The sequence below is a fragment of the Aethalodelphis obliquidens genome, unplaced genomic scaffold, assembly GCF_003676395.1.
Source record: "Aethalodelphis obliquidens isolate GAN/ISIS:26980383/991018 unplaced genomic scaffold, ASM367639v1 scaffold105, whole genome shotgun sequence".
Taxonomy (NCBI): Eukaryota; Metazoa; Chordata; class Mammalia; order Artiodactyla; family Delphinidae; genus Aethalodelphis; species Aethalodelphis obliquidens.
In genome coordinates, this window is record NW_020838049.1 from 618,593 (window position 1) to 762,771 (window position 144,179).

The 144,179-nt window shown below is 40.3% G+C and overlaps 2 protein-coding genes, 1 long non-coding RNA gene and 1 pseudogene across 3 annotated transcripts in view; all 4 read right to left on the reverse strand.

Moving 5' to 3' along the window:
- SHC4 (SHC adaptor protein 4) overlaps window positions 1-14,814 on the reverse strand; it is a 134,326-nt gene extending 119,512 nt beyond the window's left edge. The window contains exon 1 of the mRNA XM_027096670.1: window positions 13,514-14,814. Coding sequence (XP_026952471.1) covers window positions 13,514-14,098 — 585 coding nt within the window. The 5' untranslated portion in view covers window positions 14,099-14,814. The remainder of the gene's footprint in view (window positions 1-13,513) is intronic.
- A 33,874-nt stretch (window positions 14,815-48,688) lies between these two features.
- On the reverse strand, window positions 48,689-111,064 carry SECISBP2L (SECIS binding protein 2 like). The gene is made up of 18 exons (XM_027096668.1): window positions 110,770-111,064; window positions 103,341-103,519; window positions 101,029-101,353; window positions 99,325-99,460; window positions 94,454-94,683; window positions 94,135-94,159; window positions 93,679-93,794; window positions 87,818-87,952; window positions 86,272-86,352; window positions 85,561-85,728; window positions 85,278-85,419; window positions 81,798-81,967; window positions 80,897-81,029; window positions 78,952-79,114; window positions 76,735-76,955; window positions 66,694-66,848; window positions 59,748-59,967; window positions 48,689-53,005 (listed from the first exon to the last, which is right to left on the reverse strand). Exons 1-18 carry the CDS (start codon window positions 110,791-110,793, stop codon window positions 52,323-52,325), a joined length of 3,306 nt encoding a protein of 1,101 aa, XP_026952469.1. The 5' UTR covers window positions 110,794-111,064; the 3' UTR covers window positions 48,689-52,322.
- Window positions 111,065-133,041: 21,977 nt separating this feature from the next.
- LOC113614809 (uncharacterized) overlaps window positions 133,042-144,179 on the reverse strand; it is a 35,184-nt gene continuing 24,046 nt past the window's right edge. The window contains exon 3 of the long non-coding RNA XR_003430737.1: window positions 133,042-133,629. This is a non-coding gene — a long non-coding RNA (uncharacterized LOC113614809). The remainder of the gene's footprint in view (window positions 133,630-144,179) is intronic.
- LOC113614806 (osteoclast-stimulating factor 1 pseudogene) lies at window positions 139,121-141,105 on the reverse strand (annotated as a pseudogene).

The window sequence follows — 144,179 nt, forward strand, 5'->3', positions numbered from 1 at the left end:
CTGAAATCAGTGCTCTTTCTTATATATAACCTATATTTCCTTATCTACATCCCCTCATCTGGAGTACCTTTTTTAAAAATAGTCCCTGTGGTTAGACTTCTATCCAACCTTAGGGACCATCTCAAATGGCATCTCCCCTGGGAGCCTTCCCTGACCACCCAGCTAGAAGTTGTCTCTGCCTCTAAGAGTTCAGTACACTGATGTGTCTATTTTCTATATCATTTCCCACCTTATATTACGATTCTTCATCTCCTAGTTTCAAGCTACAACAGTAGAGTTTCACAAAGTGTGTCTCATAAAACAGTTCCATCAGAAGCTGATCATTGAGTCTGAAAATGCTCCACCTTAGAAACTGCAGTGGAGGTGGAGAAAAACGGATGTGCATGAGAAGCGTCTTAAAGGTGGAGTTGACCGGACTTGATAATTGCAGGCTGTGTGGAGTATGACAGAGTGAGTAGCTCTGACTTGGACAAGTGGGAGATGCCACTCACTGCGAGGGCAAGGGGAGAGAGTGCGAGTGTGGGGCATCCAACGCTGTGCTTGGCTGGCAACACTTGAATCTGAATACCTTAGTGGAGAGGGGGAGTAAGAAGATGAAAGGACACACCATGGCTCTTTCTCAGTTCTTATCTTCCTTGAATCCTTCATGGGCTGGACACTCTTTCATTCAACCTCTCTCTCCTCGGAACTCTGTCCTCCTTCTCCCTAGGTGACCCTGTCCCCTCTCCACCCTGGTCCTCATGCTGCTAGTTCCGTCATCAAGGCCTGTTCTTCCTCCCCCTCCACAGAATACTTCAATGTGGCATCCCCGAAACCCTCTTCTCCCCCTGCTCTACACTCTCCCTTTGGTAGCCTTGTCCATTCCCTGGGCCTTGATGCCAACAGCTACAAAGATAATTTCTCCTCAGTCCTAACCGTTCTGTTTTCTTCGGGAGATTTCCACCTGGAGGCTTTGAGGTCACCTTGAAAGCAGCACGTGTGAAATGGAATTCACCCCTGACGCCCAAACCCTTCCGGCCTCCGCCCTCCCTCACCAAGTGGCTCTCACATCTTTCCTTGTTTCTATCGCCACTGCCTTTGTTCCCAACCCGCTTCTCACCTGGGCTTCCTTTCTTCAGCCTCCCTCCTTTTGGGTCCTCTCTGAGCACTGCAGCCCATAGAATCTTTCTAAAACATACCTCCGAGTTTGTCTTTCCCCTATTCAAAAAACTTTCAATAGTTTCCTGTTGGAAAACCCAACTTTTCAGATACTATACACATTTGTTATAGCACCAGCCCATGCTCTGATCTCCAGCACATACCTAACACACTGTCCAACCGAATCCAATTACTCTCTATTCCCCAAACACATCCTCCACTTTCCTGCCTCCATCCCCCTGTCATGTTCTTTGCTCTTCCTCCATCTCTGTCTATGGAAACTCCACCCATTTCTCAAGACTCAGTTAGGATGTCTCGTCCTTCAAGAAACCTTCTATAATCACCTCAAAGGAGTCCCCTTTCCTCCCTGCACTCCCACACATTTTACTCGTGTCACTTTGGTGTCATCTATTATGCCCTGCCTTATATTACAGGAACTTGTGTGGACACCTTTGCTCTTCTTTCATACTGTAACCTCCTCATGCAAGGTTACATCTTATTCACAAAAGGTAGTGAAAAGAGCCCTGACCTGCGAGTCGGGAGACCTGAATTGTAGTCCTTGCTCGGCCGCTCATGAGCCCTGTGAACTTGGATCACTTAACTCACTGTGAAACAGAACTTTGTAGTCAGTGAATCAGTCTGAGTCCTGAGTCCAGGGTTAAAAGAGCCATGCTGTAGCACAGGGAGATCAGCTCGGTGCTTTGTGTCCACCTAGTGGGGTGGAATAAGGAGGGTGGGAGGGAGACGCAAGAGGGAGGAGATATGGGGATGTATGTATATGTATAGCTGATTCACTTTGTTATAAAGCAGAAACTAACACACCATTGTAAAGCAATTATACGCCAATAAAGATGTTAAAAAAAAAAAAGAGCCATACTGAGAAGAGAGGACAGGGAGGGACAATGTCTTTCAAGGACCTGGAGTTGGCACTAGGTAAAAAAAAAAAACTGAATTATACATTTCACCATTTCCCAGTGAATGACTCATATAAATTATTTTCTGATGACACTGAGAGGAAAAATCTAATTTCTGGGGTTACACTTACAGCATATACAGAATTTTTGCTCAAGTTGCTTGCTTTCTGGCACTTCCTTCCCTCTAACTAGAGGAAGTTTCCAATCCCAGACAGGCTCGGTTCTTAAAATCTACTTGTAAGTTAGCTGTTAAAACCCTGAAGGCATTTCCCTATAGAAATGAAGGTACAAGTAATGGTAGGATACCCTGGTGGGGATGCCAGCTTAGCCTATAAATGCCACTTAGCCCAGAGCACACTTGAGTGTCGAATCTGCTGCCAACGTGGACATACCTGATGTACAGCTGAGTCATAACAACATAGCCCCCCCCCCGCCCCGCCCCGACTCTCATTCCCACCATCTGAGATCCTGGTATGGAAGCCAAAGGAGTATTGCCTGGGTGGAGGTAAGAGAGTGAACTGTAATTTTAGAGACTCTGTGGATTTAAGAGAGGGTAAAGGAGAAAGCCTGAGAAAATTAGAACTACGTTAGGTTAGATTTTTACAAGTCAAATGCTGAATCAGGTGTTGATTCTTTTAGTCATAATTACCTCCTAATGCACAGCCCAGGTGTACGTGCTTCATCCCTCTGACTCAGGGTTTCTCAGCCTCAGTGCTGTTGACATGTCGGGCCTGAGAATTCTGTGTTGGGGGGGGATCTCCCGTGCACTGTAGGGTGTTTAGCCCCCATCCCTGGCCTCTAGTCTCTAAAGACCAGTAGTGCCTCCCCCCCTCCCCCGTTATGACAGCTAAAAATGTCTCCAGGAGTTGCCAAATGTCCCCTGAGTGGCAAAATCATCCCTGGCTGAGAACTACTGCACTAACTGGACTCAGCAGACGTTCCCAAATTTTCTGTGCGTCAGAACATTTGTGCGTAGGAAGCTTGTTTAATATGCAGGTTTCAGGGCCCCAGCCTCAGATTCTGACCCAGCAAGTTCAGAATGGGGACTGGGGGGCAGAGAATCTGCACTTTTAGCAAGTATTTTTGACTGATATAGTTGGCTCTTGGCAAACTTTGGGAAATACTACAATGAAGATGCGATGAAGTAATAAATATTTTCCAAAAGCAAATGCTTTTCCCTCTGCTGCACTGAGGGAAGAGGAAGGCTGACTAGTAAAGGAATACTAGGCAACTTTAGAGAAGAGGGCAGGCCTGTCCTGGTGAGCACCGCAGGAAAGGCTTAGGGAAGAAAGTTCCATGGAGGTGGCACTGCTGGCCGGGAGAAAAGATGCCAAAGGGACGTGGTAAAACGCCAAAGTTAGTCTATTTCAAATTTCTTTTGCCCAGAGGCACACCTAGACCTTTGAAAGTGCATTCTCCTCCCTCCACCTGGGACTTACCACGTGACAAGCTCTGCGCTAAGCTTTGTACATATATACCTTCATCTCATCCTCTCCCTAGCCAGATGAGAAAACTTTATCAACCTTTAACATTATTTCTCTGGGAAAATTCATTGTAACAAAGAACTGATATACAAACCAACCTTGCCTGACACATCTTCACAAAACAGGGACAGCCTGTACTAGTCCTGGAGCTCCACCGCTCCTGAAAACCCTGCACTTTCGTTAGGATGGGAAGAGGCTCTCTGAGTTGAGAAGGCCAGATCCCGGCCTCCTGGGTCTCACCCATTCCCAGTACTCTGTCCTATGCCCTGCATAAAAGAAAGAAGCCCTGCTATTTTGCCCACGAAGAAGCCATTCTCGGCTTCTCTCCCAGGTATTCTGAATTGGAAAATGAAAGATAACGTTACAGGTGGGTATGCAAACTCAGCCACCTTCGCGGGGTGGGGCGCAGACAGGTGATGTAAGTGAGTGAAACTGGGTGGGACCGTGGCTCAGCCCCCAGCTCTGGTCATCTGTTGACATGTGGTCAGCCTGGTGCTGCCAGCTCTTCTAACAAGCCAGAAATCCAGAGTTTTATATGGAATGTCTTCGTTTTTAAACGTTGGCACTAATCCAAAGAAAAATTTTTTTTCTAATTTGGCCAAACAAAATACATCGCTAAAATGTTGCTTTATGACCTCTGTGTTCCAGATTCTTTTCTGGGTAGGCACTGCCTGTACTCTGCATTCTTTTCCCTCTCTCCCTCCCTCTCTCAATCTCATGAACCTCCCACGGGCAACAAGATTTCCAATTCCTCCCAAGAACTGCCTTCGGCCTCATTTGACAACTGCCGGTGTCTAACCCTGACAAATGCGAGCAGCTCCTTCACCTTCATTCCATCCTTCCTTAGCCTTAAATGTCTGCCCTCTCCTTCCTGCCCTTGTGCTGTGTCCTCCCACAATCACATCCCTTTGGTTGCTGGTTGCTTCTGGGTTTCCCATGAACTTGCTTTAGCTATCTGTCATCCCTGTTCTTCAGGGGCATAAATGGGAAGGTGATGGGTGGTAGATATTGGTGGGCCTTCTAAGCGTTACAGACCCCCAACCTGCATCCTGGCCAGGCTCCAGGGAAGTACAAGGCCTCTGGAGGGGAACGGCTGGAGGCACAGCTAGAGAGGCTGGATTCTCAGAAGGGGCTCCCAGAATGAGTAAAGATCCTAGTGGACAAAGGGAGGTCTAGATGCAGGGGTGCTCCTGCCTTTAGGGGACCATCGATAAACAATGAACTGAAGCTCAGAGACCTTTCCCCCATTTAAGGGTGCAAAATAAGCCCCTTGATTCATTACGTGATCCTGAGATTGGGGGACAAATAGTGATCAAAATTGACAGTATTGTCAAACAAACGAGAGGGCTTGGTGTTGGATTTCATGTGATTTTAAATATATATATATATTTTTTTTTAATGACATCCCTTGTACGCCCGAGCTAATGGTTGCAAATTTATACTTCTTTATCATCATTGCTATGCTATCAATACATTTTCATATGATGCTCCCAACAAATGTTTTCAAAAATCCAGCTCCTTGAGGCCTCTTGACTTTTCCAAATAGCCCTTCACAAAACTCTCCTGTTTCAGATGCAATCTTTTCATGTAGCAGCTATTTGCATGCAGCATTGAGGCCTGCATCTTTTGGTCACCATGATCTTAATACTTCATTGCAAATCTGACCAGACCTCCCTGAGATCCAAAGCTTGTATCTCTTAGGAGTGGGTAAGAGACCCCAGCTACCTCATACTCCTGCTCTGGGGAAGAAATTGTGAAATGGCCTTGCCCTGTGAGCTGTGTGTATCATTTAGATCACTCTCCTCATGATGGGACTGTCACATTGGGAAACAGGGTTGGTTCAATCCAACCCATGTGATGACATGGTATTGGCTTTAAAGTAATATGAAAATGGAAGTGAGAGGAAAAGCCGCATTAGGGAAATGACCCCAAAGGGTTTCGGAAGATGAATGAAACGGGGCCAGTCCATGCATGTTGTACAAGTCCTGGTCCAACGTGGACACGTTGCCACCCACAGGGACCTCCATAAACAAAAGGGTAAAACTGGCAAAGCCACTGAACTTTGGCCTCCTTGCCACTCTTCCTTGCTCTCTTTTTCCTTCTCACTGCTTTTTAAAAACAGTTTTCCTATTAGAAGAAAGTTTTTATTCTTGTGTTTAAAAAAACACATACGCTCAACATTTCAATCAAGTAGACATGTTTGACATAGCACATTTACTCTGGGGAGTGAGGGAAGGTGAAGCAAGATAGGGGCAGAAAATAGAGTGTTGGACATACACACTGCAATATATAAAAGAGATAACCAACAAGGACTTACTGTATAGCACAGAGAACTATATTCAATATTTTGTAATAACCTATAAGGGAAAAGAATTTGAAAAAGAATATATATATATATCAGTTATAAACACACACACACACACATACACACACACACACACACACACACACACACACACACATATATGTATGTATAACTGAATCACTGTGCTGTACACCTGAAACTAACACGACATTATAAATCAACTATACTTCAATAGAAAACAAAAAGACTATTGTAGACAGAACTGGGAGCTCTTGTCTGGGCTCCACCAGTAAGCTGCTGTGTGGCTTGGGGCAAGTCACTTCACATCTCTGAGCCTCTTTCCTCAACTGCAAAATGAAGGTTTTGGACCTGGTGATCTCTGAAACTCTGTATTCCAATTAATGCTCTAGTGGTCAGGGGTGGTCAAGGACTGGTCAGATCAAGGGATGTGTGAGAGTTTAAAGAGAACAGGAACAACAGGTCAAACCTACCAGGATTTTCCTAAGTTCTAGAAGAATCTACCTCTTCATCTACTTCAAGAAAGAAACAGGAAGGAAATATAATACCCTCCATGCCAAATTGTCAGTTTTAGCTGGAATTATTTCCTCCCACCCATATTACGTCTCTTTTAACCACCAATAACTTTGAAAAGGGGGAAATTAGTGGAGGCAGAAAGCACCTCCCTTAGCTGTGAGCACCTGATCCACACCACCAAGGTCTGCCTTTATTTTGCATAAACCATGGGACAGTCTCTTCAAGGGTTTCCCAGGGTTAGGAATCTTCCTCTTTCAAGGTTAGAGTTACTAGACTGTCTATGTGTGCGGCAGGGCCTTTTTCTCTTATCACTTTTGTCCAGAGACAACAGAGAAGGGTTAACTCCTGCTGCTCCTATAGACCTCAGATTGGACACCAAGCCCCAGCACGACCCGGCCAGCAAGACCACGTGAGCTAGGCCACGGCCCCAGAGTGCCGGCCACCATCATGCCCCCTGGCCTGCCCCCTGGACCTGTCCACCCTCCGCTCCTCTCTGGAATCCCACACTTGGATACTGTTCCATGTGACGCCTATCTCACCATCTCTGTAAACTTTTGACCACCTGCACCCATGCCAGTGCAATGTTTCTGCTTTCCTGGTGAAGCCAGCTCAGTGTTAGTAAGAGGGTGCTAAGGACATTCCATCTCTTCTCTACTAAGACAAAGATGTGAAAAGTTATTTCCTTCAGAAAAGAGATCCTGATAGAAGGAGATTTCAGACCAGTGGGAAAGGAGACCTGGGGTCTCAGGATCTTAGGCGGCATTCTATTCAAACTCTTGTTTTAAATATGAGAAAATGAGAAGGTGAAATGACTCATCCCAGGTCACACAGCTGGCTGGTGTCAGAGCCATTACTTTAACCCAGATCTCATAATTCCTAGACCAGTGCTCTCCTGCAGAAAAGACACTTGGGGCAGACAGAACATTGTAGTACCGTCGACCACATCTATTGTAGACAGTAGACAATACTAGTCTACAGCTTCAGGATGGTGAGACTATACCGTGAGATTTACAAAGGAAGTAAAAAAGATCATATTTGCACACAAAGCTGATGAGCCCAATACCCAAGAAAGTCTCTGTGGACAAACACATTGCAGTAAATGTTCTTGGGGACTGTTAAGGGTTGAATTGCGTTGCTCGAAAAGATAAGGTGAAGTCTTAACCCCCAGAACCTATGCATGTGGCCTTATTTGAAAGTTGAGCCTTTGCAGATATAATCAAGTTAAGATGAAGTCATAATGGCGTAGTGCGAGCCCTAATCGAATGACTGGTGTCCTTGGACACACAGGAGAGAAAGCCATGTGAAGATGACGGCGGAGACTGCAGCCATGCATGTCGAAGCCAAGGAATGCCAAGGATTGCTAGCAGCCCCCAGAAGCTAGAAGAGGCAATGAAGGATCCTCTCTGAGAGCCTTCGGAGAGCTCATGTCCTGCTGATAGCTCGATTTCAGACTTCTAGCCTCCAGAACTGAGAGAGAATAAATGCCTCTGGTTATAAGTCACTCAGTTTGTGATACTTGTTACAACAGCCCTAGGACACTAATACAGTCTGGGGAGACGGCTGGGCTGGGTGAGGCTGAAGTGAGGAGACTGAAATCATGCAAATGAATGCAAGAGGACAAATTCTATGGGTTGGTCCTATAATAAAGTTCTCCTGCCCAGCGTGGTCCTTCATCTGTGCTCCTCCATTTACGAACCTGCAGGACTGCCTGACTTGCTCAGAGGTGAGGGGAGATGGTGGGCAGGAGACAAGCACTGGAGTGAGACAAACCTGGCTTTGAATTCTCAGTCTGCTACTTACGTAAGGTGTAAAGTGTAGGGTAGACGACAAACTCTTGGGGTCTTTGTGCCCTCACCTGGAGAAAACAGCCTTCCTCAGAGGGTTATTGTGAGAAATACTGTGCTTACCTGTGGCAGTTCTATCCAGGTTAGTTTCTTTGCCTCTACTTTACTTAGTCTTTGAATTAATTTGTAGGCAATCTATGGACTGGGTGTGGGAAAGGAAACGAACATTTAAATACCTCCCATGTGGAGAAAGGAGCCTTAGTGCCTTTAAATGCTGGTGATGGTACATTAGGTATGAAAGTGGTTAAGAGAGTAAATCCTATGACTTCTCATCACAAGGAGAAAGTATTTCTTTCTTTTTCTTTTACTTTGTATCTATGTGAGGTGATGGATGTTCACTAAACTGACTGTGGTGATCATTTCATGATGTATGTAAGTCAGATCACGATACTGTACACCTTAAACAGTGCTATATGTCAATTATATCTCAATAAAACTGGAAGAAGAAGAAAAATGCTGGTGATGGGGAGAGGCCACAACAGTGAGAGGCCCGCGTACCGAAAAAAAAAAAAAAAAAAAAATTCACTTATCTGGACACCTTAAAGGCCATACAGACCAGTCCTCTCATTTTAGACACGCGAGCACTGGTCACGTTGTATATTTTCCACGCTCACCATGCACAGACCACGTTGGGCACCTGGGAGACCTCCACATGAATGTTTGTTGCTAGATGAAGGGACTTGGGAAGACCTCATAAAGAAATGAAACTTAATCTTATGGTGGGAACAAATGTCACCATTTGGCCACATTTAACAGACTTCACCCACCTCACTACTTTGCCCAGACCCAGTCTGGCTGTCCATTTCTAACTTGATATCTCTCAAAGAATGGTTTGCTAGCCCACCTTCCTAGAGAGACCTTCAGGGGGTTCAAGTTCTGAGCTTAAAAGAAAGTTACTCAAAAATAGGTGCTCAGGATTCATCAAGTATTCTCAGCTGTAAAATTGATTCTACGTCATCAGACCAAAAGAAGAGTCCTTTTTAAAAGGATACTTAATCCAAAGTCAACTCTAACTTAGAGTAGATGGCAAATTAAGTCCCTAATGTGAAGATAAAAGATGCAAGACAAACTTAAAAGTAGCTCTAACTGTGCCATTTTTACCCAGAAAGAATACAGTATCCTCCATCTCTGCCCAATAACTGCCTTGCTTACTTCCCCTGCTTTATTGCTCCCTAGCACTTATTACATGTGACATGTTATATTTGCTTGTTTATTCAATCATGGCTCAACTTCCCTCACTGGAATGTAAGTTCCATGAGGGCTCAGACCTCGTCTCTTAATTCACTGATGTATGCCCAAGGCCGGGAACAGTTCCTGTCACATAATTGGTTCACAGTACATATTTTCTCAATAGATGAGAGAATGAATAAAATAAATTTGGGCAAAGAGAGGAGCAGTCACATGATGTGGATAAGAGAGTAGAATATGTGGCTGCCTTTTGCCTAAAAGAGTTGCCCCTATGTCCACTAGCCATCAAGAATATCTCTATCACCTCATACCAGTCAGAAGGGCCGTCATCAAAAAATCTACAAACAATAAATGCTGGAGAGGGTGTGGAGAAAAGGGAACCCCCAAACAGTGTTGGTGGGAATGTAAATTGATACAGCCACTATGGAGAACAGTATGGAGGTTCCTAAAAAATTTAAAAATAGAACTACTATACAATCTAGAAACGTCACTTCTGGTATTTATCCAAAGAATTCAAAACACTAACTCAAAAAGATATATGCACCACGATGTTCATCACAGCATTGTTTATATTAGCCAAGGTATGGAAGCAACCTCAGTGCCCATCAATGGAGGAGTGGATAAAGAAGATGTGGCATATATATATATATATATATATATATATATATATATATATATATACACACACACACACACACACACACACACACACATATACACACACAGACACACACACTGGAATATTAGCCATAAAAAAGAATGAAATCTTGCCATTTGCAACAATGTGGATGGACCTTAAGAGTATTATGCTAAGTGAAATAATAAGAGAAGGCAAATACCACATGATTTCATTCATATGTGGTATATAAAAAAACAAACAAACAAAAATAAACAAAGCAAAACATGTAGATACAGAGAACAGAGTATAGGTATCAGAGGGGGAGGGGCAGGCGGCGAAATGGGTAAAGGAGTCAACTGTACGGTGATGGATGGAAACTAAACTTTTGGTGGTGAGCACCCTGTAGTGTATACAGAAGTAGAAATATAATGTTGTACACATGAAACATATAATGTTATAAACAAGTGTTACCTTTATAAAATAAATTTTTTTAAAAAGAATGTCTCTCTTGCTTCTCTGCTCTGATTCCATCATCACCAAGAAACCTTTGATTTAAATCTTTCTGTGTGCATTTTCCTACAGATGGGATCACAATTTTGGTTTACTTGGCACAATATTTTTCACTGTAAATTAACAGGTTGGCATTTTGTCTTTTAAAATTGGTTCACATCACACCTAAAAGAATTCTGAGAAGGATCTCAACCAGGATGAAAAACTGTGGTGAAAAGAGCGAAGACTGGCACACAGGGCAATTGGGTTCTAGTGCTAACTCTCTTTTTGACTCACCTGTGTGGCCTTAAAAAATTTCACTTTTCTCGGGCTTCCCTGGTGGTGCAGTGGTTGAGAGTCTGCCTGCCGATGCAGGGGACACGGGTTCGTGCCCCCGTCTGGTAAGATCCCACATGCCGCGGAGCGGCTAGGCCCGTGAGCCATGGCCGCTGAGCCTGCGCGTCCGGAGCCTGGGCTCCACAACGGGAGAGGCCACAACAGTGAGAGGCCCGCGTACCGAAAAAAAAAAAAAAAAAAAAAAAAAATTCACTTATCTGGACTTCAGTTTCCCCATAGAGGCATTGAACTTGATAACTTCTGAGTTCCTTCCATCTTTCAAAGTAGGGTTTTATAAAAATTAATACAGTAGGCTTTTCCATGTATTTTGACTTCCTAAAAGGGGTGTTAACTGGTGTCACGTCACTGTCTATTGGCAGCATAGTATGATTCACATGGATCATGGGGTCAGCACTTTTCCTGGGGTCAGTCATCATTGCCAGGAAAAGGCAGTCAGAATCCTTGTTAAAAATCTAAAATGCCAGTGGTGACACTCCCTAAGGAAAATGGAGATCACACAGCAATTCTTTCACATTTAAAATTGTACAGGTGTGTGGGTGTGGGGAGGTGGAAGGAAGTACGAGAGGGAAGGAAAGGCAAGGCAGACGGCAGAGGATGTCTAGGTGATGGGAAGGCAGGTGCCAAGTATGGGTTTGGAGAGTCACATTTTTCCATTAGAGCCTGGCAGATGCTTAAGCTTGACCAATGAGAATTGCCCACGAACTTTTAGTAGATACATGTAACTATTTCCATTTTGAGCTGTGTCACTGTGAGGGAGGGTAAGAGCTGAGTGTCCCATAAATGTATCTTCCTTGGAGACTTTTGTTATCAATTCACCTAGGCTGCCCTAGCCTGCTCTCACTGGAACCCTTCCAGTGTTCATTATTTGGCCTTCTTTGAGATCTTAACTGCCTGTGTGTGATACAGTTATTGGGCTATCTCTTAAATGTCTACTTTCAGATCAGACTTCTCACCTGAATGCTAGTCTTATACGATTGCTACCTACAAATTAGTACCACTTAGATATCATCCCTTTAAACATAACATGTCGAAAGCAAACTTAGTGTGACCCCCTTCCCAACTCATTCTGTTTCTATCACTGACATCTCCAATCCCATTCTGAGGCTTACATTTGAAGTTATTTTTCATTCCTCACAACTCCTTTATCAATAATCATCCACAACTTCTATAAATAGCAATAACACACTCAGCAATCTACCCACTGCTTAATAAATGTTCACCATTCTGTTATGTGTATTATGATCTGAAGTGATCTGCTCAGTCACCCAAGACTGTTGAGGCTTCTCACAGAGGCTCTTACATTCGTCTCCTTTCTCTCACCTTCACAGTAATCCATGTTCCCATCCCCTGTTGCCTAAACTCCCAGAGTATCTTTCTTATCGGCCTCCAAATCTCTAATTTTTCCCTGCTTCAGTCCATCTAAAATAAATGCACAGACTGATCTTTTTGAAACCACTTTCATCACGTTATAGTTGGCCTACAAACCTATGATGGTTTCTGTTTATGAATCAGAGTGTTTACAAACTCCCTGTACAGCATTAAGAGCTTTGGGCAGCTGCTCCCTCTTCCCCAAGCTACCCGAGATCTGTATGTCTTTATTTGACTCAAATTTGTTTGAGCATCAACTATGTGCCAGCCATACTCTCTATCACCCACTACCCTCCAGCATCCCCTCTCTTCTCCAGTTAAGCCCAGTGTGATGCTCCCCTGCCACCACCACAGTGATACCTGCCATTTGGACTTTGCTCCTATTCTTGCCCTGCCAGGAGTCTCCCCCTTTCTGCCAATAAAAATCTGATAGCTCTTCCAAGATGCACCTTCTCCTGAAGGTTTCCCATATGAATGAATCCCAGACCACAACAACCTTTCCCTTTTTCTGAATTCCCTCAGCATTCTCACACCAGATATCTATTGCTAAATATTGTCCTCTTATTATTTCACATGCATTTGTTGGTCTCCCCGATTGAAATGTGAGCTCTAGAAGGGCAGAGGCCAAATCTTCTATTCTTCGTTTACCCAGATCTGGAATGGAAAAGGGCAGATGCAAGGCCAGTAAAGACCTTGATTTTGCACATAGCTCATGGGCAAGGACCAGTGGGCACAGCGTAGGCAATAAAGACAAAAAATGTGCACTGAAGACCTAAGACTAGTTCCTGGCACAAGGTTAGAAGCTCAGCCATGTTCTGAGAAGTGTTTGTTAAATGCTGAATTAGATTTTCAGAGATAATACAAGTCCCTTACACACCATGTATTCCTCTAGCACAAAAATCTCTACTGAAGCACAGTGGCCAGTAAAATTTATGGGGTCTCAATCACTAATTAGATTTGAAATTCTTGAGTCTTCTTGGCCAGAATGATCAGTCCAGTGGGGACATCTCAGTTGTCTCTATGAGAAGTTGCCCCTACACCTGGCAACTACCTGAGTTAGCACCAGTTCATGCCCCTGAGCCAAAAGTTGTGTGACTCCAATACAAGCCAGATATCTGTAAGGAAACCTGTAAGCTCAGCCTCCCTCCTCCCCTCCCTCCAGCTACACGATGTCTTATGCAAACCTAGAACCCGGCCAGGTGATGTGCAGCCCCTTTCAGAAAGCAGAGAAGGTGCCCTTTGTAGAAGGGGTGCAGACAGAAAAATGGACTTACCCTCACATAGTAGTTCATGCCCATCCCCAACAGGTGCTGAAGAAAGTGCTTGTCCTGCCTGCTCCCGGGGGTTGGCTCCCCAGGGCCGGGAAGGGGGCAGGCATCAGGAGTTAAAGAGGTCGCCCTGTGCCCCAGGGCATCCCGCTGAGGCGGAGGTGCTGGCATGGCCCTATTCAGACTGGTTTCAGGGGAAGCCGGGCTGCTGGGAGCCGGGTCTTGGCTTTCCTGGAGCTTGAGTCGAGGTACCTCTTTGGTACCCAAGCAAAAGTTTTTCAGACTCAGCAAGGTGGCTGGGTTGGCCAGCTTTACGCTGGCCATGCGAGGGATCAAGGTGCACAGTGGGGTGGGGCTCTCCTGGGACGCCAAGGTGGCATCTTCAGCCGGCAGGTGAGGTGCCAGGGCTGGGTAGGGAGGCTGTGGCGAGCCCTTGTTCCCCCCCGAGCCTCCGGGGCTGCCTTCGTCCAAGGACGTGATGGACTCGTTCCGAAAGCGGCTATACTTGGCCCTGTGCAGCATCCCGGGGTGCCTGAAGAGTCCTACATACAGCACGAGTCCTGCCAGGCTGTCCGGACCGCGTTCTCGCATAGCCTTGGCAGTGCTGAAACAGGATACTGTTGCATAAATCGCCTCGTCGTCTGCTAGATAAACAGTGCGGAAAGCAAATGCCTCAACGCCCCGTGCAACTTGGCGGCTGCCACCTCTCCAACTCCGTTCTCGCCCTCGCCCTCGCCCGCTTGGGCTCCGGGTCCTCGAGGGTAACAGCCCAGGGGAAAACGCCTTCCCAGCTGATTTTAGTCCCTCCCTGGCCCAGCGGCGGCACCCGGTGTTCTCGCGTCGGGTTCCTTGCTGGGAAAGCCTGGACCCAGGCTCGCGGCGGCGCCGGCAACCGCTCACGGCCAACTCTTAGGCACGGAACGGGGCCGCGCGCCCGGCCAGCCGGTCCCGCCGCATCGCTGGCGGCGCGGGAGCCTTGCAGAAATATTTAACGCCCCCTACCCCCCAGCCTCCCCTTCTGCACACAGGAACTTTCAAACCTGCTCCCTCCGGTTCCCACAGGGCGGGGCAATGTCTGGCTCATTAACCCTTTACTTGTTCCAGTGATTGCTCATTTTTTAAAAAAGGAGCAAAGAAAATGTATATGTGGGCCAAAGGCCCTTGTGCCTGGGTTCGTTTCTTCTGATGGCTGCCCTCTCTTGGAAGATCTTGTCATGCATCCCTTCTGGGCCACAAGCCAGGAGTGCTAGTGACAGGCGCTGCTCCGCATTATTTCAGGGACTTGTGATCCCTCCGTGTTCTTCAGATCCCCTCCCAGCCTGCCCACCCTGGCTCCGAGCTTCCCTCCCTCCCCGACTCCCCTCAGAGCTTCTTTCAGGAGCCTATCTGCAACAGAAGGCTGAGATGTGCAGGATGATACGCAGAGTGTTGAAATTTTTATGAATGAACTTTGCTGAATGAATTTCTCTCTGTGTGTGCAAGCTAATAAATCAGTGAATGAAGCTGAGAATAGCTGTAATTGACTGATGGTCTCAGGGGTGCTTGGTTTTTATCCAATCAGGCGGCAGCTTGATGACTCATGCACCATAAATATACTAAACTAGTAGCCAGGAGAAATAAAGCTGGAGGGAGAGAAAGGAGAGATTTTATTTTGTGATATCTGAGGAAAGGGTTAAAGGGAAAGGCAATCTTTAGTGTAAATCATCTGCAAGCTGGGCAGCAGGTTAAAAGGTCCATTTTCTTTTTTGTTGAAATGACCGGGAAAGCCAAGCAGAAGAGCTAAAAATTAGACCCATTGTTCCACGGATATTAGGACATATGGTACACAACTCCTGGGGGAAGACATGATGCATTTTTCTTAGAAACATAGTTCTTTTTTTATTGATTGCTGGTTCCATCTCCCGTCTGGTGCAACTTCCTGTACCTATCAAATGCATTCTGAAGACATGATGACAACTGCAAGAGGCTTAGCACACAGGAAGCCAGGAAGGGAGCTGAGAAAGGGAAATGCAGGTTCTTTTAGGAATGGAGAAGAGGAAACTGCTGAAGCACTGAGAGGATGTGAAATCACATATCAGAAGAGACAAGAAAATCTCGGCTGAAGGTTACATTTCTTGGTGGGCCAAGGCTCGTGCATCTGAAACTGAACATTAATCCAAAAATCAAAACAAACCGGCAGCCACGGGAATCAGGGATGCCACCTTCACTGTCTTATTGCCCACAAGGCTGCATTAGGCTCATGTGTTTTTATGACTTTGGTGGCCTGAGTTCCCTTGAGATCCAAACACAGGTTCTGAATTAAACGGTTACTTGTAAGCAGCTGAAAAGGCATCCTTGCTGGCTTCCTCCTCCCCCACAGAAATTCTGCACCTTTTCACATCCCACCTCCCAAAACTGTTAGGATGGTTCTTCCCTGGGAAGGCCTTTTGTGCATCTTCATAAATCTTCCCGTCAATGCTCACTGACCTTCCCTCTCTGCCCTCACACCTCCTCCTGGCAAAACTGAAGAGTGGCTAAGCCAGCTGGACTCCACATCCCTGGGGCTGAGGAGACAGGCTCTGGGCAGGACTGTGAAGTAACCTTCCTCATTTTCTTTCCTCCCCACCTCTCTCCTTCTCTCACAAGGGTCCCTTCCTTGGTGTCACAGACCCCATGCTATGCTGCCTTGAGAAAGATCGTTTACCTCTCTGTGCCTGAACGTCCTCACCTGTTAGGAGCAGCCATCATCTAATGGAGATGTTATAAGGGCTCATGAGCTAATCCTAATCCCTGTAAGGCACTTGGCACCGTGCCCCACACATGGGGCATGCCTCACCAAGCACATGGCTGGCAGTGTAAAGAAAGGCCATTGGAACTTGGGCTGCCTGTCCCTGAAGCTGGCACTCTTACCCCCTACAGAGTAGAGCCTACACCATCCAAGGCAGCTAAAAAGAAAAATTAGCACAAAGTAGGAGAAGCTGAGAAAGCCAACACTGTTCAGAGAAACAATTTCCTAACACTCGTGTGGGCCTGGAGAAGGAAGGATAAACAGGAGCCCGCCTGGCTTGTGTGAGTCCTGGCTGAGGTCTTCATGCCTGGAGGACGGGGTGCCCAGGGGGCCTGCTCACCCAGGCAGGCACTGTGCCGGCCACACTCCAGGGGCTCAGACCAGCCCCCGTCCCTCAGGAGGAATGAATCCTAGAAGGGCTGGGGAGGAGAGGGAGGGAAACCAAGTGGGACCAGGGAAGATAAGAAAGCAGCCATGGCCACCGTGGGCTGCTTCTCTGTCCCTAGGGACCCTGGAGATCTTGGCTCTGGTAGGCATCTTTGCCGGGGCCTTTTATGAGGGTGAGAGAAACCAGATCTGCAACTGGGGAGTGGGGAACAGCCTCAGAGGCCCAGCCAGGCCGGCTGGGCAGCTCTCAGCCCAAAGACGGAAGCTGAAAAACTACCCCAACAGCCCCAGAGCAGGCTCGTTAACTGAGTAAGATCTCCGTTCCAGGTGGGTGGGTGGGTGGGCAAGGCCGATGGCTTCCTTTCTCCCAGGATGTCAGAACGTCCTCTTCAGTTAGTGATGATGAAAATACTATTAACAAGAGCTACTAATGATGGAACAAAAGACAGTTTACCTGCACTCACATTCAATCATCATAACAGATGTCGGAGGCTGGCACAATTTTCATCACCGTCTTACTGATGTGGAATATAGGCTCAGAGCAAGGTCAGTGACTTGGGCAAGGTCCCCTGGCTGTTGAACATGAGGCCAGGAGCCCTCCAGCAGCTCCGCCTGGCTGCAGAGCCTGTGCTGCAGAGCCTGTGCTGGTAGCCACTGTCCTCTGCTGCCACCCAGGACACCAGAGAGCTCAAGTCTAGATCCCAGGCCTGCCATCTCCACACTACAGGAGACACAGTCAAGGCTCCGAGTTTATAGTAAGCCACTCCAGTTTCCTGGCTTGTGCGAGCCCCATGGTGGGTCTCGTGTAGACCTGAGTGCTGGCTCACCTCAGGCACGTACCCTTCCCTGCTGGGAAGGGTGACAGCCAGTGTGCGCAAGAACCTAACTACTCATACTTGGTGCTCACTAAATGTCAGCTTTTGCTCCCCTCTCCTCTTTGGAGATCATACCTATAAAATTTGCCTGAAATACCTCACAGGACTGTTAGGAATAAAAATATGAATAATACATAAGAAAAACCATTATTGTCATTAAACCATCAGAGTACATTAACCCCTCTCGTCACTGCCCTTGGAAAGCAGGGTTCTGCTTAGACCACTGTGTATGCCTCCTCTGCTTTGAGACACACTGCCCCCCTCCAAGGGAGCCTGTTGTGAATCAAAGTGTCAGTTTAAGGGACAGCCTGCCCTGGCTGGGCTACTTGGGTGGAACAGGCAGTTTCAAGAAAGTGCTGGGTCAGGCTGGGCCATGATAGAATTAGCCAGGTCCTGCTAGGATTTCTTAGAGGAGTGGAGGAGAAGGGGACCTGGGCAAAGATGCCTGCCCAGCTTTGGAAGAGAACCCAGTGTGGGATTTGGGGTGGAGGAAGGGTGTGCTAGAGAGTATAGGGGGGTGGAGATAGAACAAGACGAAAATAACTCTGGGACATGGTGGACCAATTGCTACTTTGGAACAAAGCGGAGCAGGTGGCACCAGAGGCTAGGACTCCTACTCCAGCCACTGATACCATGTCCATCACAAAGCAGACCCACGCCTGAAGAACAGTCATTGGGCAATACCTACTCCTGAAGAATTTCCACTGAGGATGAGTCCAACAGCCTATCAGCGAGGAGTGAAAACACTGCTGAAGCTCTGTTTCAGGAAAAATTTTCCACAAGACAATATTCATAAAAAGCTCTTGGCAGAGGCCAAATACCCTTTTTTTAAAAAATTTATTTTTGGCTGCCTTGGGTCTTCATTACTGCGCACGGGCTTTCTCTAGTTGCAGCAAGTGGGGGCTACTCTTTGTTGCAGTGCGCGGGCTTCTCATTGCAATGGCTTCTCATTGTGGTGGCTTCTCTTGTTGTGGAGCACAGGCTCTAGGCATGCAGGCTTCAGTAGTTGCAGCATGAGGGCTCAGTTGTTGTGGTGCACGGGCTTAGCTGCTCCGTGGCATGTGGGATCTTCCCATGTGCCCATGTGCCCTGCATTGGCAGGATCTTCCCACGTGCCCTGCATTGGCAGGTAGATTCTTAACCACTGCACCACCAGGGAAGCCCCAGACCAACACCCTTTTAAACATGGGGTAGTGAGATAGTGAACAAGGGTTGAGTCTCCGAGAGTCATGGCCTAGCTTTGAAAAACGGAGGCAGAGTTTTCCCCAGAGTTGTCATTAACTCTGAAAGCAACATCTTCTTTTTGCCTCCTGAACCAAATGTTTCCAGTTTTCCCACAGTCTTCAACTTTGGTAGGTAAATAGCTCTCTGATGGTTGCTGTTGGCCCTCACTGGCTCTCATGGAACCAGGGCCAGCTAGAAACAGCACAGGAAAATGGATATTTTCCCATCTGTTGAAAATGAGATAATGTACCTGAAAGTGCTACGTAGAGTTAGACATCATGCAGACGAAAAATAGATGAGTTACTTAGGGTCGGGTTCAGTTGAAAATAACACAAAAATTCTAAAGAAGAGTGGCTTGAACAAAAAATTTATTTCCCTGGAGGTGGGAAGTCCAAGGAGAGTGTCAGCTCTTGGCCAACCTTAAAGTATATCTCTTTTCCTCATAGTCCAAAATGGCAGATAGAGCTCCAGCTATTTCATCTCCACCCCAGGCAGCAAAATGGATGAAAGGACAAAGAAGGACATGCCCGCTCTCTTTAAAGAAACCTCCTAGAAGCCCAACACAATGTTCCACTTACATCACATTAGCCAGAGTTTAGTCACATGGCTGCAACTAGCTGTAAGAGAAAATGAAGTCTTCTTTATCTGAGAATGAAGAAGTCTTTTGTCTGGGTGCATGGCTGCTGCACATAAAATCATAGTCTGTTACTGAGGAAGGAGAGGAGAATGGATATTGTGATAGAAAATAGTATCTCTGCCATAGTAATATTTTCAGAAGACCTTCTACCTAAATAGAATTTAAAGCTAGCATAGAATAAAAATGTCTTTGGTCAACGTGGCCTATTTCCCCTTTTTTCTGTATGCACATGCACCATGTTGTGCACACACACACACACACAGCTTTAAAATGACCCATTTAAAAACAGGTGCTGTCAGAACAGAAGCTTATTTGTACATAGCCAAAGGGACTGGTGGAGTCTCTAGGCCTCTGAAAGGTGGCCAGGTGCTTCCAGGGCCAGCAGCAGACAGTGACAGGAAGTGCATCCAGATCCCTGCAGATGGCATTCTAAGTGGTTAACTGGGGTTAGGGATATCTTACAAAGAGTGTGTGGGCGTTGGACAGGTGGTCAGAGCACAGTCATCACAAGGTGTCTGACCCAGGAGCAGGATTCCAATTCTAACTGTGGATTGGCAAGAGAAGAAGGCAAAGACAGGGTCCTGGACCCATTGAAACTCTGGCATTCATTTCCAATCCTCTTTTCCTTTGCCCACCTCTACTGGGAAAAGCTGAATACCCACTTTCTCAGGCTTCCTTGCAACTGCAGGGTGTCAGGGCATGTGACACAGTTCTGGTCTATGAGATGTAATGAAAGTTTCATGGGGGCTTCTGAGAAAACACCTCCTTTCCTGACAAAAGGGACAGAGAAAACTGGAGCCTCCCCTCCCTTTTCCCTCGTCTTCCTATCCTGAATGTGGATGTGCTATCTGGAGCTGTGGCAGTCATACTGCAATCATGAAAGAAAGACCAACCAAGTTATCAAGCCAATGGTCTTGAAATCCTTGAATCACTGCAACGAGACCAGCAATCATCCCTAGATACATTGTTATATGAGAAAAATAAACCTTTACTGGTTTAAGCAGCTCAAGCAGCTCTTGGTTATCTGGTACCTGTTACTTATGGCCCAAAGCATTATTATCTGATACAAACACAGTGGCAAGAACAGGGGTACAAGATGAGCAGGGCCTCTGGGCAATTAGGAAATAACTATGGAGTCTGGTGAGAAAAGTCCAAACATAGTCAGACTAACCTGGGTTCAGATATGGGTGCTGACAGTATGGTAGGCAGACTAAAGACTCCCAAAGACCTCCATGTCCTAATATCAGAAACATGGTAAAAGAAACTTTGCAAATGTAAAAGGTGGTCTAATCACCAGATTCCAATGTGTGCGGGGCGGGGGGGGGGGGGGTGTTTCCCCCTCACCACTAGGTGTCCTACAATGCAACTCAGTTCTGGCATTTTCTATCCAGAGATCACATCAGATTCCACATGTTATGGGCTCAGTTCCACAAGACTGCCCTCCACTTCAGATGCCAATCCCAAGCCCAGGTTGTTCCTTGTGCTTCTGACCGACAGGCTATAGATTGGAGGTCTCAACAACCCCCTCCTTGGGTTCGATTAATTTGCTACAGCAGCTCACATAACTCAGAGAAACATTTTACGTATTAGATAACTGGTTTATTATGAAAGGATATAGCTCAGGAACAGCCAGCTCAAAGAGATGCATAGGGCAAGGTGTGCGGAAAGGGCATGGAGCTTCCATGCTCTCTCTGAGTGTACAACGCTCTCTGAATCTCCAGGTGTTCACCAATCTGGAAGCTCTCAGAACACCATACTTTTGGGTTCTTATGGAGGCTTCACTACATAGGCATGATTGATTAAATTGCTGGCCACTGGCAGTCTATTCAACCACCAGCCCTCTCCCCTCCCCAGAGGCTGAGGGCTAGAACTAAAACTTCCAACCCTGTAATGACATGCTCGGCTCCCTTGGCAACCAGCTCCCATTCTTACGTGCTTTCCAAAACTCACTTCGTCAATATGACAAGAGACAACTTTGATGCTCTCATCACTTGGGAAATTTTATAGGTTTTAGACCAAATATATATTTCTTACTATAAATCAATATCACAGAATGTGATTAAGATTACAGATCTTGAGATGGGGGAATTATCTGGGTGGGCCCAATCTAATCACATGACGCTTTCAAAGCAAAGAACCCTTCCCAGCTGTGGAAAGAGCTGGGAGATTTAAGACAGAAAAAGGACGAGAGATTTGAAACCTGAGAAGGACTCAACCTGCCGTTATTGGCTTTTAAGAAGGAGAAGGCTGACCATGAGTCAAGGAAGCTAGGAAGGGCCCTCAGTTGACAACCAACAAAGAAACAGGGATATTAGACTTACAGCTGCAAAGAACTGAATTCTAACAACCCAAATGAGCAAAAACAAATAAACAAAACTCTCGACGAGAGTTTTGTTGAGAGAGGAATGCAGCTGTGCCAACACTTTTTTTTAATTTAATTAATTTATTTTTTATATAGCAGGTTCTTATTAGTTATCTATTTTATACATAATAGTGTATATATGTCATTCCCAACACTTTGATTTTAGCCTGGTAAGACCCATGGCAGATCTCTAACGTGCAGAGTAGTAAGTTAGTAAATTTACGTTGTTGAAGATAAGTTGGTGGTAATTTGTTGTGGCAGCAATAGAAAACTAATACAGATTTTGATACCAGATGTGGAGTGCCACTGTAGCAAATACAAAAAATGGAGTGGCTTTCAGACTGGGCAACAGGCAATGGCTGGAAGAATGAGTCTAGATTTCTTTTGAGTGGATTACTATTAGAAATATGGACTTTAAAGGTACTGCCTATGAGGTCTCAGAAGAAACTAAAAAACAAGCCCTTAGAAACTGAAGGAAAGAGAATCCTTGTTATACAGTGGCAGAAAGTTTAGTGGTGGACTTCCCTGGTGGCCCAGTGGTTAAGAATCTGCCTGCCAATGCAGGGGAGATGGGTTCAAGCCCTGGTCCGGGAAGATTCCATATGCCACAGAGCAAATAAGCCTGTGAGCCACAACTACTGAGTCCATGTGCCACAACTACTGAAGCCCACGTGCCTAGAGCCCGTGCTCCACAACAAGAGAAGCCACCACAATGAGAAGCCCGCACACCACAATGAACAGTAGCCCCCACTCGCCGCAACTAGAGAAAGCCCGGGCACAGCAACGAAGACCCAACACAGCCATAAATGAATAAAATTTTTTTAAAAAGAAAAGTTTAGTGGAATTGTGTCTTGCAGTTGTGTGGAAAGCAGGATTTGTAAAAACTAAAATTGGACATTTAGCAGAGGAGATTTCCAAGCAAAGTGTTGAAAGTGAGTTCTAGTTTCTTCTTGCTGGTTTAGTAAAATGTAAGAGGAAAGAGATAAATTGAGGGAAGAACTGTTAAACAAAGAAGAACCAGGATTTTTATCATTTTGAAAACTCTCAGAGTATCTGGATGGCAAGGTGCTAAAATTAAAAGGTTCACTGTTGGAAATGTGCACTCTACAGAAAAGGTGTGACATATTGGAAAGATCAAAAGGTCAGAGAATAAAGTCACAAAAGGCCCTTGGATTAAGGATGTGCCTCATAAATACCCTCAATCAAACTAGAGAGTTTAAGGTCTGTTCTCTCAGCCATATAAACAAAAGCCAAAAATAGAAGTGGGATTACCTAGGAAAGGTTTGTGAATGAGCCTCTTGTCTAAGGGAGTACATCCCCATTACATACATGGGAGACCCACAAGGTTCTTGAGAATGTCATGCCAGCAGAAACCCTTCCAGCTTGAACTGAAATGGACAGAGACAGTCCAAAATTAAAGAAGGTTGTCAAACCTTCTAGTTGAAGGATGTCAAACTCCAAAAACTGATAAAACTACTCCCAGCTGCAAACCCATGCTACCCTTCATGAAAAAGGAAAGATGACAGAAGGCAGAGCCATGAGTCCAGGGGACAGAGCCACAGGCCACAAAGGATTATTCTCAGACCTTGAAACCTAATGGAATTTGTTTAGCTGGATTTAGAAATACTTGAGACAAATGACTCTTTTTTGCTTTCCACTTTCTCCCTTTTTGAACTGAAATACCTATAACTGTTATCCTATGCCTGTCCCACCATTATATTTTGAAAGCAGGTAACTTGTTTCTTTAATTTCACAGGTCCACAGGTAGAAAGAAATTGTGCTCCAGAATGGATCACTCCGAGAGCTTCACCCATACCTGAGTTGATGATGAGATTTAAACCTTTTGAGCTGATGAGATTTTGGACTTTTAGTTGATGCTGTAATAAGTTGAGACTCGGGGGGAATTTGGGATGAGGTGAGTGTATTTTGCACGTGGGACAGATGTGGACTTTGGTGGCCAGAAATACACTTACCTGTGGGAAGTTAAAATAATACATTTGTGTCATTTAAGCTGCTAAATCTGTGGCAATTTTTTTATGGCAACAATAGAAACAAATACAGACACTTAGTATTAAGAATCAGGGGGGAAGAAGCATTTTGCACACAGAGATTAAAAAATCAACAACAACAATAACCTGAATAAATAAGTAAATAAATAAATGGTAAAAAAAAGTTTGCCCCATCTAATTCTGATATCAGAATTAGATGATATTGTGAGCCTTTCCTGTAACTTACACACTCCCTACCCAAACTGCTTTTGCAATACTGATGAGTGAAGATATGTGATGGCTTCTGCAGATGTGATAATCACAAGAGAAAATCGGTGTTCTTCCACCATGAGTGGACTAAGTGCAAACCTGGTAACCTTGGTAATTTTGTGTTATTCTCTTTAAATATCTATTTAAATTTCCCCTTAAATACCTGTTCAGCCTTGGTAGCGTTCAGTTCTTCTCCTCCCTCTGGCCTCTGTTCTAATAATAATGGCTAGCTCATAATGATGGCCTACTCTGTGTCACACACCCACTTAGTCCTTACAGTAATGCTGCATAGTAGACATTTATCTATCTATCTATTTATTCATTTTTGGCTGCCTTGAGTCTTCATTGCTGCACGTGGGCTTTCTCTAGTTGGAGAGCGGGGGCTACTCTTCATTGCCATGCACAGGCTTTTCATTGTGGTGGCTTCTCTAGTTGCGGAGCATGGGCCCTAGAGCACGTGGGCTTCAGTAGTTGTGGCATGTAGGCTCAGTAGTTGTGGCTCGCGGGCTCTAGAGTGCAGGCTCAGTACTTGTGGCCCACGGGCTGAGTTGCTCTGCGGCATGTGGGATCTTCCCGGACCAGGGCTCGAACCCCTATCCCCTGCATTGGCAGGTGGATTCTTAACCACTGCGCCACCAGGGAAGTCCCAACATTATTTTTCTTATACATAAAGAGAAACTGGGGCTAAAACTGAACAGAAACTTTTTGTGTGTGTGTGGGCTAAGCTTTCAAAAGCCTGGGCTCCCTTACAGAACCTCCTTAACAAGGTAAACAAGTTTTTCTTTTGACCAAAAAACGCTTTGGTCTCTAGTCTTCCCTTTATACCATCTATGTCATTTTGGCAAGTTACTTCACCTCTCTGAGCCCCAGTTTCTCTTCATCTGTATAAAAAAGATAATGTCTGTCATATACGTAGCATTACTGTAAGGGCTAAATGGGTGTGAGTGACATATAGCAGGCCATTGTTATGAGATAGCCATTATTATCAGAGCAAAGGTCCAAGGGAGAAGCAGAGCTGAACAACAGCAAGGCTGAATGGATACTGAGCCTATATACTCTAATCTAGAACATCTTAAAATTTTCCCTAAATTATGTCCCCTTCAAAAGTCCTTATCTTTTAGAGGTACATATGAAAGTATTTAGTGATGCAGTGATATGATCATTGAAATTTACTTTAAAATAATCTAGCAGGGGAGAAAAGTAGGGGGAATGGGGCACAAATGAAGCAAAATGGTTGTGTGCTGATAATTATTAAAGCTGGATGATGGATACATGGGAATTAATTACACTTTGCTCTCTACTTTTGCAGCCTGGAATCATGTTGATCCTAAGGTGGGGCATGGAGGTCAAGAGAAAGCACTGCAGAAAGCAGAGCTGGGGAGGGACAAAAATAAGGTAGACAAATTGTCCCATACTCAGCTCTGCTCTTATCAGGCTTGTCAACAGACAGGAAGGCATGAGGGGTGTAAAGTTTGGGTCAGATCACCTGTGCTTGCCAGGACTGCAGCATTACCCCTAGGAAGTGTTTCTAGTCTAATCTTCCATTCCTGCAACATACACTTAAGAAATGTGCTTTGTCTTCCTAAGCCTCCAATTCCACAAAGTAAAATGGCTGTGGGAAATGCATATTTTTTGCCAAGGTGGTGGACAGTGAACTCTTCATGGCTCTGAAAAGCCACGGACTATTCACTGTTCGTTGCGCAGCTCTGTTCATGGCAGTAGCGTACTATAATTGAAGAGGATGCCCTCTGGTGAACGATGCAATTGTTCCCTAGCCAGTGAAGTAGTGGAGAGGTTTCCCAATGATATGTTTTTCTTCAACACTCATATGCATGTCCATGGCTTCGATTCATAACCAGTGAACTGCTAAACTTCGTTTTCTTTCTAGTCCAAACTCTTAAGTTCAAATTTCTGGCAATCTTCAAACTCAGCAGGTCAAAAATACAGACTTTGATCAACATCACCATCCTCCCATCCATCCAACTGTCATCTCAGACTCTCTCCTCTCTTCATTTTCTACATCTCATCACTCACCAAATCTGTCTGTTCTGCCTTGGAACTGCCATTTGATTTTATACTCAACTTTCCATTCATATATGTTCACATACAAGTCAAACCCTGGTCATCTCTCACTGAGATTCTCCCTCCACCCATCCAATATACTGTTATCAAAATTATCTTTCTTTCTAATTCAAAACTACGATCCTATCAGTTCTTGGATTAAAACCTTTAATAATTCCTATGATTTACAGGGTACAACTCCAATCTCTCACCATGGCTAACCCCAACTAGCTTTTCAACCTCTTCTCCAGTCATTATTCTTTGTAAATCCTGTTTCTCGCAAGGCATGCTTACTGGCCACTGCTCGAGGACAAAGGAACTATGTGAAAAAAGGAACTATGTGAAGGTATTCTCGTACAACTGTCCTGAGAAGTTTAGCTAATCTCCCCTCCCCCCAATGCACCCTCTCCCTCATCTTCCTCACATCCCAAATACTGTATCTTTCAACTTCTCAAAATGTGTTCTCAGATTCTTCATTCACAGAGGCAAATAACTGATAATATTTTAAAGTGGTATAGGTGGTAACTGCCTTTAAATAGATTTTATTCAGCTCATCAAAGAGGGATGAAACCAGCAGTATGGTAAAGCTGTTTCAAATGGGAATTGGAGGAACAGGGATTTATATAGTCTACCAGGAAAGGTGTAATGAAATAAGTCTGCCAACCTAGGGACAAAACTGGTTAATGTTCTACAGGGCCATAAAACCATAACCTTTGGGGTTATCTTTTCTACTGGACAAAAATAATTTGCCTCTATTCTAGACAAAGTCTACAAGTTAACATGTAACTTCAGAGCCTGAGCCCTTAATTAATAGTAAAAAGTAAAGTGAGACACAACTACATTCCCTGGATAATTAAAGAATTCTTGGTTGAGTCTGTTAAACAATGCTTCACCATAACATTGAAAGGATATACTATTCACTTTTTTTTTTTACTTTATTCCCAAGTTTTTAATGATATTCTTTTTCAAATACATCAATGGAGATGATTGAACTGGAGGAACTTCAGGCATCAGTCAGTAGATGTATACGGGTAGATTAGAATTCTAATATGTGTTCCTGCCCTTGAAACCAACTGTAAGGATAGTTTTGCTGGTAAAGCAAATAATGAAATTAGGGAGGAACTTCTCAAAGGCTAATACCATCTGATGAGCTCAGTGATTTTTGGATCAAAGACAAAATTTGATCCACTGGGCTTACTCTGGTGACCCAAGTCTAGCCAAGACTTTGAAAAGCAAATCAGGCCTGTTTTCTGTCAACTATTTCCTGGAAGAACCACAAAGCAGCCTGGTTACACAGACACAATCTGGAACAGGAGAAAATCACTTGTTCTGGAGCAGACAGACTTGAATTTGAATCCTAGTGCAACCACTTATGAGCTGATGATCTCTGAAACTCAGTTTTCTCACTTGCAAGTGGGTGATTGTACGTATCAAAAACGATGGAAAAATGGTTCCCAAATGTTGGTTCCCAAACCAGTGCTTGTCTTTAAAAAAGTTTTTGCCAATTTATAGAGAAATAGTAATAATATCAAAAGTACATAGACGTGAGAAGATAAACAAAATAGATAAACCTTTAGCCAGACTCATCAAGAAAAAAAGGGAGAAGACTCAAATCGATAGAATTAGAAATGAAAAAGGAGAAGTAACAACTGACACTGCCGAAATACAAAAGATCATGAGAGATTACTACAAGCAACTCTATGCCAATAAAATGGACAAGCTGGAAGAAATGGACAAATTCTTAGAAATGCACAACCTGCCAAGACTGAATCAGGAAGAAACAGAAAATATGAACAGAGCAATCACAAGCACTGAAACTGAAACTGTGATTAAAAATCTTCCAACAAACAAAAGCCCAGGACCAGATGGCTTCACAGGCGAATTCTATCAGACATTTAGAGAAGAGCTAACACCTATCCTTCGCAAACTCTTCCAAAATATAGCAGATGGAGGAACACACCCAAATCCATTCTACGAGGCCACCATCACCTTGATACCAAAACCAGACAAGGATGTCACAAAGAAAGAAAACTACAGGCCAATATCACTGATGAACATAGATGCAAAAATCCTCAACAAAATACCAGCACACAGAATCCAACAGCACATTAAAAGGATCATACACCATGATCAAGTGGGGTTTATTCCAGGAATGCAAGGATTCTTCAATATACACAAATCAATCAATGTGATACACCATATTAACAAATTGAAGGAGAAAAACCATATGATCATCTCAATAGATGCAGAGAAAGCTTTCAACAAAATTCAACACCCATTTATGATAAAAACCCTGCAGAAAGTAGGCATAGAGGGAACTTTCCTCAACATAATAAAGGCCATATATGACAAACCCACAGCCAACATCATCCTCAATGGTGAAAAACTGAAAGCATTTCCACTAAGATCAGGAACAAGACAAGGTTGCCCACTCTCACCACTCTTATTCAACATAGTTTTGGAAGTTTTAGCCACAGCAATCAGAGAAGAAAAGGAAATAAAAGGAATCCAAATCGGAAAGAAGAAGTAAAGCTGTCACTGGTTTGCAGATGACATGATACTATACATAGAGAATCCTAAAGATGCTACCAGAAAACTACTAGAGCTAATCAATGAATTTGGTAAAGTAGCATGATACAAAATTAATGTGCAGAAATCTCTGGCATTCCTATACACTAATGATGAAAAATCTGAAAGTGAAATCAGAAAACACTCCCACTTACCATTGCAACAAAAAGAATAAAATATCTAGGAATAAACCTACCTAAGGAGACAAAAGACCTGTATGGAAAAAAATTATAAGACACTGATGAAAGAAATTAAAGATGATACAAATAGATGGAGAGATATACCATGTTCTTGGATTGGAAGAATCAACATTGTGAAAATGACTATACTACCCAAAGCAATCTACAGATTCAATGCAATCCCTAGCAAACTACCACTGGCATTTTTCACAGACCTAGGACAAAAAAGTTCACAATTTGTATGGAAACACAAAAGACCCCGAATAGCCAAAACAATCTTGAGAATGAAAAACGGAGCTGGAGGAATCAGGCTCTGACTTAAGATTACACTACAAAGCTACAGTAATCAAGACAGTACGGTACTGGCACAAAAACAGAAAGATAGATCAATGGAACAGGATAGAAAGCCCAGAGATAAATCCACGCACATATGGTCACCTTATCTTTGATGATAAAGGAGGCAGGAATGTACAGTGGAGAAAGGACAGCCTCTTCAATAAGTGGTGCTGGGAAAACTGGACAGGTACATGTAAAAGTATGACATCAGATCACTCCCTAACACCATACACAAAAATAAGCTCAAAATGGATTAAAGACCTAAATGTAAGGCCAGACACTATCAAACTCTTAGAGGAAAACATAGGCAGAACACTCTATGACATAAATCACAGCAAGATCCTTTTTGACCCACCTCCTAGAGAAATGGAAATAAAAACAAAAATAAACAAATGGGACCTAATGAAACTTCAAAGCTTTTGCACAGCAAAGGAAACCATAAACAAGACGAAAAGACAACCCTCAGAATGGGAGAAAATATTTGCAAATGAAGCAACTGACAAAGGATTAATTTCCAAAATTTACAAGCAGCTCATGCAGCTAAATAACAAAAAACAAACAACCCAATCCAAAAATGGGCAGAAAACCTAAATAGACATTTCTCCAAGGAAGATATACAGATTGCCAACAAACACATGAAAGAATGCTCAACATCATTAATCATTAGAGAAATGCAAATCAAAACTACAATGAGATATCATCTCACACCAGTCAGAATGGCCATCATCAAAAAATCTAGAAAGAGCAAATACTGGAGAGGGTGTGGAGAAAAGGGAACACTCTTGCACTGCTGGTGGGAATGTAAATTGGTACAGCCACTATGGAGAACAGTATGGAGGTTCCTTAAAAAACTACAAATAGAACTACCATATGACCCAGCAATCCCACTTGGGCATATACCCTAAGAAAACCATAATTCAAAAAGAGTCATGTACCAAAATGTTCATTGCAGCTCTATTTACAATAGCCCAGAGATGGAAACAACCTAAGTGCCCATCATCGGAGATATGGATAAAGAAGATGTGGCACATATATACAATGGAATATTACTCAGCCATAAAAAGAAACGAAATTGAGCTATTTGGAATGAGGTGGATAGACCTAGAGTCTGTCATACAGAGTGAAGTAAGTCAGAAAGAGAAAAACAAATACTGTATGCTAACACATATATATGGAATTTAAGGAAAAACAATGTCATGAAGAACCTAGGGGTAAGACAGGAATAAAGACACAGACCTACTAAAGAACGGACTTGAGGATATGGGGAGGGGGAAGGGTGAGCTGTGACAAAGCGAGAGAGAGGCATGGACATATATACACTACCAAACGTAAGGTAGATAGCTAGTGGGAAGCAGCCGCATAGCACAGGGAGATCAGCTTGGTGCTTTGTGACCGCCTGGAGGGGTGGGATGGGGAGGGTGGGAGGGAGGGAGATGCAAGAGGGAAGAGATATGGGAACATATGTATATGTATAACTGATTCACTTTGTTATAAAGGAGAAAGTAACACACCATTGTAAAGCAATTATACCCCAATAAAGATGTTAAAAAAAAAAAAGTACATAGACGGAGAGGTATACTTTATATAGTTAGAATTTTATAAAGTTAAATTTAAATGCTGGGGTTTTTTGTTTGTTTTTTCGAGATTATTCTTTTTATTTTGTATATGTGGTAAAATGTCTTTTCTGTTATGAAGTAATTGTAATCATAAATAGTAGATTTTAAATGATTTTACGTGGCAAAATAAACTTGGCAACCCTATGTCCATCTCCAAATGACTTTTGATACTGCTCTGGGAACCACTGTAAGAGAATGTATGAATTTACTTTGTGAGCTAAAAATATGTGTATAGAGTGACTCTTATTGCTGTTGTCTCTGAAACCGCCATTTTTTGTATGGTGATGAAAATATTATCCAGCTGGTCCTAAAGTTTCCTGAGGAACCCAAACTAAAGCAGAGCTTCTCCTGGGAGTCTAACTTGGGCCAGGCTTCTCACAGAGAAAGAACTCAGGGGCCCACAGGCAGCATACAGCCCCTGGGTTAGGCCCTGGCCTTCTCTTGAAGAAGAGGAATTTCATCCCCCAGGACTTTTACTTCCAGGGGGCCAAGTGAATAGCATGATAGGACTCTCACTCTCTAGTGGCTAAGAACCTCTCTGCCTACGAGTCAGTGATGAGAGGGATAAATCCAGTTTGCTGCAGGAGAGCAGGGACAATGAAGGAAAGGAAAGCCTGGTGCTCATACTTGGGAACCTGTGTCAGGCTGGTGGAGCTCTAAATGGCCAGGACCAGCGATGCAGTAATGTTTGCATAGGAGACGGAACGGCCCAGGACTCCTGTCACAGTAAATGGTGCTGGAAAATCCCAGAGAGCCATGTCGGCCTCTTGTTTTAAATCCATTTTTCCATACTTGTTTTAAATCCATGTTTTCACCTTACAAAGAAATACTTCATTGAAAGAAATAAAAACAAGCCAGAGATGAAAATCAAATTCACTAATATGCTAATTTAGACACAATCCTGTTAATATTATAATATATAACCTCAGGGTGGTTTTTTTTCCTTAGTCATGAACATTTTTTCAAACAAAAATAACATAATATTGTGCATACAGTTTTCTACCTTTTTTTCTCTGTTAGCAGAAAACCCACATTTTTCCACATCACTAAATGTACCATGTTATTTTAATTGCTATGCGGTACACTGTGCAAATGTGCCATAATTTAACAAACGGGGTGGGAGGGGGTATTTGGATTTCTACACACACACACACACACACACACACACACACACACACACACACACCCCATAGGGCAGTGCTAGCTCTTATAGCTAACCCTTCCATACAAAAAATGCTAATTGCAGACTCTAGATAATGGGTATATGAGTATCCACTTTATCATTCTTTCAACTTTTCTGCATGTTTGAAACTTCTAATAATAGGATTATGGTGGGAAAAATTTAATATCCTCGTATACAGAATGAGTTGGGTCAACGAGGATGCCTGTTTACAAGTTCTGGAATGAGAGCTGGACGACCAGCTTCCCGGATGATCTCTGGCACGGGTGGGCTCGTCCCGCGCTGCCGGAGGCCGGGGGCTGAGCACCAGTCCCGGGAAACCCGGGGCCGCAAGAGCGCCCTGTGCGCGCTTTCGCACGGCCTCCCTGAAAAAGAGCAGCTGAGCGCCAGGCTGCCAGGCGCTCCGCATCTAAGCTGCCGGCGCCCGGAGAAGAAAAGGGCCAGTGTGCGCTCGCGAAACTCAAAAGCCCTTCTCCAGGCCCAGCGACTCACGGGGGAGGGGGGGAGGGATACGAAACTGCGCTTTAACAGTGTGGGCAGTCAGGCCGTGGGTGCCCCGCAGGACAAAAGGGCCTCAGTGCTGGAGAGAAGGCAGCCCCCGGGGCCTGGCGGCAGCATAAAGGGAAGCTGTGTCCCCAACAGCACTCAAGTTCACCTTTGTCTTCTGAGTCCAAGTCGAAGGAAGGGTACAGAAGGAGCCCGCAGGCTCACCTCCCTCCTCAGGGATCCGATGATAAGAATGGTCAAGCTCTTTCTCCAAGATGCTGGGAATTCAGATGAAAATAGCAATGAGCTTGCCTGCTAGCTGGGACAGGGGTCAGTGTTTATGTCAATAGCTGCATCCTCTGGCCAGGGCCAATGAGGAGGAGGGCGGCCAGTACAAATTACTTGAACCAGTGGCCCTGGAGGCGCCCAGGCAAACATGTTACAGAGCAATAAGAATTTGCCCTTGTTGGGGTGTTGAGGACAGGAGTGGGAGATGAGCAGATTCCTTTCCAACAGACCCTAACCAGCTATTGGCAATACAGATGCTGCCACTGCCTCTTCCCAAAAGAGAGAGGCCACCCCTGTATCCTGGCCTGACAGTTGCCGCCCATTGATCAGCAGGGGAAGATCAATGGTGGAAGGTTAAAGGCTACCTGCTCTTACACCTGACCTTTGCTGAGTTTTCACCTGGAGTTGGCACAAGATCAGCCATCGTGGGCCAGGTCTTTGTTGGCACTTAAGGAGGAAAAAAGGCTCTTAGCTGAATTCCTAAATAATTTCAGTGGCTTGAAGCAGAGTGAGGAGTGGGTGTAATGAAGAGCAATTCATAAGCCATTCCCAATGCCATCCCCCCGCCACACACACACACAGACACACACACACACACACACACTCTAGTTGTACCTAAATTTTGTAATTTTACTTTTTGCTCTAGAGAGGTGAGATACTTAAAACAACAACAACAAACAAACAAACGAGCTGACACACAAACTGTGAATCTCAGACTGAGTTTCATTCCTAGCCTTGCCACTTACTGTCTAAGACTTTGGATAACTAACTTAACCTCATTCAACTGCCTCATCTATAAAGTGGGCATATGATATCTACCTTATAGAGTTGCTGTTGGAATTAAAAGAGAAAGTATATGCAAATGTACCTAGCATGGTAGTAAGCTTTCAAATAAAGTTTTTTCTTCATTTGTTTTTTAAAACCTGATTATTCCTAATATTGTTCCAGATGAATTTGAGGCTGCTTACACAAATATAGACAGTACCACACCATAAATAATAAATGAGTACTTTCAAGTCGTGCTTTGTATAATTCTGAGTTCTTTTTATCTTTACAACAAGAATGTATTCATCCATTAACTTGTGAAATAAACACACTGAAGAACCAAGTGAAGATAACAAACAAGGAAATTAAGGTGACAGCAGTGGTGATAGTGTATAAAGTGTTTGACAGAAGGGCAAGTACACTTGCTAGAAATAGGCTGTCAATTTAAATCCTGGCTCCCAAGCAGCAAAGACAAAGAGGGAAACATGATCATTTCCACGATTCCTGGTGTTCACTGATGAAAACAAACCTGCGTCTCAGGATCACAAGCTATTTCTCTACAAATTTCTCTTGAAAGTTTTTGTTTAAATAAACACAGCCCTTTTGTGAACATCAGCAATGTTCTTTAAGAGTTTCACAGGGATGTTTTTCATAATGCTCCTCAGTGATGGCCTAATGTCCACGCACAGGTCAGTGAGGGCGCTCTTCCAAGCAGCTCACTTAAACCACCTTCGCCTACACCACCCACTACGATAGCACCGTGCCACTGACTAGCACTTCACAACTGGCGCACCCCATTCGAGTACACTAATCCATTTACTCCAGCAATCCTGAGACTTGATCAAGGCCCTCTGCTAGAAGACGGTAGAGCCGAGACTCCAAATCATATGTTTCCACATCTGTACCTATGGTTCCACCAACACGGAATAAGTCATGGGCAACTGTAAGAGAATCAAAGAAGAAAAGAGACCTAGTGTCTTATAAGGATAATATCTAGCGGGCCAGAGAAAAGCTGATAAGAAACAGAATAACAGAGGGCAGCTAAGTTAGTCCAACTAACTTGAAGGTGAAGGATTTGAGCTTAGAAGGTGAGAAAAAAGAGACAAAAGAGTTTACACAGTAATGGGGAAAATGCTAGGCGATCACTTGTGGAAATCACAGGGACTCCAAGCCTTATGGTGAAGATGGAGGGTGGAGATTTGGTCATGGGAGCTGTATTAGTGTGCTCAGGCTGCCATAACAAAATATCACAGACCGGTGGCTTACACACCAGACTTTATTTTCTTACTGTTCTGGAGACTAGAAGCCCAAAATCAAGGTGCTGGCAGGGTGGGTTTCTGGTGAGACCTCTCTTCCTGGCTTTCAGATAGCTGCCTTCTCACTGTGTCCTCACGTGGCCTTTCTTTTGTGCATGCACGGAGAGACAGCATGCTGGTGTCTCTTCCTCTTCTTATAAGGACACCTATCCTATCCGATTAGGGCCCCGCCCTTATGTCCTCGTTAAACCTTTATTGCCTCTTTAAAGGCCCATCTCCAAATATAGTCACACTGAGGGTTAGGGCTGTAATATGTGAATTTTGGGGGGAACACAATTCAGTCCACAACAGGAGCCAAAGTTTGGGTGAGGGGAGTGTCCCTAGAACATGGAAAGGAGAAAATTCCAGATCTGCCAATGAGAACCTTATTCCTTCAGGCTGTGGGACACAGGCTAGTCCCAGCTGGTAAAGAACGTAGAACCGAGAGGCCCTTTGGTACGGGGCGGAAGCTGTGCAGGGTCTCACAAGGGATCAACACGTAGCATCACAGCACGTTAGCACGAGAACCCTGCCGATCAAACCCCTGGCTTGGCCACATATAAGCTCTGTGACCTCGGGCAAGACACTTAAGTGTTCACATTCTGAGTGCCCTTAAAAATGGGGCTAATAATACCTACTTAATCTACTGCAGAAGGTAGAAAACTGGAGACCCATTCCCAGTCTCCCCACACCAACACATCCCAACTGTACATACACCTTGTAATCAATTATGAAATAAAGTGAAATGGTGGGTATAAAAGTGCTGGGGAAACTAGAAGGTACCATATAAACGATGCAAACGGTAACATCGACAGCAGGAATGACAGCAGCAGAAGCTACCCTCTGGCATTTTGCCAACTCAACAGCGGCCTGGGCTGCCTCTGTGTGAGCCCTGCCGGTGCTGCTTGAGGCCGGCGCTCATCACAGCAGTGGCACCAGGAGCCCCTCGAGAGGACCCCCCGAGATTGCCAGGCCAAAAGGGCCCATCCTCCCCCTCCTTCAATAACGTGCCCAATTACTCCCTCCCCTACTCCTTGTCTCTGCCTCACTTCCCTCCAGTCTCCCCCCGGAACTTAGATGTCGGTAAGGCGAGAGCAGGTACAGATAGAACCCCAATCCTCCTGAACCGCGTGGGTCCGGGGTCCGGCATGTCTTCATTGTCTATCACAGCTGTGAGTGGCCATGGGTGCACGCTGAGGGTCCCCAGAGGTTGCTGGAGCGGCCACCTTGTTCCTGCTCTGGCCCAGGCCCAGAGCCACAGCAGGACTTGGTACACACTGGAGAGCAAGGAGAGGTCCACCCAGGAAGCACCCTGGGTCCCCGACGTCCTGGTCTTAGTGACTCTCTTCTGTGGGGAGCCAGGTGGCAAGAGGAGGATGAAAAGGAAGTTGCCACTTCTGCCTCTGCCTTGGCAGAAGTTCTCGAAGCCTTGGTTTCCTTCTGTGAAAAGGGAGTAATGCCATCCTCACAGCGAGGCTGCGAGCATTAAGTGAGAGGACCCAGGTGAAATGCCAGCAACAGGGCCCGGCAGGCGGGAATCCCAATGGAAGGGCTACAGCCATGTTTCTCGTGTCATTGTAATGCTCCCCTTCTCCCCCTGCTACCTTGACACCTGGTACGTATTCCTACTGTGGCATTTATTCATATGTGGAATTAGATACTATAAAAATCACTCTTTATTGAATGCCTATCACGCGCCAGGCACTGTTTTAAGTGCTGTGCGTTATTTCACTTAATCCTCACAACTCCTGTTTTGTAGACAAAAAAGCTCAGGGTGAGGTAACTTGTCCAAGATGGGATTTGAACCCCAGAATGTCTGAATCCAGAGTCTGTACTCGTATCCTCTAATCGATTGAGTGCTTCTGGTCATTCTGCTGTACTATAATTTGTTTGTTTATTAGATCTCCTTCCCCTATTTTAAATGATGAGCATTTTAAGGGCCAACACCTCATTTTATTAATCTCCTTTCTCCTGTAGCAGCACAGGGTCTGCCACACAGTAGGCACATAGGAAACAGCCAACATTTACTGAGCACATGTATTATGTTCTGAACACATTACAGATGCTGCCTCACTTATGTGTTAGGAGTTTGTCTGTTTTGGTTTCAATATTCATTTATTTATTTGGCCACGCCAGGTCTTAGGTGCGGCACGCGGGACCTTCATTGCCACGTGAGAGATCTTCGTTGCAGCATGTGGGATCTAGTTCCCCAACCAGGGATCGAACCCAGGCCCCCTGGATTGAGAGCTTGGAGTCTTAACCACTGGACCACCAGGGAAGTCCCTGTGTTAGGAGTTATTACATCCATTTGTCAGAAGAGAAAGGTTATGTTACATGAACGTGATCAGTGTCAGCTCTGCCCTAGATCTGCCTGATTCCAGAGGGCATGTATTTAACTCCCCCCAACCACAGGAGCGATACTGATCCTTAGGGAAGGCAGCTTCACATGCAGAAGTGGAAAATACATTTGTTTAAGTGAATAAAAGCAGTCCCTCCTTTATGTTTATACACACAAATATATGTGTTTATTAACATGTAGCCATATATATTGCTGGTATGTGTCTAGTTTAGCTCTGGAAGCTGTGTCTCTAGGAAGTTGCATTTTGGGGGTAGGAAGAGCTGATAAGCAGAGAGAAGACTTACTTTTCACTGTACACCTTTTTGTACCTTTCGAATTTTGAATGATGTGTAAGTATTTTCTAGTTAAAAACAATTAAAATATCTTAAAAGACTGCTCTATTTTTGATGGAAAAGATACTGAATCCAGGAGACCCTGGTTCTAACCTCATCTCTGCCACTGGATAAATCTGAATAATAATCAGATTTATTTTCAGTTTCTTCATCCATTAAATGGGTACAGGAATAACTGCCCTACCTTCCTCACAGGGTCAAACAAGATCACCTGCCCAAAAGCATTTTGTAAGGCGCGAACCACCCTGCATATCCCACACATTACTAACATCATAGTTGAACATCCAGAGCACGTCCACCCACTCTGGACACCTGAGGCCCTTGCAAAAAGCAGCATGGCCTTGAGGGGGATAAATGGCATTTCCAGGTTAGAAAAGAGATTTGAAGAGTCCAGCAGACATCTGCGGCTAGAGCAGCATGAAACACCAGAATGAAATCTCTCAGCAAAGCGTTTATATTTCCCCTTCTAACACCATCGCACACCCACAGGAAGTGGTCTCACTGCTCTTGGGGCTTAAGGACATATACAGAGGTAAGAAAATGGCCAGGAGAAAGGCAGCCCCTCTGCAACTGGTGGAGGTAAATACAGTGATGATGGTAGAAGCTGTTGGTGGTTGGTGGTGCTGCCCTGTTGCTATTTTCTGCTTGGCTAGAGAAGATTCCAGGTGCAGGGAAGCTGTAAGGTCTGCAATGTCATGGGATAGGAAAGTTTGGCAACCTCTTCCTCAGGAGTTCTATCACCCCCAGCTCAGCAAGCACAACTATTTTGGCCAGAAAACAAAGCTTTCCTTAGAGAATTTATTTTCAAAAGTAGAACTGGGGGCTTCCCTGGTGGCACAGTAGTTAAGAATCCGCCTGCCAATGCAAGGGACATGGGTTTGATCCCTGGTCCGGGAAGATCCCACATGCCGCGAAGCAACGAAGCCTGTGTGCCACAGCTACTGAGCCTGCACTCTAGAACCCACGAGCCACAACTACTGAGCTCACGTGCCACAGCTACTGAAGCCCTCGCACCTACAGTCCGTGCATCACAACGAAGAGTAGCCCCCGCTCGCCACAGGTAGAGAAAGCCCGCGTGCAGCAATGAAGACCCAAGGCAGCCCAAAATAAATAAACTAGGGGATTTCCTAGTTTCTGAGGCAAAGGGTAGAGTGGCAAGAGCCTGGGGATTTGGAAATCTGGGTTCTTTTAATATGCCTCCAAAAGTCTGTGACCTTGGGCAGGTCCCTTCACTTCCCTGGGCCTCAGTTTCCCCATCTGTATATGAGGGACTTGAACTGAATCATCTCTTTGGTTCTCTCCATACCAAAGATCCTATGTCCTGGAAACTCTGCCTTGGGCTCTGCTCGCGATGTCCTCACCCACATGCTGCCAGCCCTGTGTCTCTCTCTGACAGTCTCTAGGGCATCTGCTGGGTTTCCCCATCCCAGTCATCAGCATCTGGAGGCCACAGATAGGCCTCCCTGAGACGTGAACACCCCAGCAGAGGAAAGTGCCACTGGCTTGACATCACACCAGGAAATCTTGATTCTCACACTGTCACACTGGGGTGGGAGTTTGGGTAAGAAACAGACCACATACATGATCCAGCAATCCCACTCCTGGGGGCATATATCTGGACAAAACTATAATAAAAAAGACACATGCACCCCTACGCTCATAGCAGCACTGTTCACAATAGCCAAGACATGGAAACAATCTAAATGTCCACTGACAGATGAATGAATAAAGAAGATGTGGTACATATATACAATGGAATACTACTCAGCCATAAAAAAGAACAAAATAATCCCATCTGTAGCAACATGGATGAAACTAGAGATTATCATACTAAGTGAAATAAGTCAGAAAGAGAAAGACAAATACCATATGATATCACTTATATGTGGAATCTAAAATATAGCACAATTGAACCTATCTACAAAACAGAAACAGACTCACAGACACAGAGAAGAGACTTGTGGTTGCCAGGGCGGGTGGTTGTGGGGAAAGGGGAGGGATGGACTAGAAGTTTGGGGTTAGTACATGCAAGCTACTGTATCACAGTTAGAATGGATCAACAACAAGGTGCTACTGTATAGCACAAGGAACTATATCCAATCTCCTGGGATAAACCATAATGGAAAAGAACACAAAAAAGAATGTATATATGTGTGTAACTGATGTACAGCAGAAATTAACACAAACATTGTAAATATTTTTAAGCATTCAACTCTACTTCAAAAAATTAATTAAATTAATTAACTAATAAAGTTACTGACCATTATCTTTACTGAAAATTTTGTAATCTATTATTGCTCAAAATATTTTTAAAGGAATGGGTAGAGTACTGATGTTCACACAACTGACAATCTTCTCCTATAATAAAAGCTCATTAATTTAGGTTTCACTAAAAAAGAATAAGAGAAACAGAGCTCGTACATACTTGTGTATGTGTACACACACATGTGTATTCACTTGCATGTGTTAGGAGGAGGGGCCAGGAAATTGTGACTGTGCACCTATCATCCTGAGTGATAGGCACTTTCTCCTAGAAACAAGGGGAAATCACAGCAGCAATTTCGACCCAGGTAGCTGAAACACTGCATTTCCAACCGCTTTGCTTCCTGTAGTTGTGGTGGTGGTGGAAGGGGGTGAGGTTCCTATCATTTCAACTCTTGAGTTATATTTTAGGGCTTCTGGGGTTTAGCTTGGAAGTATAACCAGCACTTTAGTGTGGTTTCTTTGGGAAGATGTTCTGAGTTCCAAGCAAACTGTCTACACACTCTCAGCACACAACCATGTGTGGGTCAGGACTACTGTGCTCCTCTCGACTCCACCAAGGCACCTAACTCAATCACGGGCACATAATCATCAATACTCCACTAATCCAATTAAAATATCAATATAATAAAGGGTCCTCTTTTCGTGACTTAATAAGTCTCCCTATGTCTAGGAACAGTAGGGTGACCAACTCTCCCTAGATTAGCCAGGACGGTCTCGGTTTTAAAATTAAGTCCCACATCCGGGGATCTCCTCACTCCAGGGAAAACCAAAATATGACTTAAAGAAGAGAGCGAGGGGCTTCCCTGGTGGCGCAGTGGTTGGGAGTCCGCCTGCCGATGCAGGAGACACGGGTTCGTGCCCTGGCCTGGGAAGATCCCACATACCGCGGAGCGGCTGGGCCCGTGAGCCATGGCCGCTGAGCCTGCGTGTCCGGAGCCCGTGCTCCGCAACGGGAGAGGCCACAACAGTGAGAGGCCCACGTACAACAACAACAACAACAACAAAAAGAGCGAGTCTTCTGTAGGCAGGGGTTTTGCGCTCTATTCTCCTCTCCGGGAATATGGAGGCTGCTCACGCATTTCCAAGCCCCTGTCCAGGGATCCTCCTGAGGGGCGTGGCCTGGGCAGCCGTTCCCTGAGAAGGAGTTTAGAGTAACAAGCAGAGGCTTTAAGGCCTCTGCCCCAGGGACACTGCTCACCAGGGCAGGTGACTGGATTCCACTTTGTGGTGGTGTCCTCACCACTCGTGCTTGAGTCCATTGTGCGGTCAGGGCCAGACCAGCTCATACCCTAGGCCTTCCGTGAGCATCTGACTCATGCTTTTCTTGGAGCATTCACTGAGCAGCCCTTACCAGACGTGCCTCCCTGCCCTTTCGCTCCTCACATGCCTCCCCATGTGATGGGAGAAAATAAATAGGAGGCGTGGGAGGGGGCACTGGCATGTGATCAGAAGCTCTGGGTGAACTCTCCTCATCCTCTTCCCCAGGGTACGTGGGAGAGAAGGGCCTGTTTTATCCAGAGGATCTGGATGTGTCTGGTTAAGTTCACTCTGGAACATTAGAGAATGTCTAAACATGTGCCAGAAACACAAGTCAAGAGCACGGATTGCACAGTGTGAGTCTACTGGGGGCCCTGAACCCACTCAGGACGAATCAAGCATCCTGACATTGTTAGTTCAGTTTTTCAACCTCTGTATTGTTGAGATTTGGGGGGCGCTGTCCGGTACATTGTAAGATACTTAGCAGCTTTTCTGGTCTTAACCCACTAGATGCCAGTAGCACTCTCTCCAGTTGTGATAATAAAAAATATTCCAGACATTGCCAAATGTCCCCTGGGGAGATAATCACCCCTGGTTGAGAACCTCTGAGTTAGAGCAGTCCAGGAGTCCCTGTGTGTCCCATCTTCCTGGACCTTCATAGCTTAAGCAACATGCTTTTATGCACATTACATGAAAAGCTAGTTCCCCAGGAAATCTGAAAACTATGAACTCTGAAGCAGATCTCACCAATGCTTGCTCTGAGCCAGCCAACCAGATGGTGAAATGTGACCCTTGCCATAGTAAATACATGGCTGGCTTGCTGCCTGTTGTACCATGGCGACATGGTTTCCGAAGATGTCAATGCTGCCACTGCCACCATCAAGACCAAGCACAGCATCCAGTTTGTGGACTGATGCCCCACTGGCCTCAAAGTTAGCATTAATTACCAGCCTCCAGGATGTTCATAGTTTTTCCACAGAGAAAGCTCTCTATGGCCAAGTGAATAATCACATGTTCCATGGTCCAACATGTTGAGGAACTGCTGCCTGACATATAATAAATATTTCCCCTCATGGAGAGTCAAAATGCATTAGGATATTAGAGGCTATAAAAAGTCTGATAGTAAGGAAACCTGTTCAACTCTGTTTGACAAGACAGTAGATGCTTGGCCACAGTCCTTTAATAGCAATTTCCTTTAAAAGTTCTTTTCTTTTTTCCTTTGTGCTTTTCCTAAATGTTTGAGCAGCTTCATCATCTTGATTCTTGCTCAGATTTCATGGAAACTGGTGGCAGCCTACCTAAATTGCTGCAGAAGTTGCGAGGACATGGAAAAATTTTCTTCAATTCTTGAATTAAAAAGAGAATTTGGTCAATATTTCCAGGGATTGTAGATGGGGGCCACTATAACTGGCAAGGGTGAGTTGGCTATGGACACAGGTCCAGAGTGTTTGCTATGATTATACTCTAGGTGGTTGTCCCTTTAGAGTTTTGCTACCTGAACAGGTGTGAAAGAGTCTTTGAAGAGGTAAAGCAGCCCTGAGCAGACCCAGGGCACCAGGATCAGGCTTACTTAATTTCTATTCTGAGCAAGGGAAGCCATCACTTTAAATACTGTGTTCTCGTTGCTAAGGAAACCAGATAAGTGGGTTGCCAACACAGTCTTCAATCTTTCCATGAAGATTAAAGCACCTTGTTCCAGCTGGAGAGCAGATGGGAAAGTCATAGGTGTGAGCCATATTTCTGCTTACCTGGGGGAGGGTTAGGCCAGGTGATGGATGAAGTGAGACAGTTTCTGGTTCATGGGGAAGAAGATAAAATTTGTAGCTATTGGCTCTTAACAAATTGTAACTATTTGCTAAATCAATCAAGATAGGGATTTAATCCTGACTTCTAGTTCCATTTCTACCACTAATCTTCTTTGTCAATGTACTGAAGGCAGACTCAGTACAAAGTGTGGGAAGTCAGTTACAGAATAGAAAGTGGTTGCATTTTAGTTGGCCTGTTCCTTTTGGTTATTCTAATTAAATATCTCAAGCATGTAAAAAGTATATAAAGAATAATATACCACACTCTTATGTACTGATCATACAGCTTAAAAATGAAACGTTACAGATACACTGGAAGTTGCTTGTGCATTCTTGCCCCCTCCCCATTTAACCTCATAGAAATGTCTCACATACGTGTCACCTCCGCGTATACAGGAATCATTAGGTACTAAACCTACCGTATGTTTTGAGTTATAAGCAACACAGGACCATTAAATACAGAGTAACTCTAGGAGCCCCCCTATTCTAGGGTAAGGCTTTTTCCCTTTGAGATTTAGGTTAGTTTTTCTTCCAATCCCAGACCATGAACAAAAGGGGAAGTAGGGGTTGTCAGGAAGTCAGAGAGTAGGAGTGGCTGCACAGAGCACGGCTGCACTGCAAATGCTGATTTCCTTGCTTCAGCCTTCTTTCATTCATTAATTCGAAAGATTTATTGAGTGCCTATTTTGTGCCAGGCATTGTACTAGGCACTGAGGGTAAGCAGAAACAAAACAGTCCTAAGTCATTGCCTGCACAGGGTTTAGCAGGGGAGGAGAGACAAGATGAATAAAATCTAGAGGAAGTTAGAGCTTGGTAAGTACAGATGGGTGGCGGAGGGGAAGAGCAGGTTTGGGCAATAAAATGACAAAGGAGTGTTCCATTCCAGATAGGGTAGCCCCTGACTCCCCTGAGGCCTCACTGTAAAGGTGCACTTGAGCAAAGACCCAAAGAAGGTGCGGGATGAATGGACTTTCCAGCAGAGGGAACAGAGAGTGCAAAGGCCTTGAGGCAGTGGTATGCTTGCCATGTTCCAGACCTAGCAAGGAGGCCAGTAGAGTGAGCGAGGGTGGGCGGAAAGGTGTGGCAGAAGAGGAGGTCAGAGGAGGTCTCTGTGTGAGTGCACAGGCATGTGGACCACTGTAGATAAGGAAGAAGTCGTCTTCTTCTCCGGGTGAGATGGAGCCATGGGAAGGCTTAGAACAGAGGAGTGACATGATCTCTTAGGTTTGTAATAGGATTGTTATGGCTGCTGTGTTGAGAATAGACCACAGGAGCACAAGAGTGAAAACAGTATGACCAGGGGAGAGATGGTTGCAAGAATCCATGTGAGAGATGGTGAAGCCAGGAAAGAGTGAAAAGTCATTGAATTCTGGTTATATTTTGGTATGAAACTAACAGAATTTCCTGACGGACTGGACGTGTGGGAAGAAGAGGGCTCAAGGATTTGGGCTAGTTGGTTCTGGACACCCTATCTGAGTGTAATGGAGGTGGTGGTGGTTGGAGAGGCTGAAAGGCTTCCACACCTACAGTTCTGCCTGGAGAGAGCACCCTCCAGGTGCTCTTGCGTCCCCGCTGCAGCCCTGGTACCACTCTTTATGCCCCCAGCCACCCACCCTGACACAATGCTGGTTCTTGCCACATGTAACCACAAAGGTGGAAAGTTCTCAAAGCATTTATGGTGAACGCCTCTCTTCACAGAATCATAGACCATTTGGGTTTGAAGGAACCTTAAAGATCACCTATGGAAGACTCTGTTGGTTGTTAAAAACAGACAAGCTCTCTACAATTAAGAAAAAACAGTAGTGATCAAAGGCCTAGGAACGGGCTAAAAAGGCAAAGCTGTCAGCATAGAAGGCAGATCCTTGTTCTGTTGCTCTCATGGTGAAACTGAGCAGAACCCTGAGGGGCTCCTGGGCACAAAAGCCTTTCTGTGTCCCCTGTTTCTCGTTTGTAGGGAACAGCCTCCAGCCTCCATGACCTTCCCTGAGTTCCACAAGACAGATTCGAACAGTTGCCAATCAGGGAAGGGAGGGGATGCAGAGACAAGGCAGGAGCAGGCAAGAAACAATAGTGCAGCCTTGGGGCAGGTCCTGGTTCTGCCTCAAGGGATACACAGAACAATCTCTTTGAGCTCTTTACAGAACTAACACCCCCAACAAATGGAAGATGTCAGCATTCTTCACTCCAGAGAAGATGACAGTTTGATAACCTTGAGAAGCTTATCAGACCACCTGAGACCAGATTACAGGACTGAAGACCCTGCACACACCTTGATCCTTATCAGCAAGCCTGCCCTTGAACCCTTGCTATAAAACTCCTCACCAGAGGCTTCCCTGGTGGCACAGTGGTTGAGAGTCCGCCTGCCGATGCAGGGGACACGGGTTCGTGCCCCGGTCTGGGAAGATCCCACATGCCGCGGAGCGGCTGGGCCCGTGAGCCATGGCCGCTGAGCCTGTGCGTCCGGAGCCTGTGCTCCGCAACAGGAGAGGCCACAACAGTGAGAGACCCGCGTACCGCAAAAAAAAAACAAACTCACCAAATCCTCCTGGGTTGGGACACACAGTTTTTCAGGGCACGACTCCACTGTGTCCCCCTTTGCCTGCCAAAGCAACAACGTTGTTCTTTTCTACTTTACCTAAAACTCCGTCTCTGGGATTTGATTTGGCACTGGTGCACAGAGGCCAAGTTTTCGGCATCAGGAGCCTCTCTACTGTCTTGGCACACCCACTCCATTCACTTCCTGTGGCCTTCAGTTCAAATTTTTGAGGAAACTAGGGTGATTGACTTAATTACCATGGCCCATTCTGGGTACCAAGCTGCTTTGAGGGGTACTGGCAGCCTTTGGCTATGGTGGCCTTGGAAAGTGCCCAGCCTGGTCCAACTCAGGACCACCCCTGACCAAGGAATGGACTTGCTGTTTCCCCAAGGAGGATAACTGACTCAACCGGCACATCCCTCGTTGATAAAGGTGAACCAGAGAATCAAGGGACTTGGCCGATGGTCCAGAGGGAGTAGAGAATGAGAAACATGAGCCCAGGCCTCCCAAAGCCCTGTACGGACAAAGCAGCAGGGCTTGTTTCCAATGATGCTCCTCCCAGGCAGCCACATGCCTTCTACCACTGGGTAGAACTTTATACTATTTCTAGTACATCCATGACAGATGTATCATCCCTAGAAATAAAGGGAAGAACTGGGGAAAAACTACACAAGTATCAAGTGCTGTTGGACATCATCATCAATTTGAGAGGCTGGCAAACTTTCTGTGAAGGACCAGATAGCAAATATTTTAGGCTTTGAGGGCCAGATGGTCTCTGTCACAACTATTCAACTCTGTCAATGTAGCACAAAAGCAGTCATGGACGATATGTAAATGAATGGGTGAGGCTATGTTCCAAGAAAACGTTATTTATAAAAACAGGCCGCTGGCGGGACTCCCCTGGTGGCGCAGTGGTTAAGACTCCACGCCCCCAATGCCGGGGGCCCAGGTTCGATCCCTGGTCAGGTAACTAGATCCCACATGCATGGCACAACTAAGAGTTCGCATGCCACAACTAAGGAGCCCGACTGTCGCAACTAAGACCCGGTACAAACAAAACAAACAAACAAACAAAAGGCTGCTGGCTGACTTGGCTCACAGGCTGCATGCAGTTTGCTGATCCCCTTAACTAAAAGGTTATGAAATAGTTTAAATGGTGCACCTTGAGTACTAAGGAACAAGTAAAAATTGACCAGTTGAATCCTTTTTCTTGGCCATCATTGTGTTTGTATATTTGTAAAGTAGGAACACAGATCTTTCTTACCTTCCTAATTACAAATATTAGAGCATTTATGAGAAATCACCATTTGCCTTACAAGACAGGTTTTAGGAAGGGGAAAGCAAGGAAAAAGTACAATGACAGGGATAATCACCTCTAATATTTCTCCTATGATTGAGAAACCAATAATTTTCAAACTTTCTCTTATTCCTCCTTAACCAGAGCTAACACACAAAATTAACTGCTTAAATTTCAATCATTATCCTATTCTCAAGCAGAGGGTTTACAAAGCAATGAAAATGCTCCAACTCAGGTAAACAAAGAAGCAAAGATAATCTGGGGAATCTGTACACCTAAGTAGGTACCACTTTTACTCACATCACTCTTCCTCTAATAGATAAGGGTGCAACCAACACTGCCTTAAATCAGAATCCCACCATAGGAAGGCTGTGGTTATTACCTGTGCCCTCTAGTAATTCAAGGCTATGACCAAGCCTGATGCTTCTGAGAAGACAAAGCACTCATTCCTTCCACAGAAACCTGTACTACTCCAGGCCCCAAACCACAGCTAAGTCACAATTGCATTCTCTGGTTGCTCAGCTAGGAGCTCCAAACTTCATGCAATTCAGTATCTTATTTGCTCTAACCCTCTGTACCTTGAATACAGGCAGCCAGGTTATAGCCACACAGTTACCCAACGCATTTCTGCAAGAATAAATCTCTTTCCTTACCAGAGGGTTGCCAAATAATCACTCAAAGTGTCAGAGAGATGGGAGGAGCAGGGTGAGGGGAAATAAAAGAGATTGAGACAGGGTCCAAAATAGAAACATCTCCCCCTTTTCCAAACTCTGCATTGTGGGAGCTCCGGCGAAACATGCTTTGGCCCTGTGATCCACAAGGCTGCCATTATTACCTATAATGTAATAAGCCAGGTGTCATATTTCATACGTGTCAGAAGAACCCATGTTAAGCTAAAATACTGAATTGCTAAGATAACTTAGACATTTCAAATAACTGAACTACTTAACGTGTGATCTAAATGTCTTTTGATGGTGTTCTCTTTCTAAAATGAAATACTTATGTGTATGGCTCCCAAGTTCTGAGCTTAGACTCAGAACTAAACACCTTTCATGGTCAGGCCCATAGTTCAGGATACTTCTCTTCCCTCTCTCCTCACTTAAAAAAAAAGTTATTAATATTACATGGTAGCCTTTGACTGTTTTCAGGGGCCATGCACACCCTCTTCTGGTCACTTCTAAGAAAACCTGATCACTGTTAGGGAAGGAACTCTGTCAGCAGTAGTACAAATTTTGGTCCAAGAAAGGGAACTATCCTGATAACAACTGAGAGGCATCCCTCCTTTCTCTTTGTGATCATCAAAACTTAATTTTTCATTATGAAAATTAGTGAACCTACTATTTTCTAACAGATGAGTTTTCAGATTTCCTCCACTTCATTGTGATACAGTGACAAGGTCTGAGACAACTCCAGGCAAAGGGTGATCAGGTGAGGCTCAGTAAATCCAGTCTCTGAGGCAATCAGTTCAGTCCCAGCAGATCTCACACTGCAGAAGACACATGAAGATGAGGGGAAGCCCTGCTTAGTTTGCACACATTGAGCATTTTGTGCTGACATAACATAGAAGACATAGTGAATAAAAGCATAGACTTGACCACAGGACTGAGTCTGAATCCCAGATCTGCTAATTTACCAGCTGTGGAGCTTGGGCAAGTTACTTAACATTTCCATGATTATTTCATCATCTAAAAAGTGAGAAATTATAATAGTATTTCCTCATAGGGCTGCTGTGAGGATTAAGTAAGTTAATATTGGGAAACGGCTTAGAACAATGTCTGGCACAGAGTAACTAGCATAAAAAGGAGAAGGAATTGGTAGGAGCCTTTTCCTAACACTAAGATGGTCTCTGGTGAGATGGTTAGACCCATGCCACAGATCACACCAACCACAGAGATTTTTACTAGTTACTCCTTCCTGCAGATTATACCTTCTTTGGGCAAACCCATGAGAGCACTAAGGGATACCACAAGCTGGACTCTTCTTTTCTCTATCCTACATGTTGGGCAAGTCAGGAATTCCTCAAGCACCTATTCTGAAATGATAGACTACATTTCAATAATCATTTTATTAGTTACAGAAGAATTTCCACTAGTATTTACATAGTGCAAAAAAGCTGTTATTACCCCTATAATGTGATATAGCAATCATCCTTCATACAGCAAAAGACCTATCAAGATGAAAATCCCTTCATGTTATAATTCACACTAACTTTGCTAGTTTTTAATTAGAGCATTACGATTAAGACAGTAAATTATAAATTCATGTGGTATACTTAGAAATTAAATTACAAAATAATACAAATCCTCTTAAGGTGTGATGTGCCAACAAAGTTTAAATTTTTATCATTAATTAGAATTCAGATTTCAGATTAGGCAAACAGTCTGGCTGATTCTGTGATGTGTGTAAAGGTTGGAAGGAACAAGGGAGGAAGAAGATATATTATTTCACAAAAAAAATTTAAGTCAAAAAAAGATAAAGTGTTTAAATGGATAAGTTAATGTTCTACTTTGTTGACACAACATACATAAAATACTTAAATGACAGGTCTTTTTCTTTTTAAGCAAACAGCAGCTTTACAAACAGTAACACTTCTTTATATATATATATATTAAAGTAACAATGTGTTAGGATTGAACAGTTTTGTGCTAAAGAGTTGAAAAATGAATGTGGAGCTCACTACTCATTTGCACACTGTAATTCCCATCCCACCCACCTCCCCCAGCTTATTAAGAAATCAGACAATTACATTATTTGGATATTAATTTCTCAATATTTGAACTATGTGAATTCCTTTTGACTAATTCTTTTCCAAATACTGGAAGCATATAAAATACCATCTCTGCAAAAATGACATCCATTCAGAGCCTTTAAAAACTTTTCAATGTATAACACATTTTTTCCAACGTTTAGTCAAAAGAAATATATTACAACATTTACAAACATATTTAAACCAAAAGTTAAGCTAATATGAACATTGTCTTTTGAGAAGTAATCTTCACAGCAAACAAACCTACTGAAGCAGAAATCTAGTTTTGGGAGTGCAATTCATATTTTAATTAATATATTTATGTATTGAAATAGAAATCTAATATTAATTATTGCCACTAAAACCACCTCTACACATGAAGAAAAAAAATCACTATGGTTTTTATTTCTTGTGATGATGAACCTTTATTCTTAGCATTAGATCTCTCTAAATCTCCAAAGAGCTACTCACCCCAGATCCAAAAAACACTTTCCTAATTTTCACACCTCTGCCTGCACATAATATACACAAATTCCAGAATTTATCAAAAGGAAACGAATTATAAAGACATTACCAATACTTATTTAAGCATACGTTCTACACAGTAGCATTTCCTTTAATAAATTTTGGGTTGTCCTCTAGAGGTGACCTGTCTCATATAAAAAAGGCCATGGTCCCTTGGGTTTGCTGACAGAAGATACTGCACGTGCAAGAGCGTTTATCAAACACATTACTGAACACTTCTGAAGTCTATAGCAAAATTCAAAGTTACTGGTGTTCTGAAGATTTCTTCAACTTCCCTTTTGATACAAATGTCAAAAAATCTAAAATGACAATTCTCATTCAGTAGAGATATAAAATATAAGAAACCTTTGAAAAGCCACTCATTACCTTAAGATCAAGAGTTATTTGAATCACTGACACCAGGCAAAGGAAATTTACACCATTAAAAAGTATGCAAAATTTTTCAATATACTTTTAAGATTGTCAGTAGTTCAAAACCTCTATCATTTCTTTAAACCAACTAACACTTCCAAAGGTACAGAGACAGTAGGATCTGCCACATATAAATCCATGATTACTATTTCAGAGGCTTCATTCCTTACATGCTACATACCTTTAAGTACTGGATACTTTGTGCCTAAGAAGTCTATACTGAAGAACAGTTTAGGCAGGACAGTACAATAACGTCCCCTTTTAGCACGCTAATAAAGTTGATAGACTTGACATTTCCTACACAGCAATGCTCCTAAACTTTCACAATTCACAAATAACTAAGTCATCAACCAAGAATCTGGTCTCTCCAGTAATTAATGTTGGGATTATCAATAAATACATCAGTACTAGAACAGTAGTCCCAATGCATTCAGTAAAGAATCTGCCCAATTCTTCCCTCTCACCTCTGTGAGGCAAAGCTCTGCCCCATAAAACCTGGGCAGGGAAAATACCCCTCCCTCTTCAGTTCTGTGCCTGCTTATCGGAGTTGGAAGTGTAAAGCTGGCATGCGTGTGTGTGTGTGTGTGTGTGTGTGTGTGTGTGTACACGCAGACACGTGTGTTGGTTAACTGGAGGTGGTGGGTGGTTGAAGGGAAGACAGAAAAATAGGTAATTTGTAATTCTCCCACCGTTATACACTTGCAGAGGTCACTACCAGGTGGTGACTGACTAGCAAAACATTTAGCTGAGTAACTTTAACTTCACCCAAGGAGGTATAAACATTCCAGGAGAAGGGTAGAGATAACTAACAGTGATCAAGAATTAATACCTGTGCCTATCTCCACACTCTAAAATCATCTAATAGTTTCAGCACAATTAGAACTTTCTCTTTTCTTCAAAACTTCCTCTTCCAAATCTTGATTATCAGGATACATGTTACAATTGCATAAAGTTCCTTTCCCTGGCTCCCGTCAGTAACTGTGGTCAGTGTTACCTGGCAGGTGCTCAAGGTTAGGGACAAAATATTCTTCTTAAAAGGTGCAATGGTTTTTCACTCAGGACAAAGTATGAATACTCAATCAGATACATATTTTAAGTCCAGAGAATCCCAAATCAGAAGCATGCAAGAGAACACACCAGTATAAGACTCTGCTTCTGGATAGTTTACAATTAAGTGCTGCAGTCATACAACCGGTTACAATTATTCACCTGTCAAAATTTGCCTAATTTTATGCAAATACGACTATGTACAAGAGCATTCCTGAGGTAAGTAAGAAGCAAATGTGAAACAGAACCCAGAATGTCCTATCATGGGTGACTTCTCACTATCAAAGACAAACATACCTAACTTTCCACAAATAAGGCCAGCTCTAATCTACCATGGTGGCTCCTTTGCTAGCCTAAGTATTGGAGGCTCTGTCTTAGCCCGTCCCAACTTTAATCAATTACCATGATCAGTGACTTCTGAAATAAGCATTTGTGGACTAAACAAAAGGTGCATCCATTTTTTAATACAAAACACTTTGCGAACTTAGTTACCCTCAGCCATTTTTTTAGTTTTCTAACTCTACCTCCAGTTCTTCTCTAAAGAAGCCCAAACAACTTTGTGGTCAGACAAATTAGAGTATAGGATGTATAGTCTTGAAGCAAACACTGGTAACTGCTCCTTTTCTTAGAAGCTTAGCCTTTAACCTTCAAAATGACTAAACAGGCATTTTAAATTTACTTTCTTTAAAATCTGGTCTTCTTTTTAAATCGTTATTTTCCATAACAAAATAAGCTGAAACAATTCTGAATTTTCCGTACAGTTCTTAGAAAGACACTTAGATGCAAAGCTAAGCTATGGATCATAACAAGTGAAAGACAGCTACAAAAATATCTGTCAGGAATTAAGTACATATATTAAATACTGGACAGTGCAAAATGTTGAGATGAAGAATGAAAGATAATGGCTGCAACCCTTACATAGTTGGAGATAGATAGCTGACATTTCCTGAGTTATAGATTTGGGGGCGTATAATTAGAATCAGAGTGCTCCTTGCTCAGCGAGCTGCAGTTGCTGGGCTTCTGCTGTTCCTGACTTGCTTGATGGTCAGTAGTCCAGGCCTCACTATCCACCCCTGGCTCTAGCACCTCAGCAGCCTCTGCTTCCTCTTCCCCACTTTGCTCTGCATTGTCTTCCTCAGAACCATTAAGGGTTTTTCCAAGCTGAAGAGTTTCCATCGTTCTCTGAGTCTCAGAGACCCAAGACTCAATTCTACTATTGAGCTGCACTTCTACAGATATGGGTTCATGAGTATAATCTTCCTCCTCCTCCTCGTCTTCATCATCCTCTTCTTCCAGCATGCCAGGTACAAGAGTGCTGGTGGTGCTGGTGATGGAGGAATTCAAAAGATCCCGGCCACTGCCATCCAAAGAGCCGGTCTCTGTACTCTGCTGTGAGGCCCATTCCAGGTCATCCGGCTTCACGTCCTCTTTATCACTCACTGTTGGTTTTCCAGGGTTTGTAGCTGAGGTAGTACTGCCTGCAGCCACTGAAGATGGCTGCTTACCAACAGGGGCTGTGTCAAATGCAAGTTTACTGGGTTTTTCAGATGTGCTGTGCTTACAAGAAACTTCTCTCTCATTTTCTGATGTTTCCAATGCATCCGAAGTTTCCACCATGTTTCTCCAATTTGTTTCTGCAAATATCAAACAGATTTCTTAAAAACCAGAACACTGTTTCAGAATCATGCAACTCTTACAAGAGAGAAGAACAAACTACAGAAATCTGTTGGCTCACCAACTGACTGGAATGTTATAAATGGAAAACAGTTCTCAAAAAACCCCAGCACATTTAACATAAAGAAACAAAGAGGCCAAAATAAGGACATTAATGCTTCAGAATGTAAAAGATCTAATACTAACAGGAGCTCAATCACTCTAATATATAAAACCCACGTATTCATAAAAACCAATGAATTGCCTAACTTTTTTTGGCCCTGAAGTGTCCTGGGCTCAAGGAGCCACAAGTCACAGATGGCAGAGCCAAGATGTCCATCAGAAAAAAAAAGAGAAAGAAATAGTTCTGATTTAACAGGCTTATATTGTGCTCCTTTAGCAAGTCAGAGCTGTCTTTTGGCCTGTAATGGAACTTGTGTTTCCATTTATAAGCAAAGATGCCATGCATGTACTTCTAATATTTGTGAAAATGTGTTTTATAACATATGTATGTTGCCTGGCTTACCAAGTGACTTTGAAGCCAAAAAATAATGAAGTGTTATTATATAATACAGTGGTGATAATCTAAATTATTTTTAACAACAGGTAGTCAGTTTATAGCAAAAAATGTACTAGGAATCAGGAGATGAAGAACAACTCTCCCACCTGTTTTTTTGTACATTTTATTTTATTTTCCATTTAATTTTTTTATCACTGAGGTATAATTGACATAAAACATTATATTATTATAGTTTCAGGTGTACAACATAATGATTCAGTATTTGCATATACTGAGAAATGATCACTACAAGAAGTCTAGTTAACATCCATCCCCATTAATAATTACAAATTTTTTTTAAGATCTACCCTCTTAGCAACTTTCAAATACACAATAATATTAATTGTAGTCACCATGCTGTACATTAGATCTCCAAGCCATATTTATTTTATAACTGGAAGGTGGTAACTTTTTACCCCCTTCACCCATTTCGCCCACCCCCAGCACCCCCTGCCTCTGGCAACCACCAATCTGTTCTCTGTCTCTATGAGCTTCGGGGATTTTCTTGGGGTTTTTTTTGTTTATTTTTTGTTTTAAGATTCCACATATAAATGAGATGATACCGTGTTTTTCTTTGTCTGACTTATTTCACTTAGCATAATGCCCTCGAGGCTCATCCTTATTATCACAAATGGCAAGATTTCATTCTTTTTAATAGCTGAATAATATTCCACGGTGTGTGTGTGTGTGTGTGTGTGTGTACACACACACACACACACACACACACACACACACACACACACACACACACATCTTCTTTATCCACTGATCTTCTTTACCGATTTATCCATCAATGGACATTAAGTTGTTTCCGTATCTTGGTTATTGTAAATAATGCTGCAATAAACATGGGGGGTGAATACCTCTTTTTTGAGCTAGTGTTTTTATTTTCTTCAGATAAATACACAGAAGTGGAATTGCTCGATCATACGGTAGTTCTCATCTTAATATTTTGAGGAACCTCCATATTGTTTTCCTTAGTGGCTGCACCAACTTACATTCCCATGAGCAGTGCACAAGGGTTCCCTTTGCTCCACATCCTTGCAAATATGTTATTTTTTGTCTTTTTGATAACAGCCAACTAACAGGTTGTGAGTTGATATTTCACTGTGGATTTGATTAGCATTTCTCTGATGACTGGTGATGTTGAGCATCTTTTCATGTACCTGTTGGTCATCTGTGTGTCTTTCTTTGGAAAAATGTCTATTCAGATCCTCTGCCCAATTTTAAATCGGATTTTTTTTTTTTTTTTGCTATTGAGTTGTATGCGTTATTTATATATTTTGGTTATTAATCCCTCATCAGATACATGATTTGCAAATATATTTTCTCCCATTCAGTAGGCTGCCTTTTCATTTTGTTGATGGTTTCCTTTGCTGTACAGCTGTCTGATTTGGTGTAGTCCCACTTATTTTTGCCTTTTCTTAAAAAATAAAAATCCCCTTCTATTTGCATTGTAGCTGCTATTTGCATTTTACAGGCATAATGATCAAGCTGTAGTGATAAAGCAGGCCTATTCATACAAATATACTTAACGTGATTGCCCCCCATCAATTATATATTGCTACAGACCATATTTTGGCCACCTGAAGTCAGGGCGCATGGTTTGGGGGGAAAACCTTCCTTTCCTGCAGCTACTTCTAATGTAGAACAGGTCTTTCCACTTGCATTCCTACCACATGACAAAAAAATCTAGTCCTCCTCCTTTATTCTTTCTCAGTTAATAACATCCTTTTCAGTCTCAAAGCAGAAGAAACCTTATAGTAATCCTTAATCCTATCTTTCTCCCTTACTATATATATCCCTTCATTCCACTGAACTCATAACTATACCCTGTCACTTCTAGCCCCAAAACTATTAAATTTGGTCACTACTGCCTTAGCTCAAGCCTCCTTTATCTTGCTGTACATCTACTATACCTTTCTAATTGGTTTTGTGAATTGACCACATCACTGTCTAACTGGCTTTTTATTACCCTAGTAATCCAAACTCCTTAGTTTAGTAACCAAGCCCTTCATAATCTATCCTTCTGGTCCCATTCATTTTAACCCCCAGCCATGCATTCCATGCTCAAGGTCACTTTGAATTCTCACTGCTCACAGAAGTCATCCCCTTTCTGTTTACAATTCTTTGCTTTGCATAAGCTGTTCTTTCTGTATGAGATGTGTTTTCCTCATTTATCCTTCACACTCCTACTCATTCTTGACAACTTTTAATGCCAGTTCCTTTGTGAAGCCTTTCCTGATTTTCCTAAGACCGTCACTAACCTGAACTCCCACAGCACTTTCTGTATATTTGGTTCAAAAGCATTTGTTTTTTGTTTTCTGTTCTACTCCCTCCTCCCTCCTCATTCCCACTCATCTCTGTGTTCCTGTGGCTGGCATACAGTATGTGCTGGGAAAATAAGCCTTTACAGTAAATGGAAATTTTCACCCATATATATAATTATGCAGAAAATAACTTTCAAAAGCCATACAATTTACAAAATTTAGGTACACATATTTCCTTCCGACAGTTTTTTTCCTCTTTCAAAAGTACTATAAGAATTCATGTGGGGTCTTAGAAAAAGTCCCACCTCTCCCTTAACAGGGAGTCAAAAAGGAACAGGAAAAAGAAAGGTGGTCAGAAGACTGAGCAGGGCTGATTTCTCTCCAGGCTCTGTCTTGGGCATTCAGCTACTAGGTAGGTGAGCTGAAAGCCAGACAGGTCCTTTGGAAAGGAAAGGGAGATATGACCTTGGAAGCAGAGACAAGGGACTCTGTGATTAGCCATCAAGAGACCTGTCACAATGATCAAAGAGCCACTGAGGTCACATATCCACGGGGAGGGTCCAGGGTTCCACCTTAAAGTAATAGGTGAAGCTTGATCAACAACTAACGAGCACACAAACACATAACTGTGATGGGGAGAAACAAAGCGAGTATGAAAATGCCGTCTTTGGTTGGAGGAGCGGGCAGGGGATGGGAGGGGGTTGGGCTGAATACAGGAGTCTAAAGCCAGAATAGCACATCGAGAAGCCCACTTCTGAAGAAGGGATTAGGAAGCAATGTAAAGGCAGGGTCAAAGATCTCAACAAACCTGGAAATGTTACTGATCCAAACCTACCCTGATTCTGAATTCTTTACTTTAGCAGAATTTAGTCAATAAAGCTGCTTATTAACCCCTCTATGCTTTCCTGTTTTGTTAGTTGGTTCTTTGTGAAACTACCTTTTCAACTTTGACACTAGTTGGTTTGTCAGAGGATGAGGTGTGTGTATTTCTCCCATCAGTCAGTACACAGAGGGAAGCCGTCCATCTTTAGATAGTTGTATATAGTAGAGGAACACAGAGATGAGTTCAAGACCCTACAGAAGAAGGTGTGGTGGCAGAGAATGAGCCGGAAACTCAAGATAGATAGAGGTAGTCCTCCCCTCACAAGGGGTTACTGAAAACCTACTGTATGGTCCTACTGGAAATTCATTCAACACACAAGGAATTCACATCACACTGGCTAAGAATTCTAGAGTCAAACTTAGCAGTTCTGTGACACTGGCAAGTGATTTACCTCACTTCATTTTAGTTCTCTCATCTGTAAAATGCAGTACAATATTTCTTATCTCCTAGGACTGCTCAGAGGATTAAATGTCTTAATAAAAGTGCCTAGTAAGAATTCAGTAAGTGAGCTATTATTATTATATGTCAAGTGCCCATTAGGTGTCAGGTTTCTATCTCAAAGAACGTACTGCTTAGTTGGGATTTATGTTTGAAACTATCTGTTTCACGTAAGTATGACAAAATTGAGACTCAGCTCCAATGGAAGGAAAACATAAGCAAAGAAAACAATTACAGTGTACACAAAGAACAGTAAGACTGAACTATCATAGGAACCTTTCTATTCTACCGATGTTTAGCATCCCTTTCCCAGCTTTGTTTTCTCTTTAGACTGTGGAAATCACAAGAAAACATTTTAGAAATCTTGCACCAGAATGGCATGGGAGACACTATTTGTTGTCTACCCAAGAGTCATTCCCCATTTTCTTCCTGGCTAACAGAACCCCCAAACCTGAGATGGACTTGAACACAGTTCCATGGGAGGAATTAAAATAGTTCTTAGACTATGATGACTATCCCATTCCCCTTTGCCAGATAATCTCTTGCCCACATCTCCCTTGCAGCTAAAAGCAGTCACATGGTCGGCTCTGGCCAAATGTAACAAAAGGCAAAGTCTTCTGAAAATTGTTTCCTTCACTGATAAAAAGAGCATACTGCTTGAACCTCCTGCCTGAACTGTTGTGATGCCCAGGGCCACTGCAGCCATTTATGAACATGAGATGATAAGCACAAGAATAAGAAGTCACAGACTGAAAATGGAAGAATAGAAAAAAGGAAAGAACCAGGGACATTGACAACATTGTGAAATAATTAAATATCCTAATTTCTCAGGCCACATTAGTGGGTTGTTTTTTGTTTGTTTGTTTCTGCGGTACGCGGGCCTCTCACTGTTGTGGCCTCTCCCGTAGCGGGGCAGAGGCTCCGGACGCGCAGGCTCAGCAGCCATGGCTCATGGGCCCAGCCGCTCCGCAGCATGTGGGATCTTCCCGGACCGGGGCACGAACCCACGTCCCCTGCATCGGCAGGCGGACTCTCAACCACTGCGCCACCAGGGAAGCCCCATTAGTGGGTTTTATGTCTGTTGCTGAATACATCTGATACTGACAGAGTAACTTTGTGCTTTACTCTCAAAGCAAATTATTTATGATTATTTCCACTTATTTTGTTGGCGTCCTCATAAATCAGATCATAGGCCAGAAACTTTAAGGTTCTGTCTAAATCCCTTCTTAGAATTCAGCCATTAGCTCACAAAACTTTCGCTCTGAATGAAACATTATACATGATCTAGACAAACCCTTCTCACTTTACTGAAGACAAATCTGAGGCTCAGAAATTAATCAATTATGCCTAAATACCCTAGGCAGACTGTGGAAAAGCCAAGGCTTCAATCTTTGAACACTTTAAATCTGGTGTTTTGAAAACATCTTCTAAGTCTTTGAGAGGTTCTTTTTACAACTTTTCTTTTTATGTGCCCAAATGAAGATCACAGTCATTTCCCCAAATCCACAGCTTTAGGAATTTATCTTGCAGCTTACCTTTGAGATCTGGCATATCACTAATCACTATATAGAGAAATGATTTTATTTACAAAGTTGGCCCTTTATCTTCTTTACTTTCAACTAGTATCACTTTAACCAAAGAAACATCTCTGCCTCTAAGCCAGAATCACCTTTGCCTGACCAACAGTTTCTGAAAGGTGCACAGTAACTTGTCAGTTGCCTCTGGTCTGCAGCTTTGTCAAAAGCATTCCAAACATTTAACTACCATCACAGACAAGGAGAGCAGGAAAGAGAAGTGTGGGAAGAAAGGAAGAAAACGATGACTCAGTTTTTTACATGTTACATTTTAGGTGGCAACAAGCTATTTGATAAACTTTCAGATACGACTAAAAAGAGAAAAGAAAAACAAGAAGCCAAGGTGAAGGAGGTGGCTGCACTATTTTTAAAAAAGAACAGGGGAAATGAAACAGAAACTAGATCAAGAAAGTAATCTAGTATTCTAGTACTAGTGTTCAAAGTATTATAGAAACATTGCAAGGAAACTACTAAAATGCAGAGTACAGTAACTGTTGTTACTTTAAACCTTATACATAAATACTGTTTTTAGTCTATAAGTCCTTTTCACTACCATCAGATTTAACTCAAGACAAATGTCACAAGTCTACGTTTGTTAAGTTTAGATTGAATATTCAGGTCTTTTGTTTACACAGTAAATACAAAATTTTAATAATCAAGTATAAAGTATTAGAATAAAACTTCCTAGAATTTATTTATTTACTTAGTGATAGGTCAGAAGAATGGTACATTTGGCTTTTTAAATCCCTTTGGGATTTTCTTTTTAAGATTTTGGAAATGTGACTAATTTCAGGGTCTCACAGAAACTCTCAGCCCCAAATATTCTCCTAACTTTCAATGGACATGTGTAATACAATTTTTAAACCAAAAATGTGAGCAAAATTTGAATAATCAAGAAGATAAAAACAAAAAGTAGCATGGAGAGTCATTTTTAAAATGACATTAATCATTAAATTATTTCAAAATTTCAGTCATTTAAAATGGTATGTAATAACTTACCATATTCCTTTTCATTGACTTCAGAGATGGGTTCAGAAATAACACTGCAGAAAGAAATGGCGCTTGCTGCAGAGGGATTCCGAGAATGCCCCATGTGGTGTGGCACCTTTTTCACGTTCTTCAAGGCTTCCTCGGCTTGCTCCTGTTCCATTGCTGCAACCATATCTTTATATGCTTTCCTGGCTTCTTCAGTGAGTTCTACTAACTTATTAAACAGGCTCTAAAAAGAAAGAGATTTTGCCCAGTCCGTTTTTTGGTATACTCTTTATTACTACCATTAGCAATAAATACCTCTACTGTTTCAGGACTGGATACACTTTCTATCAGCACAAAATCCAAATGGTATGCAAACCACAGAACCTTACAAAATACTCTGTAACTTACATATATTGTTTAGTTAATTCTCACAAGTCTGAGGCAACTTCTTGATTCAGTACTAGCCACTAAATATGCTATATTAAAGTTCTTACAGAGTTTATCAATTCAACAACTGCACCCTTTAGCATGTGGCACTATAGTGGGTAGCAAGACTACTGGAACCACCCCTCTGCTCTCAAGGAACCTTCCATATGGCTGAAAGGAGAGGACAGGAGACGATGATTCAGGGGACAATACCTTAAATGCCTTGACATGTACAAAGTGGTTTAGCTTTGGGAGGAAACATCTAACTGCTGGGCATCAGTGAAGAATTCATAAAGGAATATGACACCTGATGTAGGCCTTGAAAATCTGGTATAGTTTTGAGGAGTGGAGACAGTACATTCTTAGCCAAGCATGCAAAACCATAAACCAAGGTACAGACTTAATAAAGTTCAAGGCTTGTTTGGGGAGCAGTGAAGAATCTTATATGGGTTCGAATATAAGGGAATGAGTGTATGTATGCAGGGTGATATCAAAGGATGCAGAAGCAGATGGCAGTCTCCACAGGAATGAAAAGTTCCCTATCATGTTTGCTTGCTGAAAGAACTCTTTACAATAAGACCAAAAAGAAGTGATGGTATGGCTAGCTGCGGCCTTGAAAATGATGAAAGGCTAATTATAAAAATAGAATAAAGAACCTGGAAATAGAATGTGGAGTTAACCCGAAGTTCTTCCATCAGCAAAAGAGAATGAACATGAATGGAATTAATAACCCCAATGAAACTGTAAATGACAGAGCACATTTGTGTTAATAAATGGCAAAAGTCGTTAGGCATTAAAGCTGTACTTCAATAACTATGACATCTAGCGATGTCTAAAGAAAACTGAAGTTTTCACAGTCACCAGAAAGACAACCAAAGAATGACTTTTAGTGATTCTTACATCAAATGACTTTCAGTGATTCTTACATCACAATTCAACACAATTCAACAACATTCTACTCCTGTTTAATGTCTTGACTTAGTATCAGAATGCAACATACCCACACATTAAGTAAAAAATTTTAGATGGTAAATATGACCTGGCCACCTGGAAGAGTATGTTTAATTATATATATAAAATTACGTTTTCAGACAATGGAGAAAAAGTACAGCATTTTTTTTTTCTTAACAGGGCACTGTCATTTAAATATAAACCATAACAACACGAACGCATGGCAAACGTGTCATATTACTATGGAATAATGTATCTCTAAAAACTAAACTTAAGCAGGAAAAGCATAAGTAATGTGCTTTACCCGGCTGCAGTTTAAAGTACAATACAGGTACAATAAACACTGCCGCTAACTGTATTGATTTTTGAAAAGGGGTGGGTGCTAGTAGTATCAAAAATATATTCAGGATTTACTTATTTTTACTTATTTTTAAAAAGGAGGATGGATTCTGATAAAAAAATCCCCCGTGAGTTACATGTAAGAGACTTCATAAATATTTGTTTGCAATAAACCATGCACTTAAGTGCAGCCAACGAAAAGAAAATAGGCTTATGGATATGCAATTCTGAGATTAACATTGGTTTTACAATATAAATAAAACACAGAAACTGTTGGGAATAAAACAATACACAAGAAGAAGAGAAAATAAAATTGAAGAGAAAAGCTATTAGGGAATAAAAGCTTTGAATATCAGGGTAAGGACCGAAAGCTTAATGCAAAGGTTAGCATTATTATATGGTAAATATAGGGTAGGTGCACTACATTACTATGAGTAGACACTCTGGACAATATAGCAGTACTTCCTTTACCTCCGTTTTATGAATGTGTTTTGGTTTAAACAATAACTTACTACCTCAAAATGGAGAAGGCAAGAAAAGCAATGTACAAACAAAACTGCCAAACGTTTTATAATATCATACATATAACCTAATATACATAGTTCAGTAAGAAGTCAATACAATTAAAAACAAACACATCCCCTTTTCCTGACCCTGATCCCATTGCTATTCCATAAACTCTAATAGTGAACAAAAGAGTACATTGTTATTATGTGTCTTTATCACAGAGCTACTTAGCACCTAAATTCTCACATGAAGTTTAACGTAACAGGCAGTTATACATCAACCATATAATTAATTAAAGAAACATTTATTACCTGCTCATCCTCGAGTAACGTAAAAGGTTTTCAGGGATATAAAGACAAGGGAAATCAAAGAGGAAATCAAAAGATACCTAGAAACAAATGACAATGAAAACACTACGACCCAAAACCTATGGGATGCAGCAAAAGCAGTTCTAAGAGAGAAGTTTATAGAAATACAATTCTACCTCAAGAAACAAGAAACATTTCAAATAAACAACCTAACCTTACATCTAAAGCAATTAGAGAAAGAAGAACAATAAAACCCCCAAAGACACCAAAAGGAAAGAAATCATAAAGATCAGATCAGAAATAAATGGAAAAAAAAAGAAGGAAACAATAGCAAAGATCAATAAAACTAAAAGCTGGTTCTTTGAGAAGATAAAGAAAATTAATAAACCATTAGCCAGATTCATCAAAAAAAAAGGGAGAAGACTCAAATCAATGGAATTAGAACTGAAAAGAGAAGAGAAGTAACAACTGACACTGCAGAAATACAAAGGATCTTGAGAGATTACTACAAGCAACTCTATGCCAATAAAATGGACAATCTGGAAGAAATGGACAAATTCTTAGAAAAGCACAACCTTCTGAGACTGACCAGGAAGAAATAGAAAATATAAACAGACCAATCACAAGCACTGAAATTGAAACTGTGATTAAAAATCTTCCAACAAACAGAAGCCCAGGACCAGATGGCTTCACAGGCGAATTCTATCAAACATTTAGAGAAAAGCGAACACCTATCCTTCACAAACTCTTCTAAAGTATAGCAGAGGAACACTCCCAAACTCATTCTACAAGGCCACCATCACCCTGATACCAAAACAGACAAAGATGTCACAAAGAAAGAAAACTACAGGCCAATATCACTGATGAACACAGATGCAAAAATCCTCAATAAAATTCTAGCAAACAGAATCCAACAGCACATTAAAAGGATCATACACCACGATCATGTGGGGTTTATCCCAGGAATGCAAGGATTCTTCAATATATGCAAATCAATCAATGTGATAAACAATATTAACAAATTGAAGGAGAAAAACCATATGATCATCTCAATAGATGCAGAAAAAGCTTTTGACAAAAATCAATACCCATTTGTGATAAAAAACCCTCCAGAAAGTAAGCATAAAGGGAACTTACCTCAACATAATAAAGGCCATATATGACAAACCCACAGCCAACATCACTCTCAATGGTGAAAAACTGAAACCATTTCCACTAAGATCAGGAACAAGACAAGGTTGTCCACTCTCTCCACTATTATTCAACATACTGTTGGAAGTTTTAGCCATAACAATCAGAGAAGAAAAAGAAATAAAAGGTATCCAAATTGGAAAAGAAGAAATAAAACTGTCACTGTTTGCAGATGACATGATACTGTACATAGAGAACCCTTAGATGCTACCAGAAAACTAATAGAGCTAATCAATGAATTTGGTAAAGCAGCAGGATACAAAATTAATACACAGAAATCTCTTGCATTCCTATACACTAATGATGAAAAATCTGAAAGGGAAATTAAGGAAACACTCCTATTTACCACTGCGACAAAAAGAATAAAACACCTAGGAATAAACCTACCTAAGCAGACAAAAGACCTGTATGCAGAAAACTATAAGACACTGATGAAAGAAATTAAAGATGACACAAACAGATGGAGAGATATACCATGTTCTTGGATTGGAAGAATCAACATTCTGAAAATGACTATACTACCCAAAGCAATCTACAGATTCAATGCAATCCCTATCAAACTTCCAATGACATTTTTCACAGAACTAGAACATAAAATTTCACAATTTGTATGGAAACACAAAAGACCCCGAAGAGCCAAAGCAATCTTGAGAAAGAAAAACGGAGCTGGAGGAATCAGGCTCCCTGACTTCAGACTATACTACAAAGCTACAGTAATCAAGACAGTATGGTACTGGCAGAAAAACAGAAAGATGGATCAATGGAACAGGATAGAAAGCCCAGACATAAACCCACGCACATATGGTCACCTTATTTTTGATAAGGGAGGCAAGAATATACAATGGAGAAAAGACAGCCTCTTCAATAAGTGGTGCTGGGAAAACTGGACAGCTAGCTACATGTAAAAGAAAGAAATTAGAACACTCCCTAACACCATACACAAAAATAAACTCAAAATAGATTAAAGAGCTAAATGTAAGGCCAGACACTATAAAACTCTTAGAGGAAAACACAGGCAGAACACTCTATGACATACATCACAGCAAGATCCTTTTTGACCCACCTCCTAGAGAAATGGAAATAAAAATAAACAAATGGGACCTAATGAAACTTAAAAGCTTTTCCACAGCAAAGGAAACCATATAAACAAGAAGAAAAGACAACCCTCAGAATGGGAGAAAATATTTGCAAATGAAGCAACTGAAAAGGATTCATCTCCAAAATTTACAAGCAGCTCATGCAGTTCAATATCAAAAAAACAAACAACCCAATACAAAAATGGGCAGAAGACCTAAACAGACATTTCTCCAAAGAAGATATACAGATTGCCAACAAATAAATGAAAGGATGCTCAACATCACTAATCATTAGAGAAATGCAAATCAAAACTACAATGAGGTATCACCTCACACCAGTCAGAATGGCCATCATCAAAAAATCTACAAACAACAAATGCTGGAGAGGGTGTGGAGAAAAGGGAACCCTCTTGCACTGTCGGTGGGAATGTAAATTGACAGAGCCACTATGGAGACAATATGGAGGGTCCTTAAAAAACTAAAAATAGAATTACCATACGACCCAGTAATCCATTACTGGGCATATACCTTGAGAAAACCATAATTCAAAGAGTCATGTACCACAATGTTCACTGCAGCTCTATTTACAATAGCCAGGACATGGAAGCAACCTAAGTGTCCATCGACAGATGAACGGATAAAGATGATGTGGCAGATATATACAATGGAATATTACTCAGCCATAAAAAGAAACGAAGTTGAGTTATTTGTAGTGAGGTGGATGGACCTAGAGTCTGTCATACAGAGTGAAATCAGAAAGAGAAATATAAATACAGTATGTGAACACATATATATGGAATCTAAAAAACAAAAAATGTTTATGAAGAACCTAGGGGCAGGACAGGAATAAAGATGCAGATGCAGAGAATAGACCTGAGGACATGGGGAGGGTGAAGGGTAAGCTGGAATGAAGTGAGAGAGTGGCATGTACTTATATATTCTACCAAATGTAAAACAGATAGCTAGTGGGAAGCAGCTGCATAGCACAGGGAGATCAGCTCAGTGCTTTGTGACCACCTAGAGGGGTGGGATAGGGAGGGTGGGAGGGAGACGCAAGAGGGAGGAGATAAAAACTGATTCCCTTTGTTATAAAACAGAAACTAACACGCCACTGTATATTAATTATACTGCAATAAAGATGTCAAAAAAAAAAAAAAGACAAGGGTCCTACCCTTGAGGAATTCACACTTACATGAAGAAACACATTAACTATGACAAAGCAGTGTGATATCTATAACTGAGGAAAGCATGGGCTTCTAATGGCAGGACAAATATCAATTACATGATTGTAAAGAGTAGGTGGGTAGACAGATAATTTAATGGGTAGTGGGAGAGAAACTGAATGGATAGGGGAATGGGGGTATTCAATATGGTGACTGGATAGGAAAGATAGACACTTAAATATACACAAATAGTATGGCTGAGAAGAGGGAAAATGGTCCATCAGTTGTGTCACAAAATACTTTAGAATCAACTTCATAAAAAAGTTATTGTATGCACAGATTGTATACAATTTAAAACAAGTACAACTGAAAATGTTTCAATGTAAAAGCCACAAGTCAAATGATGTTCTAAAAAGAACCCCACACATTCAAAAAACCCCACCAATCTTAAAATGTTATCAGTTAATAAGCATTACTCTAAATAAATAACATTTACTTTATCATTTATCAGCTCCTATGGGCAAAGTTTGTATTAGTCGACTATGAGAGGAAGACAAATATCATGGGTGTAGAATTATTCTCTCAATTGGTTTAGGAATTTCATTTTCAAAGGAAAATCCTCTCCAAATAAAGGATTCTTTTCTCTCTTGACTCCTAGCAGCACAAAATATACCCAACATACAGACTGAAGAAATTTGTTTTACTTTGTACAATACTGGATACCTTTACCCAGCAGTTACATATATTGTCAAGTAGTACATATCTGAACCCAGGAAAAAAAAAATCACTGTAGCAGAAATACGAGCTAAAATCTTTTCACAATGCTATAGGATTGACTTATGCAAATGTTTTCAACACGAAAAAAGGAAATGTAATACTCAAGAATTTTCCACTCATTCCAGGAGAGTCATCATATCACTTCTCCAAATGCTCAAACATAACAATGGCACATGTCCAAAGATGTACTATGGCGGGTGGGCAGTGAGGGACTGCATCTTCTAAGTCTTACCTCAGCACCAAAGTAGTTGAAGATTCCCACCACACTAACAGGAACCAGCTTGTTCACACAGCGTCCTAGAGCTTTTCTTCCAAGGGCAAACACAAAAGGAATTTCTTGTTCCCGTGCCATGGCTATAACATTATAGAGAGCCTCATCCAGGCCACCTGAGAAATCAACATGTATAGAAGTTTTTAGTTATTTCCTAAATGGAGCTATTTTAGCACCCAACAGCATAAAACACAGCAGCAAAGGAGTCCATGAATGCTTGTGGCACTTAGGCTGTTCACCACATTTTCCTATCTGAATTTGTACTTCCTATCTGAATTTGTACTATATTTGGATATTACGTACATATTTTCTTTCTCCCAGTTAAATACTATATTCCTTTAATACGAGTATTTTTGTTTCTCCACAGGGACTAGTATAGCAGGAGTCAAATTTCAATATAATAAACATTTTCCGTTTTTTTAAATTAATTAAAATTGTTAATAGTGGCTGATTCCTTTATCTAATCTCTCAGCTCAAGTAAGCAACCTATCACATGCAATAAGACCGATTATACATTACTGTTTTTACTGGTATTTTTCCCCTCTGCCTGCTACTGCTGCTTGATGCCTCTGTCTACTCCAATCACCTGAAATGGCTCCTCCATGAAAAACGACAAATAACAGTGCACGACATAGTACAAAAGCCTCTGTTACTGCTGGTTTCTCAGAGACAAATCTCCACCATAAACAGAGGCAGAGACATGTATCTTTTTTTTTTAATATTGTATTTAACTGATTTTAAGATGCAAAATTTTTTCCACATACTAACAACTCTGAACTAGGGTAGCATTTTACAATCAATGGAATCTTTGGATTGATAGAATTTTTCTTTCTTAGTGGAATATAAAATATTGCTGCATCATACAATCATCATGTTCTATCCTGAACACTAATTTTAGGATACAAAAATTACAAATTATATATTTTTTTCTGAAATAGGGTAGGAAAACTGTCTAGAGAGCCCATTTTCATTTCTGACATCAGTCACTGATGTCATATTGTTTCTACCATCATGTTGGCTTATATTAAATAAGAGACAGGAGAGTTTGACTTCCCAATTGGAAAAACTCAATGAACTATGGTTAAAAATGCATATATCATAACCATTATGTAAGAACTGATCTGGAATTTGGGATTTATAGGAGATGTTTAGGTATTGTTATTAATTACTACATAGTTTGAGAAAGTCTTTCAACTTCTCTCTTTCATACAATGGACGTAATTATTTTTGTCTCTCTGGCAAGATCAGAATGCCCCAATAGTAAAAGGAAAAATATTTGAAAGTGTTTCTTTGAGGAGCATTAATTACGTTGTTTAATATATTTAAAATATACCCCTCTAATGACCAATTCAGTACCCAAGTGTTCAGGACAGGAAACTGATTTTGAAATTGTTTTAAATATAGTGGCAAATAAATAGTTATAAGGGGACAATGGAAAGCAGACCTTCAAAATTAGATTGTATTTCTTCCTAAAATAGAAACATTTTTTAATAAAATTTTGATTGATATCATAAAGTCACATAGCCCAAATGTTTTCAGGTTCATTCAAAATAATTATGATTTGGAAAGGTCAACCATACATCAATTAGAAGACAGAAATGTTTATCAAAATAATTTCTTTATTTTTAGAATAATTGATTTGTAAACTTTCTAGGATGATTAGAAAGTAGGGCCATTTATTGTTAAGAATGCCACAGACCATGATCACATAAATCCATATCCTCTTCATAAAAGAAAATATTTATCTCTCATTTATCTAGAGAAGCAGGGAAGGCATTCACCTTATTCAAAAGTAGCATGATCATTAAGGAACACATTCAAAAAAAGTTGGTTAGTGGAGTCTATCCTTTTTATCGACAGTGGAAACTATTAACTGGACCTTTAAAAGACCACTCGTAATGACCTTGGCTTCAGAATCAAAGCACTGTACTATGTTTGTATGGGCCTACATAACCTAGGGTCTATAATGAGACATACGTTTTGGCCTACACTTGACTCCTGTCCACAGTCAAAGACCAAGAAGGAGAACTGTACTTTTTCCTAATTTTTTTTAGAGAAAAGAGCCATCAAAGGAGGGTAATACAAAAATTTTAAAGTAGAATAGGCCAGAAATGAGCCATCCAGCTACACGGTAGCACCTCCGGGAACCAGCTGCCAGGTCGCCAGTGCTGGGTTTTTCACTTGTTCCTTTGTGGGGCTAGTGCCCCTGCTCCAGGCCTGCCTGAAGAGCTGTGGGGGAGGGTGCACCAGAGGAGACCTTCAAGATGGCGGAGAAGTGAGATGTGGAGATCACCTTCCTCCCCATAGATACATCAGAAATACACCTACATGGGAAACAACTCCTACAGAACACCTACTGAACACGGGCAGAAGACCTCAGACCTCCCAAAAGGCAAGAAACTCCCCACGAACCTGGGTAGGGCAAAAGAAAAAAGAACAAAAAACAGAGACAAAAGAATAGGGACGGGACCTGCACCACTGGGAGGGAGCTGTGAAGGAGGAGAAATTTCCACACACTAGGAAGCCCCTTCACTGGCAGAGACGGGGGGTGGGGGGGGAGAACTTTTGGAGCCACGGAGGAGAGCGCAGCAACAGGGGTGCAGAGGGCAAAGTGGAGAGACTCCCACACAGAGGATCGCTGCTGACCAGCACTCACCAGCCCGAGAGGCTTGTCTGCTCACCTGCCGGGGCGGGCGGGGCTGGGAGCTGAGGCTCGGGCTTTGGAGGTCAGATCACAGGGAGAGGACTGGGGTTGGCTGTGTAAACACAGCCTGAAGGGGGCTAGTGTGCCACAGCTAGCTGGGAGTGTGTCCAGGAAAAAGTGTGGAACTGCCTAAGAGTCAAGAGACCATTATTTCAGGGTGTGCAAGGAGAGGGGATTCAGAGCACCACCTAAAGGAGCTTCAGAAACGGGTGTGAGCCACGGCTATCAGCACAGACACCAGAGATGGGCATGAGATGCTAAGGCTGCTGCTGCAGCCACCAATAAGCCTGTGTGCAAGCACAGGTCACTATCCACACCTCCCCTCCCAGGAGCCTGGGCAGCCCACCACTGCCAGGGTCCCGTGATCCAGGGACAACTTCCCCAGGAGAACACACAGCGCGCCTCATGCTGTTGCAATGGCACGTCAGCCTCTGCCTTCGCAGGCTCGCCCTGCATTCCGTACCCCTCCGCACCCCGGGCCTCAGTGAGGCAGAGCCCCCTAATCAGCTGCTATTTTAACCCTGTACTGTCTGGGCAGGAAGAGACATCCTCAGGGGACCTACACTCAGAGGTGGGGCCAAATCCAAAGCTGAGCCCCTGGGAGCTGTGCGAACAAAGAAGAGAAAGGGAAATTTCTCCCAGCAGCCTCATGAGCAGTGGATTAAATCTCCACAATCAACTTGATGTACCCTGCATCTCTGGAATGTCTGAATAGACAATGAATCATCCCGAAATTTTGTTGGTAGACTTTGGGAGCAACAATATATATATTTTTTTCATTTTTCTCTTTTTGTGAGTGTGTACGTATATGCTTCTTCGTGTGATTTGGTCTGTATAGCTTTGCTTTTACCATGTGTCCTAGTGTTTTGTCTGTTCTTTTCATTTTTTTTTTTTAAATATAGTTTGTAGTGCTTGTTATCACTGGTGGATGTGTATTTTCATTTGGTTGCTCTCTTCGCCCGTTCTCTTTTTTTTAATTACTTTTTAATTTTTCTTATTTTTAGCACTTATTTTTTATTTTAATAAATTTACTTTCTTTTTTTCTTTCTTTTTTTCTCACTTTTCTTCTGAGTTGTGTGGCAGACAGGGTCTTGGTGCTCCAGCCAGGTGTCAGGCCTGTGCCTCTGAGGTGGGAGAGCCAAGTTCAGGACATTGCTCCACCACAGACCTCCTGGCTCCACGTAATATCACACACCAAAAGCTCTCCCAGAGGGCTTCCCTGGTGGCGCAGTGGTTGAGGGTCCACCTACCGATGCAGGGGATGCGGGTTCGTGACCCGGTCCAGGAGGATCCCACATGCCGCGGAGCACCTGGGCCCGTGAGCCATGGCCGCTGAGCCTGCGTGTCCGGAGCCTGTGCTCCACAACGGGAGAGGCCACAACAGTGAGAGGCCCATGTACCACAAAAAAAAAAAAAAAAAAAGCAGCTCTCCCAGAGATCTCCATCTCAAGGCTAAGACCCAGCTCCACTCAACGACCAGCAAGCTACGGTGCTGGACACCCTATGCCCAACAACTAGCAAGAAAGGAACACAACCCCACCCATTAACAAAGAGGCTGCCTAAAATCATAATAAGGTCACAGACACCCCAAAACACACCATCAGACAGGGTCCTGCCCACCGAAAGACAAGATCTAGCCTCATCCACTAGAACACAGGCACTAGTCCCCTCCACCAGGAAGCCTACACTACCCACTGAACCAACCTTAGCCACTGGGGGCAGACACCAAAAACAACGGGAACTACGAACCTGCAGCCTGCGAAAAGGAGACCCCAAACACAGTAAGTTAAGCAAAATGGGAAGACAGAAAAACACACAGGAGATGAAGGAGCAAAGTAAAAACCCACCAGACCAAACAAATGAAGAGGAAATAGGCAGTCTACCTGAAAAAGAATTCAGAGTAATGATAGTAAAGATAATCCAAAATCTTGGAAACAGAATGGAGAAAATACAGGAAACGCTTAACAAGGACCTAGAAGAACTAAAGAGCAAACAAACAATCACGAACAACACAATAAATGAAATTAAAAATTCTCCAGAAGGAATCAATAGCAGAATAACTAAGGCAGAAGAATGGGTAAGTGACCTGGAGAATAAAAGAGTGGAAATAACTACCACAGAGCACAATAAAGAATGAAACGAATCGACAACAGTCTCAGAGACCACTGGGACGACATTAAACACACCAACATTCAAATTATAGGGGTCTCAGAAAAAGAAGAGAAAAAGAAAGGGACTGAGAAAATATTTGAAGAGATCATACATGAAAACTTCCCAAATATAGGAAAGGAAATAGTTAATCAAGTCCAGGAAGCGCCAAGAGTCCTATACAGGATAAATCTAAAGAGAAACACACCAAGAAACATATCAAACTATCAAAAATTAAATACAAAGAAAAAATATTGAAAGCAGCAAAGGAAAAGCAACAAATAACATACAAGGGAATCCCCATAACGTTAACAGCTAATCCTTCAGCAGAAACTCTGCAAGCCAGAGGGAGTGGCAGGACATATTTAAGGTGATGAAAGGAAAAAACCTACAACCAAGATTACTCTACCCAGCAAGGATCTCATTCAGATTTGACAGAAAAATTAAAACCTTTACAGACAAGCAAAAGCTAAGAGAATTCACCAAATTCTTTGCTTTGGTAAAGCACCACCAAACCAGCTTTATAAGAAAGTGCTAAAGGAACTTCTCTAGGCAGGAAACGCAAGAGAAGGAAAACACTTACAATAACAAACCCAAAACAATTAAGAAAATGGTAACAGGAACATACATATCAATAACTACCTTAAATGTAAATGGATTAAATGCTCCAACCATTTACTTAAATGTAAATGGATTAAATGCTCCAGTCAAATGCTCCAACCAAAAGACAAAGAATGGCTGAATGGAAAAAAAACCAAGACCCGTATACATGCTGTCTACAATAGACCCACTTCAGACCTAGGGACACATACAGACCGAAAGTGAGGGGATGGAAAAAAGATATTCCATGCAAATGGAAATCAGAAGAACGCTGGAGTAGCGATTCTCATATCAGACAAAATAGACTTTAAAATAAAGACTATTACAAGAGACAAAGAAGGACACTACATAATGATCAAGGGATCGATCCAAGAGGAAGATATAACAATTGTAAATATTTATGCACCCAACATAGGGGCACCTCAATACATAAGGCAAATGCTAACAGCCATAAAAGGGGAAATCTACAGTAACACAATCACAGTAGGGGACTTTAACACCCCAATTTCACCAATGGACAGATCATCCAAAATGAAAATAAATAAGGAAACACAAGCTTTAAAGGATACATTAAACAAGACAGACTTAATTGATATCTATAGGACATTCCCTCCAAAAACAAGAGATTAAACTTTCTTCTCAAGTGCTCATGGAACATGCTCCAGGACAGATCATATCTTGGGCCACAAATGAAGGCTTGACAAATTTAAGAAAATTGAAATCGTATCAGGTATCTTTTCCAACCACAACGCTATGAGACTAGATATCAATTACAGGAAAAAATCTGTAAACAAAATACAAACACATGGAGGTTACATAATACACTACTTAATAACCAAGAGATCACTGAAGAAATCAAAGAGGAAATCAAAAAACACCTAGAAACAAATGACAATGAAAACATGACGACCCAAAACCTATGGGATGCAGCAAAAGCAGTTCTAAGAGGGAAGTTTATAGCAATACAATCGTACCTCAAGAAACAAGAAACATCTCAAATAAACAACCTAACCTTACACCTAAAACAATTAGAGAAAGAAGAATAAAACACTCCCAAAGTTAGCAGAAGGAAAGAAATCATAAAAATCAGATCAGAAATAAATGAAAAAGAAATGAAGGAAACAACAGCAAAGATCAATAAAACTAAAAGCTGATCTTTGAGAAGATAAACCAAATTGATAAACCATTAGCCAGATTCATCAAAAAAAAAAAAAAAGGGAGAAGACTCAGATCAATAGAATTAGAAATGAAAAAGGAGAAGTAACAACTTACACTGCAGAAATACAAAGGATCTTGAGAGATTACTACAAGCAACTCTATGCCAATAAAATGGACAACCTGGAAGAAATGGACAAATCCTTAGAAAAACACAACCTTCTGAGACTGCACCAGGAAGAAACAGAAAATATGAACAGACCAATCACAAGTACTGAAATTGAAACTGTGATTCAAAATCTTCCAACAAACAAAAGCCCAGGACCAGAGGGCTTCACAGGTGAATTCTATCAAACATTTAGAGAAGAGCTAACACCTATGCTTCTCCAAGTCTTCCAAAACATAGCAGAGGGAGGAACACTCCCAAACTCATTCTACAAGGCCACCATCAACCTGATACCAAAACCAGACAAAAATGTCACAAAGAAAGAAAATTACAGGCCAATACCACCAATAAATATAGATGAAAAAATCCTCAACAAAATACTAGCAAACAGAATCCAACAGCACATTAAAAGGATCATACATCACAATCATGTGGGGTTTATCCCAGGAATGCAAGGATTCTTCAGTATATGCAAATCAATTAATGTGATACACCATATTAACAAATTGAAGGAGAAAAACCATATGATCATCTCAATAGATGCAGAAAAAGCTTCTGACAAAATTCAACAACCATTTATGATAAAAACCCTCCAGAAATAGGCATAGAGGAAACTTACCTCAACATATATGACAAACCCAAGGCCAACATCACTCTCAATGGTGAAAAACTGAAACCATTTCCTCAAAGTCCAGGAACAAGACAAGGTTGCCCACTATCACCATTATTATTCAACAGAGTTTTGGAAGTTTTAGCCACAACAATCAGAGAAGAAAAAGAAATAAAAGGTATCCAAATTGGAAAAGAAGTAAAACTGTCACTGTCTGCAGATGACATGATACTATACATAGAGAATCCTAAAGATACTACCAGAAAACAACTAGAGCTAATCAATGAATTTGGTAAAGTAGCAGGATACAAAATTAATGCAGAGAAATCTCTTGCATTCCCATACACTAATGATGAAAAATCTGAGAGAGAAATTAAGGAAACACTCCCATTTACCACTGCAACAAAAAGAATAAAACACCTAGGAATAAACCTACCTAAGGAGACAAAAGACCTGTATGCAGAAAACTATAAAACACTGATGAAAGAAATTAAAGATGATACAAACAGATGGAGAGATATACCACATTCTCTGATTGAAGAATCAACACTGTCAAAATGACTATACGACCGAAAGCAATCTACGGATTCAGTGCAATCCCTATCAAACTACCACTGGCATTTTTCACAGAGCTAGAAGAAAAAATTTCACAATTTGTATGGAAACACAAAAGACCTCAAATAGCCAAAGCAATCTTGAGATAGAAAAACGGAGCTGGAGGAATCAGGCTCCCTGACTTCAGACTACACTACAAAGCTACAGTAATCAAGACAGTATTGTACTGGCACAAAAACAGAAAGATAGATCAATGGAACAGGACAGAAAGCCCAGCGATAAACCCATGCACATATGGTCACTTTATCTTTGATAAAGGAGGCAAGAATATACAATGGAGAAACGACAGCCTCTTCAATAAGTGGTGCTGGGAAAACTGGACAGCTAGCTACACGTAAAAGAAAGAAATTAGAACATTCCCTAACACCATACACAAAAATAAACTCCAAATGGATTAAAGACCTAAATGTAAGGCCAGACACTATAAAACTCTTAGAGGAAAACATAGGCAGAACACTCTATGATATACATCACAGTAAGATCCTTTTTGACCCACCATCTAGAGTAATGGAAGTAAAAACAAAAATAAACAAATGGGACCTAATGAAACTTCAAAGCTTTTGCACAGCAAAGGAAACCATAAACAAGATGAAAAGACAACCCTCAGAATGGGAGAAAATATTTGCAAACGAAGCAACTGACAAAGGATTAATCTCCAAAATTACAAGCAGCTCATGCAGCTCAATATCAAAAAAACAAACAACTCAATACAAAAATGGGCAGAAGACCTAAATAGACATTTCTCCAAAGATATACAGGTTGCCAACAAACACATGAAAGGATGCTCAACATCACTAATCATTAGGGAAATGCAAATCAAAACTACAATGAGGTATCACGTCATACCAGTCAGAATGGCCATCATCAAAAAATCTACAAACAATAAACGCTGGAGAGGGTGTGGAGAAAAGGGAACCCTCTTGCACTGTTGGTGGGAATGTAAATTGATACAGCCATTATGCAGAACAGTATGGAGGCCTTAAAAAACTAAAAATAGAACTACCATACAACCCTGCTTTCCCACTTCTGGGCATATACCCTGAGAAAACCATAATTCAAAAAGAGTCATGTACCACAATGTTCACTGCAGCTCTATTTACAATAGTCAGCATGGAAGCAACCTAAGTGTCCGTCGACAGATGAATGGACAATGAAGATGTGGCTCATATATACAACGGAATATTACTCAGCCATAAAAAGAAACGAAATTGAGTTATTTGTAGTGAGGTGGATGGCCCTAGAGTCTGTCATACAGAGTGAAGTAAGTCAGAAAGACAAAAACAAATACTGTATGCTACCACATATATGTATGGAATCGAAAAAAAAAAACAAAAAACAAAAAATTTTTATGAAGAACAGGGGCAGGAGAGGAATAAAGACGCAGACGTAGAGAATGGACTTGAGGACATGGGGATGGGGAAGGGTAAGCTGGGACGAAGTGGGAGAGTGGCATGGACTTATATATACTACCAAATGTAAAACAGATAGCTAGTGGGAAGCAGCCGCACAGCACAGGGAGATCAGCTCAGTGCTTTGTGACCACCTAGAGGGGTGGGAGGGAGACAAAAGAGGGAGGAGATATGGGGATATATATATATGTATAGCTGATTCACTCTGTTATAAAGCAGAAACTAACACATCATTGTAAAGCAATTATACTCCAATAAAGATGTTAAAAAAAATAAAGTAGAATATATTTGCAGAGGTAAAGAAATGCCTACTTAGTAGTTCCCACTCTGATCACAAGACAGCGGACACTTGGTTGGCCCCAACTAAATCCTTCACTAATGTTCATAAATGGGGATCTTCTTTACAATCTGATCTCAATTTTATTACTCTACCTCCAGTGCTGAAACATTTCATTTTCTTTCTTCATGTTCAGTATTATGTTTTATACCTAAACTCTGCTAAAGAAGACATATGGCTTCCACTTTAAAATTCACTGCATATTCTACAATTATACTACATAAATATCAAAACACTTCGAAAGTAAAATGTTCATACCTTTGGACTGGATTTTTTCACAATTTGGAGAAATTATAACACATTTGATCTTGTTTAACTTCATATGTTTTGTAACCTCTCTTAGACCCATGACCAGCCGTCTCCTCGCTTTTGCTCTTACAGGATCCTTTTGGTAGATGCGTTCCTGGAAGCTGACAAGCTCTTGAAGAAGAAGAGTCACACATTCATCAATCTCTTTACAAAGAACCTGATTACAGTACCTGTAAAGGAACCCAAAAGTAGGTAATTATAAAATTATTTTAGGAAAAAAATACATCCAGTAAAGTTTTTCATTAAAAAATCAAGTCTTGAAAAATCTCCTAAATCCTTCAGTCAATTAGAGAAACAGATTTTCCTGAATTACAACAGATCAGCTTTTATGCAAAGGATAGATTAACCTCGGGGAAGTACTAATCAAACACCCAATTATTAAATTCCTAAAGATATAAATCAAATGTTAACTTGCTATTAGATAAACAGGTATAATGTTTTTGGTAAGAAGATAATGTATAAAGTTATTTCATTCCAATGAATACTAAAGATGCTTCTAATAAGAAACAAATTAATTTCATAAATGCTAACTGAATGCCCTAATACCAACCATTCATCCTCCACACTTGGATAAATCAGTCTCCAGCACTGGCTTCCTCAACCATAAAAATAAGGAGTTACGGATGACAGTCTCAATCGTCCCTCTACCTCTGAAAATCTATGGTTACAGCGGATGAATTCAGTAGTTAAACTGAAGCCAAAACCAAAGAGGTCTTGAGGTAAAAGTCATATGGCTTTATATCAGGCAAAGTAACTGAATGAGGCTCTTTGTGAGATCATATATGGCTACAATGCAAAAACCAGAAAGCAAGTAGTGTGAGGCCACTATAGTACTTAATTTCAAGGATAAGGAAGTCATTCATTCTAGTTTAAGTAAACTTACCTATTCCACTTTGCTAGTTTTCATCCATAATCTATCTCTACCATAAGCAGGTACTTAACAAGGAAAATTGGTAAAATTTCTAATCTAGGAATGCCGGGCCAGCAAATTACCAGTTCTAAATTACTGATACATTATATGGTGGGAAAATCTAGGTCTGCCTTTCTTTAGTGAAAAAAAATGTTCTGCTTTGGAAATTTTGTTAATGTTTATGTGAAAAGTGTTTAAATAAATGCAAGTATGACATTACTTCAGAACAGAAGATATAACTGGACAGGCTGAGGAAAGCTTATCATAAAGTATACAAAATTAAAGAATGCAATTGAAGAATAAAACATCAAAAACGCAATTTTCTTCACTCTGCTTTTCTTCCAAGCTGTTTATTTCACACATATGTAAGATTTTATTCTCCAAGTATTTCCTTTGTCACACATCTGTGATATTTAATTAACTTCCCAAACCTAGGCAATAAGTATTTGCTCAAAAACAATAAAGGAACAGAACAAACCAATGTGGTTTGGATTCACACACATTTTACCTTCACCCTGGGATTCTTTCATAGGTAAACTTAATTTCAAAGATGGGCATTTTCAAACTTAGAAATATATGCTTAAAAACAAATAGGTTTAGGGCTTCCCTGGTGGCGCAGTGGTTGAGAGTCCGCCTGCCGATGCAGGGGACATGGGTTCATGTCCCAGTCCAGGAAGATCCCACATGCCACGGAGCAGCTGGGCCCGTGAGCCATGGCCACTGAGCCTGCGTGTCCGGAGCCTGTGCTCCGCAACGGGAGAGGCCACAACAGTGAGAGGCCCGCGTACCGCAAAAAAGAAAAAAAAAAAAAAGAACAAAAACAAATAGGTTTATGTAACAGGTTCACTACATGTAGGAGGATCTTAGAAACTTGTTATTAATTAGTTAGAGAGGTTTTTTTTGAAGGGCCAATAATATAAACAAAAAAGCAAAAGCATTTGGAGAGGAAAAATGTCACAGTATGACATTTTATATAATACATAAGCTGTAAGAGGTAAAATTTCATGGGTATAAACACTAGCTGATATAAAAAGAATGTATTTACTGTCAAATCACTTTTACGTGAACACTGACAGCTGACGGAAGGCAAATACTTTCCATATAATAAAACCCGTTGTTAAACAGAATCTGAAAGAACTTAAAGATCTTTGGTATTCTATCTGTTCAACCCACCAAGAAAGAATGACAGTATTATATTCAGAACTACAGTCAAGATACCTAAGCTATTCAACCTCAATAATGAGACTAAAACTTACTCTCTAAATCTTTTGCTGTGGATTTTGGTTATTGTCGAAGATGCCATTGGACTGCCTATCCCAGAACTAGCCGGAGAGCCTTGTGACACAGGTGTCATACAGTACGGAGAGTTCTGACTTGCTGGAGAGAGGGATGCATCACTGGGCATGCTCAGTCCAGCATCTGTGGAGACGTGGGGTGAGGGGAAAGAATTTAGAAATTCTGAATGCTGAAAAGCTCTATACTCTTCAACATAATTTAGAATGGCAGTTACCTTTTGTTATCACTTCCAAATTCTCCAGAAGCTACCAAGTTGGGCATTGTTCGTATCACAAACATTTCTCATATACTACAAAAATCAAATTTTCCTATTATGTCTTAAAATATACTCTGAAAAACATCAAGCATATCCTACAAGTCTCCACAGAAGAGATGCAAGAAGGCCAAGTTATCTAAAACATGTATTCCCAGGGGATCTAAATTGAAGAACAAAAGACGTATGTATCCGCTCCTGCACTCTTTCCAGATCATATTACCCATCTCCTTCATCTCTATTTTTCCATCTATTTCTTAGAAATAATTTTTTTTAACTGTCTAAAAATTCCCATTGCTGCTGGCAATGATGAATTCTACCTCACTCATTCTCCCCACACCACTCCCAGTTCTCCAGGCACCACCCCAGTTTCTCTTTCATTTGGTCTTTGCTCCTGTGCTCAGGCAGCCACGTTTGCAGATGCCACCTCTTGACTCAACTGCCACCTTTAGTTACTGCTTCTTTTCTAAACAGCTCTAAAACTCAGGAAATGAGTATTTGTCCAGTCCATTAATCTGCAAAGTTACACATATATCTTATCTCTCTACTGGATTGTAAACTTTTTGTAACAGGGCCAGTCTACTATATATCTTTATGACATTTCCTGACCTTCCCATCCCTACCCCACTTACTGAAGTACATATGATGGATGTTCAACACACACTTGTTGAAGGAATGCATAAACAGATACACCTGAATACAAAGGCAATGATACTTAATTGAGAGTAAAGGGGAACCCTAACCAAACAATTCTTAGAAGAAGTAAACTTATTTTCTAAACACAAGGGAACACTGCTACTAAATCTATGTGTAAATCAGATTTAAGTGTTTTGCCAAAAGTTGAAGAATAAATACCAGGAGAAATAGGGACCTAGTCAGGTTTCTCTTAAAATCTTTCTTCCACGGTAGTATAAATTTTAGAAGGCATCTGCAGTTTTGCTGAGGTCCCATCTGAAATCATGTGCTGGCTACCCATTGTATGGGACTGAATCTTACTGACCAGCTGGACTCTACACTACAACAAGCTTTGCAATTCTCTACTCATTGTGGCATATGTATTAATTTCACAAAAGCAAGGAAGAAAATCAACAAAAGCAATTCAATAAAATATACAGGTGACCCTTGTACAATATGGGGATTTAAACCTCATATAATTTATAGTCCGCCCTCTGTATCATAGTTCCTCTACCATCTGTGGATTCAACCAATCATGGCTGAGTAGTACTGCAGTATTTACTATTGAAAAACATCTGTGTACAAGTATACCTGTGCAGTTCAAACCTGCGTTGTTCAAGGGTCAACTGTAGTCCTGCAAAGAAAGTCAACTGTGTTCTAGATATAAAAGAAGGCAAGATAAAAGGAACTTTGACAGTTACAGAGGATGCATTAGTAAGATCATAGTTATGAGGGTTTACAACAAATTCAGGATTTAAGCTTCAAAAATGCCATAGACCTACTATGCAACACCTGCCTCCCTGCCCTTTAAATATCTCCCTACAGAAGCATCTTCAAAAGAAACCACTCTCAAAGATTAAAAAATTTAGATAAAATATGGAGCATATTTAGGAGAATAACTAGTGATATGTTGTTACCTACTAATTAAAATACTTCAGACCATTTTATAAGAAGAAGGGGGAAAGAGGTGATCTTACCTTCTTGGGAAACAATCTCCTGCGGCAAATCATCAATAAAATCTAAGTGCATTTCTATTGGTTCCTCAGATCCCAAAAGATTGTGGTCCACAGTTAAACGGCCCTTCTTTTCCTCTCTTTCTTTCAAAATAACCTAAAAGTCATTACCAGTCTTTAATTACTAATTACTCTTTAAGTATGTACTGAATGATTAAAATGGTCACTATTACACAGGAATAGTAGTGTTCACTTAAAAAATGGATGTAAGGATTTTGGTTGGCTATGTAGAAACTGACTGGCAAAAAGGTAAATGTAATTTTTAGGCACTGCAGTTGAAGGAAGTACTATATCCAAAATAAAGGAAGGTAATATAATACTACAGCTATCAAACTACATCTGCTTCATTCTTTAAATCCTAGTAGACAAACTAGGGTTTCCCCCCAAATGGATAAAATAAAACCTTTGGAAACCAGGTCACATAGTTACGTTAGATTTATTTGGTCATAGATCATCTCATTCACTCCTCCTAATAACAGTACTGAGTTAAACAGAGCAGATATACCCAACTTATAGATAAAGAAGATGAGGATAAGAAAGGTTTGTAAAACTACACAATAAGTACTGAAGTTAGTACTAGAATCCCAGGCTTCTGATACCTAGGGTCTCAAGTTTTTGGATACCTAAATGTTTAACTTTTTCTTTTAAACTTATAGACAGAACTCATTCCCCAGGGCCTTGGTCAACACAGAAAGATAGTCATGATGCTGAGATCCCCAACCTTAAATTAATTAGTCATCATAAAGATGCATGTCTAAGAACTTTTCACAATAATCAGTTGGCCAAAACGCCACAACTACTTTTGCAAAACGATTTAAACCCTTTTTTTATACTGTAAAATAAATATCCCCAGGTTTTGTTTTACCTTTTTAAGTGCTGTGGGCCGTTTTAGTTTTGCAATTTCCTTTTCTTTTCCTTTTTTCGCTTTAGAGGAAGTAATGTCCAAAGAATTAAAGGATGTCAAACAGGGCTGACCTTTGGTTAAGGGTTTTCTGTTAGTAGAGTCTTTAGTGTGAAAAGAAGCTGCAGTGACCACTAAAAACAAACAAGAACATTAGTTTTACTATTATGGCCAACTCCACATATTTTCAAAATTTCTAATAATAAACCTATAAGAACAACAACAATCCTCTTCTTGTGGAAAACAGACATCATAACAGCAGGAGCAGTATATGGCCGTGCAGTATCCCTCAGATACAGCTCCAAAGAACCATTCAACCTCTGAAATTTCAAAACTCTGTACCTCTCCTTATTCCTAATGAATCTAACAATGACCCTTACATAAGATAAGTAGTCTATCATTCCTCTCCTCATTTCAGCCTGTCAGTAAAGAATGATGATTTTCCCCTCTTAGCTGCACTCTCAGTACTATTCAGCAATTCCTTTATGCCTGATTGATTGTTACCCTCATTCTCCCGTGGATACCACCCATCCTTCAGCAGACCTAGCCTCTAATCTCAATTCTCTTACTCTAGCAGAAAAGCTTTCCTGCTACTTCCCTAAGATGCTTTCCAATATAAACTTCTAAGCCACCTGAGAGGAGGCAGCAGGCATCCTTACTCCCACCGAAGGCTTACCAACCACCTCTTCTCATAATCCCAACTCAGGATTAATTCCTCAAGGATTTTGCTCTATTACTTTCCCCTTGCATCTTTCAAGTTCCTCCTTGACTTGACCCCTGACTCTTTTCCCTAACTCCCCAAAAGAAGTTAAAAATCTCCTCTATATAAAAGGAAGAAAAAACAGGCAAACTAACAAAACCTCTCCCCTAACTGGCTTCTAAGATACCATCACTCCCCTTTCTTCCTCATTACTTCCCAAATCATTATAATCTGGCCTCTGCCCTACCCACTCTCTTGAAACTGCTATTGCCAAGATCACATAAAACCTTGCAACTGCCAAATCTAACTCTGATTCTTTGCTCTATTCTAGAGCAAAGCAGCATTTGTTACCAAAGACCACATCCTCTTCCTCAGAATTCTATCCTCACCTTTTGTGACATTATGTTCTATTTTTCTCACTCTTTCTCAAACCTGTTTTTCTGGTTCTTCTTCCTTCTGTCTTTTAACTCTGAGCATTCTACAAGGCTTTATCCCTGAACATCTTTTTCCTAAGTTTTATTTCCCCTGACAATCTTATATATTTCCACAGCTACAACAATCATCTCTATTTGAAATTCACTGACTTCTAACCTGAACTGCACATACCTAACTATAAGTTAAATAGGAACCACCAGGACCTCCCTAACCAGCATTTCAAATACAACAGGGCCAGAGTCTGTTCTGCCCAAGAAAATTCTTCTTCCGTGATCCTTATCCTGTTTCGTATCGTCATATACCTAACCCCCACCACAGTCCTCCAAGTCAGAGAGTTTGGAGTCATCTTTGACCTGTTTCCACATTCCATCAATTAAAAAACCCTATTAATTCATTAAAATCCTTTTACATCTCTGCCATAGTCCCGTCCTTCTTTTGGACTTCCCAAGAAAGCTGATTTCTTTGTAATCAACACTTCCCAGTTTAAACACTGGTGATAGATTAGAGATTAATCTCACTTCCATCTGTCAAGAATCTTACTCCCCCTTTAAAGCCCAGTCCAAATGCTATCATATATGAAGGCATTTGTAACATACATCCCTGTTGACATAAATCACTCTTTCTTCTATAAGTTCATAAAACTTTGCTGGTATCTTTCCTAAGGCACTGCTTTTTATTAGTTATGTGGGTACGTCTTTCTCTCAGACTAGATTATAAACTCCTTGACCACAGGTATATCTTAATCCTATCTGTAATTCCACAGTTCTTGACACCACACTTTGCATGTAGATACTTACATTTGTATATATTAATGTGCTAAACAAACCAAAGTTGTAATAATAAGCCACTTGAAGTTATCACAGGTTAACAATCTCTTTCCCAAAATAACTGGCTAAACTTTATTGAATGATTATAACCCAGACGCTCTTCTAAGCACTTTACATGTATCATCTCATTCAATCCTCAAAACAATCCAGAAGCAGGTACTGTATTATCTCCATTTTAATGTAAGGAAAGTGAAGCACAGGAAGATTAAATAACTTGCCAAGGAAAAACATGGAAGAACAGGATTCAAGACGCAGCTCAACTCCAAAGCCCCTGCATGCAGCCACTAGACCACACTGCCTCTGGAACACTAACTCAGTTCCATCCCCTAGAGTCCTTTACTCTTAGTGAGATGTTACTGCCACGTCCCTCATCTCAACAGCATGCAACTCTAAAGCTCAGTATGCACTCAATATTATTTTTACTAACAGTTACTCAAAGCTAAGGTTCATACCGGATGTTAACTAGCTACAGGTTTAAACATTTTGCACACAGGATTAAAGTTATAAACTGTTACTTATATTTTTGTTTAAAAACAGTAGACCCTTTACATAGGAACCGAGGAAAGAAAATTCCATTCTTCCCCTCAACATCAGTGCTTTTTGTTGGTGCCTTTCCCTTTCCTTTATCTTATTCCTCATCCTCTAAATACAAAGACTATGAAAAGAAATGAGGGAGCATGTCAAAGGTGCTGAGCTGTAACTCTGACGAGGTTTGTTAAAATATAAATTACTGTTTCAGCAGAAAGCCAGCTCATTTTCTCTCTCCCTCCCTCCCCTCCTCGTCCTCCCTCCCCCCACTTCTCTCCCTCTCTCTCCCTCCTTGTCTCCCTTTCTCTCTCTCTCTCTCACACTTACACACAAAATCTGATTAACACTCCTATGTTTTCCATTTGGTTTTAAATTGGATAATTTAACAGTTATAGAGCCAAATTACTTGTGGTTCTTACTGACACCTTTGAAGAAGAAAAATTTGGTTGGTTCATAACATATACCAACCGACATTTGAACAGAGACCTGGAGGACCTGATGGAACAAACTATACTGATGCCTGAGGGAAGAGAGTTCCAGGTAAAGGAAAGAGCAAGCACAAGGACACTGAGCTTGGAGCATGTTGGATGTGTCTGTGGAACAGCAAGGGGGCTAACGTGGCTAGAGCAGTGAGTGCCGGGGAGAATGGTGATGAGCGCAGAAAGGTAACAGGAGCAGCTAAGATATGACTTAGGACCCTGGCTTCGCTCCAAGTGAGATGACGAGCTACTAGAGGATTTTGAACTTATATTTGAAAAACAGCGCTCCTTTTAAGACAGACTGGGGGTTAGGGGGAATGAAAGGTAGGTAATAGTTAGGAGGCTACTAGTGGCAGGAGAGAAGCTGCTGAGTGATCAGACTCTGGATTTTTGTAGGTATATATAATTTAGATTAACAGTTTCCAAAATACATTACCAAAGCCAAATAGCAAATTGCCAGGATTAATGATATCACCTGTATATGACAGAGGTCTGGTATTAGTAATTTGCCGTGCTTTCATGGCTTGTTGTTGTTTTTCCAGAGCTGCTAACATGTCCCCCAAATCTAGTTGTACAGGTGTTTTATTCTTTTTCCCAGCTGCCTTTGATAAAGCTTCCTGCAAGGTAAACATGAAAACATTTTTCAGTTTAGTATGAAAATGTGACAATTTAAGATAATTATATTTGTCAGTCTTCCATCCATCCCCCAAAACCTACCAAATAAACTATCATATTTGTTCATAAAAATGAATACATACCTGTAGTTTTTTTTGCTCCATACTTATTTCTGAATATTCTTGAGCTGTGGCAAGGGCTGCTGCTAAAGCTTTCTTCTTTTGACTTTTTGCACGTTTAGGAACTGAGGTTGTAATGGGAATTGGTGTCTGAACTATATTGATTGGTGAGTTCTCAGGTAAATCATCCAACTACGATAACCAGAGAAAAACATTTGTTAGTGAGTCCATAAAAGTCTAATCATAAGGAAAGACAATCTAGAATGTGAGATGTTCTACAGTATAACTGGACTAGACTCTTCAGAAGATTCAATTACATAAAGAACAGAGTGAGATGGTGGGATCATTCTAGACGGGGAGACTGGAAAATAATAGAGACAAAACAGCAAAATGCAATAGGTGATAACTGACTGGATCCTGGACTGAAAACAAAATAACTCCAAGGTAAAGTTTTGCAACAACTGGGGAAATTTTAGCATGGACTATGTGGTTTATGATGTCATTTAATTAATGGTATTTCCTTGTCTGTAATGGAACTATGGATTTCAAAGGACAGTGTCTCTGTTCTGGCTATGCTGAGAAGAAATACTAAAGATCAGTACTAAATACAGTGCTTCTTCTATACCATGCTGCCCTGCAAGTCTTTATACTTAGCTGTAATATTTCTTTTCAACATTGCCATAGCTCAAAAGATGTTCAAATATTTTGCTTATCTTTTTTAAAAGAGTCACTTACTACTTTTGAAGAAAGTTTCTGTTGAATATTCTCATCTTTAGCACTTCCATTCTCATTTAGTTCTCGAAATCCGTCTTCATCCTGAAATAGTTCCACGTTTTAAGTAAAAACAGAGTTCAAAGCAATAAACTCTTAAGAACAACATTTATAACTCTTAAGAGTAATGAAATGACAGGGAAGTAATTTTTTAACTCAATATTAAACTATTTAAAGTCAGTCTTAAAAAGGAAATCTCATTTCTCACATGCTAAAACACAGCTAATTTAATTATTCAAGGATGGGGATACATCCACACGTGTCCATCCTTTAGATTTCTGCATCTACTATTCCATTTTTATTAATAATTCTACCCTAAGGTGGGTAAGTAAATAAAAAGAAATTCAAAAAGGATTTTATCACATTTCACATAATTTTGAGAAGATTTTAAACAAATGGCTTAGTATGAATTTCATTAATATATTCCCTGTCCCATTACTACATACACCAGTCAATAACATTAAAAGTTAAAAAATAAATTCCCTATTCAAAGTAATTTCTTAACCAATATCCTCCTTTACACTGAAATTTATATCTATTATTTTTAACTAAATATAAGTATGGAACCAATCATATGATTAAGTGCAAATAAAAAATCTGCCACATGTACTGTTCTTGATACACTACTTGAACTGAAGCCTCAAGTCCTTTAGGTCAATTACTAAGCTTATCTAACATATTATTCATCTGAAGCCTCTGACCTCAAGCATATTTAAACTCCATCTATTAACTCATTTTATAGAAACTATATAACAAAAATGAGTTACCTGGGATGTTTGTTCACCATCTTGACACAATCAAATTCTACTCATTCTTTTTAAAACCTATTCCAAATGTTATCCCTATCCTGCCTCAAACCCAAAGGGACTTATTTCTCCTTTCAACTTCAACCACACCCAAGAAGTATCAGGTGTGTACATGTCTACATTCCTCTATTACACAGCAACCTCCCTAAGGGTAGTGTGTTTATTCACCTTAATGTATCATGCAGAGCACCTTACTTTAAACATACAATAGGCCTCCAATGAGCACCAGTTAGATGAATAATAGAAACATTGCAATTAGAATATAAACTGTCTGCCTATTAGAAAAAGTAAAACAGCCTTTTATCTTCCTTCTTCAAGACTCCCCTGGCTAGCAGCACAAATTGACTAGATTGAACTGTTCAAATTTGAAAACTTAACAAATAGATTCAACAAACATAATAAAAGTTAGGAAGAAAGTTTCAAACTAGGTGAAGTCCACATAAAACTAAGTTCTACCTCCATATGTTACCTCAAAATGAATACTCACGACAAAAATTTATGAAAATAAACATTAATAAAGTTAATGTTAGACTAACTATATATAACCAAGACAAAAATGACAAGACAAATACATCTAAGTAACTTACAATCTACTTGCAGTCACATGTTAAGACATAAAAAGTACTTATCATAATGTAAGAAAAATTAATTAATTTCTTAATGGCAATAATTGTACTATAACATTATACAGTTTGAAAAAATACCTCAAAATATAAAGACTCGGAATTTGGGTCGCCTCTATGACATTGACTGGGGTTTAACTGCTTATTATCTTGTCTCTTTTGCAAATTCTGTCTTCTTTCTGAGGAAGTACTATGTCCTCGGCATCTGAATCCAACCTAAATAAACCCCGGGGGGGGGAATATGTTACTTTTAAGTAAAATGTTTTATTGAAGTATAACATACAGAAATGTACCCCAAAGTATACAGCACAACGAATTTTCATAAAGTGCATAACTTATTACAAAAGGTTAAAACTTTTGACAAATAAGGTCATTATAATGAAAATACAAAAATGTGATAATTAGTGCATGTTACTTTTTTCCCTTGTGCATGAACGTTTATATCAACTTTATTTGTAATGCCAAAAACTGGAAACCCAGATATCCTTCATTGGTAGAGTAAACTCACTGTAGTATATGCATCCTATAAAACAGCAGTCAGTCATGAAAAGGAACAAACTACCGAAATACCCAATAATCTGTATGAATCTCCAGAAAACGATGCAAGTGAAAAAAAGCCAATCCTGAAAAGACTGTATGAGTTCATTTATACAACATTCTTGAAATGACAAAACCATAAAAAGGGGGAACAGATTAGTGGATTCTAGGGGTTAAGGAGAGGCTGGTGGGGAAGGGAAGGGGGAGTTTGGCTATAAAAGGGCAACATGAGGGATCCTTGCAGTAATGGATCTGTTCTGAATCGACTATACTGATGTCAATATCAGGGTTGTGATACTGCACTATAGTTGCAAGATGTTATTACCATTGGGAGAAACTGAGTATTACCTTTTTATAAAACTATCGTAGGTCTTTTAATATCTGTAGTTTTATTGTTTTTTAATTCCTAGGAAATATTAAACATTTTAAATCTTGTTTATAAGAAAACAGATTTAAAAGAATAAAATTGTCATTCAATCACATAAATTATTATTATTCTATTGACCCATTTGCAAAATGTTCAACTGTCATAAAAGCAAGAAAAAAACACATTAAGCACTTTAAGAATCTTAAGACAATCAAGTTCCCTCTCTTAAGTACCTAATGCAACTTAGATGAAATGCCTCTGAACCACGACACCTAGATAAGATGTGAAAAGTATGATCCTCTTTACCAGTTACCCAAGAATTCTTACAATATACAGAACTTGAAGCAGACCTGGACTGAAGGTGCTGTTGTATAGACTTTGGATTATTAAATCAAAAATATGCACACAAAGACCTAGAAGCACCTAGCAATTCCCATGCTAAGCAACTGGTCTAAAAAGACTTGCTGATAAGAAACATAATTTTTTTTTTTTTTTTTTTTTTAAGAAACAGAATTTTTATACTCTCTTGGGAAGTAGGCTGTATGGCAGAACTATAGGCCAGAAGATAGTCATATAGCAAATGTAATCTTCCTTAGAATATGCACAATGGGGCTACTTCCTATAACCTATAAGTATCTGTTAAGAAACTTGATAATTTGTCAGGTACCCAACAGTTCCCTGGTTTTAAATATTTACCTCATTTTAAAATAAACTCATGAACATGGATAGAGAGAGAGACAGAGGAATACATATGTGATGAAGCAAATTTCTGTAAAATCTTCGATAGCATCAAGCTAGTAGCTATATGAATGGTCTCTATAAAATTGCTTCAACTTTAAGGTCTGTTTAAAAATTTTCATAATAAAATATATTTTAAATTGGCTCATAAAAAGCAGCTCATACAAGGATGCTAAAACAAATGCAATTTACAATGTCTAGGTACTAAAGAAACAACTGAATTCACATAAATTATTAACACTGAAATGAAAACCAATAATCAAGCCCCAATATTGGGATGAATAGAAGCAAGAGAATAATTCTTGAGTAGAACTCTTCATTTCTTTGTACAGTCACTATCACGAACAAGTAAATGTAAACCTGCCCTCCAAACAGCATTATAATTATATCAAAATGTAAGCCCTGGGCTTCCCTGGTGGCGCAGTGGTTGGGAGTCCGCCTGCCAATGCAGGGGACACGGGTTCGTGGCACGGTCCGGGAGGGTCCCGCATGCTGCGGAGCGGCTGGGACCGTGGGCCATGGCCGCTGGGCCTGCGCGTCCGGAGCCTGTGCTCCACGGCAGGAGAGGCCGCAGCGGTGAGAGGCCCGCGTACCGCAAAAAAAAAAAAAAAGAAAAGAAAAAAATGTAAGCCCTGTTGTAAACCAGCCTTAGTATATATGCATTAATGTTGTTACAAACATAAAAACAATTTTTTAAAAAAATAAATGCAACATGATTCTTGTACTTGGACACATAAAGTTCCAGGATTAAGTTAAAACCCCCAAGCTAATGGTCCCAACAAAGTTCATGAGGACCAAATATGCAAGTATTTCAATTACCTCCTGGAATGAACTAATAACTCCCCCTTTTAAAAAAATTCTTCTAAGAAAAAAAGAGTTTTGTTGCTAGAAAGTGGGCATAGGGAACAAAGCAGAAACTACAGCTACAACTACATATTAAGATTCTTAAATGACTAGCACAAAATCAGTATCTAAAGATTCAGGTGTTTATATTCCACTTACATAACAAAAAAGAAAAATACTAGAAACTGACAAATGAGGAATATGTACAAATTTATTTTCAGAAAATTATACAATACTTCTGAAGAACACAAAAAGGTAACTCAAAAATAAGAAGACAGGGGACTTCCCTGGCGGTCCAGTGGTTAAGACTCCTCGTTTCCAATGCAAGGGCCCTGGGTTCAATCCCTGGTCTGGGAACTAAGATCCTGCATGACGCACTGCACGGCCAAAAAATTAAAGGAAAAAAAAAAAAAGCAGGAAGATATTTTTTTTCTAGAAAGATGCCATATCATAAAGGTAATCCATTCTCCCTAAGTTGATAGATTAGTTTAAAAACCAATGGAACAAAACAGAAAATCTGGAAACAGATTTCAATATATATGGAAATTTAATAGGTGATAACGGTAGTTATCTCAAATAGGTGAAGTAACGGACTTGTCAATAGATGGTGCTGGGAGATTTAGGTAGCCCCTTGAAAAATACAAAATAGGACCCATATCTCACAACACCCACCAAGACAAACTCTAAATGGAATAAAGATTTAAATGTAAAAAAAACACAAGAGCATAAACACATTGGAGGAAAACAGGCAAAATCCTTTATAAAAATAAACTTCTTAATGCTATTTAAAACAAACTTGTATATGGCAATAATAATAAGCAAAGTCAAAAATGAAAATCTAGCAAAATATTTTCAACTCATATTACAGACTACCGGCTCCCAGAAATTTAAAGAATTTGATAAGAGCTTGATCAAATTGATTTAAAAATGTACACAGGGAATTCTCTGGCAGCCCAGTGGTTAGGACTCGCACTTCCACTGCAGGGGGCTTGTCTTCAATTCCTGGTCAGGGAACGAGACTCCCACAAGGCACACGGCCCAAGAAAAATAAAAATTTCTAAATTAAAATTTTTTAATGTACAAACACAGAGAAATAGATCAAGATACAAAAAATGGTCAAAGAGTATGACAAGTTCACAGAAAAGTACAAACGGCCCTTAAACATATGGAAAGATACTCAACTACTTTAATACACTATTCCTCCCTCACTGGCACAAATCCAAAATCTTGAAAACACATGATTACTGAGGCTACTTGGAAATAAGCACCCTCCACATTATCAGTGAGAATGCAAAATGGTACAATCTGGTGTTATTTACCAAATAACAGAAATGACTTTATCTTTTCACTCAGCAATACCTTATCTAGGAATTTATTCTACTGCTATACACACAGATTTCTAATTAATACTGCAGCACATCTATTAACAGCAGTAGTTTACAAATAATTCACGTGTCCAACGACAGGACTTCAGAAATTAACAAGGATATATCCATACAACATTAGGAGTTGTTAAAAAAAAAAAACTCTGGGAAAATACACAGATATAGGGAAGAGAAGAAGACAAGTGGAGACAGGGTAAAAATGAGATTGTTCATTGTATAAACTTTTTCATATACTTTATTTTTCAACCTATTCACAAAATAAAGCCATTTTTAAAAACTTAAGTTTTTACATTCTGTCCCTCATTTACAATTAAGGGTACATCACAGTATAGAAAAAATCTGCTGTTTCAAATGTTAAAACACTGGTAAAAACATTAAAAATCACTGCATTGTACAGTAGTTAAAGCAGCATGGTACAGGTGCAAAAATCTGAAAAATGGAACAAAAAAGCCCAGAAACAGGACCCAAGACATAAGAAATTAGCAAATGACTAAAAGGGCAGCACAAATCAGAAAAAATAATGGATTACAATGTTAAGACAACTGGTTTACTGTGAAAATAGACCTCATTATGTTGTACCATGCATCAAAAAAAACCTCAGAAAAAAAGTTTTGAAAACAATACCCTGTTAAAAAGAAGCAGAAAATACAAGTGAATATTTACTAGATTTCTAAAAGACTTTTTAAGCCTAATAACAATCAGAAATTGCAAAGGGGGAAAATATTTTGACTTAAAAGAAAAAAAAGGTTCTGCATATCAAAAATCAAGCTACACACTTAAGAAAAGTATAACAAAGCCTCAGAAGTAGAAAAGAAAACACACACATTGTTCAACATCTGGCTCCAGTTCTTTTGGAATGAAGGGAGACAAAATAAACAAACGTTTATGCGTTTCTATAATTGAAAGTTTTGTGTTTTTTCACCATTCTGCATCAGTTTTGAGGCAGAGATAAAACGTTTTTCTGTATCAGTATTATTTCCTCTCTAGTGGGCTACTGATACCAAAAGTACCAATAATGAGACTGCAAACTTGGCAGGTCTAGCAGTTACGATTTCAATATAAAATTTCAGTCCTTAACCAAACATTCCGTAGATTTTGTTTATCTAATCTATACGAACAAGTCTTGTTTTAGCTCTTTTGTTTTTAATCAAATAAAGCTAGACTGCCTCACAAGCCTGCCACAAACAACAATGACTCATTTTTGCAATAACCATAGGGAAGAGGGCATTATTCTACTTGCTTTCCCGACAGCCTAATTAACATTAGGGTACATCTGAAGTACTTCATTTCAGGGAAGCAAAGGCACACCAGCAAGTATTCGGTTTCCTCAATCCATTAGTAACTTACTCTCACTTCAGTTCATCCAGATCTATTCATATGGTAACTTTAATTCCTTAACTAGATTTAAGGAATCCAGGAACTCTATCTAAAAATTAAAAAGGAAAAATACTGACCAATTAACACCTCCCTGATTTCACAGACAACCAACACAGGAAGACAATTATTGGAAGTTCGTAGCAGTATGTAACTCGCTCTGCTGTACTGCAGCTAGGTCTTGCTCCCCAAGACCAGGAAGCTGCCCCGTCTGGCCACATTATGGCAGAGGCAGCCATCACTATGGTACTGCAACAAGCACCGAGTATGGCTTGTGGTGTTTATAGTCAACTAAAGACACGTGGACAAGGCTACAGTCCTAAAGTTCAAAGAATCAGTATTTGAGGTATTAAAATGCTTTAAATTTTTTATATGGATAAGGAACAGTCACAGAAGATGAAGCAGGACTGGAGAATATTCTTTTTTAAAATTATAAAATATACAAATATATTTCTTAAATATAGAAAAGTAGAAAATGTTACAATATACATCCCACCTACATTCAACATCTTGCCATTTTGTTTCATTATTTAAATAATAATTTTATTGGCTAAGCCATTTAAAAGTTACAGATATGTTATTTTAAACACCACAATATGTATCACCAAAAATTAAGGACACTGCCCTTCAAAACCACTATACCATTTATAATAATGCATCTCACACTACTCAAATTTCTCCAACCTAATCCAAATTACCTGTGAATTATTTCTTTGTTCAGCCTGCCTTCCACCTCTAGAAAATGTCTGATTTTTTTCCATCCAAGGTTTTTTCTGAGTTGCCTGGCAAGTTACACTGGACCAATTTACACCACCTGTAATAAATGAGATTTTAAAATATAAAGATGTCAAAACCTAAAGGGCCCCCTAACTTCACATACTGAAACTCAGTCACTATAAATGTAATACTGAAAATTTTTCCATAAACTTTAAGTGGTATTCCAGTTCTTAGTAATACAAGTTGTCATCTTTCAGAATACCTCTAGCTGGAATTTTCTCAATTTCATCAACAAAACTATACTTTCAAATTAACTTGAATTTCCTTGGAAGATTTCTAATTTTTCTGCAGCATCAGCAAGCTTCATGCTTAAAAACAAAGCTGTGACATGGACAAAGAAGAAAGTATAGCAAAAACACTATGCAGAAAGTAAGTACCTGCACATATAGATGATTCCACATGCTAAAAATAGAAACAAAAAAGACAATTATTTTCCGCTTAAGAGTAAACACCATATACCTTGCAAAACATTTCATAATTCCATCTAGTGTGAAGCATGCTTATTATAATCTTCGAAAAAATACTTCTGCATAAATGAGTATTCTTATATTAATAATAAAACATACAAAATACATTTTTAACCATCCTATTATTATAGGAATTGTTCATGAAAATAGATACTTCAGCTTTAGCAGAGGACACAAAGATAATACTGACACAGATGACTGATGAGGAAATCAAAGTAATGCCACATACACTGATGGTGCTAGAATCAGGATTTCTCAAAGCCCCAGCTGCAGGTTGGTTGTTGCTGTGTTTGGGACTGCAGTAGCCACTATCACTGTCAATGTCAGCTTCACTAGCCCCCTGCTCACTAGAGGATTCAGCAGTAGGGTGGGATGCTCTTCTCCTCCTGCCTTTGGCCTTCCAGAGCATCGTGGCAGAGCTCTCTGAGAGAGATTTGTTAGCGATGTCTGATGGGAAATCTGTAAGGCAAGGAAAGTGTGACAACTCTTTTTGAGGACAAGTTGATCAATTCTTGTTATCATTAAAATTGTAAGAAAACAAAGATACCTAACTTTGTAAACAGAGAAAACAGGTGAAAACTTTTGAAAAGATCATCAAAAGGTAAGTTGTTCCTGAGAAGTTGGTTTATAAAATGTGTTTAGTATGAAAAGAGAATATTTGTATAACTAAAATATTTGCATAATTAATATTACAGAATAATTAAAACAAACCACCATTACCTATTTTAAGAAATAGAACATCACCAATCCTTTGAAGTCCACTGCATGCCTCCTCCACCACTGCATTCTCTTTCTCCCTCAGAGGTCGCCACTATTCTGAATTGTGTTTACCATTCCTTCACTTTTTAAACTAGATTTACCAAGGATTTTTGTATTCCAAAAACATAAATCATATACTTCTGCAGTTTTAGCTTTATTAAAATGAAATCATACTGTCCATATTCTTCTATGACTTGCTTCTCCCTGCTGCTACCTCCTCCTCCAAACAGTGACTGGTTTTGAGATTCTGATGCATGTGGCTGTAATTCATTAAGGTCACTGGAATCTAAAATGTCTGTGTATGAATATACCAAAATGCATTTATCCTTTGTACCACTGATGGGACACCTGGGTTGTTTTGGGGTTTTGCTATTAACAACAATACTGCTGTAAACATTCTTATATAGACATATAAGTGTGTGTGCGTGCACATGAAGTTTCTCTAAGATTATTACTGCTAGGCCTTAGGGGATACACATAATATTCAACTTTGCTTGGTAATGCCAAATCATTTTCGAAGGTGGTTAAAACAGTTTACACTCTAACAGCAGGATATATATATCCCCACTGATGCACATATTCACCAAATACTTGACACTGTCCTCTAGGCTATAATTTTTGCCAATTGTTGGGTATAAAAAGATGGCTCATTGTGGGTTTTAATTTGCATTTTTCTGCTTAATAACGAGATTGAGAATCTTTTCTCATGGTTTTAGCCACTCACATTTTCCTTTCTGTAAAATACTTGTTAATTTTACTTTTGGTTTGTTTGACTTCTGCCTATTTTTCTAAGTTGCCTGTTTCTCATTTTTGTATTTCACAAATTGTAATTACAAGACATTAAAAAACCTCTTACAATCTCCTAACCTATCACAAATATTCCTTTTTCCACAAGACTTTTTTCACATACACAATTTTTTCCATATATAATTTTTATACAGAACCAATATAATTTTGAGTTGCACTGTTTAATATTATGTTCTTCATTAATTATAATATATGAAGGCCCCAAATTATTCCACTGAGTGGATGTCCTGGAGACTTCTTTTGACTTGTTGCCCGTTACTGGACATTGAGAAGTTTTCAGTGGTTTTTTTTTTGGTGCTGCTGCAGTGTACACACCTTTAATCAAACAGTTCCTTTTCTTTCTAGGGGGAGATTCCACTTGGATACATTCACCTGAGTAGGACAACTGGGTCCAAATATTCCTATAGCTCTACCAAACTGTTTCAGCCCCTTGGCAGCACTGCATTCCAGGGGCCCTGAGCACAAGGTGGGATCATTTTCTTATTGATTCCTATGAATTCTTTATATGTCCTCACACTAATCCTTTGTCAGTTACATGCATGGTAAAAATCTTTTCCAAGATTTGTGCCTTGTTCTTTCACTCACGCTTGATAAACAGAAATTCTTAATTTTAGAAATAGTTCTCTCCATGCAATCATAAAGATATGTGCTATATTTTCTACTACATGTGGTTTTCCCATTTAAGCCCTTAATCCATCTGGAATAGATTTGCATGATGTATATGTTAGGGGTCTGTGATGCTATCTTTGTCATTTTCCTTATATGTGTTTCTGGGCTCTCTGTTCTGTTTGATTTTCACATACTGAGTTTTACTATATTTTTGTATAAGCCTATAAAAAATAAAATGGCTTAATAGGTCTTGATATCTAGAGGAAAAGTTATTTTCCAGGGATGTCTTGGCCGGTGCTCCTTTATTTTAGAATTAGTTTGTCAAGTTCCAAAAAACTCCCCACTGGAATTTTTTTTTTTTAGTAAATTTATTTATTTTATTTTTGGCTGCATTGGGTCTTCATTGTTGTGTGTAGGCTTTCTCTAGTTGTGGTGAGCAGGGGCTGCTCTTCGTTGTAGTGCACGGGCTTCTCACAGCGGTGACTTCTCTCATTGCAGAGCATGGGCCCTAGGCGCGCTGGCTTCAGCAGTTGCGGCGCGAGGGCTCAGTAGTTGCGGCTCGCGGGCTCTACAGCGCAGGCTCAGTAGTTGTGGCACACGGGCTTAGTTGCTCCGTGGCATGTGGGATCTTCCTGGACCAGGGCTTGAACCTGTGTCCCCTGCATTGGCAGGCGGATTCTTAACCACTGCACCAGCAGGGAAGCCCACCATAGGAATTTTGATTAGAACTGCATTGAATCTATAGACTAACTTAGGGGAAAAATGCCATTTGCAACATCAAATTGTCCTGAATGAGCATGCTATTTATTTTTTTAAATGTCCTATAATAAAGTTACAGTTTTCTGCATCAATGTCTTATTATCTTTCATCAGGTTTATGCCAGAAACTGTATTTTTGTTGCTACTGTAAATAATATCTTTTCTTAAATTTTGTTTGTTGGCAGCACACTGAAATGGAATTAATTTTTGTATATTATCTTATATCTAGCCATGTTACTAAACTCTTAAATAATATGAGCTTGTGTTCAAGAGTAAAAAATTGTTACAAATTCCTTTAAAATTTTCATTCTACCTATAGTTGATACCAATTAATCCTGATAACTTAAAAACAAACTAAAGAATAAGAATACTGATAGAAGGTATAATCTTCTACTCAAATTATATCTTCATCTTTTCACTTTCTAATTCTTGTGCTTCAGAAGGCTGTCTTTGTGGACACTTAATGGGCAAACCAAAGATGTTAGGGTAAATTTTTAAAGCAGTTCCAGGGTTCAAAGCATGTAGAAATGGGTCACTATGTCTAGGAACAACCAAAACATAGAAAATTTTGTCATATATTACCTTGTGACTCTTTTCCATAGCCACTCCAACCATTTGTCAGTCTGTTAATCTCATCGCTTTATGCCCTACAAATCACACAATGACTGCACTATAAGCAAGATTGTTTTTTAACTGATTCCCAAATCCTTTCTTGCCCCAACAGACCTAAGCAATTGTAAAAGGAAACTGAATAGACGTCCAACAGAAAAGGTACAGTCCAAATGAAAGAATGTATGTGCCACCTAATTCATTTTAAGCCAGACAGCATTTTTGTGAAAACTATAGGGGGTAAAAAGCAAATACGCCTTTGAACAGATCTAATTCCTAGCCTTGGATCATTAATAAGGATTTCCTTAATCACAATGGGTGTAGAGTAGAAGACGGCCATCTACTCTACAGCTATTAGGCTGAGACCTGAGATACAAAATGAAATTTCACAATATAAACTGGAAAATAGCAAGAATATTTTAAGACTATTTATTAATTCCTATCTATTACCAGGGTAAAGCTTTTTAATTTAATGCTTATACAGTCCTCTAAAACACTTTTGACAAAATGATATCCAACTAGTCCAAAATATTTACTTATTTGAGGATATATATAGGTATCACTCATACATGTGGTTCAGATCTACACTAAAATACGGTGCAGAAAACTTCTTCTATAAAGATATTATAGGATGTTAGGATGTTCTAAAAAGGATTTTAATCTAGTTATAAAACACGTACAATTCTGATTTCTACCAAAATGAGTCCCTCAAATTTCTATAATATCTACAAAATTCCATCTCTGACTTCTGAACTGCTCCACTACTATAAGGGGATAAGGAAACATCAAATCCTGCCCAAAATTGTATATAAGCCAGCATGCAAGTTGAGAGAACATTAAGGACATGGACTGTGAGAATTTCACAAAGTGGCAGGATAAACGGATGAAAGCCTAGAATCCTAAGAAGTGGCAGAGTCCATGGAGTTCCCTTGTGGCCTACTGGTTAGGATTTGGAGCTTTCACTGTGGAGGCCCGGGTTCGATCCCTGGTGGGGGAACCATCCTGCTTGCTTTGCAGCATGGCCGAAATACAAAAAAAAAAAGTGGTAGAGTCCACAATTATAAAGTCGATGCATGACAACAGATGAAAATCAGTGATGTATACAGACATAGAGAACAGACTTGTGGTTGCCAAGGGGAAAGGGGGATGCAGGAGGGATGGATGGGGAAAGTTTGGGATTAGCAGATGCAAGCTATTATATATAGAATGGATAAACAACAAGGTCCTACTGTACAGCACAAGAAACTATATTCAGTATCCTGTGATAAACCATAATGGAAAAGAAAACAAAAAAGGATGTATATGTATATATAACTGAATCACTTTGCTGCACAGCAGAAATTAACACAACATTGTAAATCAACTATACTTCAATAAAATAATTTTTTTTTTTTTTTGGCCTTGCCATGTAGCATGCGGGATCCCCAACCAGGGATCAAACCCATGCCCCCTGAAGTGGAAGCGTGGAACCCTAACCACTGGACCACCAGGGAATTCCCTCAATAAAATAATTTTTTTTAAAACCTATAACGTATATATGTAAGAAATCTTGCCTTACCAGTTTGTTGTGAAGCGTCTACCAGTAGCACAATTTTTGATCGGTTATCAGGACCTGCTGCATTTGTCTCTTTCTGAGTAGCTACATTTTTCACCAGTGGCCTTTTGCTTTTTATGTGCTGTTGTAAAAGCTGTTGCTGATTGAAGTAAAAAAAAAAAAAAAAAACTTAAGATCTTATTCAATGTACTAAACATTATAAAATACACATCCTTTATAAAAGATACTTAAATGTAGGCTACAAATTAGTGACTCCCAACCCATGAGGAAACAGGGTTACTGTGTTAGGATTTCATGAAATTATCTGCAGCCAATGATAACAGGGTAAATAATGTATTATACACACATTTATATACTACTTTCAAATAACCATTAATATTACTATAATAAAATATAAATTCATTTTGTCATTTGCATTTTTAGTTTTCTCAATCAATATCTAATAAACAATAAGAGTATAATCATGTCAAATTAGGGGTTGCAAATTTTTATTTAAAAGGGTAATAAAAAGGATGGTAACTTATCCAAAAGAGAAATTTTAGCAATGAATTACAAAAGAAATTTCTGCTTGAGAGTTTAAAAAGAAAATATTAAAAAGCTGATCCTTTCCTTCATTTTTAAAAATATGGGTATTCATCACTTAATAGTAATTTATACAATTCCAAATTTAACTTCTTAGATTCAAGTGCTGGAAATGCACTCTGAGAAATCATGTTACTTCAAACTCTGAAAGTTATATACTATTGTCTTCTTTTCATTCTCAGAGGTCCCAAAAGGATTTCCCTTGATCCAGAATGTTTCCATGAACAAAGACTAAAATGCTTTTCAAAGCAACTTCTAATGCTTGTTTGTATTTTAATCTGTTAAAAGTATGCCAGAAGATAGCAAAGACTTTTCACCAAAGAGGCTAGGCTAATGGAATCTAGGAAAGCATCAACTCCTTGACAATAACAGTCATAAAATGCATCTAATCCCTCTGCCTTCTATTAGCTCAAAAGTGCTGAAAAGAAACATGGTTTTTCTTCTTATGTGCTTTGATATCATGGCCTCAATAGAAAAGTAACCTTTTAGTTAAGAAACAGTCACCTAGATTAATCCTCCTGTGATTTCAAGGCCTTTGTGTCTTTTTTTTTTAATTTAGTCAAAGGCTGGTGCTGACAAAAGGTCATTTCCCACATTTATCTTTAATTTTCTTTAGCCCTGGGAGACCTTGTATTCACATAATAAAGCATCCCTTGAATAACAAAGTGCTATTCCCACTAAAAATTGACAGAACAGAAACAATGAAGTTGAAGAGACAAATGTTCTTTTCCATAATATCTCCTGCTTATTTCTGAAGACTGAAATGTCTTGATGTGCATTAGCCACTCAACACTGCTAGCAAAGGACCCAAACTAATCACTTATTAAAACTGGTGTCACTATGCAATTTTTATCACTAAATTAAAATACTTTGGAAATATCTGTGCATTATGCTTATGTAAACTCTCTGAAGGAAGTGGAAGATGACTGTAAATCATATCACCATTTAAGAATGAGGACCAAAACTAATGGAAAAAAGATTATTTTATAAATGCTAACACCATTGACTGTTTTCTAAAAGGTAAATTCAGGATTAAAGGCTAATCAATACAAGTAGCAAATTACTTATACTATTACTAACAAGAGAAATATCAAACACAAATGCCAATCAAATTCAGTCACTTACTTTTGGTACCACTGGTCCTCTATTACTGTTTCTGTTTCGATGACCAGATAACGGGAAGACCTGTCCAAGCTGATTTGGACGCTCAGTGCATTCTGCAGTTATAGTATTGACAGTATTTGCAGCCTGAAAAGTGTTGGAGTAAGGTGCAGGAAAAGGATGATAGAAACCCATAACTTGGGCACATGGTGCTGGCATCAGCTGATAATATGTATACTCTGTAGAAACAGGTGGCTGAGCAGATATAATGGGGTAAGCAAGGTATGGTCCAGCAGGGTTTGGATTAGGCTGTTGCCATCGTATATCATTGTTATATAATGGAAACTGTCTGTAAAATCAAATCAAAAAAGAAAAAAATCTATTGACATGTATGTCTAAAACTAATGCTAAAACAAAATCTCAACGTGTTTTAATAAAAGAAAAAACAGTACAAAGTAGTAGCCTCATAGTAATTCTGAAAGAGATAAAATTACCGTTTTATAAATTTCCTTGCTATAACTAGAGATTTTTATGTACATGTAATAACAATTTAATTGACAGTAAAAGGGAATTCAACCTGATAGCTTACTGCATTCCAAAATTTAAAAATTTTGGTACGGACCTTTCTCATTTGTAACTCTCCCCTCAACCTCCTCAAGGTATTTCTGCTTAAAAGTTAAAACACCTAGTTGCTGAATCTGCCACTAAAGGCAGTCCAAAGTTCCCATCCAATGGTAACAACTGTGACAGTCTTCTGCAAAAAGCAGGGTAAGGTGATCATTGTGTAAGGTGATCTTTACAACGGGTGTTTGATTCTTCCACCTCCCATTCTTTAGCTCAGGCCCACAGCCTCCTACTCCTCTACCATACTCCCCTAACCACCTGGCCAAGTCCAGCTCTTTCCCTGGCTCCCCTCCTTGGCAATGGAAGCAGGCACCAGGTCCAAGGGAAAGAAGAGAAGAAAAAGGCAAGCTTGTTCACTACCATCTATCTCCAGCATTAGAGTTCTCCTAGTGCAATCCCTTCCTATAAAGCACCAGTCCTTCCTGTCTCAGCAATTCTCCTTGCAGACAGTTGCTGTTGACAAATGAGGGGTCATAGGGGGCTGGAGTACAGAGCTTTTCCTCACTATTCCATGACAAAGCAAAAGGGAAAAATACTCCCTGCCACAATTCTAAAAATATTTTCAAATAATCTGATGGCTGGCTTACTCATGAATTCTCAAAGATTATTTGGTAAGGTAAGAAAAATTAAATTTATCATACTGTACACTTGGCCACTTTGTCAAATACAGAATAGTATTTTTAATCTAGTTTACAAATCACTTCAAACATAATCCAATACAGGTCAAAGATTTTTAATATAATGTTAACTTGACTCAATTGAGAAGACTCCTTTAGCTTCTACTGTTTGCCTAATGCCCAAAACTATTAAGAGTTTTAGACTATTAACTTGAATATTTAATATCTGAGACAGTAATTTAGTGATCCGTTATCTCATACAACCAGAATTTCTCAAAGAATGTGCCTGGGCACACTAGTGTGCCACAACGGTTATAGATGTATAGAAATATTGATTGCCTTAGCCCTCAGGGGTGACTGGGCAAAGGCTAGAGCCTAGTCCCCTCATCCATTTATCCTAGAGTGCTGGAGAAGTACAATTTTTTGTGTGATATAACTTGAAAGAGGCTGAAAGTACTTTTGTACAGCAATAAAATGAACGACACCAATGAAATGCTAATCATTCAGACAGTCTAAGCAGGGTTAGAAAGGCTATCATGACTATCACAAGGTGCACCCTAAACACTAGGTCACACATTATCTAAACTGTAAGCATTTTGCTACATCACCCTGTGACTACAGCACAGAAGCTAAATTTAAACTACAATCAGAGTCTAAACACATATATGCTACCTAGACACAAAAGCTTCAAAGTTAAGGGCTACCCCTTGATATATTCTTCTTATGCCAGACTGTCTTGGCAATTATGATTAGATGCCTATCCTCAAAAAAGGATTTTTGTTCACCCCTCTTTCTGAATAATTCATTTCTCCCTTTGAGTCAATTTATTTCAAACAAATTTCAATGACTTATCATAGGAGACACATACAAAGAATTCCATTTTCTCTTAGAAAGAATGAGAAAATAACAATAATCCATGTTAACAATTTTTAAATTTCTACATCATTTGGTTTTATTTACTCCTCTTAGAAAACAGAGAAATGGTTAATGTTTAAAAGTTACAAAAGAAAAAATTAAGAAGTATCCTTTGCCAACTTCTATATTTCCCTACCCCTTTCTTCCCCCATCAAAAGAAAATAATAGTAAACAAATTACCTATTGGACTGGTTTTCCTGAACAAATGGATAACAAGTAATCAGGTAGCTGGGAATTGGAGTTGGTTCTACACCAGAAACACTGCCGTTATCATTTGGGAGTGCCATAGGGATCATAAATGTATCAGGATTCTTCTTCTGGGGAATAAATGGTTCTACCTCAGCTGACAGCTTGACATTCTTCAAAGAGAAAGTGAAACACATTACTAACAAACGAACAAAAATTTAAATAATACAAATTCACAATTTAACAATAAAAGAGACAGTCTTTACAAACAGTAATTAGGTCTCTAATGTCACAAGATATTCAAAGGAATAGCAAGGTCAAATTAAAATAATTAAATATGATTACGTTATTTAAACAAAGCCATCAAATAGGAGAAAAGTTATCAAAGGTTACTAGATTTCAATGAAGTCATTCCTTACATAACCAAAGCTGTTAAAACAATCAAGAATACAAGGAAACTGTACCTCACAGTCCAAAAATAAAGCTGGTAGTAAAAAAAACAAACTAGCTCTTCAGACAAAACAATGTGTTTTTAACTAATTTTGTTAGGGGAAAAAAAATTACTCAACAGAGTTCTGAAGGATACTTTATATTTGTTTGAATAGTCTAAAAAATAGTCTATTTCTGTCCATTTCAGGAAATTAGATTAGTATGGTTAAATTAAAAGGAAGGAAAATGTCTACAATAAATGAAAAAAAAAATAAGGGAGAAAAACTTTTGCCTCACAGTTAAACTGGGGAAAAAATGAGTACTTCAGCTTCCCAGAAGACAAGCCAAGTAAACTAAAGTAATCCAGTCTACGTACTCCATTTTAGTTTATTTTGTATCTCTCCTTATAAATCTATAGAGGTTTAACAGACATAATAAACTACAATACTAAGGATGCACAAGTTGGTGACAAAACTATAAAGAAAAGTAAATAAGAGCCATGAAAATTAGGATAGGAATTACTCTTAGGAAAGAGGAAGCTGTGATTGGGAAGAGGCACCTGTACGGTTTCTGGGGTACCTGGCAAAGTTCTATATCCTAACTTGGGTGATACGAGGTATTCATCCAATAATTCATTTAGCTGTACACTGGTTTTATGCAGTTTTCTTTCTATATTTGTTATATTTAACAACAAATTTTTAAAATTTAATTATACAAAGAAATAATCTATAGGCACATTCTGTAAAAGCAGAATGTTAAAAACCACAAACATTACAATCTAAAAAGATATTAAACACTTCTTAGCAAAACCAGTAAGTGGAATGCAATCCAATTTTTCAACAACTCAAATCAACTACCTGAAAGCAATAGCCCTAACCAGAACTTTTTCCCCACCAGAGTGGCATTCAGTAGAAACTCCCATCAAGGCATATTTCTCAGAATAAATTTCATGCATGTTTCTCACAAAAGTAATCAGTAGCAAATCCAAGAAAATCTAAAGAAAAGACTTGATATGCTAAATATAGAGCCTTTTTCAGAAAAACTGTTCTCCAAAGAGTCCACTGTAAATATTCAGTAATATGTGTCTGGGGGAAGAAATCTGAACTATATAGCAGTATCAATTCAATATCCTTCCTCCCCACCTGATTTAACTTTGAAGCCTACTTCTGTACTACTAACCAAATCTGAAGTTGATAACGTCATTGAACTCACAAATATCTGTGAACTGGAGTTGGTTTCTTGAATTTCAACACAAGAGGCAAAAACAAATGTTAACAGTGTAAGTCAGTGATTGTCACTGTGATAGTCAACATGATTCAAAACTTATTTACATAAGGTATAAAATATCAACCTTTGAACATATGAGAACCTGAACAGTTTTATAAATCTGGACTAGAAGACACCAGGATTTTTTTTTAATGCAAGGTATGCAGTTATATTAAATTCTCAGCCCAATATGAAAAAAAGGAATAATACTAATATAAAGAAATAATTTAAAAATAACTTTTCCTGATCCCCCCAAGTAATACCAACTCATAAATTACTTTGGTAACAACAAATTCAAATTCTTGCTCAAGTCAAAAGGTGCAGGGAATTCCCTGGCAGTCCAATGGTTAGGACTCCACTTCCACTGCAGGGGGCACAGGTTCCATCCCTGGTCAGGGAACAAAGATCCCGCAAGCCAGGTGGTGCGGAGGGGAGGGGAGACAGTGCCACAAATTTTTTATGCCTAGTCTCATTTGTACTCTATATGTTTTATGAATTTAGGCAACCCACTATTCAAAGTGTCATGCATAATTTATAACTAATATCTGCACATATACACAGTATATGTCCTTAAAAATTAAAGTCTGTATTGGTTTCTATTCTAAGTGCAATTCTAGATATTGGCATTCAACAATAAAACTCACAAACACTGAAACGATCCTTTGTTTTTAGCAAAAAAGAGAAGCTGCTGTAGTCAACAGCTGCACAAACAGAAGATGTCACTAGTAGGAACAGACTGGCAAACTTTCTCCTATAGTTACAACTCCATATGGTTTTATAAGTTGTTTATTGTGACTTTGGGGCCTTCAGTGTCATACATCAAAATGCAGCCTCAGTTGTTCTCAGGCCTGAAAAGTAATGTAAAGATCCCAAACTATTTTTTAAATTCCATATAATAAAGCCCATAGAGACAATATGTTAAGCAAGCAACAAATTCTGGCAATATTTCAATTATATTAGCATAGAGATCAAAGGAAAAAATGTTTTAACATAGTGGACAACAAAATGTTATGGAAAAATTAGACTAGTTACTTCATACAATGATATGCCTCAGTCTGAATTTCTGTTTAGTCTCTCTACTTTTGCCATGATCTGGTTTTTAGAAATCAAAAATTTTATAGCAAATTTTTGTCTCCTTAAATAAAATATAAATATGAAAGAAGTCTAAACACAGAACAAAATCTATTCCTGTACTTCTCTTTGTTAAAAAAAAAAACTACACAATAAAATTATCTTTCTCTTTCAGAAATTATTTCAGAATTTTCCAAATTAATGAAAAATCATAATCCCAGAAACCTGTATTTGAAAAAACAAAACAAGCTGTTTCACATTCATTTAAAATTCTGCATATAGTAAAACAAACATCAATAAAATTTCTTTGATGTGAATAATCTAGAAAAACCAAGAATTTATCAGAACAAAAAACTATAAAAACCTTATTTAAAAGTTTATTGAACAAACGCATTCAGATCACTGAGAGCCTATATATAATTCAACAAACATGCATTGAGTTCATGTTCTGAAGAGAGAACCACACGAGGCTGGTTTAGGGAAAATGAGCAAACATTACTACAAAGCACACATCAACAGAAAATGCATACTAAACTCCTCTGAGACAGAACATTCAGAAGAGTGCGAATAATTTTCCCAAATTAATCAACAGAAAAAAGACACTCACTTGAAATCAAAACTGAAGTAGAACATAATACAGCACGCTCCCACAGTGAAATGTCAGTATGTACTACACACCTAGAGAAAAAATATGACCATGGAAACCCTCCACATTCTTCCTATGTTAAGGTAAATATGATATATCAAACATTATTTTACATATCATGGCCAAAGATAAAATGTCTTCTGAAGGAAAAAAATGCTTCAGAGATACCTGCTGGCTTTATTGTTTTCTGGTTGGAATGTTTTATACTGGAAGTAAACCACTTGCCAAAACAAATCACAGTAGTTATACATATGAGTTCTGCCAAGACTTTAGAAAATAGTGAAAAAACAAAAAAACCGTTTACCTTAGACTCTGACCATTTGCCTTCCTATCCACACATTTTCCCCCTTTTTTTAAAATAGACCACATTTAATCCTGTTAAAGTCTGGTGGTACTTTTCTAACATCCAACTTTCTAAATTTAATACTAGTTTTTGGAATATCTAATTAATTAATTCCTGCTTTTCCTTTTTTTTTACTCTCTTTCTTTGAAGGGTTTACCCCCAAACTTCTTGCCTTGGATGCTTAATTTTTAATTTCCTTTTAAAATGTTGAATAATGAAAACATTTATGACTATGCATTTGCCTCAGAGTAAGCTTCAGCCACATCCCATACATTGTCATGTGTAATATTTTATTACTTTTTCAAAAATCTAAAATTCTACTTTATATTTCCTCTTTGACTTAAAAGCTTAGGGAAAAATGCCTTTTAAAATTTCCAAATGGTATTTTCAGTAAATGAGCATTATTTACCTTCTTTTTAATTACAAAAATATTATTTTTAAAATTTGTTAAGACAATCATTTACTTAGATCTATAAAAGCTAACTGTAACTGCTGAATAATAAACATTTTAGAGTAACTTATCTAGAATATATTTAGTTTGCAGTGCTGATATTATTTGAAGTTTATAAATTATTTAAAGAAAAAAATTATAAACCGAATAATTTTATATCTTTATTGGTAATCAGCACTTTGCATGAAGCCATATGCATTTATTACACATTTGCTTTTCTAAGAATTAAAGACATCAGTGATCAATAATTTTATAAATTATTTTAAAAGAACTTATCTAACGTTAATGTACTAAATATCAAGCCAATGTTTAAATTATTTGATAATACAAATGAGATAGTAAACCTGAAGTGTTCTGTTACTTCTAAGGTTATTGTTTATTAAAAAAAAAAATCTCAAAACACTGTCCTAAATTTACTAAAAATAGAAACACTAAGACTTTATAAACAAAATGAACTCCATGATTTATGCTTCACATCCCTTTATACCAGCTTTTTTTCCCTTAAGAACAAAAACAACAAAAAGGCACAATACCAAGTAGTTCTTAGAACTAACTCTGGCAATTAAAATTAAGCTACTTGTTTTGATTTAATATAGTCTTGGTAAAAGAGAATACTCCTGAGACTCCCTTCTGGTTATAACATTCTTTCAAATAGTCATTACTACAATTAAGACTATCAGCTAGCATGTATTCCCAGTAACTTATTTTTTAAAATCTCGATCAATGCACACACAATTTATCCTTTTATACAAACATTTTATATTTTTTTTTAAAAAGGGGTAATTCAACAACAGCAACATGAATGCCTTCAGGCAAAACATGCCGAGTTTTTTCTTAAGTTACACTTGTGCAATACTACAAGGATTTCGCTTAGATTAAGACAAAATGCAGAAAGTGTGTATTAGTACTATTTTTTAAAAATCAAACTTCTGTGAATTGCTAACCACTACAATATAATAAGTTTTAATGCTGTAGACATTCCCAGAAATTCTAAATATAAACCAACAATGGTTTAAAATGAAAAAAAAATGTTTTGTGAGAAAAAATGGGAATTCAGCACATATGGCATCTGTTTTTAATGACTTTTACCTATTAAATTCACTTCGTTATTAAAAATATAAAAGTACATTCCAAATAACTTGGAAAAGCCATGGCATTACTCAGTGGTATAGTGAAAACAATCAAGAACTCCACCCACAAAGTGGACAAATCTCAGTTCTAGCCCCTAATCTATCATGAAATGAATGATTCTGTGCCTTTTTTCAATGATGAATATGAGCATATGATGAAAATAATGGAGTCTTGCCCCAGAAAAGTGCTAATTAAAACGAAGAAGACTCCTTCCAGGTCATCCATGGATCCCTGAATTAACTGCCTACAGCACGAACCAGGCATCACTTCCTGGGGTCTCAGCTTCCTGTGAGCATGTGCGGGGAAAGGAGGATTGATTCAAATTATTCTCTCATTTAAGGTTAGGCTAAGGGAAGAGGCAAGAGGTATTGGAGGGAAAAAAAAAGAAAAACTCTTCAACGGAAAACCTACATTTATGATTTTTCTCTGAACCTTAAATTTCTACAAGATTTTAATAGGTTGTGGACTTTGGAAAGATACAGGATGAAAGATGAAGAGGCTCTCTAAATAATTTGCTCATAGCACTTGCTATTAAGATAATCACACACAAATAACTATGCTAAGGGTTACCATCTAAATAGTTCATTACATTTCCTCTGGGATGAAGGGAACCATAAGTATACATATGGCAGCATTACTAGTTACAGTTCTGTCATCACAGAGAACGACCAAAATGTTTAACCCTTTCATTAGTGACACACATACAAAAAAAATCAAGAAAATTTCCTATTCACTTGTCAGGCTTTCAGATCTCAGACACTTTTGATAGATACCTTGAAAAATTGTTTTTCATTAAATTGGATATAGGGTGTATATAAAATACCCGGGGTCACAGGAAAGCCTGTATGTATTTGCCAAGGGGCCCCAATCACTTTTGCTTCGGTAAATACACATATTGTTTCATAAAACTCATTTGTGTTTTCAGAGGCATATTCACATAAAGCTTTTTTTAAATAAAGATTTTGTAAAAATAAAAATACACACACACACACAACCAGGAGGCTGCTCTTTGCCTGCTAAAAGAGCCCGATTTAAAATCAGAACTGGCTCTCACTAGCTACAGATACAGGAATTTGGGAAATCTTGTCTCATTATTCAGGTGTTAATTATCCATTTGTAAAGTAATTAGGCAAATCCCTAGTCTCTCTTTTTCCTTCATCTATTTGCCTAGTTCATCACTGGGCAAGGCCTTCAACTGAAGAGGGGAATGGAGAGTGAGTAAACTTAGATTTCATCAAATTAAATCGTTTCACACAGGTCTCAGGATGGAAAATACCGAAACTTCTGTGGGGGAAGAAAACTATTATTTTAGATTATTTTTTTAACACTACCACCATCCCAGCCTCCCAGCACCTACTGGCTTCGATAATCAATAATTTGATGCAACTGAAAACACTAATGGGACTGCTTTGTGAATATGAAAACGGGCTCGGAAATGAATTCGCGCTTCGGTCCTACACCTTTAAAATATAACATCGACTTTTTAAAAACACTTATTTTTGCGAAATAGTTGGCTAGAAGGGCAAAGGGAAACCGTAGTATTTCATATCTAAAAGGGAAGACCTCCCTAAAACCACTGCAAAAACAATGCTTCGCTCAAGGAAACGTAGATCTTAAAAAAGCCCATAAACCTCCCCCCGCCTTCGTCTGTAGTTATCACACATTCTCTGACAGTTTTTCTAAGTGAGAAACCTTCAAAAGCCTTTCCACCTTGAAAACACATTCCAGAACTGAAGGGAAGGGAAGGGGGGGGAGGTGGTATTCTCTGGAAGTTATAAACCCTCTCTCGGGAGAGCACGGACAACTTGGGAGTCTTCTGGCCCCTTTCACCAAGCCAGGGAGGAAGAGCAAAAGCGAGTCCCCAGCCCGGGGGGAACGGGGCTGGAAAAGCCCCCAAGCTCGAGACAGCAGCTGGAACAATGCAGGAGAGTGGGGCGCCGCCAGGCTCCCGGGGAAAGGAGGTCTGCGCCAGCAAAAACCCGAAGGCTTCGGCCGTTCGGGCCCACGCTCGGAGACCAGGGCCCGCCCGGGAGGAAGCAGCGACCCCCAGCTCCCGGCCCGGCCAGCCCGGCCCAAACCCGCGTACCTGGTCTGCGGGGGCTCGGTCCATGGCGCCTGCAGCCGCAACGGGCCCGCGTTAGTCGGTGTCGAGAGCGCCTCGGGCCGCTTTCTCCATGGCCCCCCGCTCGGGTCGAGACCGGGCTCCAGACCTCCGCCCCTATCTATCTGGCCCCGACACAGAGTCCGGCTACGCCACTGGCCGAGGAGGTGGCTCCAGCTTCGGGAGGAGGAGGCGGCGGCAGCCTCACGGAGGGATCATCTGGGACGGAAGCCGAGGAGGGCCCAAATAGGAGAAAGCCGTAGGCGGAAATGGCGGTGAGCAAAAGGGAAAGAAGGGGGAGGAGACCGAGGGGGGCAGTGGGCGGAGTGACCGCAGGCGGCGTGAGCTGGCAGTAAACGAGCCAGAGCTGGCTGATCTGGATGCCGAGGCCAGGTGGAGATTCTCAGGAGCAAGTGCCCATAACCACTCTGCACTTTACGCGGGACTTAACTGCCCCTCTGGACTGCTAAACTAGAGGAGCGTGGGACCATTTGGGACTCAGGACACCCGGTTTTTAGTCTTCAGGGACCTCAGAGACCACTTACTTATCTCAAACTACCTCTTAGTGATACTGGAAGAGCTTTTAGCTGCCTGTGCATGTGATCCTTTCTTATGTTATCCGGCTAAAGGGAGTCTTGACTGTAAAGGAAAACACCCCAGAACGGCCACCACTGAGAAATGGAGACAGGAGGCTCCACAAATACTGATTTGGTAATTCACTGTCAAGGTCCAGGTCCACTTCTAGGCTCACCTTCAGGCTGATTTGCCCTATGTCAGAACCCCTCATTTTACCCAGAGTCTGTATCCCACCACCCAACAGGTAACATACCCAACTCTGGTATGTTGCTTTTTCCAGTGTGCCTATTAACTGTTCCTTGAGGAAAGAGACTGCCATGAAATTGGACACTTGGTAAGCATAGCGGATTGCCTCTGGGCATCTCCTCGAACACACCCTCCAACACAAACCCTGAAAGTTATTGCTTGCTGGTCAGTTCCAGGGTGAGGAAGAAAAATAAAAAGCTACATAAGCTAACTCACACTTAAGTGAAGGGAGAGAGTAGAGGTGGCTCCTGTGTGGGAGAGTGGTGCGGAGATTCACAGCTGGGAAAGAATTTTAAGAAGTTTGCTTTGTTATGCTTCAACAGACATCAGTAAAAACTTGCATTGCCTTTTCAGTTAGGCTGACTTGGTAGTCTGGTTTTATTTGACTAGGACTCCAAGAAGAGGTGGTCTGTGGAGCCCCTAACTGTACTTAAGTTGATACTATATTTTGACCTGGTGAAAGGAGCTATAGTAGGTTAATAAGACTTACATCAAGGCTGGCAGCGGAAACCATTTCTAAGGAGAAACATTTATATTTTTATGTAGAGCTCTCTCATTTATTTAGGTTTAACTCTGCTGCCTCCTCAAGTTTTACATGTATGTGTGCATGTGTGTGTATATATATAAGATCCCGCATGCCACGCAACCAAAAATAAATAAACACATACAAATTATAAACTAACAGATTATCATACTCCTTCACAACTGAAAGATAAAAAGAACTCTGAATTTTCAGGATGTTCCCCTATGGTCTCTAGCCATAAGATACCCCCATCTGAGTAAAAAGATAATAATAATGCAGTAATAATACAGTCATAAAAATACCATAGTACTTTGATTTTCTTCCTTAAAGGATGACCTGAGGAAATTTTTTCTTCTTCTTCTTTTTTTTTTTTTTTTTGGCTGTGCTGCTTGCATGCGGGTTCTTAGTTCCCGGACCAGGGATAGAACCCGTGCCCCCAGCAGTGGAAGTGCAGAGTCCTAACCACTGGACCACCAGGGAATTCCTGTGAGGAAATTGAAATATAGGATCTCTAAGGATCATTCCACACTGTAGGATTTTTATGACTATGAAATAGTTCTTGCTGAGAATCTTCTATGTACAAGACATTGATTTAAATTTTCAGAACACAATTATAAGAACAAAAATGTCACAATGCCCTTCTAACTTAACACAATCCTGGGAAAGATTGCAATAGCTATTAGAATAAAAATTTAAACCTATGAAGAAAAAGAAGACATTTTAAAACATTACATTTACAGATGATGTGATCGAATTTTAATTAATGCTTTCATTCAGCAACAAATATTTAATGTGCCAGGTGCTATGCTAAGTACTGGAAGTACAGCAGTTAATAAGACACTGAGGGCAGAGACCATGTTTGTCTTGAGGGCAAGACATACATAGAACAAGTAAATACAGGTGAGCTGAGTGTCATGAAACAGGAAGCTCAATAGGTTCTACCATAGTGTGGGATGGAAGGTCAGGGAAGTCATATCTAAGTAAATAGCATCTAAGCAAACACCTGAAGGGTGAGTAGGGGTTATGATAAGTGAGGGGGAAGAAGTAGGAAAGTTGTTTCAAGGAAAGGAAATGGCATGTGTGAGGACTCTGAGGTAATAGAGAGAATCCAGCATTAATAGTTAAACAAGCTCTCTCCTTGAAATGAGAGTTCTGGAGGAGAGGGTTAATTCAGTAGAGCAAGGCCTCTGAGAAGATTGGGAGGGATAGGATGCAAAAACAGGGGGAAGAAATTGACCTCAGATGGGAGTAGGGATATGTTGTTTACAATGACAAAAGGAAAGGAAGAAAGGATAGATACAGCTACATTTATAAGTTGAGGGAATTCCTGTCAAATGGCTTCTGTTTTCTCACTGAAATGGCAGGCAGGTTATCTGCTGACAGAGGAGGGAAGCAGAGCTGTGATGATCATGCACTTGTCAAAACTCAGCAAGCCATTTAGACTTGTGCACGTTATTATGTGTAAATTTTGCATGAAAAGAAACTATAAATAAATACTGAGCTCTAGTTTTAACAAATGCATGTACCTATGTAACCCAAATCTCTATCAAGATATAGAAGGTTGCCATTACACTCAATGACTTTTAAAACTTCTCTACTTTCCTAGCCACATCAGACAAGAAAAAGAAATAAAAGGCATCCAAATTGGAAGGAAAGAAGAAAAGCTGTGACTATGTACAGATGACATGATATTATATATAGAAAACCCTAAAGTCTCTACCAAAAGACTATTAGAAGTAATAAATGAATTTAGTAAAGGTGCAGGATACAAGATTAATATACAGAAATCTGTTGCTTTTCTATACACGAATACTGAACTATCAGGAAGAGAAGTTAAGGAAACAATCCCATTTACATTCACATCAGAAAGAATGAAGTACCTAGGAATAAACTTAACCAAGGACGTGAAAGACCTATACTCTCAAAACTATAAATCATTAATGAAGGAATTTGAAAATTATACAAAGAAGTGGAAAGATATCCCATGTTCCTGGATTGGAAGAATTAATATTTTTAAATTGTCCATACTACCCTAAGCAATCTAAAGATTTAATGCAATCCCTATCAAAATACCCATGACTTTTTTCACAGAACTAGAACAAATAATCCTAAAATTTATACAGAACCACAAAAGGCCCTGAATTGCCAAAGCAATCCTGAGGTTAAAGAACAAAGCTGGAGGACATGGAAGAACCTAAATGTCCATCGACAGATGAATGGATAAAGAAGATGTGGCGGGCTTCCCTGGTGGTGCAGTGGTTGAGAGTCCGCCTGCCGATGCAGGGGGCATGGGTTCGTGCCCTGGTCCGGGAAGATCCCACATACCTTGGAGCAGCTGGGCCCGTGAGCCATGGCCGCTGAGCCTGCACGTCCAGAGCCTGTGCTCCACAATGGGAGAGGCCACAACAGTGAGAGGCCCGCGTACCGCAAAAAACAAAAACAAAACAAAAAAGATGTGACACATATATACAATGGAATATTACTCAGCCATAAAAGGGAACAAAAGTGAGTTATTTGTAATGAGGTAGATGGACCTAGAGTCTGTCATACAGAGTGAAGTAAGTCAGAAAGAGAAAAATAAATACTGTATGCTAACGCATATATGTGGAATCTAGGAAAAAGGTACCGATGAACCTAGTGGCAGGGCAGGAATAAAGATGCAGACATAGAGAACGGACTTGAGGATACAGGGGGAAGGGAAAGCTGGGACGAAGTGAGAGAGGAGCATTGACATATATAAACTACCAAATGTAAAATGGGTGGCTAGTGGGAAGCTGCTGCATAGCACAGGGAGATCAGCCCGATGATTTGTGACCACTAGAGGGATGGGATAGGGAGGGTGGGAGGGAGGCTCAAGAGGGAGCAGATATGGGGATATATGTATACATATAGCTGATTCACTTTGTACATCAGAAACTAACACAACACTGTAAAGCAATTATACTCCAATAAAGATGAAAAAAAATTTTTTTAATTAAAAAAAAGAACAAAGCTGGAGGGAATTCCCTGGTAGTCCTGTGGTTAGGACTCTGCACTCTCACTGCTGAGGGCCTGAGTTCAATCCCTGGTTGGTGAACTAAAATCTCACAAGCCACACGGCACGGGAAAAATGAAAAAAAAAAAAAAAGAACAAAGCTGGAGATGTCATGCTCCCTGACTTCAGATTATACTACAAAGCTACAGTAAGCAAAACAGCATGGTACTGGCACAAACACACACATATAGATCAATGGAACAGAATAGAGAGCCCAGAAATAAACCCACACAGTTATGGTCAATTAATCTATGACAATGGAGGCAAGAATATGCAATGGAGAAGAGAAAATCTGTTCAATAAGTTTTGTTGGGGAAACTGGAAAACTAAATATTAAAGAATGAGATTAGAACGTTTCCTCATACCATATACAGAAATAAACTCAAAATGGACCTAAATGTAAGAACTGAAAACATAAAACTCCTAGAAGAGGACATAAGCAGAACACTCTGACGTAAATCATAGCAATATTTTTTTGATCTGTCTCCTAAAGCAAAAGAAATAAAAGCAAAAATAAACAATTGCAATCTAATTAAACTTACAAGCTTTTGTACAGTAAAGGAAACAATCAACAAAATGAAAAGACAGCCTACGGAATGGGAGAAAATATTTGCAAATGATATAGTCAATAAGGGGTTAATATCCAACATATATAAACGGCTCATATAACTATATATAAAAAAAACAAACAACCTGATTTTTAAAATGGGCAGAAGAACCTGAATAGACATTCTTTTCAAAGAAGACATACAGATGGGTAACAGGCACATGAAAGGATTATCAACATCACTAATTATTAGAGAAATGTAAATCAAAACCACAATGAGATGTCACTTCACACTTGTCAGAATGACTATCATCAAAAAGCCTACAAATAACACATGTTGGCGAGGATGTGGAAAAACGAAACCCTGTAAACTGTTAGTGTGAATGTAAATTGGTGGAGCCACTATGAAAACAGTATGGAGTTTCCTCAAAAAACTAAAGATAGAACTACCATATGATCCAACAATGCCACTGCTGGGTATATATCCAAAAAAACCAAAAACACTAATTCAAAAAGATACATGCACCCCAATGTTCATAGCAGCGTTATTTACAATAGCCAAGACTTGGAAGCAACCCAAGTACCCATCAACAGATGAATGGATAAAGAAGATGTGGTACATATATACAATGGAATATTACTCAGCCATTAAAAAGAATGAAATTCTGCCGTTTGCAACAACACGGATGGACCTAGAGAGTATTATGCCTAGTGAAGTAAGTCAGACAGAGGAAGAAGACAAATACTCTTATGTTATCACTTATATGTGGAATCTAAAAAATAAAGCAAATGAATGTGTATAACAAAACAGAAACAGACTCATGGGTATGAGAACAAAGTAGTGTTTACCAGTGGGGAGAGGGAAGGGGGAGGGGCAAGATAGGGGTATAGGATTAGGAGACACAAACTATTACATATAAAATAAATAGGGCCTTCCCTGGTGGCACAGTGGTTAAGAATCCACCTGCCAATGCAGGGGACATGGGTTGGAGCCCTGGTCTGGGAAGTTCCCACATGCTGCCGAGCAACTAAGCCTGTGTGCCACAACTACTGAGCCTGCGCTCTAGAGCTCACGAGCCACAACTACTGAGCCCACGCACCACAACTACTGAAGCCCACGTGCCTAGAGCCCGTGCTCCGCAACAAGAGAAGACGCTGCAATGAGAAGCCCGTGGACCCCAAAGAAGAGTAGCCCCTGCTCGCCATAACTAGAGAAAGCCTGCTCGCAGCAATGAAGACCCAACTCAGCCAAAAATAAATAAATATGTATATACATACACAAATAAAAATAAATAAATAACAAGGATATATTGTACAGCACAGGGAAATGTAGCCATAATTTCATAATAGGTTTAAATGGAATATAATCTATAAAGTATTGAATTACTATGTTGTATACCTGAAACTAATACAATATTATAAATCAAGTGTACTTCAATTTTTTTAAAGAAATTAAATAAACAAATAAATCTTCTCTACTTATATCAAATGATTGTCTTATTCACTGTTGTATCCTCACTACCTAAATCAATGCCTGGCATGTAGCAGGTGCTCAATAAATATTTGTTGAATAAGTGAACATGTGATATGATATTAATTAAATCAGTATTCTTTCATCCAGGGTTGGGTTTTGTTAGGCTTGTGCGTTTTATTACATGATCAGGATTCAGTAATGTGTGAGCACAAAATTCTGTTATTTTTTACTTCACTGTCTTTGCAAATCCTCTGAGGGCTGCTTCTTTTTCTGCCCTGGATGAAATCTCATGAAGGTCAAACAAACCTCATTCCCGGTTAAAGCTTTTCCTTTCCCCAAGCTCAGTCCTGCTTCAGGCTGGAAACCTGCAATGGGGGTAGTGGCACAGACTACTTTTATTTTGTTTTCTATGTTTACATCTCCACCTCCTCCTCCTTAACTACTTGCTGGTCAAGCTTTTAGATTCCTCCAGGTTTGGGTTGTGAAGGGGAAGGTGACAGAGCTTCTCAGATGTCTCAGATGTATGCCATGCATGGTCAGTTCCGGACAGTCACTAATGATCCTAGCTTTCAGCCCTTGGGTTTCTGAGGTTTCAACCCTCAGCTGGATCCTCTGGGCGCTCAGCCAAGCAGCCTTCTTGCTGGACTCTCTTTTAAAATGGCTTCTAGGGCTTTCCTGGTGGTACAGTGGTTGAGAGTCCGCCTGCTGAGGCAGGAGACACGGGTTCGTGCCCCGGTCTGGGAGGATCCCACATACCGCGGAGCGGCTGGGCCCGTGAGCCATGGCCGCTGAGCCTGCGCGTCCGGAGCCTGTGCTCCGCAACGGGAGAGGCTACAACAGTGAGAGGCCCGCGTAAAAAAAAAAAAAAAAAAAAGTCTGGTAAAATGGCTTCTATCACCAATCCTGGGAACATTTTGCTGCACTTGATTTATCACACATCCATCCATCCATCCATCCATCCCTCTAGCATCCCATTAATCCATCTTGTTTTTGGTGCATAACAAAGTAAGTTGCTGACATAAGTACACTTTCTCCTGGGAAAGACTCACACGTATCCACAGTTGGTGAACGTGCAGCTGGTTTGCAGCATTCTCTGTCTCTAATCGCCTTTGGTTTTCTCAGGAAAGTATCAGATCCCAGTTCCCTGTATTCCCCCAGACTCCAGACAACATATATCAAGTTCTCCAAGTGCTTCCCTGAAAGCTCCTCTCACATAGCTTGAGGTAAGGGGAAGCATCTCTTTTTTTCCCTGTGGGAGGTGTGGGTAGGTTTCAAGTATCTTCAAAGCAGTACTCTGCATGAGTCATCAGTCCCCTCACTCACACCCCCTCTATGTGCTGGAGATGAGTGACAAATAATACTGAGCCACCATTTCTTGGCATATCTTACATGGTGGACCAACATCTGACTTTAGATATACAGGTATTTGGCATCTATCTACTGTCCTTTGGGGACCCGGTCAAAACAAACAGCATGAATGTCATTTTACATGTTCATTTATTTAACAAATATTTTTTGAGCACCTGTTCTGTGCCAAGCACTAGTCTAGGTAGTAAGGATACAACAGTGAACAAGACAAAGTTCCTGCTCTCACGGAATTTACTATTTAGTCTGGGCGACAGACAATAAGCATATTTTTTTAAAAAAAGAAAAGAAGATAATTTCATGTAGAGATGAATGTTATTATAACATGTTATTAGTTTAAGGTATACAGGGAATTCCCTTGTGGTGCAGTGGTTAAGAATCTGCCTGCCAATGCAGGGGACATGGGTTCGATCCCTGGTCCAGGAAGACCCCACATGGCACAGAGCAACTAAGCCCGTGCACCACAACTACTGAGCCTGTGCTCTACAGCCCGAAAGCCACAACTACTGAGCCCCAGTGCTGCAACTACTGAAGCCTGCATGCTCTAGGACCTGCGTGCCACAAGAGGAGAAGCCACCGCAATGAGAAGGCTGCGCACTGCAATGAAGACTCAAGGCAGCCAAAAAAAAAAAAAAAGTGTACAACATAATGATTGATATATGTATTGATATATCGTACAAAATGATTACCACGATAAGTTCAGTTAACATCCATCACCACAGAGTTATAATTTTTTTTTCTTGTGATGAGAACTTTTAAAATCTATTTTCTTAGCAACTTTCAAATATAGAGCACAGCATGGTTAACTATAGTCACATGCTGTATATTACATCCCAAGGACTTAATCATATACCTGGAAGTTTGTACCTTTTCACCACCTTCACCCATTTTGCCTACCCTCCTCTTCCCTTCTCTGGCAACCACCAATCTGTTCTCTGTATCTATGAGGTTGGCGTTTTTTCAGATTCCACTTATAAGTGAGATCATACTGTATTTGTCTTTATCTGACTGACTTATTTCACTTAGCATAATGCCCTCAAGGTCCACCCATGTTGTCACAAATGGCAGAATTACCTTTTTTAATGAATAATATTCCTATATATGTATATCACATCTTTATTCATTCATCTGTCAATTAACACTTAGGTTGTTTCCACATCTTGTCTATTGTAAATAATGCTGCAACAAACGGGGGTATAGCTATCTTTTCTGTGATAGTGATTTTGTTTCCTTCGAATAAATACCCAGAAGTGGGATTGCTGGATCGTGTGGTAGTTCTATTTTTAATTTTTTGAGGAACCCTTATACCGTTTTCCATAGTGGCTGCACCAAGGGGAATTTGACATTTTGGCCAAATAACAAGGCTAGAACATAGCTGAAGTTGAGTGTATATCTCACTTTTTTGCAGGAGAGTAACATGACCTAATGGCAAGAGGGTAGTTAAGGTGACAGACCATGGAATCATAGCTGCATAAAGATAGTATTAACCAAAAATTACTAGAGGTAATACCTGCATGTTTTTAGCATATAAGATAAATCCACCAAAATTCCTAAGTATTAGTGGCAAACTGATAGGAAAAAAAGGTCCCATTGACAATATCAGTGTGTGACGGAAAGATCGCTGCTAGACTAAGAGTCAACAACTTGGGTTTAAATCTTAGCTATACCCCTTCCAGGCCATGTGTCCTTGAAAGTCACGTAAGCCTATCTGAGCCTCAGTTTCCTCATGTACACATTGCACAGAGTTGTTGAGAGACTCAAGTTAAGAGAATGAATGAGAGAACATATTGCAAGCTCTAGAGGAGTGGTTCTCAACCTGGGACGCTTTTAAAACGAAGATGCTCAGGCCCTTCCTTAAACCAATGAAGTTAGACTCTCGAGCAAATAATCTTCCAGTCACCCAGAGTGGCTATAAGATCTTAAGTCAGATCATGACACTCGACTCTTTAAACCCTGCAGTGGACCTTCCCATCTCAAAGTCCTTAAAGTGGTGACTGAGGCCCCATGATCAGGCCCCACCTCTGACCTCATTTCCTCCTCTTCACCCTCACTCACCCAGCCCCAGGCACACGGGCACCTTGCAGTTCCCCTAACATTCCAAACGTATTCCCACTTGGGAGCCTTTGTTTTTGCTGCTGCCACTCTTGTCCCAGTTATCCCACAGGGATCAAGCTCTCACTTCAGGCCTTAGCTGGAAGGCTAAAAGGCTTTGACTGAGGCCTTCCCTGATCACCCTCTTTACAATATCAGGCATGCACACAATCTCTTTCCCCTTCTAGCTTTTTCCATAGTACTTATCACTACCTAAAATGCTACATACTTTATTTGTTTTGTTGGTTTATTGATTATCATTTTCTAGTAGAATATAAGCTCCATGAGGTCAGGGATTTTGTTTGTTTGGTTTGTCCACTGCTGGGTAGTCCCAGTGCTTAAAAATGTAGAAGCCCTCAGTATATATTTACTGTTGCTATTCCAAATGCATCCTCTGAGCATGTACCTTACCCAACCTAAAAACTTCAGTGATGGCTCATTGCCCACTCCGAAGGTATTCTGTGCTTTCCTACCTCCCTGACTTTGCTCATGTGGTTCTTCCTACTCTGTATGCCCTTCCCATCTTGACACTCATTTCCTCCATTTCCTGGATGAAAAAGATCCTCCTCAAAATTCCTCTAGCTGGTTGTGCCACATCCTGCCTTAAATTGTCTGCGTACTGTGTATAATTTTTTATGTAATTATTTCCTTTCTGAGTGTACACTCCTTGAAAACAGTGTTACTCAGCAATGTTTGTTGAATGAATGAATAAACTTACTTTTGTAGCTGACTCAGACATTCACCAAAAGAAGGAAGAGAGGTAATTAAATGGTAGGTTTAAATGGCAGCCCCCCACCCCACCCCGCCTAGCTCTTGCAAAAATACAGGTTGCATGTGAGTAAAATAGAAACAGAAGATGATAGCACCCAAAAATAATTTGTGGATGGTAAGGTCAACCATGCGAAAGAGCAACAACTATAAACTGCCTTATGAATAGTTTAGGTAAGAGCGAGTCGAAAAGGAATGAATTTATTGCAGAAAGGGACTCGGAGAGCCAAATAAAAATCAGACATGACATTCATTTTTATGGTGGTGAGGTCTTCAAGCCAAGCCAGTTAAAACAGGAAATAACCTCCCAGGTTTATTATGATGTCCTTCAGATTATGTTCATGAACTATTCCAAATCTCAATCTTTTTAGAGGATGTTCTCTTATGATAGTGAAAACAATAAATCTCTGACATTTCCCCTTCATTTGGAAGTGCTGTGTAATCTGAAATTGAAAAATCTCCTTCAACCCAATGTGGAGTTTTTTCCCCTGACTTTAAAAACCTTTGTTAACAAGCTATCTAGGTTTTTCAAATCAGTGACTCACATCCTCAGCTCCCCAAACCTAGGTTCTTTCTGGAATGTCCTTTCTGAACAAGCAGGAGCTCACCTTATCAGCAGGGCTTGATTTTTGGAGACAGGAATTTATGAAGCTCAATCTGTGAATACATAACTCTTGTTCACCTTGGTATGTTACCAAGTTTTCCTAAGGCTTCCACCAACTTGACTGAGTAAGACATGTATCACCAGTCTTGGAAGGGAAAATAAGAAGGGCTAGTTAAATAACTAAAGCTGGCAGAGATAAAGCCTCTGAAAAAAATCCCACTCCACATACCATCAAAAGAAATACATGTTGTGGAGGAGAGAATTTGTTTGTGTTTCCTTTTCTTGAGTTTTAAATGTTTTTACATAAATAATATCGTAGCAATAAGAGCAAAATGAAAAAGATCACTCAGCACCTCACCTTTTTAACAGACGAAGGATTTTTTTCTCTAGTCTCCGTGCATCTACATGCATAGACATCTACATGACATAGTCTTAATTCATGTAAGCTAGAGGCTCTCAGGACTATTGTACAATGGAATGTTGGCCCACTCTCTAGAAATGAGGTAGGAAGAAATAATTGCGCCGTCCCGCCTCCCCTGGGGCCTGTATAAATGAGATCTGGGAGCTTGGGAGGAACCAGAAGCAGACTGGGGGAATCTGAGAGATGAGGCCCATGACTGATCCCAGAGTATGCTTCACTCAGCCTGAGGCATGACCCAGGAGGTCCAGACACCTGTCACTGACCCTGGAACACAACAGGGTTTTTGACAATTACATCAGATCAATACTCCCTTGCCAGACCATCTAGGCCCTGTATTAGCTTGGCCTGTGGGTAGAAGGTGGTATTCCATAAAGGCTGAGAAGAAAAAAGGTAACAATGTAAAATTCTAAAATTGTGTTGGAGATACAGGAAATACTTCCCTGTAGTGATTTCATCCCCAAAGACTCAACACCAGAGTCAACAAGAAACTACACAGGCAAGGTGTTTTTTTGTTGTCTCACCTGCTTATAAAACCCCAGCCTCCTTCTCCAGTCCTTCCACAACCTGAGATGGCAGAACTCTTAAGGAAGACAACTGTAGCAACCCTGGGCTTGTTGCTTCTGGCTGTCTGCCCTGTTTCTTCACGTTGACTTGTAACAGGCCAGCCTTTCACCAGCCTTTCACTTCTCTTTCATCTAGAGACCTTGGAGTCTCTAGATTCCCAGCTGTGCAGAACCCTAACAAGCTGCATTTCACAGGCTTAGAGAAACAATAGGAACCGCAGTCCCTGGCAGTCAAGAATAAAGATCTGTAAAGGCTGTTCATAGTGACCCCTTGCTCAGTAGTAATAATAACAATAGCTTAAGTTGATCGTGCCAGAAACAGTGCTGAGCCCCTTCCAGAAAGCATCTCATTTAATTGTCACAACGATCCTTGAGGGAGGGATTATTGTCTTTTTTTTTTTTTCAGGAGGGGAAACTGAGACATATATCTAAATTAGCTTACATGAGGGACTTCCCTGGCGGTCCAGTGGTTAGGACTCTGTGCTTCCACTGCAGGGGGCATGGGTTTGATCCCTGCTCGGGGAACTGAGACCCCGCATGCTGCAGGGCCAAAAAATAAAATAATATAAAAGCCACTACACAGATATTTAAAAAATAAATAAGTAAATAAAGTAGCTTACATGAGATCCAGTATAGTTAGAAAGTGGCAGAACTTGAATTTGAATACAGCAAGCAAAGGAATCTAAGGAGACCACACTTTCCTTATAGTGAGATGCTTCCTGAGAACTCAAGCCTGAATGGGGTCCAGGGGAGTCTGATGGAATCCCACACACACCTACCCTTCCCCCGTCTCCACCCCAGCTCACCAAGTCTCTCTTTCTCTCCTGCTCTTCTTTCCCATTCTGCCACTCCCTTTCCCTGCTCTCCATCCTTTAGTTTTTTCTTCTCTGCCTATTTTCTCACCCTGTAAATGCTCTACTCGGAAGCATGCAGCCCTAAAACAGCTGCCAGCCCTGGCTCTGGAGTGTGACTCATTACTACGTTGCTAGACCCAGAAATGAACTGAGTGAGACACGTTAAGTCCAAAGCATCCAGTATCCCTATGCTCACTGAAGCCAGGGCCTGTGGGTTAGCAGTTGATAGCATTGCAGCACTTTCAAAGGTGTAACTCAGTCCTGACTCTTTGCCTACTCCACCCATGACCCTGTGGCATCCTTCGAAGTATGTCTCGTGTAACATCTTGCGATTCCACTGCTGCAGGGGAAAGATGTTTGCAAGCAGTGGGAATCTGTGACGCAGTGCTATTAATTCTTATTCCTTCTGATATCTAGGTTGGTGTTTTTTTGCCTTTATGTTCTTGAAATTTTATGTTAGTATGGTTTGTTTGGACTCAGTTTCAAAAGCATTAAGGTATAGGTTTGAAAGGATGAAGGTATTCTTTCTACTGCCAGAGCAAAATGTGTTCTGAGAGAAATATATGCACTATATTCAGAGGAAAACATTCATAGCCGTTATATATTGTAGAAAGTTGGACAATGTTAGGTGATAAAATTCACTCCCTAGCACTCTTGGTAAGAGTGCTACACCATTCATTCATGCATTCAATGTATATTTAAATATGTCAGAAGTGCTACATGCTATAAATAAAATTAAAGTTTGGTAAAGGAATAGAAAATGTAGAAGGGCTATTTTAGATAGCATGGTCAGGGAAGGCCTCACTGAAAAAGTGACATTTAAGCAAAGCCCTGAAAGGATTAAGGGGATGAGCCATGGAAACATCTGGGGAAGAATATTCTACACAGAAAGAACAGCAAATGCAATGGCCGTGAGATGGAAATGAGCTTGGTGAGCTTGAAGAAGGGCAAGAAAACCAGTTAGATTAGAATGGACCCTGGAGGAAAGAAGCACTGTCACAGAGGTTTGCAGAGCCTGCTGGGCTATAATAAATAGCTTTGACTGGATTGTAAATGTGATGAGAAATCACTGGAAGAATTTGAGTAGGATAGTGAGAAGATCTGACTTGTTTAGGAAGATCACTCTGGCCTCTGGTTAAATAATGGACATTGGTGAGTAGGGGTGGAAGCAGGGGAGCAAGTTGAAAGGTTCTTACAGTAGCCAGTGTAAGAGGATGAGGGCTCTTGGGTGTGAGATATATTTTGTAGACAGAAATAAGAGGATCTGAAGGATTTGGATGTGGGTTGTGAGGGAAAGGGAAGATTCAAGTTCACCTCTAGCTTTGCAGCCTGAACCATGGGTGAATAATGGAGCCATTTACTAAGATTGGAAAAGTCTGGGAGGAAGATAGTATACGAAGTGTTCAGTTTTGCACGTATTAAGTTTGAGATTGCCTAAGACATCAAGTAGAGATGCCAAGTAGGTAGTTGTGAAGCAAGTCTGGAGCACATTGAGGGGTGATATCTACTGTGATGTTGACTAAGACACTTTTCTTACCACCACTGTTATTCAATAGAGATTTGAATTTCAAAAATGGAATTCACCTCCTACAAGGGCACTGCACTCCATCTTGCAAACGTTTGTTCTCTGTCTCAATGCTACATGTAAGGGAGTATTAACTGAGATGTTAAGGCTTATGCTGTTCACCATCAAATCCTCCAATAGTGCCCCTTGAGCAATTAATATTTGTCATTTCCAAAGGGCCTCAACTAGTGAGACACTGTGCTCCTTTACATACTCTCCTTAAATAAAGCAGAAACTCTGGCCAATAGAAGTAGCTGAACACAAGAAATGCATGTTCCATAATGTGTGCAGATCATTTTCAGGCATATTAACTACTTTTAGAGGATGCGGTGAGTCACAGAGTTAAAGTTGTGGAGCGTGGATTATGGATGTGGAAAGGCCACCTTGAAAGCACATACTATTCAAATGCTGCTGGATGGAAGCCCAGAACTTATGCCATAGGGTCACATCACCTGTCATCAGTTGATCTAGATTATTTACAGAACACTGGAGTCCAAGGATTGCATCATAGTTAGAAGGTTGAGGATATATGCCTCAGGGTACTTCAGAGTATTTAACAGAATTAATAAATAGCCACGCATCCAAACATGGAAGATTTTTCTCAGCCACAACATTTTAAGAATCAATAAAGACTTTGCCCACAATGTTTTCTCATGAGGTGTTCTTTTTGCCAGAATTACTGAATAAGCCAGGAGTTCTTCAACATGACAGTGTTCACACAGCTGATCTGGCCGAGAACATCTGTGTGGAGAGTGTATCACCTGTCCTTTCTAGAGATGAAGACTTCTGGGAAGGAACACAGGGACCTGGGTGCATAGCATCTGTGCCATTAGAAAGTCTGACTGAAAAAGGCATCAGCAGAATTCTCAAGGTATTTCTCAAGAGACTGGGAACTTACAAGGCCCATTCTGGCTTTGTCCCCTTTAATTGGGTCAAGTCTGTTCGGCATCTCTTCTTTCAAGGGAGTTGCTCACCAACTAGACCCCATTATTGCATTCATTCACTTGAAAACTAGACAGGTATATTTTTGCTATTAGAAAAACATATAGAGAGCTTGGTTATCACACAAGGTCTCTTTAGATCAGTTGCATGTACCACTGTGTGCTGTATCAATTGTGTAACCAGAGACATTAACAACAGGTATAGGTTTTGAATGGGACAGGTCAGAGTTTTGAGTCCAGCTTTGCCACTTACTGCTCTGGTGGCCAAATTCAGGTAAGTGTAAAATTGGGATAATCACAGTACCCATCTCATAGGGTTACTGTGAGAATTAGATGAGTTAACGTCCTCAGAGAGGTTAGAAGAGTACCTAGAACATAGAAAGCACACAATAAACGTTAGCTCCTATAGTTATTAGAATCATCATTTTTAAAGACCATTGGCAAAGAGATTTTTTGGAACTATAGACCCAGTATAAATAAGATACTTAAGTAGACCTTCATTAAGTTTCTGCAGTTAGATAACACCATGTTCTTTGTAACTTCAGAGAATGAAGTTTGATGTATATCTTTTTGTTTTGTTTTGTTTTGTTTTTGCGGTACGCAGGCCTCTCACTGTTGTGACCTCTCCTGTTGTGGAGCACAGGCTCCAGATGCGCAGGCTCAGCGGCCATGGCTCACGGGCCCAGCTGCTCCGCGGCATGTGGGATCTTCCCGGACCAGGGCACGAACCCGTGTCCCCTGCATCGGCAGGCGGACTCTCAACCACTGCGCCACCAGGAAAGCCCAGATATATATCTTGACCTAGCTCAAGGTTATCAGTGACTCGTATTCTTTTTATTGAAGTGAAATTCACAGAATATAAAATTAACTATTTTAAAGTGTGCAATTCAGTGGCATTTAATGCAGTCACAATTCTGTGCAAGAATCACTTCCATCTAGTTACAAACCATTTTATCACCCCCAAAGGAGGCCCATATCCATAAGCAGTTATTCGCCTTTCGCCATAGCCCCCGGCAACCGCTAAACTGTTTCTGTCTCTATAGATTTACCTATTCTGGATATTTTAAATAAATGGAATCACATAATATGTGACCTTTTGTGCTGGCTCCTTTCACTTACAGTGACTTATTATTGAAGAGGAAACTGCAGATCCCCAAAGAATCACCATCTCATCATCCCATCATCTCTGATATGCTTGGAATTTTCCAATGCCTAAGGGAGACTCTGATCTCTAGGATTTCAGATTCTGTCCTCTGTTAAAGAAATGCTTGAATCAAATGCTTGAATCAACAGTGGGTGGATTTGGGGGAAAACTCCAGGAAGTTCTAAATCACTTCAACACATCAAGTATCTGAGAAAAATGATGCCCTCAACATGAGGAGATTTTGTCAAGGGTGCATTTTAATTCTGTCATTTTATAGAGAAGGACTTTGTGACCTAGTGTTGTTTTCTTTGGCTGGTATAAGACACATACAACCCTTGATGCACTTATTACAAAAACAGTTCCTTTAAGGAGCATGTATAACATGCTAGGGCCTAATGCAAGACACAGTCCCTGAGCTGTGACTAAGCTGCTCATGGTCTACTGGAGAGAATAGACAAACAATCAGACATTAAAATATAATAAATGCTGTGACTGAATTAAGCACAGGGGGCCCTGGGAGCACATGTGCAAGTACCTAGCCCTGCAGGAGGCATTGGCGGGGTACTCCGTACACTCTTTCTTCCACACAAGGCTAAGTCATTGTATTGCTGGTGGAAAAGTAAATTTTATACATCACGAAGCAATACTTTTCAGAATGTTAAATGGTTGTTGACTTTGGAGCTCGTGTTAATTTATTATCACAAAGAAAGAACAACTGTTACCATAGGTATTTCTTACCTTACTGCTGTTCTGTTTAGCCACCACTGATGCCATGTGGCATTAAGGTACAGATTGCAACCTAAGGTTAACGTTCCTTACTGTATGGAATTAGACATTTACTGAGTAAGAAATCCTTGCTGGTATTGAGGGAGTTATTTTCTACTTAATCTATTTGACAACTTAAACTTACCACAGTTTTTTTTTGGGGGGGGCGGAGGCTATTCTAAGAGTAAGTATATTCTCTTAATTATATTCTGTCTCAACCCTCTGCTACAGTCATGACCCTGTCCCCATTATTTGAAACATACAAGTGTCACACCTGGCCTTGTTGTCTATGCTCAATATCACTCCGCAGCTGATGGTATCACCAAGTCCTCCAGCATTATGGGCACACCGCTTCATAATATTTAATTAAAAATGACTCTGAGCACCGTTTCATCCCTCCTTCTCCCCAGAGACTCTTGGACTTCCATTTCTCCTAGTTACTTCTGATTCTGAAGTCCTGCTTTTGCGGAATTCTCAAGCCTCACCCTGGTTCCTGCCTCCTGCAAGTGCTGTACCTTTTCCACACCACATCACCCCATACTGGACACATGTGATCCCTCCGCTCCCCAAAATACTGTTGACCAAAGCAAATATCAAAATGTTTAGAGACAAATGCAGCACAGGAGAGCAAAACTTAAAATTAAATTTTAACTTAAAAAATTAAAAACTTAACTTAAAATTGAATATTTTCGTCATTTCCAAAGTCCCTTTGGCCATTTCTCTCTAGCTGTTTTTTCCCTACCTCTTTTTTCCTCTCTCCTACTTTCCGTCAGAGCTCAGATTTTCTCCCACTCTTATTACTATGCAGAGCCCTGCAGGTCGTTCTGATGCATGCTAAAGTTTGAGAAGACTTAAACAAATTTTGAGTATATACTTATGCTATGCACACATTTACAGATCTACTTCATCATTTTTAATGGTTGTATGAATTTAATGACTCCATTAAATGGACATTCAGATTGCTTCTAATTTTTATATATGAACATACACTAGAAAAGCATATGGAAAAATCAAAATAATTATGAGAAGATCTAGCTATTTAAAAAAAGATTTCTTTTGGCCACCCCATGCGGCTTGCAGGACCTTAGCTCCCCAACCAGGGATTGAACACAGGCCCACGGCAGTGATGAAAGCATGGAGTCCTCACCACTGAACTGCCAGGGAATTCCTGTAGACCTTGCTATTTTAGACGAAATGTTTTTCTTTAAAAATTCCTTTTATGATGTAATATTGTTTAACAACAAATCAAGTTGGAAGAGAGAACAATGTTGGGTAAGCTAAAGGAGGGAGGCAGGTATGGATTCTCCATAGAGGGTAAGGGAGCACACTGTAGTAGGCTAGAAGCTTCTTGAGGCCAGGGACCATGTCTGATTTGTTTACTTCTGTATGTCCAGTGCCTTGAAGAGCACCTGACATAGAGTGGGTGCTTAGTAAGTATTTAATGAATGAATGAATCTCAAAATAATTACACTGAGTAAAAGAAGAGTACATGCTATAAGATTCTATTTATATAAAATTCTAAAAATTGCAAACTATAGTGATAGAAAAGCAGGTAGGTATTTTCAGTTTATTTTTATTTATTTATTTTTACATCTTTATTGGAGTATAATTGCTTTACAATGGTGTGCTGGTTTCTGCTTTATAACAAAGTGAATCAGTTATACATATACATATGTTCCCATATCTCTTCCCTCTTGCGTCTCCCTCCCTCCCACCCTCTCTATCCCACCCCTCTAGGTGGTCACAAAGCACCGAGCTGATCTCCCTGTGCTACGCGGCTGCTTCCCACTAGCTATCTACCTTACGTTGGTAGTGTATATATGTCCATGCCTCTCTCTCGCTTTGTCACTTTTCAGTTTATTGAAGTATGTCTATTATACCTCAATAAAGCTGTTTTAAAAATAAAAGGACATCGCCTCGTGTTTCTCGTCTGGGTAATTATTGGTAGTTCCTCAAAATGGAGAACGATGAGTTCTGTTTGGGACATACTGAGTTTGGGGCAACAATGGAATATCCAAATAGACATGTGAGTACGTTTTTGGATATGAGTCTCTCTGAGGAGGAGTATTTGAGCTAAAGCTGTTCTTTCAACAGTTGAAATGTGCACATCGAATTTTGCGACATCAGCCATTAAGGTTGAATGATGACAGAAGCCAGACTAGAGTAGATGGAAAGAGAAATAAAGAAATGTAGAGAGAAAAGTAGACAACGATAAGTCTGGCTGTTCTGGAAAAAGAGAAAAATAGGGCAATTACTGGAGGAGGTGCCTTCTGAGGATGGTCCTCAATGATACCTTGGAGCCCCAAACCTTCCCCCAGCCGCCTTGCCATTGGTTTACATCACTTTTAGTTGAGTCCTCTGTTCCTTGGGCTCAAAGCACCCTGACTAGTACTCTCCTTTTTCCTTCTTTCTCACCTCTTTCAGTCAATCACAAAGTCCTTTTACTCCTATTTCTTTAATGGTGCTTAAATCTGTTCACTTCTCTTAACCCATCGCCAACGTCCTAGGGCGAGCCGCCATTATCTGATTACTGCAGAATCCAAAGGTTCTGCTCATAGAGCAGAAGCCAAGTACATCTCTCCTGGAGTCACTGGGTTCAAATCCCAGCTTGCTCCTTAGGAGCGTAGTGACTTCTCTGTGCCTCAGTTAAAAGTATCTTCCTGCCAAGATTTTGTGAGAGTTAAATGCAATAAAATCTGTTCAGCGTTTCCTGGTTTTTAAAAAAATATTTATCTTTTATTTTTCTTTACTATCTATTTAATTGCTTGCGTTGTTTGTTTTGTTTGGAAAATCTTCCCTAGACATCACCAACTGGATAAATCCTATGTGTTTTTAAACTTCATTTAGGGTGCCAGCTCCTTAAGGGAGGATTTCTTTTTTTTTTTTTTTTTTTTTTGCGGTACGCGGGCCTCTCACTGTTGTGGCCTCTCCCGTTGCGGAGCACAGGCTCCAGACGCGCAGGCTCAGCGGCCATGGCTCACGGGACCAGCCGCTCCGCGACATGTGGGACCTTCCCAGACCGGGGCACGAATCCGTGTCCCCTTCATCGGCAGGCAGACTCTCAACCACTGCGCCACCAGGGAAGCCCTAAGGGAGGATTTCTTGATTGACCTACACTTTACCTTGCTGAAGCACTCTGTCAGAGTGCTTATCATACTTTTTGTCTCTCATTATTATCATTATTTTGCTTCTGAATCCCGCACTACTTAATGATGAACACTTTGAAGGCAAGGATGGTGTTTTTAGCATTGAAAAACGTTTATTGGCATAAAGTCCCAGGAGGAGATAAGTGTTAGTTAAAACTAGGAGCCTGATATACTGTATGATTCCAACTGTATAACATTCTGAGAAAGGCAAAACTATGGAGACAGGAAAATGATCAGGGGTTGCCAGGGGTTTGAGAGGAGGGAGGCATGGCTAGGCAGAGCACAGAGGATATTTAGGGCAGTGAAACTACCCTAGTGCATAATGTATGATCATTACATGTCCTTACATATTTGTCGAACCCCACAGAATGTATAACACCAAGAATGATCTTAATGCAAACTATGGAATTTGAGTGATTATGATGTGTCACGGTAGGTTCATCAATTGTGACAAATGCACCACTCCGGAATGTAGCTCGGGAAACTATGCATGTGTGGGGTAGGGAGATATATGGGAACTCTCTCTCTCTCTCTATATATATATGTATACACACACACACACACACATATATATGTGTATATACATATATAAAGATAGATATATCTTTGAAGAAATATTCATCCCTGCCTTCGTGGAGGCAGACATCAAACAAATAATTATGCAAACTATCATTTATTTAACATTAAGAAGCACTATGGAGCATAGGGTCTTCCCTGAGAAAGCAAAACTTAAGGTGTTGCATCACCTTGAGGTCTGCCCTCAAGGACAGTGAGCAGCTAAACCAATTAAAAAGGCTCTTTAAAGAGCCTAAGGGCCAGAGTGAACAGTGTGTTCCAGGACCAAAGGAGGCTAGGTACAGGCAGGTCAGACTAGTTGGAACACAGTGAGCTAAGGAGGTAAAACCGGGGCGGTGAAAAGAGGGCAGACCTACAGGGCTTGAAGTCACAGAGCTGGAAGCTGTGTCCTAGGGACAGTGGGGTACCATCAAACGATTTTAAATAGAAGAGTGATATGGTCAGATTTGAATTAAAAAAAATCTCTCTGGCCGCTGCATGAAAGAATGGATCAGAAGGAACAATGTGAAAGTGGCTAGATCAGGAGGGAGAGTACTGCAAGAGTCCAGGGGAGGAAGAGCATATTGCAAATGTGAAATACTTAGCTCCTTGCAGGCATGCTCCACGTGGCCATGAGCAATGCAGACAATGCGGTGGGGGAAGACAATGGGGAAAGAGGAAAAGCATGTGGAAAAGGCAGGAAATGTGAGCAGATGGTTCATGGAGCAATAAAGCTGAATAAATGGGCTTAGATCGTGATATATAATGCTTTTTATTTTCTATAAATTTATTTAGTTATTTATTTTTGGTTGTGTTGGGTCTTCATTGTTGGGTCTTCGTTGCTGCGCAGGCTTTCTCTAGTTGCGGTGAGCGGGGGTTTCTCTTTGTTGTGGTGCATGGCTTCTCATTGCAGTGGCTTCTCTTGTTTCAGAGCTCAGGCTCTAGGCACGTGGGTTTCAGTAGTTGTGGCACGTGGGCTCAGTAGTTGTGGCTTGCGGGCTCTAGAGCACAGGCTCAGTAGTTGTGGCGCATGGGTTTAGTTGCTCCACGGCATGTGGGATCTTCCCGGACCAGGGATCAAACGCGTGTCCCCTGCATTGGCAGGCGGATTCTTAACCACTGTGCCACCAGAGAAGGCCCCAATGGTTTTTAAATAACATCACTTTTATAACAATGATAATAAAATAATAATCATAGTACTTGAATTTATTGAGTAATTACTATGTGCTAGGCATTTTTTCTATGTTCTTTATACAGATTAATTTCATCCCTGTTCTAGTTATCTGTTGCTTCATAACAAATCACCTTAAAACTTAGTGCTTAAACCAACCTATATGTGTATATATGTAATCTGTAGCTTGGACAGAGCTTGAGGGTTGGGGGAAGCTTGTTACTGCTCCTCTTGGTGTCAGCTGGGGTGTCAGCTCAAAGTCCGAGATCTAGAATCTCTGAAGCTTGCTCACTCACCTGCCTGTAATTGATGCCAGCTGTGGGCTGCAACTGTCTACTCTTCTCTTGTTGCACTCAACACGATCTTCTTCAGTGTATTTGCTCACATGTCCAATTCTCTGCTGGACTTTGAGCTCCTCCAAAACATAAAACATGTCTTTTTCTTTGTATCCCCTCTGTTTGGGGTGCCATCTACAAATGAATAAATCCTGAACCTGAAAATAAGAGAATATTTTCCTTTACCAAATTGAACACTCCTAGTGACTGGAATTTTATAACTTTGCAAGACTACAATTTTGTTAGGAAGTTTTTCTTTATGCTTAGCCAAAAATCTACTTTTGTGTAACTTTTACTCAGTGGACTTTTACTTAGGACTTGTGGAACTCCACAGAATGAGTCTAAGCTAACTTCTGTAAGACATCCATTCCCTCAGTGATAGCTATCAAATTACATCTAAATCTCTAAGCTTAACACCCCAGTTCCTATTATTGTTCTTCCTGGTTGTGGTTTCCATGGTTACCTCACTCTTGATTCATTCTTAGATAATCACTGTGGTTCATAGAGATCCAGAACGAAATGCCTGGATAAATATTAATGGTGAGTCTGTGAACACAAGGGAATGAAGTGGGATAGAAAACCATGCTGAGACCATCATAAGCAAGTGGGCTCCAAAAAGAAGTGCAACATGGGACTGAGGGGTGAGGACATGGATTGGGAGTTGGGGACTACATCCTATCCTGGACCTTCCCTGGTAGGCTGATCCTGATGAGAAGCAGATGGAGAACCTGTGGGAAGGTAATCTGAGACCCTGTCTGATTGGAAATGAAGGAAAAACAGGAAAAGTGGAGTTGAAACTCAGTTGAAACTCAGTTGCCCACTTTTATCTTAAAATTGTGTTTCTTGGGCTTCCCTGGTGGCGCAGTGGTTGGGAGTCCGCCTGCCGATGCAGGGGACACAGGTTCGTGCCCCGGTCCGGGAAGATCCCACATCCCGCGGAGCAGCTGCGCCCGTGAGCCATGGCTGCTGAGCCTGTGCGTCCGGAGCCTGTGCTCCGCAACGGGAGAGGCTACAACAGTGAAAGGCTACAACAGTGAGAGGCCCGCGTACCGGAAAAAAAAAAATTGTGTTTCTCGAAGCATAGTTTATTGTTCATAAGAATTTCATAACCTGCTGGTAGACATGCGTTCCCTGTGCTCAGCCCCACACCCACTGACTGTGTACTCTTTACAAACTCCAATGTAATTCTTAAGTACACAGAGAATCTTGTTTTAAGGGCCGGAATAAGATAGAAACTGCTCATATTCAGAGTTAGAAAAGTGTTTTTCAGACCATTTCACAAAGCTAAAGAATCTCATGTTCTTCAGAAATTTCTTTGAAATATAAAAAAAATCCCAGCTCATGTGTTTAGTCTCTATGGTTCCATCCCCATAAGTCCTTATCCCAACCCATAAGGGTCTGAAAAACAGTAGAAAAGAGCTGCCTTTGTTAGAAGATCCTATCACAATAACTCTTAGAGAAAAGCCTCCCACCCCCGCAAACTCCCACCCCCAGGAAAAAAGCAGTTGAAGAATTCAAACCCATTATACATTCTTTCCATTCCCTGTCCCCAGCTTCACTGAAATATTAAATCCTTTCCTCTTTTCTATGGATGGATTTTAAGGCAGATTTTCCAATGAATTTTTAGTTAAATAATGAATGGAAAGTGTCAAGTATAGCTGTAGCAAATGCAGCTTTTTTTGCTTAGAATAAGAGAGAAACTAAAATGGAATTTCTCTAAATACATGTTTTTCCCTCTTTTAGGAAAATGTTTCAAGTACATTTACTGAGTGCCCAAAGGAAATATCAGTGTATATCTTTTATGAAGTTGTAACAGGTAAAAATCTAACATTACTAGACAAAAAATACAAGGGTCCATTTTTCACACGTCGAGTCTTGCTTTAATAAAATGATTTTGCAGTAAGCATTTCTTTGAATAGAAGCCTTTGCCTTTTAGCCTATCTCCTCCAATTATTAAAGAGTGTATTTCCAGAGCAGAAGAAAGATCACTGAAAAACAGATTCTTTTAATGAGATTAATGCCAAGTGAAAAGCATTCTGAAATGGGGAGAAAGGGTGAGTGATAATTTCACTCTAAGTCCTCAGAAAGAGAAAAAGATGGATTCAAAATGATTAACCTACAGCCTGTCAGAAGCACTGTTTAAAAAGAAACAGACTATGATGCTCACTCACTGACTCCTCAAATATTTATTGAGATCACCTACAATGTGTCAACTGGGGTTAAAGAGGGGCCCAAGACACGCACAGTCCCCCACTTCAAGATAGAGTTCCAAAACACCCAAGGCATTTAATTACAATTGTAATATAGTGATGAATACTATAAAGGAAATGCTTTGAGAATGAATTTATCATCATTTGAAAGTCAAGTTGAAGTTAACCTTAAATGAGGGGACACATTTTTAAACTATTTCTTTCCAAGCTTCAATTTGGACAGACTTCTTTGCTTCAACATTTTGAGAGTTATTTGGGAGAGTGATTTTTAAAAAAACATGTATTGTGTGCCAATACATGTGTGTAGTTACCTACAAGCTCCTTCTTTGAGGGCAAGGAAATTCACACTTACTGAATGCTGACTTTGCCGGAAGAATTGGACCTATTTTGCCCAACAACCCAAGATATGTGTGTTGCTGTGCTTCCTTTGCACAGGACACTGAGGCTCAGGGAGATGAAATAATTTGTTTCAAGCCAGCAGAGTTGGTCCTTGTCACTGCACTTAGCTGGAAAGTGGAGGAGGGCTTCCCTGGTGGCGCAGTGGTTAGGAATCCGCCTGCCAATGCAGGGGACACGGGTTCGAGCCCTGGTCCGGGAAGATCCCACATGCTGCGGAGCAACTGAGCCCGTGCACCACAACTACTGAGCCTGTGTTCTAGAGCCCGCAAGCCACAACTACTGAGGCCTGCGTGCCACAACTACCGAGACCCACGTGCCACAACTAGTGAGCCCACATGCCACAACTACTGAAGCCCTCGCGCCTAGAGCCCGTGCTCCGCAACAAGAGAAGCCACCGCAATGAAAAGCCCGTGTATCATAAAAAAGACCCAAAAGCAGCTAAAATAAATAAATAAATAAACAAACAAACAAAAAAGGAAGTGGAGGAGGGGAGAGGGTGACAGATAAAAGGCTAATTTCACTGACAATTAGTCTATTGTTAGTGTCGCTAATGGGTTGAGCCAAAGAAATCAGAGCCCACAAAATACTGCCTTTTTATCAAAAGTAAATGCAGGATCTGTAGATGAAAGGACAGCTGTAGGTTCTTGAGGGAGAAATGGCAGTTAAGATTTTATGCGAAATATAGTTTGTAATAAAATTAGATTGTACTAAAATACATGAAGGAGACTGTGCATTGCACTTCAAATGCTTTGTTGTTTCTTTTACCTTTAGCAAAGTTTGTAATAGATAATAAGGTGAGATTATAGAGAATTTATTTCTTGAAATACAAAGAAGTTGCACAATGTCAGTTTACACAATGACAAGGCTTTTGATTTTAAGCAAGAAGTGAAGGAAGAGCTAAAGTAATTGGATCAGAGAAATCATAGAAAGCCAGAGTTAAGATTTGTTAACAACAGTTATGTGGAAAATCAAGATTTGCTTCCCCTGGAGGTCGGGGCGGGGGGTGGGGGGTGGGGTGGGGGGTGGGGGTGGGGGGAGGGAGAGGGATGGAACTGGGAGTTTGGGGTTGGTAGGTGCAAGCTATTAAATTTAGAATGGGTAAACAACAAGGTCCTAATGTAGAGCACAGGGAACTATATCTAATATTCTGTGATTAAACCATAATGGAAAAGAGTATAAAAAACTAAATAAGTAAAATAAAATATTGGCTCTAAAAAAAAAAAAAGATCTGTTTCTTCCAGAAGAATAATTGGTTATAATAACAAGAAAGCAGCAACAACCAAGATTAGTGAGCTGTAGTCTTAGCTCTGCTTCATCTGTCCAATGAGGTCCAGATGCCAGTTACTCAAAAGAGTTTGAAGACTTTATTAAGTCCCAAAGCGGGTGGTAAAAGTCAACATATAATTCATTCTAAATTCAAACCCACCAGGCCTCATCATCCAAGATGGCTAGCAAGAAGGTGGGAAGGTAGGAAGGAGAGATAGGGGTGCAGTGGAGACACATTGAGATTCGCCTTGAGTTCTTTTTTTTTTTCAATAAATTTATTTGTTTTATTTATTTATTTTTGTCTGTGTTGGGTCTTCGTTGATGCACACGGACTTTCTCTAGTTGCCGCAAGCAGGGGTACTCCTCATTGCGTTGTGCGGGCTTCTTATTCCGGTGGCTTCTCTTGTTGCAGAGCATGGGCTCTAGGTGCACGCAGGCTCAGTAGTTGTGGTGCACGGGCTTAGTTGCTCCGTGACATGTGGGATCTTCTCAGAGCAGGGCTCGAACCCGTGTCCCCTGCATTGGCAGGCAGATTCTTAACCACTGTGCCACCAGGGAAGCCCTTGCCTTGAGTTTTTATTCTCTACCAAACTATCACCCCTTTTCCTTAACTTGCAGCCCGTTTATCAATATAAGTAAGGATACGTTGGTGTGCATAGAAATATATGTTATACACTCTAAATAATATTATAGATAATGTTCAGTAATACAGTTTTGTTGATCTGGTTATAAGACATTCTCTTCAGTGATAATTTTGGTAACAAGTTATCTTACAAAAGCATTCCTTTACTATAAGAAACATGTCTGATTTTTACAAACTCTTCACGGTTCTTTAATTCTACCACCAAGTAGCAATGACCAATTACTCTTTCCCCTTTCCCCACTAAACATCTCAGTCACCTCCTAACCAAAACCAAATCTAAGCTCTTAAACCACCCACGAGACAAAATAATATTCTAAAAAGTCCAGACAATTAAGGAAGAAATTGGTTTGAGATTAAATTGTACATAGGACATAACCTACTTTCCTCAGTGCATTTAAGATAATTTCATATTTTTAATTTATTTACTAGATATCATATCAAGTCAGTTTAGCCTCTAGTTCTTATAAACTTGAGTACGAATTCTAGCTATTCACCCAGAATAATAGTCCTAGTTCAATAAAACAATGTGTATATTCTTTTAAATATACATGACATATTTATAAATAAACAAATGAATTTGACTTTGTATGTCCAGTGTTCTCTGTTTCCTTTTAACATTCTCTTTATTTTAAAATGAACTTAGCTGTGTATGTCTAATATTCTCCTTTCTTTCCAATTGTCTTTTCAATCCTCTTTCTACAAAAAGCAGGGAAGGGGTAGCAGAGGGAGAACATTGGTGATGAACTTTTAAATTCTGTCAGCTCCCAGAAAGGAGCACTCTACCTAACTTTTATTTTTTTATATTATTAAAGTTTATATATTTTATTAGAAATGTATCTCCTCAATGATTGTCGTCTTCACTTTAATCAAAGCAGATATAGAAGGCTGAACAGAAATTTGGCTACTAGGCCAACTCGATCCTCCAAGACACTGAGAATCTCCCGACCTCCACATGGTTTCCATCCCAGACCCCCTAAAGAAGGGGAGGGGCTTAGGGAGCCCTACCTTGTCATGTACCGTCAATAAAGTACACTGTATCCAGGAAAAAAAAGAAAGAAAGAAAGAAAATTTGGCTACTATGATTCTTCTGTGCTAATAATACAAAATGTTATTTAAAAAATAAAATCAGTCTTTACCTAAATATAAGAAGCTTTATTTATTTACCAGCAAAGAGTGATACCACAAAACAAAGGAAATAAAGTCTCTTAAAATGTTTATTTTTGTCAGAATAGCTGACGATTTTCTATTAAGTCTTTTGGTTTATTATGATAATAAGCCTTCCCCCCTTGAAAAATCCATTCAAAATATCTCAATCCTTGAGGTAAAGAACTTTAAAAAAAAAAAAGAAAATCCCGATTTTTTTAAAAGAAAAAATTCTTAAAATTCCTCTAAGCTTGATAAATAGAAATAATCTCTTCTTGTTCTATTCTGGTGAACAAAAATGTACTTTATACAGCAAAATATCCAGTCACTTATTGGCAAACTGAAGGTGAGACCTATTCATTTACATGTTTTATTCAAACAGTGCAATACTGCCACGTTCATATAGACTTTTTTTTTTTTTTTACAGTTACCAACACTCTTCTGGCAAAGACAATGTTTTGAAATGGCAAAAGCAACAGAAGTTTTAGATCTCAAAGCTCCAGAAAGGAATTAACCTGATTCTTCATCATCAAGATAGTCCTCGGCATTGCTTAATGTTCGGACTGCATCTATTCCCTGTTGCTTTTTCAGGAGAGATGCACAGGCAGTATTAGTAGCCATGTCCAGGGCCAGCTTCTTCTCATTGTTTCTTAAGTCTGTTCTAGCAACTTTTGCCAGAAGCAACTGGACAATATCTGCATCAGGCAGCAGCATGCAAAGCTGTGTCTCCCGACTTGTTTTGTTGGTTCAGTTCAATGTTTGGTTGAGTAAACAGCATTTCCACTGTATCTCTGTGACCCCCCATGACAAGCCCAGTACAGGGCAGTGCTTCCAGCTTTCTCCAAGCCATTAACACCGACTCGGTTGTCCAAGCACTCTCTCAACCAGCTCAAGTTGCCTCTTTTTGCAGCTTCATGGAATGGATTGCCCATGGATTCTACCTGCTCGGCCACATAGTTGCTTGGGATCAGTCCCGTCCTGCCTTTGGAGGTGCCTTTCCACCAACTGGTATCACTCATGTCAGTAATGTAGATAATATCACCTTCTTCAAAGTACAATTCATCTGGAGTTTGGGTTCAAAACGTATAAAGAGCTCTGAACACTTTAACTTAGCCTGGTTTGACCGGTTTGGGTGGCAGCTTCGACATCTCTCTTCCTGGAGCACCATAACTTTTAAATAAATGTCCCTGAAGAAGAATGTTTCTTTAAAATGAGTTCAGTTAGAACTCTTTCTATGCAGTATGGAATGATAAATTGATTTAAAATTAGTTATCGACTTACACCTCCAGAGAGAATTTTAGGCGGCTCGCAAAAATATATAAAAAGCTCATGACAGAGTTGTAACAGAGACATAGTGAAAAAAACAAGGCCCGCCATGAGATGGGTGAACATGCCTTGAAGTCTGACATACTTGCTAGAGGTGGGCCCTACACATGGATTTGGTCTTTCTGGCAGGGAAGAGACCTGGTCAGTAACATGATTCACAGAATCTGTGAGAAAGAAACTGGTCTTTTCTTCAGGTGAAACCCAGCCACTCAGACCTGCCCAGGAGGGTGACACTTCAGACAGATGTGAGAAAGTGACAGCAGGGATCACACTCGGTCAACACTGGGACAACTCGATAATCTAAGCCCTAACAGTCTACGTCAGGGCAGCACAGCTGAAGTAACACCGGTGAGAACATTTTTAAAGGTTTCACTAAAATCACAAAAGCAAACGTAAAAACAACTCTCACAAACATAAAAACAAATAAACACAGAGAATCTAAGTTTGAGCGATACCTTCTGGATTAAGTTGTTTGTCAAAGGTATACCTGGGTAGGTATCTGAGTGAAATCACTTGCTGAATGTAGTTATTAAGTTTAAGTCAGTTATCAGAGAAAGACAAATATCATATGATATCCCTTATATGTGGAATCTAAAAAAAGGGTACAAGTGAACTTATTTACAAAACAGAAATAGAGTCACAGATGTAGAAAACAAACTTACGGTTACCAGGGGGAAGGTGGGGGAGGGATAAACTGGGAGATTGGGATTGACATATACACACTACTATATATAAAATAGATAACTAAGAAGGACCTACTGTATAGCACAGGGAACTCTTCTCAGTACTCCATAATGACCTATATGGGAATAGAATCTAGAAAGGAGTGGGTGTATGTATATGTATAACTGATTCACTTTGCTGTATAGCAGAAACTAACACAACATTGTAAATCAACTCTACTCCAAATCAAAAAAATAATTTACGTCAGTTATATTTCTAGAAGTCATTATCAGAACGAATGGCTTTGGCTTCAGAATAGTTGGCAGGTATTTGCTAACATGGCCCCTCTTACCATCTCACGACTGACACAGTTCATGTGGGATTGAGGAAGACTTTATATTCTGTCTTCTATGGTTGGGTACTGGTGCTGAAGGAACAACTCCCCAACACACTGAGACAGGTTCAGGGAGACGTGTCTGGGTACCGGGGATGTTAGTGTTAAAGCTGCGTTCAGAAGAGACCACGTATACAAAGCGGCAGGCCTGAAGGATGAAGAGACAAGAAGCTGAGGAGGAGAGCCACAGTCGCGGGCACTGTGTTGGGCTCAATGCGCTGTGTGGCTGCGTGGTGCTTTGGTATAACGGATTTTGTGGGGGTGCTATGAAAAAGCTTTTCATCTTCCAAAATAATTAAATAAAAAGGACCATGCTCTGGAATGCTGCATAACTCTGGGGAATTTTTCTCTCTGGAAAAAAAAGACTGAAAATAGGACACTGAATAGGATATGACTTAAGAAATGCTGAAGATTTTCTTAAATTCCAATTTAAGAAATTTGCTAAATCCTCAGCCTATAATTTAAAACACTGCATATTCATGTAGATTGGACACATGCCTGCAAATTTTAAAATTTAAAGTGATGGTACATGGGAATAAAGTCAGGAATACCCTAATACCACAGGATAAAGAACTAAGACACAGGAGAGAATTCTTTTTACAAAATGTCAAAGACCTAGCCATAGTATATCTCATTATATATAATCATTATATATATATAACAATATAACAGATGAAAAAGAGAGCAGTTAAATATACTACAGAATTTCTATTTTATTTGCTTGTTTTGAATATACAAATATAAGGACTTCCCTGGTGGTCCAGTGGTAAAGAATCCGCCTTTCAATGCAGGGGGCGCAGGTTGAATCTCTGGTAGGGGAACTGAGATCCCACATGCCGCGGGACAAGTTAGCCCGCCTGCCACAGCTACTGAGCTCGTGCGCCTCAACCAGAGAGCCTCCGTGCTGTAAACTACAGAGCCCACACCCTCTGGAGCCTGCGCACCACAGCTAGAGAGAGAAAACCTGCACACCACAACTAGAGAAAAGCCCATGGGCCACGACAAAAGATCCTGAATGCTGCAACTAAGACCCGACGCAGCCAAAAAAATAAAGAAAATAAATAAATTTAAAAAATGAATATATATGGAAATTAATAAATTAAAAAAATAAATATACAAGTATCTGAATGCCCTAGATGGAAGGATTTTAGGATTTCACTTCTTTGTATTGTTAAATTATAATTATTCATATATGTATTTCTCTTTTTTTTTTTTGCGGCACGCGGGCCTCTCACTATTGTGGCCTCTCCCGTTGCGGGGCACAGGCTCTGGATGCGCAGGCTCAGCGGCCATGGCTCACGGGCCCAGCCGCTCCGCGGCATGTGGGATCCTCCCGGACCGGGGCATGAACCTGCGTCCCCTGCATCGGCAGGCGGACTCTCAACCACTGCGCCACCAGGGAAGCCCCATATATGTATTTCTTTAAGTATCTATGTATGTATGTATTAGTGAAACTGTATTACTTTTCTCTCTTGTATGGTCAGGGGAAAAGCATTGCTTTTATTTATTTATTTATGTGTGTGTGTGTGTGTTTTGTTTATTTATTTTTTTGGCCGTGCTGAGTGGCATGTGGGATCTTAGTTCCCCAACCAGAGATCGAACCCGTGTCCCCTGCAGTGGAAGCTCGGAGTCCTAACCACTGGACCGCCAGGGAATACAGGGCTGGGGCTCTTGGGCTTGCTGCAGACCTCTTGCTGCACTGGAATCCTCACTCTCTGGGTGCAGATCCCAGGACCTGACACCTGCTTTGTTCTCTCTCACAAACAAGTAGGCCCAGCTGAACAGCTTCATTCTGTTGTCACCTATGCCCTATTTTTTTTTTTTTTTTTTTTTTAACCTATGCCCTATTTTGAAATCATGACTGAATCTCTGTGCTTAAGCAGGGCTCTCTTCTCCAAATTAAGATAAAGAAGTCCATATTTCAAAGGTCAAATTCAAGAGTTGTAAGATAGATACTAAGAGAAGGGGATAAACTAGATTGAAAAATAAGCTTTAGTGATTTTCTGGGTACAAAGATACTTAGCACATGTTATTTATAAAATTGAAATATCCAGCAGTGGAGGGTAGTTGAATGAATTATGATAAACCTCCATGATGAAATATTACTCAGCTACTTTAATGATGAGATTAAATGCTTATGTTTGATCAGAAAATTAGGGCTTAAAATGACATATAAAGAATAATCTCAATTATGTAAATCATACACACAAGGAAATAAGCAAAATGTTATCTCTTGATACTGATTATTTCTTTTCTATGTTTTTCTATACTTTTTATAATGAGTATGTATTCCCTTTACAATCAAAAAAAGGTACATTAACTTTTAAAAAATAACTTAATGAAGTATACTTTACATATCATAAAATTTACTCATTGCAAGTATACAATTCAATGATTTTTAGTAACTTTACCAAATGGCACAATCATCACCATAACTCTGCTTTCAGAACATTTTCATCACCCTGATAAGACCCTTCATGCCCATTACAGGTAATACTCTTTTCCATTCTCTGCCCTAAGCAACCACTAATTTATTTTGTCTCTATAAATTTGCCTTCCCTGGATTTGCCATGTAAAAGGAATCATACAATATGTGGTCTTATGTTTGAGCCCTTTCACTTAGCATGATGTTTTCAAGGTTCATCCATGTAGCATGTATCAGTT

What these genes read in the sequence shown, in the direction of transcription:
- SECISBP2L (XM_027096668.1), bottom strand. Translation starts at nt 110,793, where the DNA reads ATGGACCGAGCCCCCGCAGACCAG. An exon ending in CTGATTCTAGCACCATCAGT is followed by an intron (nt 94,160 to 94,453) that starts GTATGTGGCATT and finishes TTCTATTTTTAG; the next exon opens with CATGTGGAATCATCTATATG. An exon ending in GGAGATTGTTTCCCAAGAAG is followed by an intron (nt 79,115 to 80,896) that starts GTAAGATCACCT and finishes ACGTCTCCACAG; the next exon opens with ATGCTGGACTGAGCATGCCC.